Raw genomic sequence first — 101,178 nt, forward strand, 5'->3', positions numbered from 1 at the left:
TATCACAGTATGTTTTAATAAGACGAGCAAACAATCAGTGTGGTTTTTCAAAGAGACAGATTTGTTAGAATTTGTGAAAATAAATCTGGGCAAGAGACAAATATTAATTCACCACTTTCAGCCAAAAAAAGAGAAGAAGAAGAATCTAAAGTCACTATCTATAGTCAGAATATCATCCCATGCATCATACCAAGTGGGTTCACCTTTTTTTGTGGACACCTGATCCATATGTGGGCCTTACACCCATCTCAGCCACATGTGGGCCTTACACAATCTGTTGCCACAACATTGGAAGAACACAATTGTACAGGGTGTCTTTGTATGCTGTAGCATTAAAGTTTCCCTTCACTGGAGCTAATGGGCCCAAACATGTTCCAGCATGACAATGCCACTGTGCACAAAGTGAGGTCCATGAAGACATGGGTTGTCAACGTTGGCGTTGAAGAACTCAAGTAGCCTGCACAGAGCCCTGACCTCAACCCAATTAAACACCTTTGGGAACTAGAACACTGACTGCACCCCAAAATTCCTCACCAAATCTCTCTTAAGCTCTTGTGGCTGAATGGACAGATCTTACACTCCAATATCTAGTGGAAAGCCTTCCCAGAAGAGGGGAAGTGATTATAACAGCAAAAGTGGGACTAAATGTGTATTGGGATTTTCAAAATGCACATATGAGTGTGATTGTCACATGCCCACAAACATTTGGAAATACATAGTAGTGTACATACAATATGCATCTGAGGGAGGATCGGGAGAAAATGTGGGAAGTTGGTGTGAAATAAAGTGGAGAATTTGAGAGGTATGGCTGAATACATATTCTATTCAATGTGCTAAAATTTGAATAATTAGTGGTGGACATTTTGCATTTTGTCCACCCCCCATTTGTGATTTTATTAGCCTCCAAACCAAGTGTAAATTAGCATTGTGTGTAATAAAGCTACAAATGGATCCTCACTCCGCTGACCCTTCATTACACCGAGCTTTTTGACGCCTCTGTAGTTGACAATTTCCCTCGCTTGGCAGTGGCTTTTTGAACTACAGTTATCACCTCATGCATGTAGTATGCAGTCCCAGGCACAATTGGCGTTATGAGCTACAACCTTACTCAATTTCACTTTCATTTCAAACACATTGTGAGCTGTGTGTGCTTATTGTGGGCACGCTGTCAAACACACATCAACTTTCACAAGCATAGTCTATTTCCACCTTGAATTATCTTGCAATAATATGATCCATAACATTTGTATCCGTAGCATATGAAAGTGAAAAAAAAAAATAGTGTAAATGTAATGTGTGCTGAATACAAAGAGAATATTTTCATATTGGCCAGAGCAATACTGGCATTAAATTATTTTAGAGAAAAAAAAAGAGTGACAGGTACAGAAATAATATCTGCCATTCTAATGGTTATCATGGCGACAGTTGGCTGACTTCCCACACTCTATCTAGCTCTCTAACATACCTCTATATTGCATGAGAGAAATGAAATCTGATGCATGAAAGTACACAGTGTATGTAAAATACAGGTGACAAGAATATATTTAAGTACCAGGAGTAAATACCAAGTTTAAATATAATAATAATCCATTCATCCATTTTCTGCACCGTTTATCCAGTTGGGGACACCCTGGACAGGGTGCCAACCCATCGTAGAGCACAATCGTACACACACTTACACACTATGGGCAATGTAAAGATGTCAATCAGCCTATAAAGCATGTCTTTGGACTGGGGAGGAAACAGGAGTATCCAGAGGAAACCCTGAAGCATGGGAGAACATGCAAACTCTTTGCACACAGGGTAGAGGCAGGAATTGAACCACCAACCCCAGGGTGCGAGGCAAACATACTAACCACTAAGCCTCCATGCCCCCCGAAGAAGAAGAAGACCAACAACAACAAAAAAAATATAACTGCAAGCAGAAATACTGGGGGCAAGCCAGTATGTGGTGCTGTTCTGAAACTGCTCAGGTAGCATCTGGGCATGATGGTTATCATGCAGGAAAGCATTCAAGAGTTATTAAGCCAAAAAGACCGTTTTTGCTATCTCCTGACCAGTAGGAGCAGTGTGCCGAAACTCTGCAGGTAACCTCAGGGCCTAATGTTGATGACACATACCAAGTTTTGTCACAATCCCTCAAAGCGTTGCAGAGATACAGCCTCAAATTCAATTTTGCGTGTTCTTCAAATTCATTGAAGTGCCATTCAAAAATGGTATGGTTTATCAAAATTCTGTGAATAAGTTTTTATTATGAGTGCACCTAGATGATGCAGGCCAGTGTTCGTCAAAATCAGACAAACAGTCTAGGAGGAGTTCAAAAAAGCAGGTTTTCAAAACATTTAAAAATAACAGACAAGAAGTTTGCTCCACCATGACATAATTGGTATCATTGTTCTCTGCATGAACCACGGAATCTGTCAAGACCAGTCTCATGACAGTAGGCAAAAGGAGTCAATAGCTATTAACATTTTTACAAAAGCATTATAATGTTTGACCACAAGGTGGCACTGTCCTGAAACTTTTTGAGTCCCTCCAGAGCATCGTCCCAAAGACGCATACCGAGTTTCTTAACAATACGCTAAGTCATTCGTAAAATACGGCATTTCTAAATTAAATTGTTCAGAAGTTCTAAGCCAAAATGTCCTTTTTTCATATCTCGTGACCACTAGGTGACGCTGTTCCAAAACTGAGTAGGCACTCAAGTCATGATGTCTATGACAAATAAGTTTGGTATGAATATGCTAAAGTGTTATGGAGCTATACCCTCATGTCCATTTTGGCGTGCTCGCCATCTAATTAGTTTGTGTGTTATTCAAAAACAGTTGGACTAATCAACGAGAATTCCATAACTTTTTGCCAGCATGGTCTGTAGATGATGTGATTCGGATTTGATCAAAATCGGACAAACGGTATAAGAGGAGTTTGAAAAAGTATGTTTTTCAGAATATTCAAAATGGTGGGAAATCTAGTTCGGCAGAAATTGAAACCATGGAATGCACTCAACTCAGCATGAGCCAAGGATTCAGAGCAAAAAGGAATTTTGTTTATAGCCCTTACGGTTCAAAGGTTATTAGCATAAACGTGAGTGAAAATTTGACCTGTTGTTGGTGCTAGAGCTTTTGAGATAGAGACCTCAAACTGGCTGTTATAACAGTTCAGAGTGTCCTCTATTGGTCTGCAAAATTTCACAACTTTTTACCATACGGTTCTATGGGCTGCCATAGACATCCATGGCAGAAGAAGAAGAATAATAAGAGGAAAACTAACGAAAACAATAGAGGCCATCGCTCATTCTGGACTTGTCCCCTAATAACATCTGTATATGGGATGTGAGTAGTGCTGTCGTCTCACAACTCCAGGGTCCCCGTTTTTTTCCTGAGGTCGCGTTTCACATGTTCTCCCCATGTCCATGTGGATTTCCTCTGAATTCCCTTTCATTGGCAGCTCATTGATTTTTCTATTTATCCAGTTTGGCACACAGAGAATAGATATAGCAGAGGATCCATATCCATAACTTGACAATTTCTTGGCTAACTCTTTACACTACCTTTTCAGATAAACCAATGAAAGACCTGGGACGTTCTTCTTTTTTTAAGATTTGTTCTGAATGATCATCAGATATGTGTACAGAACAAGGCAGTGTGGAGTAATCAATGAAATAAAGATGTTCACCTCACCTCAAAGCCCCAGGGGGATTCACAATTTTCTCTTCCGCATTGTGAGAAGCGCTCTGAAGGGCCCACAGTTATTAGTCTATTCAGAAGTTCAAATGAGACTGCACCTGTATGTACAAGCATGTTTTCCCAGTGGCATATGAAATCCTAGAGCTTATTGCCCCACATTAACTCAATTAAAAAAAAAAAAAAGCTTATGGCTTCTTCTTTATCTGTGACCACAGTCTTCTCAGTGTTTGATTGACTGAGCTAGTGTGCACCCACATAAGATTAATGTAAAACTATCAGATGAACTAGTCACTTCATTGCATTAGTGACAATGCTGTATGCACATGGCTCGTGCTAATCTTTTGAGTTTGCTTATTTTTTACATTGCTGTGAATCTGCTTATTATATCTTCATAGTTTTTCAAATCATCTATTATTTATTTTCCTGGATTGTTTTTTTTTTTTAACCTTTAACCCAGCCTGCTGCACTTCCATTTTCCTTTGGTAAGTCTCTGAGTACTCCTGCACTTCACTGCCAGCAGCTTTTGTGACCAGCTACACCCCACTTTCACTTACCTTGAACTAGTTGGCTTATGCTGTGCAAGATAATGCCTGACTTATATTGCATGGTCCCATGAGGTTTCCTTGAGTGTTTCCATGTAGTTTCAATGGAAAAAAGAAGAAAAAAAGCCCTGGAAGGGGAAAAAAAATAGCAGAAAGTGGCTCAGTAAGGAGTCAGAAAGAAAGAGTCAGTGTTTTTTTTTTTTCTCTTTTTTTTCTTTTTCTTTCTTTTTATTTTACGTTTACATATTGGGTTAGCTGCATTACTAACACAATGCTCTGCAGCATTCAGTCGGAATAATCTTGCATTTATTTGCAGTCAGTAAAGATGGTGTGATCTTTTATTAAACAGGAGTTTTGTTTCTCTGGCACACAAGGTGCAAGTAGCAGGTGTAAGATCTCATTATATCCTACTTTGCCATATGGCATGAAATTTGCATAGTTCCCCTTGGAATTTGAAATCTTACAAATGGTGTGTTTGTTCACATACCACAAGCAAAACTGAGTTGGACACTTGCAAGATGCTCACTCGGGAGGCAGGTTTAACCTACAGACCTGGTGGCAAAAGGCCCTGCGAATAAACAGCTAATTTTTTCGGGTTACTGAATAATTCATAAAAGCTACTACATAATATATTTTAAGCTGAATAAGTAAATGCACTGACAGTTTTATGGTTAATGCAACTTCTTGGAGGGCTCTCACTGGGGAGTTACAAAGACCCACATAACTAGACAGGGCATATGAGCATGGTTTTAGTGCTCTTAAGGTTAAAAGTAAGCCCAGCAAAACAATGCCCAACATGTGAAAGTTAAACTGGCACAAAACTACTGCAAAAAAATGTCATCTTACCAAGTGAAAATATCTTGAAACTAGTCACATCTAATAATTAAATATAAGATTATTAAACCTATTTCTAGACATTTTCATTGCTAATTTCACGATAAAAAAAAAAATTATTATCCTATTGGCAGATAGTTTTGCTTTCTTCTAGAAATAAATGCTAACAATTTGGAAAAATATTCTGTCAGTAGAACAAGACGACTTCAAGCTTGAAATGGAGTAATGAAATGGCTAGAAACAGGTTTAATAACCTTATATTTTGTTTCTGGGGGGCACGGTGGCTTAGTGGTTAGTACGTTTGCGTCGCACCTCTGGGGTTAGGTGGGGGGTTCGATTCCCGCCTCTGCCCTGTGTGCATGGAGTTTGCATGTTCTCCCTGTGCTTTGGGAGTTTCCTCCAGGTACTCTGATTTCCTCCCCCAGTCCAAAGACATGTGTTATAAGCTGTTTGGCATCTCTAAATTGTCCATAGTGTGTGAGCATGTGTGTAATTGTGCCCTGTCATGGCTTCACACCATGTCCAGGGTGTCCCCCACCTTGTGCCCCAGTTCCCTGGGATAGGCTCCAGCCTTCCTGCACCCTTGTGTAGGATAAGCGGTACAGAAAATGGATGGATGGATATTTGGTTTAGTAACAACAGATAATCCTAAATTTGACTATATTCAAGGTATTTCCAATTGCTAAGAAGGGTTTTTTTCCACAATGTAACTTGAGAGCTTTTGTTCTAAGAAAACTCCTTTGATTGAACACGGAGTGAGCACACATGTGCATTAAAGGCTTTATGTTTTGATCAAGTTTTTAATGAAGATGAATGAATGAGTTAAGAAATTAATTTGAAGCTTGTTTTGGAATCACATTATAAGAAACTGACTTTTCACTGTATGTTGTCAAATTTGTCTAGCTGAGTAGACTTCTTGACTACCCACAGCCGTGCTATCCAGATGCTCTGGTCTTGCCAGGATCCAAGGCAGAGGTTAAGCAGAGCCTGGTGGATTCCCATTTTCCCGGATGCTTGCTTGTCTGGCATTATTTAGTTCCCACTGGTCTACACTGAGTCTTCCCTTAAACGACTGTAATTAGTGCATCTGCAGCCACTGGAGGCTACTCTGTTACTCCATAGGGCAGAGAGCAATATACATAAATTTTGTGTTGGGGCCACAGTAAATCCCAGGAAGTAGTTCTGAAGCACACACCATCTGTTGAAATAAAACATCAAACACATTGTTGTTTTGTGGGGTTTATAAATAGTGTATGCAAGATGCATTTATATTGTGAAAGCTTTTTATCTCACAAAATAAGTGTATACTAGGTGTATTCATCATATTAGCTCTTCAAAGCTAGATTTTTTTTTTCTCATTTCCAGCATAAAAATCATTTAACCTCTTTAGGTCCCCTGGAATCTGTCTTCATGTGCTCTCTGTAAAGCAGCAACTTATTACACTGGTCCTGCATTCATTACTAAGTGCAGCACTTCTCCTGAAGCACATTGAATACCACATTTGAACTATTAATTAGTTCAAAGAATTCAATCACATTTGCTCTGATCTTGTTAAACCAGAAGGCAATTCCTTCTTTTATTAACATTGGGGTTTTTTTCTGTTCTTTTCACACTCTGGCTGGCATCATGCAGAGAACAAATTACTTTCCAAATAAAGATGACACCTACAGTAGATTAAGGGGTGCATGACAACTTCTGACTGAAGTTGCTATTTATCTAATTATGTGTGAGAGTAAAAGGGTGAGATGTTTCATTATGCTCGTGTGGATTCATTAAGAATAGCAGTGAAAATGGAGGGAGACAGTGAGGACAACAGGAGAAAGGGTGAGACAGAAATGTTGCTTCTTTGTAAATCAGATTTTACTAGATGTGCTGCAGTGTGATCAAGCTAAAAAAAAAAAAGTACGAGTCCATAAAAAATATTATCATAATTATTATTATTATTCATGTAGCTAATTACAAATCCCATGGAAAATTAAATAAATATACAAGAGGGTCATTACCCATTATAAAAGCACAAAATTACACAAGACCTATGCAGCCTTAAAATCAAATTAAAACCTGCTATTTGCAGATGTCGGAAATTAGCATTCAGTTTACAATGACTGTAGCTCATCATGCTAGGAATGACCAACTATATGCACTGTGTCCCACAGGGCAACAATAAATGAAGTAATTCTGCTGATGACCATCATCAGTTTTGAGACATAAGGGTCTGTATGTCCTATGTAACCAAGATGCCTTGGTAGGACCTTGCCATATTTTCGTTAGCACTTCCTTTAGTGATGTGACCATTCTGTGGCAGGTCTTTTGGTTTTATTATTAGATATAAAGATGGAAATTGGTGAAAACACTTCTGTTTGTTGAAAGTGACATGCAAAAGTTGTGAATGTATAAAGATCTAAGGCTGCACAACGAAAAAGTTGAACTGGGAGCTAAAAGAAGAACTTTTACCAAACTTTCTCCTACCTAGAAACATCTTCAAACAATAACAAAGGTTGATCGCTATTAAATGTTCTTGGTCCATGGTATGAAATTCCAAGCAGTCCACATTTTAGTACACACCTGGTGCCGAAGATGTATGAAGAAACAAAGGTTATAGTTCATGAAGAGCTGGGTAAGGCAAAATTCATTGCAGTTATTAGTGATCGCTAGACACCTTGAGCAACAAAGAGTTTTGTTTCTGTTACAGCACACTACCTAAATAAAAAAGTTGGTAAAAAAAAATTTCAAGCTAAGCCATGATACAAACCGAATTGCGTGAAAAGTGTGAACAATTACACCTGTAGATTGCTTATACTGTAGCAATATCTGTTAAGGACAAGCTATAATAGGCTAGAAATGAGAAGTTATTTTGAACAAATATTCATTCTTGCTGCTCAACAGTACACCAAAATATGTAAGACGTAGGAGGTGATAGGTTGTAGTCAAATGCAAGAGCACCATCTTAAATACTTTATCCATACCTTTATGTCCAGAGGGCAATTGAGAAACCATGAGGAAAACACATGAAGACATGCAAGGGGAAAGATAAACAGAGAGCTAGTTCACACCAGGATCAGATGTTCCCAGTGGTTGCATGGCCATTACCCACTCGTCATTGCTCCAATCCAAAAAATCCTACTCGTGCCCATCATGTCAGTTCAATCCATCCTTGCTACCGGCAACTCCATTACTTCCTGATGGAAAGTGATGGGAAACCAATTGGGGACACAGGGGTATACAAGTGCGGTACATGGTCACACAACATCACGTAGACAGGCAATCTGGCGTGATGAAGAGGCCTGCTCCCCAGATGCATTGTGTCCTCCATGACCTCCTTCAGGCACCACTGAGTCCTGAATCACCCACACATCAGCACATATCAAACTAAAACTCAACAAAACACATGACCTCTGAGGGACATAAGGTAGAATGTATTTCTAAAGCAATCAATTCTCTTAGTGTTTTTAAAAGTTTTTGTGATTCATGGGATATTTTGGAATTCTGGATGTTAGATTTTTAGTATATTTTAGAGTTTAATAGGAATAACAGCATATCCTGGGGTGGGGTGTTTTATTCCTGTTATACCATGATATTTTGCATAAGAGGACAAACAATTACATTTCTTTATTTTATTAATTAACAACACCTACACTATATGGCCAAACGTTTGTAGACACCTGAAAATCACACCCATACTGTATGTGCTTTTTGAACATCCCGTTATAGATTTAGTTTCACTTTTTGCTGTGCAAGGAAGGCTATCCATTAAATTTTGGAACATGGCTATGGGAATTTGCTCATTCAGCCACAAGAGCATTAGGCACTGATGTTGGGTGAGGAGCGCTGGTGCACAGTAATTGTTTCAATACATTCCCAAAATGATCAGAAGGGTTGTTTTGCGGGCCAATCGAATCCTTCCAAACCAATCTTGGCAAACTGTGTATTCATGGTCCTCACATTGTTCAGAGTGGCATTGTCATACTGGAACACATTTGGGCCCCTGAGTTCCAGTGAATCTCAATGCTACAGCATAGAAATACATCCTAGACAATTGTGTGCTTCCAACTTTGTGGCAACAGTTCGAGGAAGAACCACATATGGGTTTGATGGTCAGATTTCCATATATTTTTTGCAATATGATGTATTTTAAAGCCATGTACTATAGTTACATTCAATGTTGTGGAATTTCTATAAAATAATGAAGAAGGTCATTCTTGTTATAGCAACTATGAACAGCTATTCCCTCACCAGCCTCTCTTTTTATTCTCTCTTGAAGTTAATAAAATAAAAAAAAGCAGCTTGTCGCATAACTGAAAAATTACAAAGCATAGAGTGCTCTGTCTTGAAGACTTTCCCATGGTGGAAAAACCCTTTTGACCGTTACCAAATGCTGACACCCACAGTTCTCCATACTGAACATTTATGATTATATGTTTTTCTTTGTTAAATAACAACACATTTTTAAATTTAGTTTACTATCAGCCTTCTGTAGAACACCATCTATACAAGTCCCTGTGTAATATAAATAGCAGGTTTAAATTACAGCAGGAACTATTGTCAGAGCCATGCTGTGGTAGTAAATTAATGTCTTCTGACCGATCAGATTTGAGAATTCAACAGCATGTTTTTTGATAACTACGTTAAATATCCTGGCAGTTTAAATACGGGTTTCATTCACATTTCTTTGTAACATAAAAAACAAGCAATCGTAAAAACCTATTTATTTTATTTACCTAACATTTCCCTTCTACCTTTGATATAGAGCTTCTCTTTGATGGTGTTGTTAATAGTTCTTACTCATTTTAGTGGTAAAGTAAAAGTAATGTTTTGTGCTTTACTTTGACCACAGTGCGTTTGTATTTCATCTTTTACCAGCAAACACTCACCAAATGCAGCCATCTTGAGTATATTTCCTTACAATTGTAACTTTCTGTCTCTGCATAAGGTACCATATGTGAAGGTGGCCCCAGAGGACATACTGAAGGTGCAATTCCCCCGTTTCACCACGCTAGACCTCAGACCCACCAACACAGACATCAGCCTGGCTGTAGCTGGCCTCCTCACCTTCTTCAACAGCACCACATCTTGCCTCATCTGTGCCGAGGCCAACTGTGAGTAACAAACAGAGCAGCGATCAATGTTTTATGGCTTTACACATGCTTTTCAGTAACATTATAATAACTTTCATTAATACATCATTAACTATGGGCAAATTATAAGTTATGCATAATTTGACAATTAATAAATGTTTATAAATAAGAGTTTGTGTCAATTATTAATATGTGAACACATTAATGTAAGCTAATGATTTAATACTGATGAATAAATCATTAGTCATTCAGAATTTAAGCAAAAAACAATATTTATATATCAAATTTTATGTAGCTAGTATAAGCGGTATAGAAAATGGATGGATGGATTTCATGTAGTTTCTCATGTGTGTACTCATTAGTGCAATACACCCTGTTCCTGTACTTTTCCAATATATACTTTTTGTAAAACAGAGTATGTTTAAAAGTAATTTCAAGTACAAAAAATCAGTGAGATGTATACCTTTCTAAAAGAGAAAGTTATACATTTTAACATTTAATAATTAGTGTTTATTCAATGTCTATATATAGACAAAATATTTGTAACTGTTAAATATTTAAATAATGTATTTGTAACATTAAACACCCACAAACAGATCAAGTTTTGCAATATTTTGATGTATACAGTATGTAAAAATCTTGTTAGCAAATATGTCAGTTCTTAACTTGTTTTAATATAATCCTGAGTTTACACATGTCAGCCTGTATTCAATGTAAATTCATCATATAATATGGAATTTTTCCAAAATAGGACAAGTGAAGACAGTTATAGATAGATTTACTACATCATGCTCACTGTGTTCAAACCTATGTACTACACTTTATAGCCATCCAAAATTATTTATTTATGTCTACAATATAGCCATAGTTTATGGAATTATGGAATATTTTATGGAGTATCTATCAGTGGCTGTATTTGAGTCTGGGTCTCTTCTGCTATGTTATGCCCATTATATTTATAAAAGTTATAATACTGGTCTTTGGGTGGCTCTAGTTTGGAGAAGTTCCAATTAAATGTAGCCTTATCACTCTCAGTTATGAAATATTCCATAGTCTATGTGTATTGCTTAGTGTACGATAGGTAGTCAAGATTTTTGGGTTGGGGTGTCTATTGGGGCTCCCTTTAGTTTTCTTTTTTACCAAGACCTGATGAGGTCCTTTGTTGTGTTGGTAGTGTGTTTTGGGTCATTGTCTTGGGGCATGATGAAGTTCCTCCCAATTAGATTGGATGCATTTCTCTGTAAACTATCATGAGTTACATCATCAATTAAGATTAGTGAGCCCATTCCAGGATGAGCCATGAAAGCCCAAGCCATGACACTACCTCCACCATGTTTCACACATGAGCTTGTATGTTTTGGATCATAAGCAGATCCTTTCTTTCTCCACACTTTGGCCTTTCCATCACTTTGGTAGAGGTTAATCTTTTTTCCAGAACTTTTGTGGCTCACCTCTGTATTTCTTTGTGAATTCCAATCTGGCCTTCTGAGTCTTACTGCTGATGAGTGGTTTGTGTGCCGTCGTCCGAGAAATCTTGAAGGAGGAATTTCAACCGATTACAGAAGGAATTGGCTCCCTGGAGAAAGAGATGAGAGTGATTAGCAACAACTTTAGCAAGATTCAGCTAAAGTTAAGCAGGCCGTAGACATGCTTCAAGACAAGATGGCAAGACTCGAAGACAATAGTCGTCAATGCATTGGTCTTAAAGAAAGGGAAAAGGGCAGCGACCCTGTGGGCTTCATGCAAACTCAATTATCTCTGTGGATCCTATCCCTTAAAAATAGATCGGTAGAGATAGAAAGGGCACATTGTATATATGCCAGTGACAGCAACAGAAAGGGTCCGCGAACATTGATCTTCAAACTGCTACGCTTTCAGGACAGAAACATCGGCGATTTAACACATCCTTACTCCACTATCATGAATTTGTATCACAACTGTGTACCTCCCTAGTAGAGTTCATTGAATTGAATAGTGGTTCTACAAATAATCCTCAGTTCTTATGGGAGGTAACAAAATGCTTTATTAGTGGGAAATGCATTGCTTTCTCGTCTTTGCATCAGAAATCTAAGAATAGCCCCCGAAATGAGCTGGAGAGACAAGTTCAGGAATTGGAACAGGACCTTAAAAACAGCTATTGTCAACAGAAGGTGGAAGAACTACATGCACTTAAATCTGAGTTAAAAGGATTACTTTTACACAGAGCTGAATTAATTATGAACAAGGTATTAATTGAACAAGGGCAATCTTATTATTTCAACGGTGAGAAGCCAAGTAAATTATTAGCACTGCAGATCAAACAGATGGAATCTAGAGCAAACATACATGCTATAAAGAATGAAGGCGTTTTATGCACCCGACCCGAAGATATAAATCAGACCTTCAAAACTTATTATGAACAACTATACACTTCTAATTCTTCTACAAGTTACCAGCAACATGTATCTTTCCTGCAACAGTTTCATCTTCCTAAAATTGATGAACATCATCAGGAGATGCTAAATTGCCCCATGTCGCTTAAAGAATTGAAACTGGCCCTGGACTCAAAGAACAAAGCTCCAGGTAGTGATGGAATTCCCCCTGAATTAATGTCTGCCATTTGGGATATAGGTATCACCCCTTATTCTAAGCTCATTTAACTTTGCGATGGAGCCCTACATAGGGACCAAAAGCTCTCATAACCCTTTTACTTAAGAAAGGCAAGAATCCCTCAGAATGCGCTAGCTACCAACCTATTAGTTTATTCACCACTGATGCTAAAATTTATCGTGAAAACTCTAGCTCATAGACTGAATGAATGCATAGGTAAGGTTGTTAACTATGATCAGTCTGGTTTCCTCAAAGACCGATTTGCATCCGATAACATCAGGCAACTATTACATATCATTCATAGTTCCAATTCTTATTCTGCCTCCTCCACAGTCATTTCACTGGATGCGGAGAAGGCCTTTGATAAAATTGAATGGAGCTTTCTATGGGCAGTTCTTGAATATGTAGGGGTCAGGCAAGGATTTATTAAAATGGTTAAAACACTCTATAATAGCTGCTCAGCTCATGTTCTTACTGGCCCTTTAGTGTCTCTATCTTTTGGTCGGGGTACCCGCCAAGGCTGTCCACTATCGGCTTTGCTCTTTACCTTATCAGTGGAGCCGTTGCCTTAAGCAGTACATCAGTCGTCAACTATATGACCCATTATCTGTGTAAATACCTGTGCTTCCCACCGGAGTTTAGACATGAAGCCTCTCCTCCACAAAGAAACACTAGGTCGATAGACACAGGTAGCATCATGATGTAACATATATTGAACTATACAACCTCAGCACCTGTATCTCCATGGGCCACTGAGGTACGCAAGGCTGTTGTGTGGCCCATTTCTTATTTTAGGCTTCTAAAATGTGTCTGTGTGTTCAGTGTGAATTATTATTAGGCGCATGGTGGCTTAGTGGTTAGCACGTTCGCCTCACACCTCCAGGGTTTCGAGGTTCGAGTCCTGCCGGGGCCATGTGTGTGCGGAGTTTGCATGTTCTCCCCGTGTTGCGGGGGTTTCCTCCGGGTACTCCGGTTTCCTCCCCCAATCCAAAGACATGCATGGTAGGCTGATTGGCATGTCTAAAGTGTCCGTAGTGTATGAATGGGTGTGTGAGTGTGTATGTGATTGTGCCCTGTGTTGGACTGGCACCCTGTCTTGTGCCCGATGCTCCCTGGGATAGGCTCCAGGTTGGATGGATTATGCACTTCATTCATCTTTCAATGGAAAAAGTTCCTTTATCATTGCACCCAATTATTTCACACTGTTTCTTATGTAAGTAGCATGTGTTTTAGTGAGTAATGACACTGAGTATGTAACACGCAATATAATTGAATGGCAAGTCATTTAAAAATCGTCACAGATAACACAATAGCCAATATCCAGTAATGTAATAAAGTCTTGAGGACTGTCTCTAATGCTCACTTTTATAACCACCATTGCGATGTCGCCAAAGTGCAGAATTGGAACAGGCTTAGGGAACCATTTGGGACAGGCCCAGTGAATGTATTAACAGTACATGCACTCACAAGTAACAAGGGTATGAAGATGTATAATCCTTTATGAATAAAGTCTGCATTATATGGCTAAATCTCTCATTTATTCTTTGTAACTGAACTGAATATTTTAATCATGAGTATACAGAGCCCTCCATTAATATTGGCACCCTTGGTAAATATGAGCAAAGAAGGCTGTGAAAAATTGTCTATATTGTTTTATCTTTTGTTCAATAAATTCACAAAAATACTCTGTTCTCATGGATTGCAAACACAACACAGGTTTATGAAAAAAAAAAAAAAAACCTTTGTTAAATATAGGTGTGCAACAATTATTGGCACCCTTTTAGTCAATACTTTGTGCTACCCCCCTTTGCCAAGATAACAGCTCTAAGTCTGTAATGTCTGATGAGGTTCGAGAATACATGGCAAGGGATCTGAGACCATTATAGAACCCAATCCCATTTGAAGTTCCAGTGATGTCTGGCAAACTGAAGACGCTTACTCTGGCTCTTACACCTCTACTCTGCACACTTTGCTTCTTTTACAACTCAATTATAAATCTTGTATGGTAGCACTACTTGTATTGTTCTCTGTTTTATATATAGCTTTGCTTGTATTTCCTAATTTGTAAGTCGCTTTGGATGAAAGCGTCTGCTAAATTAATAAATGTGAATGTTTTTGGATGAGGCTTTTTTCTTGAAGCCCTTCCAAACAACTTGTGGTGATGTAGGTGAATTCGGATTGTAGTTTTGGAGACTTTCTGACCCCAAGATGCAACTAACTTCTGCGATTCTCTAGCTGTGATCTTTGGAGATTTTTTGGCCACTCGAACCATCCTCTTCACAGTGCATTGAGACAATATAGACACACATCCAATTCCAAGTTGATTCATAACATTTCCAATTGAAAGGAACATCTTAATTATTGCCCTGATGGTGGAGATGGGCATTTTCAATGCTTGTGCTTAGGGCTGCACAATTAATTGAATATCGATCTCGATTATGCTTTTGACTGCCCACGATGACATGAACATGATTGACTGCGCTATTAGAAAACTCCACTGCAGATCAAATCAAGCGCTTCCTAAACTTACAGCCAGTCACCATAGCGTGGCGCAGGGATGATGTCATTTTGTATGCCAAACCCCGGAAACGAGTTAGCATTTTAGCGCTTCGGGTTTCAGAGCGTGCTGCGAGCTCCAGCGGAAATCATGACACTAACAAGTTGCTAAATGGGACTACAGACTCTTGGGAAAATCTTATTGGGTTTTTGTCGAGGGAACCGGTGTGATGCTAACTTCCTGGGTTCTATAACAAAATGTCATCCGTCATCCCTGCACCACTCTATTGGGTGATTTGGCTGCGTCTCTCCTCCTGTAACCACTGTTATTTCCTTTTCTGCATACGCCTGAATTGTTTTCATTTGGTTGCATATTGTTATATTTGATTGCATATTTTCATTTGGTTGATGGTATATTTATTTTTACTTATCCTATATTTTGGGTACCAGTCTAATTTGATGCAAACATTTGTACATTAGCAGAAATGTAGCACAACATGGAGGTGAAAGCAGCGGTCTGTTTATTTAAATGTGAAAGTGCAATAAAAATATGTTGTCCCTAAAATCAATGAATAATCGTGATTAAATAATCGTGATCTCAATATTGATCAAAATAATCGTGATGATCATTTTGGTCATAATCGTGCAGCCCTACTTGTGCTATTTTCTTATAGCCACATCCCATTTTGTGAAGCTCAACAACCTTTTGCCGCACATCACAGCTATATTCCTTGGTCTTACCCATTGTTATGGATGACTAAGGGATTTTGGCCTGTGTTACCTCATATTTATACCCCTGTGAAACAGGAAGTCATGGTTGAACAATTTCCTGTTCCTATTCACCCAGGTGTACTAAAAAAATTTTAAATATCAATGGGAATATACTTCTAATATATTTTTCTCATATGAGTCATAGGAATTCATAGGATTGACAATAATTGTTGCACACCTATATTTAAGAAAGATTTTTTATATATAAACCTGCGTTGTGTTTGCAATTGTTTGATATCTATGAGAGCAGAGTATTTTTGTGAATTTGTTTGAACAAAAAAATTTAATTTTCTGACAATTTTCCACAGCCTTCTTTGCTCATATTTACCAGGGGTGCCAATATTAGTGGAGGGCACTATACATATGAATAAGTGTCATTTAGAAACATTTGTTAATGCTTAAATTCTAATGACCAATTATTTATGTATTTCTCCTTATTAAATCAGTGGTTAATTGTGTATACACATATTATCAACAGTAACATTACTGAACATACTTGTCAAATTCTGAATAACTTATGATTTGTTCATAGCTATTAATTATGTATTAATGAATGTTATTATAAAGTGTTACCTCCTTCTCTACCACAGCTGCTTGAGTTTCAGCTTATCAAGGACTTTATAATGATAAGATATATCGGAAGAAAGATAATACAAAGGTTAGATTCAGGCCTGATGATAAGAACTACTAATATACTAGCCATTTTGTTCTTCAACTGTAATTCTCTTATTATGTAACTCATTGTTAATCATTAATCATTATGTAGTCTATCATTAGTGCTGAAAAGGCAGGAAATGTTTCAGATTTGTGGCTGCACTCTTAATCTTAAAACATTTGCATAACTCTTTAAGGCACAAACCAATCTATGTATATGTATGCTGTGGAGTTTTATGCTTCCACACTGTGAAACTTGACCACAAAACTTATTAGGATTGGAGTACATATTAGATTTAGTCTAGCATTATATTCCTCTATTCTATAATGCACAACACCATAGTAATATGATGCTATTATACCTCAACATTCGTATGACAACATTAATTACTGTGTGTCTTGTCCATTGTTCGCTTGTGATCAGTTTAGCATTTCTCTGCTCTCACTCTCGGTGTCCTTCAGTCTTCCATTATGTATGCTGTCCCACTCATTTACTATCAAACCACAGGAACCGATAGTGACAGCAATTCCTCTGTTCACAGAGAAACAAGTATATAAATGGACTGATAAACATCTTTATTTGTCAAAGATATGAGAGCTGACACAAACAAAATGGTATGGTGCACATGAATAGAAGTGGTACCCAATCCTAATGAGCACACAGGCAATCTGTGTGGTTTATTAAAATTTAGTCACCTCCTGTCCCTGTCAGCTCAGAGTCTTTATTTTCATTTTATTTATTCATTGTGGGCTGTATTCAGAGTAGGTGTCGTAAGACAAAAAGTTAAAATTTAAATCAATATTTACATGGGGAAAGTCATTTGTATTCAGAGTTTGGCTAAGCAGCTGCTTAAGTTGATTTTTTTATTCTCCCCATTCATGTTATTCAAATCATCTGCATCTAGTTCATACCTCTGGAGTTTCCATTTTTTTCTTGAGTAGCCTATAAGTGCCTGAGAGAGGGTTTTTAAATAGACTACCACCTTTAAAAACAAGCACTTGGCTTTAAACTTGTGAAAAAAATCAGGGACATTTAATTGAAAATGACAGTTAAACAAGTGCAAAACTTCTAATAGAAGGCAGTTTTTCTGCTCACCACAGACCGTTGGTAAATGTAAGAAAACTAGCATCACAGGTAGTAAAGTAATTGTAAAGTTCACCTGTGTTTGTTTGTTTGTGCAAGCATATATAAATAACAGCTTTGTTTCTTCCTTGAAGTGGAGGGAAAAAACTCTTCTTCACCCACAGTCAATTCCCCAAAAATACAGCTGCTGCAAGTTCATGATCCATCCTGAGGTACCTTAGTGAACAGACAAAATGTCACACAAGCAGCATGCTATAGGATGAATCTGAAGGGTGAGCATGAACATGATGTCTGCCACTGTTTCTTGGTAGCCTCTTCTGAAGGATACATGCCAGTAAGGCAGCTGCCTTCATTATGGATCATACTTGCTATTTCAGTTTAATTGCTGCAGTGTTTTCACTTTGAAAATGGTAACCATATTAAGCGGTCATGACTAACTGCTTTCATAAAATGCTAACCCTAACCCTCACTAATGCTCTTGTGGCTGAATAGGCAAATCCTAACCAACATTCTCTAAATTCAAGTGGAAAACCAGCCCACATTAATGGAGGTTATTATAACTGCAAAGGGTGGATAAACTCTGGAATGGGATGTTCCACAAGCACATCTGATTGTGATGGTTAGATATCTACATACTTTTGGCCATATAATGCATTTTATGTCAACTGAAACATTACATGCATTACAGTACAGTATGACGTGGGAAAGTACTATCCAGTAGATATGCAAATAATCTTCTTCTAGCTTTCTGGCTCATGCTAAGTGGTAGTCATTCCGGTTGAAGAAGGGTATTATAGACTTTCAGCAGAATAGGAGAGTGGGTGTGGAAGCTGCCAGCAAATGACATAGGATGCAGTGATCGAAACGTACCTTTAGCCCTTCAACACTTCAGTGTTGATGGTAGATAATGGCTCCCTCTGTATGTTCGGGACTTTTTCACTCTTCCCCCTCCCTCTCGATCTCTCGCACTCTCTCACTAGGTGCACAGGGCCCATTAATCACACTGTCTGGTGACAGCCTAATAGAGCATGCCCTCTCATGAATATTTCTCCTTTCTGCCCTGTGGTGGCAGTGCTGGAACGCAGCTATTTGTCCTGATAACCTCCACCACTGTCACTGCAGGAAAAAGGTGCATCTGGTCCAGCGAACTCTACCAACACTGCACAGTAGCTGTGACAGTACACTCACTCATACTTTATTCTAGACTGAGTTAGACTAGGCATGACAGTGATGAACATGAAAGTTCAAATATTTCCAAATAGTCTGGGAAATGTAAATAAAGGGTTAGCTTCTTTCTTCCTTCTGGTAGCTTCCTTTGAAGAACAACTTCAGAAGAGCTGTAGAAGAAATATGGCTTACAGTGTTGCCATAGAGTGGCAAAGCTTGGGATGCTTCCGTGAATCATGAGTAAACTGGGGGCTCAAAGGGAAAGAAAAAGAAGTTTCCAGGAAAATAAGAATTTCCTGGGGCTGGAGTCACATTGAATTAACCTGAAAATTAATTCAGAATGTATACTCCTGCTTGTTGACAGCTTGTTGCTTTGAAATGCCAGACATTATCTGTAATTACTATTGAATAATGGGGACCTGTCCAGCAGCTACTGATAAATAACCTGAATCTTTTCAACGTGATCACAGCAGGGGTGGGGGACCAAAAGTTCACGCAGGTGCTGTGGGATGAGACAACTCAACACTTTGTCATTAGTAGTGTTTTATAATACATAAAAAAATAATTGGGAGCCAGTATAATGTGGATGAAATAAGGTTAATGGCTGGTTGAATTCTGGACTAACTGGATTTTGTCTATGCACCTCCAGGAATATCCAGCTGGTTACAAGAGACAGAGTTAATAAAAACATGAGCTAGTTTTGCTGCATCATGTTATGACATTATTATTTTTTTAGTTTAGCAATGTTTTCCTACCTATCCTAGGTATATTATTTACATGAGCTTCAAACAAGAGACCAACATCTTTTACTGCTGCACATGTAACTGAAAGGCCATCAAGATTTACTAATTTAATCAGGTAGGTAACCTGGAACACCTAGTAGAAGCATTCTTGTCTTGTCAGAATTAAGTAGAAGGAAGTTGCTCAGCATCCAGTGTCTAATGTCCATTACACATTCCTCACCTTTATTAAACCGGCATCTGTCATCTGGCTTTGCTGAAATATACAGCTTTGTGTCATCTGCATACTAATAGAAGCTGATATTTTGTTTAAGAATAATTGTATCCATAGGTAGCATTTTTAGAGGGGGAAAAAGTGGTCCTAGAATGGAGCCTTGTGGAATACCAAACTGTGATGTTGCATGCACTGATATGTCACCATTAACTCCAACAAAATTTTCTAGTCTACTTAGAATAATATACAGTATCTCTGGTATCAAAAGCTGCACTGATATCATTTAATAAAAGCAATGAGACACAACCCTAATCACAGTTCCATAGTAGGTCATTTACTACTTTAGCCAACGTTGTTTTAGTAGTGTAGTGAATTACTTAATGTATATGATTACTATGGAGGTAGGAACTCATCAGCTAAATGTAAAGGGTTAATGTCAGGGTTTTTTTTTTTTATCAGTGGTTTGACAACTGGTAGTTTAAATGTTTAGGAACATAGCCAGTGCCAAAGTAATTTAATTACTTCTGGTAGTAGGTGTCTAAGAAATTGTGTAGGTTAATGTCTTTGTTAATGTCTTTTTGTGATGGTAAAAGTCATCATTACTACATTCTGTTGGTATCTTTGCATTGGTGACTTCCACATTTAGGTATTTCCTGCTATAAATGCTACAAAATATTCATGCCAAATTGTGCAATGTAGATTTGCAATTAACACAGTATATGAACTTTATTTAATTGTTTGTTTCCAAACCATGATAGCTGCCAAATTCTGTGTGTGCTTTTATCAATGGGAATGATTACTCAGGTTCACCACATAGGCTACTAATTATGTCTGTTTCAATTACAAGCAAACACATCGATTGTCGAACGTGTTGAATGAATTTCTCTTAAAAAATGCAGTTTCCTCCAGACAATTTCACACTGCTATAATTTTAATATATGTATGAGTATGTCGACGTATTGGATCGTTTGATGATTTTGATATAATCTTTTGAACGAACATAAGCTTCAACGGGTGATGATGAGAGAGAAAGTGAAACTGGGTGTGAATTCGACTGAGAATGAGGTTTGTATCCTAACAATAATCATACTACTGACTACATGGAAAATAAATTTGTTTATTTTTAATGGATTTGGAAATAGTTCAAATGATACAATAGCATTTGGGGTGTCAGCTTTTTTCATTCCACAGTGATGGAAAAGGATCCTATCTCACACATTTCAGAGAACTGAACTGTTGTGCTAGATTTTCTTGTTGTTGCCTCTGCCACCAGGTATTATGTTTTCGGGTTGTCCGTCCATCTTTTTGTTGGATTTATAAGGAATTATCATTGTAACCAGTAGATGAACTGATTTTGGAATCGATCCAAACAGGGTCACGGTGACTGTCACAGCAAGGTCAAATGCCTGAAATAGTTTTTCTTCAATAGCTTCCTCGCTGTTTGAACTTTATCTTTTCTCTTTGGTATTTTAGTCAAACAAATTAGTAACAAGAAGGACTAGACATCTGAGGTATCCCTGTCAATACCATCGGTGTTGAGTTCTAATTGCTTAATATAATGTCTATTAGCCCCACTGCTACACACATTATATATAACACATACTTGTATATTATACAAATATTAGTCAGGAGCAGATATTACATATTGTTTTAACAAATTACATATTACTAACAATATCACACCATACAGACCGACAGTATACAATACAATATCATAGGCATATTTATTAGTTTAAAAAGAAAACAGCTGATCTGCTGTCTGTTTTAATGTATAATCTTTTCTTGCTGACAGTGTGTTATTTGGGACCAAGAGACCTAGCACTGTTTTTAGTCTGTTAATTCAATTTGAAAATACTATGACTTAAGAATGCACTATAATGTAAAGCTTTATTTATCACACACCATCTCTGTATCCACATGGATACAGATTTGTTTTGTTTTTTTTATACATTAAAGAATGACTGAGCAACATGAAAAGATAAATAGAGAACATGACTCTCTTCTGCAGTTTCCCCTGTGGATGGCTGCTGTGACATTGCTTAGCAACATACAATCACTGTGGTTTTCAGTTTCAATTTCAACTTCAATTTCAGTAACTTTTTGCTCATCTCTGGCCACCATCGGTCAGTTGGTAATCAAATTCATGTGTGGATCTAAAGGATCTAAACTTTTATAATTAAATATATTAACATAAGTGGGGGGGGGGGGGGCATGGTGGCTCAGTGGTTTGCATGCTTGCCTCGCACCTCCAGGGTCGGGGGTTCAAATCCGTCCTCCACCCTATGTACATGGAGTTTGCATGTTCTCCCCATGCTTTGGGGGTTTCCTCTGGGCACACTGGTTTCCTCTTCCAGTCCAAAGAGATGCATTGTAGACTGATTGGCATTTCCAAATTGTCTGTAGTGTATGAATGTGTGTGCGATTGTGCCCATCCAGGATGTCCCCCAGAGTTCCCAAGGATAGGCTCCAGGTTTCCCTGTGACCCTGTGTAGGATAAGGACATAATGGCATAATTGGTTTAGTTTATTCTTTAAAATAAAATAAAAATGTCTGTTGTTGCACATCACTTTCAAAATCTATCCAAATACAGCCAAATGTAGCTGTAAGTCTTCAAATGAAATACTTAATCTCTGCATGAACCACAGAGAATAGCAGATACAAATGAGTACAAATGAATCTTCTTTTTATCTTTTTAGCCCTCTTTGTTATGATATGTTCTATGTACAGGTACAGTCTGTACAGGACTGGGTTTTTTTTTTTGTGATTGTTGCAGCCAAAAATGTTTTGTTTTTCCGTGTCTTTTTTCAAAATTTGTGATGCAACTTGCAGAGATTTTTGTGCTTTTTTGCAGAAAAATACCTGAATTTGCGAAATTGCAACTGCACAAAATTATTTTGTATGGTCTTTCACAGGATGTTTGTTGGTAAATTAGACTTTTTAGCTTAATAATGTTTGAAGTACATGAATCGAAAATCTGCTGTAATTTTTGCAGAGTTTCCTTGATTTTGCATTTATTTCTGCAATCGCAAAATCCTGGAGGGACGGATTGACAGACAACCCAAACATACATTTCAAATGTGATAAATTTCAGATGTGATAAGTATGGTTCCGTTGTTTTTATACTGTATATACAGTGCTGTGAAAAAGTATTTGCTTCATCCTGAATTCTTCTGTTTTTGTGTATATCTCACAAAATGGTTTTAGATCTTCAAATTCAATATAAAACAAAGGCAACCTGAGTAAACACACAATACAGTTTGTATTTATTTATTTATTTGTTTATTTATTATATTGAAGCAAAAAAGTTATCCAACACCTATCACCCATATGAAAAGCTAATTGCCCCCTTAATCTTTGTCTGGTTGTCACACCTTTAGCATCAATAACTGCAACCAAACTCTTCCAATAACTGGAGATCAGTCTTTCACAGTGCTGTGGTGGAATTTTGAGTGACTCTTCTTTGCAGAACAGCTTTAGTTCATCCACATTGGAGGGTTTTTGCGCATGAACTGCCCATTTAAGGTCCTGCCACACCATCTCAACTGTTCAAGTCAGGACATTTAGGCCACTCCAAAACTTAAATTTTGCTTTTTTTGTGCCATTCAGAGGTGGACTTAATCCTGTGCTTTGGATTATGCTTGCTGCATAATCCAGTTGCGCTTCAGTTACAGAGTGAAGACTGGACATTCTCCTTTAGGATTATCTGTTAGAGAGCTGAATTCATGTTTCCCTCAATTATTGCAAGTTGCCCAGGCCCTGAAGCAGCAAAGCATCCCCACACCATCACACTTCCACCACCATGCTTGACTGTAGGTATGATGTTATTTTTGTGGAATTCTGTGTTTCGTTTATGCCAGATGTAACTGGACCCCACTCTTTCAGAAAGTTCTACTTTTGACTCATCAATCTACAGAACATTGTGTTTTGGCAAAATTCAGACTAGCCTTAATGTTCTCATAGCTTAGCAGTGGTTTTTGCCTCGTCACTCTTCCATGGATGCCATTTTTTTGACCAGTGTCTTTCTGATAGTGGAGTCATGGCCAGTATTGACCTTATTGATGAATGAGTGGCCTGTAGTTCCTTTGATGTTGTACTTTGCTATTTTGTGACTTGCTGGATGAGTAGTTGCTGTGCTTTTGTAGGAATTTTGGAAGGTCAGCCACTTCTGGGACAGTTCATTACTGTGCTGAGTTTCTCCATTTGGAGATAATGGCTCTCACTGTGGTCCTTTGGTGTCCCAGAGCCTTTGAAATATCTTTGTAACCCATCCCATACTGATGCATTTCAATCACCTTCTTCCTCATTATTTCTGGATTTTCATTCAACTTTGGCATAGTGTGTTACTGGGTAAGACCTTTTAACCAACTTCATGCTGTTGAAAAAGTTCTGTTTAAGAGTTGATTTGATTGAACAGGGTTTGCAGTAATCAGGCTTGGTTGCGTCTAGTCCAGCTGAACCCCATTATGCATTATGCAGTTTCATAGATTTGGGGAATTAGTAGCTATGGGGGCAAATACATTTTTCACATAGGCCCATTTGGTATTGGATAACTGTTTTGCTTCAATGAATAACATCGTTTTAAATTGTATTTTGTGTTTACTCAGGTTGCCTTTGTTTTATTTTAGATTTTGTTTTAATTTTTGAAACAGTTCAGTATGAGATAAACACATAAACAGAAGAAATCAGGATGGGGCATACTAACCTATGTTACGAATGCACTGCATTTCCTCGTTTATTTTGATCAAAGATTCAGCTCTTTAATAATGACAAATGAGAGTTGTTGTGCCCATCTCTCCACTTTAACAGAAAGGTGCAGTGCTGAAAGAAGTGACAGTGGCTTCGCTTTTTAGTCTTGCTCTGTTTATTTCTTAAGCGCTGTCTCTATTTTACAGCACACATTAATTTGATGTGATGAGGAACGCAATGGGATTTTGACATACGCTGTCATTAAGGGAGTGAAGAGAAAATCTCCCTGCCCCCAACTCCTTCAGTGTTCCTTTTTGTGTGTGGGAAGAGAGAAGACAAGGATGGACTGTTGTCTTTCTCCTTCTCCTGCACACAATGAGCTGACTGCAGATGCTTTCAGTAGGAGGTGGTATGGAAATGTTACAGACTAGCGAACATGCTAGTGCCCAGACACAAATGAGAAGATGACCTGCCTGAAAAAGAGCAGCCGTGCAACAGAGGATTCTTCAAGTTTTTGGGTTTTTTTTTTTTGGAATTCAAGCGAATTATACCCTCTACTGTGTGGGAATTTAATCACCTGTGAAGTTTATATGAGGATAATAAGAGCTGTAATAACCACGAGCAGGTTATTGGGTTTTCTTTTTTATTGCTGAAACTTGCACAGTGGCGGTCATTGTATGTGGTGCTGACCATACACCACTTCAGTAAATCAGGAATTCTACTTATGTGAGGTCAGGAATCAATGTAGGAGTGTCTGTTTGTGGTCATCTGTAAAGTAAATGAGGGAGAAGATTGGAAAATTATGGTGGCCCATAAGTACAGAACACATTAACAAACAAAAACCGACAGTAAATCAGAAAACACAATGATAAAACCAAAATCACAATTAGTCATGGGTGATATCGTTTGTGATATACGGGCAGAAATTCTCCCCACAATAAGAATGAGTCTTCCCGCGATAATAACGATAAAGCCTAGTTGATGAGGTATTTCTGTGTGTGAAAGTCTGCAACCCGTTCACAGCTCATGTGCAGAGCGAAAACAAGTACGGCGGAAGGCGGACGTGAAGCTGAGGAGGAGTTTATCGCTTAAAGAGGAGCTACATCTACAATCTGGAACTGGTTCGGTTACAGAAAATCAGTTTTACTTTTAGATCACTGTGTTTCTGAAGCTCTCAAGATCACAGCTATCACTAGTAGCCAAAAACAGTGGTGAACGGTACTATATTTATGCCGTCACTGATATTGTTATCGCAATAAATACCAGAAAATATTGTGATATAATTGTAAGTCCATATCGCCCATCCCTAATCACAACACTAAATTTAAAACACAGCAGCAAAACCAAAAAACACAGCTAAGCCAAAATCACAACAGCATTAACTCAAAATGGAAAGGGCGGGTCCTTATTGAACATCACATGGTCATTGCTGGTTGGCTGCAGCACATCAATCTGAAAGACTGTGAAAAATGGAGAACATAAGAAAGAATTAAATGGTAAATTTACTTGAATTGTTTGTTTTCTTCTTTATCTATTCATTTACTTATTTATGGAGCTAGGAAAAAGTGAAGAAACTACTGGCAAGGTTGTATTGTCCTGGATTTCCGGAGCATTCAGCGCGCATGAACTGTGCTTCTGGGTTTTCGTTGGCTGTGTTTACTTTTGACACATGTGTTTTGTTTTGGTCTCTGTCCTGTCTCCACCCCGTTATGTAATTGGTTCTTTCCTAATGTCTCAGCTGTTCTATGTTATGCCCTTCAATTACGTTTTATATTTAAACCCCCATGTGTCTTTGTGCTGGACGAAGTATTTTGCGTTTCTGTGTGTTGCCGAACGAGCCATACTAAGCCTTTGATCCTTGTTTTTATTTCATGGTTTTTGTTCTCATTTTCGATTCTCGTCTAAGCCCTGTTTTCCCTGTTTGCCGATTGCCTGACCTTGTGCCTGTTTTGTGACCTTGATATTACCCTATGATTCTGGATTTGTCTGCCTGCTTTTTTTCAGTAAAAGCTTTAACTGCACTTGCATCTGTCTCAACTCTGATTACGTGACATATATGTGGGTTAGTATAAAAATTTAGTGCTAAATAGATGCTAATTGGCTTTGCTTTCAAAATAAAACATGACTGAGCATGTTACATTGGGAGATTGCAGGGAATGTGTGTAAAGTAGTTTGCCCTTTGATATTTTTACATTTTGCATGTATTTTTCATCACATGCTTTTATCTAAAGCAATCTACCAAACAGACAGGATATGATCTTAATAAAAAGGCAAACATTTGCTCTGTGGCAGTCCTGAGATTTGATTAATAGCTCAGAAAGTTGCTTATTGAGCTGTCACTACTACACATGCTTCTCAAACATTGAGACTATTTATTGATTGAATAGGTTTTAGATTAGACATTGTTCCAAGCACTCATTTAGGGAACACAAATTCTATTTGATGCAGTGTTTTTCTCCATAATAATCCACCTTTCAAATTCAAATAGACATCTCAAAATAAATTTACTTACATGAAGTCTGGAATCAATGTTAGAATGTCTGTTTGAGCATGTGTAAAGGAAATGAGGGAGAAGTTTGGCAAATTACAGTGCAAATCACATTAACTAAATAAAAACAAAACAGAAAATCAGAAAACACAATGATCAGTCCATACAGGTTTTCGTGGGGTTTTTTTTGAGATTGTGTTTTCTTTGTTGCAGCCAAAAATGCTTGATTCAAAATGAGTGCAATGCAATTTGTGGAGTATTTTTGTGCTTTTTTTGTGGAAAACTACTTGAATTAGTGAAATTGCAAGGGCACGAAATTTTGTCTTTCGCAGTGATGTTTGTTGGTAAATGAGACCTTTTAGCCATTCTCATGTTCGACGCACATGAATTGAAGAAGGCTTTGGCTGAGTGCACGTTGTGATACTGTCACATGATGCATTGTGATGACATCACATGTCACACCTTGGCCCAAATCTGTAGTAAATCTGCGGTAATATTGAAAAATTGCAAGCTCCTCTGAATATTGCGCCGTTTCCTTGATTTTGTGTTAATTTCTGTGATCGCAAAATCCTTGAGGGAAAGACGGAAACAAACACAACACAAAATTTGGAAACACAACAACATTAACTCAAGATGGAAAGGTTAGATCCTTCTTGAACATCACATGGTCATTGCTTGTTGGCTACAGTGCTCATCAAAATGAGAGACTGTGGAAAACAAAAAGCTGGAGGATGTTTATACTAAGAGGAATATGAGCCTAAATGAAAGTACTGATGCTTTTATATGTGCTTACTTTTATCAAGGGGTATCATATAAGGTTATTCTATATTGCCCAGCATTAATATGAGTATGTGAACAATGACTATGTTTACATGCACATCGGTATTCCAATACTAATTGGAATTTGGCAATATTCTAATTAGTATTGAGTCTGAGTATGTAAATATTGAGTAATGTAAATTCCACAATCAGATTGCCCGATTCAGATTAAGACAATATTCTGAGTCCCAAAATTCTGATTCCCACCCCTGGAATACTCTATGCATATTTTAATCAGAAATATGTTGAATGTAAACACCTTATTCAGAAAATCCACTGAAAGGAAATATATGCGCATGCTCAGTCTGCAAGGAATTGTGGGTGCTAACAGATACTTAGCTGTAGGCTAGGTATTTAGAAGTGGCAACTCAGGCATAAATACAACAACCATGTATACAGGAATATTCCAATGCCTGTATACATATAAACATCATATTTGGAATATGTCTGCATCCCGAATATAGACCTTAAATGGAATTTGAAGTGCATGTAAACATAGTCACTGAAAACCTGCCTAATGGAAGCTGGGTTATTCAGAAGATAGAATTACTCCTCACTATAATAACATAAGTACCATCAAATTAAATTGCTTTTGCTAGACTAACAAGATAACTTAGTGAAAAGGTTAATTTTCATTTAATTTTTCTTTGTGGTAGGCATACGTTGTGTCCAATCAGCAATGAGCATGTTGTTTTAAATAAGGACGTACCCTTTCTGTTTTGACTACATTTGCTGTAGTATTTTTGCATTTGCTGTTGTGTTTTCTGATTTGCTGTTGAGCTTTTGGTTTGTTAATATGCTTTGTACTGACAGATCACCATAGTAAATCCCTTTTGGAACTCTCCAGGCTGTCAAAATTGGACAAATGACTGACTGCTGTGGATGAATGGCAGTGCTGCTTTTATCAGAGTCTCAGTGTGATGGGCTGATTGAGCCACCACATTCAGTGCACTCCAAATCAAATAGCACAGACTGAGCTCCACAAATTCAGCCAGTAATCCATATTCAGATCATTATTGTGCCGGTCATGTGAAAATAAGTCCAACTTTAGGACACAGCTTTCAGCATTGCCTCGGGCAAAAATGAAATGAAAAATATGTAGTGCAGTGTTTTGCACATGTGTGCACAAAATGAAATGACATGCTGTCATTCATGGTACAATATATGGGGAACCTAGATTTATAAAAAAAAATATGCACAGAATCTCAACAAGTGAAAGAGATGACAGGTTCTGAGAGATGGATCCAGTGCTGATGCTGGAGAATCACAGTAACAGCTGCGTACAACACTTTCCTTTTGCCTCATGGAGTCTCATATGTCTGACTTTCTCCAGGATGCTCTCACTTGCTATAAATGAGCAATTAATTAATATCATAATATAGGTATTCAGATTGCTTATACCAGCCCTATAACTAACACTGATGCAAGCTGAAATGGTCTACCATATTCAAATGAGTGAGCATTGAGCACATAAATATTTAAATAGATTCCAATCTAAATATTCAAAACATACCTACAATAACCATAACAATGACTAATGTTGGATAGTAGCTTATACAGTATGCATAAACATTGCCCTATATGTTACTAAAAAACTGTGTTTGAACTGTGCTTCCCTGTTCAACAGGCCTATTAAACCTGGAAGTGTTACTGCGACAGTTTCTCATTTCCAAGGAAACACTCTCTGTTCGCATGCTGGATGACAGCCAAGACCCTACTCCCCTCCTCAAAGAGATTCGAGATGACAAGACTGCCACCATCATCGTCGACGCCAATGCCACCATGTCCCACAGCATCCTGGAGAGGGTAGGAAGGCCTATATACCATAGGAAAGACTAACATATTGATATATTTACTCAATTTGTTTATCTATCTATCTATAGTATACATATACAGTACATACTGTACATGTGTGCATATATACACAGTCAGGTCCATAAATATTTAGACATTGACAAAGTTATTGCCATTTTATCAGTAGAAAGCTTTCTGCTTTAATTTGAGGGTATTTGACCAAAAGCAGTTCAACAACTGTCTGCTCAGCTGTGCAGCTCCATGGCCTGATGTGTTTTATTCCCTCATTATTTCACTTAGTAAGCAGAGTTTTTTCTTTTTTCTTTTTTTTTCTTTTCTTTTTTTTCTTTCTTTCTTTTTTTTTTTGTTTTTTTTTTTTGAGATGTTCACATTAGGAATCTGTTTCTGTTAACTCTAAATATGAAGTCCAAAGAGCTGTCACTGCCAGTGAAGGAAGCCATTATTAGACTGAAAAATAAAAACAAAACCCATTAGAGCAATAACAAAAACATTAGGTGTGGCCAAATTAACTATGTAGTACAGTCTTAAAAAGAAAGAATCCACTGGTGAGTTCAGGAACACCAAAAAAAACAACAACTTAGTGACTGATAGAATTGTTTTCTGATGAAAAGAAAATCCCCTTCACAACAGTTGGACAGATAAATGACACCCTCCAGGATCTAGGTAGATCTGTGTCAGAGTCAATAATCAAGAGAAGACTTCACGAGGGTAAATACACGGGTTTTACCACAAGATGTAAACCACTGGTAAGCCTGAAAACCGGAAGGCCAGATTGGTGATGCCAAAACATCTTAACAAAAAGCCTGTACAGTCCTGGAACTACATCCACTGGACAGATGAGACAAAAATCAACTTGTACCAGAATTATGTGAAGAGAAGGGAGGAAACTGCTCATGATCTGAAGCACACCACTCCATCTTATGACATGGGTGTGTATGACTCCCAATAGAACTGATTCCCTTGTATTTATTGACGATGTGACTGCTGAAAAAAGCAACAAGATGAATGAATGCCGTGTATAGGGTTATACTGTACTGCTTCACAGTACAGATGGACAATGACCTGAAGCATACTTTAAAAAACAACTCAAGAATTTTTAAGGCAAAGAGATGGAATGGTCTTCGATGATCAGGTTAGTCACCTGATCTGAATCCAATTGAGCATGCATTTCTCTTGTTGAAGGCAAAATGCCCCAAGAGCAAGCAGGAACTGAAGACAGCTGCAGTAAAGGCCTGGCAGGTCATCAACATTCTATAGGATACAGACTTCAGGCAGTCATTGACTTCCAAGGATTTGCAACCATGGGGGGGTTTATACTCCATATATACAAAGTGCAATAATTCCTAAACTGTTAACCAGATTTACATGTTTACACCTTCGAATAAGGCTGAAAACCAGCACATTGAGTTCATATTCATTATTTATTCATTTTAAATCCAGTATACTCTGATGGATGGTTGAAATAAAAATAACTCTTTCGGTGTCCAAATATTTATGGACCTGACTGTATATATCTTATATGAGGATTAAAATTTAAATTTCTTTCCTGAGATTTGATTGCTACCCGAGACGTTGCACACTGAGCTACTGCTACCGCTCAATACATTAGGGCCATTTAGTCATTGTGTAGGTTTTGGATTAACCGTTGTTCAAAGCAATCACTTAGGAACGTCAAACCCTATTTATGTCAGCATTTGTCTCCATTATAACCCACCATCCAAAATCAGATAGCCACCTGTCCCTTGTTGCATACTCTATAGCAGTCTTTGTAATTCATTCAACACTTCCATGCTTTGTTGAATGCCACAGCTCATGAAAAACTGAATTAGGAAACCTACCATTATTCTCTTCCTACTCTCTTGTTCTACAACCCCATTTGGTTCCAGCAACCCTCCCACACTTCTCCTCTACTCTATGTCCCTCTTGCCCTAAGCACTTGGTGACTTAAATTCGGAAGATCAATAGGTCAATAGATGCTTAGGGAAAAGTATTAGCTTTCAGAGCTGTGATAAAACCCAAACCAATTTGGAGTGTTGAAATTACCTGCATGCCGTTCGCATCATTAAAACAAACACTTGCCTTTAAGCCCAAAGGAAACTGGGTGATGAATGAAGAATGATAAATCAGATCACATTTCATGGGTGTAATTTGCTGTCAGTTGCAATACAATGTACACTAGTGTAGAAACAACAATTCTACAAACATTGAAAAAAAAATTGTTAGAAAGATAATATACATATAAAGAAAATAAATAAGAAACAATTAGGCATGACTGAAATAAACATCAAACAGAAACCTAATATATCAAGGATGTTTGTTTTAAATAGTCAGAGTCATAACTTTTCCACACTGCTTCTCCATGGAACTTTATGAAGACACCTTTATACCTTGGCTATGCATGATTGAAGGCCCCAGAACATGATCTCTGTCAAACCCTGTGAATATACCTGAAAATCATGTGGAATTATTATAATAATTTTCCCTTTTATGTCAGTGCTTTTCAGTGCTGCTCCTTATCATTAATCCAAATAGAACACACAAAATCAAACACACAACCAGTTCTGCTTTTTTAGTTAAGTTCATAATTGCTCTGCAGGACTGCATCTCTCAATGACATCTGGGTGCCTTCTGAAAAAGAGCGTGCACATCAATAGGCTACCATCAACCACACGTATGTAAGGGATAATCCACAGCTAGGAGTGGATTACATGATTTTAATGAACAAGATGGAGGCAAAGAAAACAGGTTTGACAAATTAAAGCTGTCATTGATGTTTGCATCGCAAAATGTGAATAGCAGTTAATTTTCATTAGTTATTTTATATGTGTGTCTTTGGAGGTAGAATTTCACCTGCTCTAAATCATACACAGAGATAAAGTAGTGCAATAAGATTACATTTATTTGAATATATTATAGTAAATATTTATTAGAGACTGGGAGAGAGAGAGAGAGAGAGAGAGAGAGAGGTGTATGAATTACCTACGTCTGTTACGCATATCTACTAATAATGAAGCTGTGAGTTTAACTGTATGTTACTATGTTTACAGGTTGTTTATAGGCAGCGCATTAATTTAGAACGGTGCTTAAATTGACCGGAGATACCTGTGGTATATACGGTTTTAACGCACACCTTCCGGCCAATCACAAACAAGTATTCGGACAGACCATGGTATAAGTGTAAATAATCACACATTACCCAATTGTTTGTCACCAGATATTCTGAACATACTATATCACCCAGGTTCATTAAGCAGGTTATTATAAAATAGAAATTATTCCAAAAACTACATAATTGTGACATTAAAAATAGTGTTATAATATGGGAATGTGTATGTGTTAAATATTGAAAAAAGAGACAAATTATTTGTTATTTTGGACATATACTTTTAAATTGTAATTAGATCACTTTAATAGGAACACCTGTAGCTCTGCCCATTCATGCAGCTGTCTCATCAGCCAATGATGTGGCAGCAGTGCAATGCATATAAACTTTCCCATCTCAACTGTCTAGTTTCATTAAGTCTATGCCTACTGTAGCCTCAGATTCTTGGCTGTTCTTGTCTGACAGAACTGGAACCCGATGTGGCTATTTGGCACCTGTTGTAGTTTTCAAAGTTCAGTCCTTCAAGGTTCTGATGTTCCTGAAGGTTCGATGGCCTGTGCATTCTGAAATGCTGTTCTACACACCATGGTTGTAAAGAGTTGTTATTTGAGTTACCATAACCTGCCACTCAGCCCAAATCAGTCTGGCGTTTTGTCTGACCTCTCTCATTAAGGCATTTCCTCCAACAGAACTACTGCTAACTGGATGTGTTTTTTTGTTGTTGTTTTTTGCACCATTCTGTGTAAACCATACATCCATACCACAGTCAAAGTTTTCAGATCAGTTTCCCCCCCCCCCCTAACTCTCTGTGTAGTAAACATTACCTGAAGCTCTTGACCTGTTTCTGCATGATTTTATGCATTGCACTCCTGCCACATGATTGGCTAATTGTATAATTTCATGAATGTGTACGAGTACAGGTGTTCCTTTTAAATTGGCATATGAGTCATACTATTCATTGGTATGATTATTCATATGATAATGCCATATTTAGATAGGTGATATCGTCCTTAAATTGTGTTCCACAATGCTTTTGTCTGCTTTATATTTCACAAAGACATACATTCCAGGGTGAAATACTGAGTATATTACAAATTGGCAAATTTATTACGGATGCTGCACAAGAGGAAGGAAGTTAAGTTCAGTTTTAATATCCTCTTTTTGGACAAACTTTGCCCTCTGAAAAGAACCGTAGGTATGAAGCATTGACACGAGAGGACAAAGGAGAGTTGGATTGCATTCAATGTATGACTGCAAGCTCAGCAGAACTATTGATTCTCTTAACGTTTTCAAAATTTTGTTGAATGCTACTGTTGAAGTCCTGCTAAATCCTCATAAGAAATCCTGCAGAACAGATTTTCATCCACTGATTGGCCATTGTTATTTTAGGGAAATTCATATTAATGGATACTTTAATGACTCAAAGCAGGATCTATAGCAGAGTGAATGAGAGAGAGGGTCTGTAGTATCTCCTCCCCAGCACTAGAGGTGCTTACACAAGCACTAACTTGAACATCCCATTATAGATTTAGTCCCTCTTTGCGGTTATAATAACCTCCTCTTCACTTTCCACTAGTTTTTCCACTAGTTTTTGGAGCATGGCTGTGGAGGTGTGTGTCCATTCAGCCACAAGAGCATTAGTGAGCTCTCAGGCACTAATGACAGGTGAGGAGGCCTAGTGTGCAGTCAGCATTCCAATTTGTCCCAAAGGTATTCAGCGGGATTGAGATCAGGACTGTGCAGGTCACTCAATTTCTTCCACACCAACCTTGGCTGGTGAAGACCCATATATGGGTGTGATGGTCATGTGTCCAAATACCTTTGGCCATATAGTGTATCTATCCATGGCTACAGAAACAGCTTTGCTATTTGGAGAGGGGCAATTTATTTATTTTTTTTTAATGAAAAGTTTTCTGAGTCTGGTTTTCAATCTTCAAGAACGTTATTGGGCTGTACAGAAAAGGTCGAGGTTACTGCCTACATGGACATTACTTGTGTAGTCCTTGTACACTCCACAATTTAGCAGTGTACTAGATTTGAATCTACATTATTACAGAGCACATGAGATTTATATAAATTGTGTGAACAGATCCACAATTCAATATATCCAGGGTCCATTGACTCCATCAGCCTCCCTTGTTGAAGTTTCAAAGTCTGTCAGTCACAGTAATGCATTCTGTTCTATTCAATCCTCTTGGCCTTATTCAAGCATCCGGATTGTCATCGTAAGCCATTCCTTGGCTTTTCTTGTTGCTATGGTGACAGTGGGTGCTCTGCTTTGCCAGTGAATTGTGCAGTTCACAACAGAGAGAATTTGCTTTTCTCTCACCCTTCCACATCTCCCTGGCTTCCTCGTCTTTTCCCACACACCCCTCTCTATAAGCATGGAGCATGCATGCAGAATAACAGAGGAGAATTGGCTGCTGTTCAACAGACGATATGGCCAAGCATGGCAGAGCTGTTTGCCAATTCTCGTACTGACGCTACTGTGCACACATTCCAATTACATGGTCAGTTGCAGGGGCAATTCTTACATTATAGAATAATAATGCATGGACAAAATTATTATAAGCTGAAAAAACAAACTTGGCTGCTGTAGTTAGTTTTTTTCCCCCCTCATTTGCTTTAATAAATAGGATGCGATGGGGAGCAAATATGCAATCTAAGATCAAAAGCAAGGCATGTGGGGACATGTACAGAGCTGAGAAAATGGCTCTCTGCAACCTTACACGGCATGAAATTTGAAAAGGTTCACAGATACACTTCTAGAACTCCACAAACGACTCCTGCGTACATGTAACCACTGGTTTTACAATTGGTCTACTGGTCCCCAAAGCAACACTGCCACTTTGGAGGCAGATCATTCAATGTAAAGCCATTCCTCAGTATCTCAGTGTCTACTCCTGTCTGGAAGTCAAGTCCTACATGTCAAGTCACAGGTGAAAACCTAACCATTCCCCCAAATCAAAAACATATCCTAAGACAAATGTATGTGTAAACTCTCATGTTTTTGGTTGGTTTTTCTCATGTTCAAGTTTTCAGCCATCATAAGCCCCTCAAAACACCATGGAAAAATTTCAAAATCCTACATTCCATCCAACATGGCTGACTTCCTGTTAGGTGGAGTGAGATAAAAACCAAGTGAACTTCGTCTTACATGATGAGATCAATAACCATGCCAAATCTTGTGCACCTCTGAGCAACTTCATCCCAAACATTGACTGCATTTGGTGGTGCTGTAGAGCTCTTCAACTACACCCAAGCTTAAACACTACATAACTTTTTCATTTTACACAGGACTGATGTGTGTGAAGTTTGTGAGTTTTCACACATGACAAATGCCTAAAAAATTGCCTATGACTATAACTGAATATTGGTATGTAGATGTCCTCATGCCTGGATTCGTATCAAATATGTAAAGTTTTGGGAATATTAGGCATTGTATGCTTGAGTTGTAACAACTTGCTGTTTAATAGCAATAAATAGCGTGCTTTAGCACTTAGCTAAGTGTTGCTAGCATGTTTCACAGGTTTCTAGCATGTTGATAGCATCGTTACCACTTACTGGCATATTTTAATATATTGATAGGAGTTCATCGCAGTGTAAAACATGTCACTTCCTGTTGCCAGTAGATGGCGCTATGACTATAACTGAATATAGGCATGTAGATGTCTTCAGGCAAGGACTGTTATCAAACGTGAAGTTTGGGGCGGCTCAGACATTGTCTATATGAGTTATAACAACTTCCTCTTTCATGACAAAACATCGAAATTTGTTAGACCGCCAAGCCCGTGCCGTGAAGCGCAAACTCAAAAGCTTCACAATTGAACATTGCTAAGGCGTTTAGATTAGACTGACCAAATACGATGTCACTCTAGGTAATCTCTAGGAGGAGTTTCTTAAAGTACGAGGCCTGGAAATGGCAAAAACAAACAAAAACTGAAGAAAAAAATCTAAATGGCTGACATCCTGTTGAGTTTAGGGCACGGGTTCAAGAGACTTTTTACTAAGAATTGGCATGTTACACATGTGTACCAAAATTCATACATGTAGTTGAAATGTAGTGTGAGGCGCACGTCGTTGAAATTTTGTAGGTGCTGCTATATTGCCACGCTTAATTCCGGAACCCCTATCAGATGTACATTTTCACCCGTTCTGAAACGTGTGCAAAGTTTTGTGAGTATTTGGGTATATTTAGGCCCTCTAAAATGCGATTCATTTGAGAAAAGAAGAAGAAGAAGAAACGGAGCAGATCCAATAGGGCCTCACACCATCAATGCTCGGGCCCTAAATATGGTCCACCAGCCAAAACTATAGCTCTTGTAAACTGAATTAAATCGTTAACCATTTGCATATGGTTATAGAACTTTTCTGGCATGAAACATTTATTAGTATTTTTCAATTACTCTAATTGTCTGGTGACAATTACTGATTAAATCCAATTCCATAAAGCCCTTAAGTAGTTTGGCAGATGGTGTAGGAGGGCTTTGAACTTTAAAGGGTTCTGCGCTTTTTATACTTAAGTTGTGTGTGCCCAATGTCTTGAAAATTGTTGATGATTATACCAACAATAACACTGATTCATGAAGGGATTGATAATTGAAATGATGACTTTGAATCAGACCCTTTATTGTTCATGAAGCTTTGAATACTGAGTGAAGAGTTTCTAGTGTTGAAAGTCTATTAGAGCTGACAATGGAGAAGGGTTTTTCTTAATAGCCATGCTTGCCATGCGATTGTTAAGGCTATTCTTCAGTGAAATAGTGCATAATTTATGCACATTGTGATTATGCCTGTTTGCTTTTGAAAATTTTGTAAAGCATTCGATAAAGGTTGCAGGGCATTTCAGAGGCTAAATTATGGTTCTATAAGAAAATGTCATTTTTTGAGTGAGAAATTTGAGGAATTTGGAACTTTAGCAACAAGGAAAGCTGACATGATGCAAAGAAATTGATTTTATATAGACAGAGTAGTCATTCGAAAACATATGTTAAAATTGGCTAATGGTCTAATTGTTACGCCACGGCCAGCAGATGGCACAGTGGCTCGGCTCCGGACGAGTCATGTGACTTTGTTTTGGTTCGCTCGCTTCCTGCTTGAGCATTTAATTTAAGTGTCTTTAATTTGCCCCAGGTGTCCATGTTTTGGTTGTGATTATGTTTACTATTTAAACCCCTCGGTTAGTGAGTACTTCGCTCAGTATTATCGTTTGTATAGTTGATGTCGTTTGTTTCCATGCCACGATTCCAGTTTCTTGTTTTCCGTTGAAGACCGCGTTTTCTTTGATTGTGAGTTACGTGTCTAATAAAGACTTTGATCTGCACCTGCATCCGCCTCCAGTCCCGTTCCGTTACAGAATACTGAGCCCACCAAACGGAAGCAGCAGATCAACAAAATGAGCGCGGAGTTGAACCGAGTGTTCTGGGAGAGGAACAGACTAATGGACGAAGCACTGGCGTGGATTACTCACCAGATCGCGCAACAAAAGCTACTGCAGCGAGCCGTCCATGCGCCACACCACCATCCGCGTCATTTCGGGAGCTCAACCAACAGCTCAGCGAGGAACTTGCTCGGCTCAAGCGCATGGTAGCAGAACAGAGACAGCTGCAAGCTGAGCTACGCGCCACATCGCCCCCCGCGCCCTTGACCCCGTCCCCACCACCGGAGAACCACGCCGTGCAACGCAGCCAGCAAAGCGGCCAGAACATCTGGGGCTTCCCACTGCAGGGGAACTGTACAGCGCCATGCAGCCAGCAAAGTGACCTGAGCATCTGGGGCTTCCCATTGCAGGGGAATTGCACCACGCCGTGCAGTCCAAAGGTGAAGGCTGGCCCAGAAATTTTTTTGGGGGGGGCAACAAAGACAGCAGAGCTCCAGCCTGAGGCCTACGGGGAGGCCTCAGCTGTGGAGCTCCTGCTTGAGGTCAACATGGCGACCTCAGAGCTGCAGCTTGAGGCCTATAGGGAGGTCTCTGCTGTGGAGCTCCCGCCTGAGGTCAACATGGCGACCTCAGAGCTGCAGCTTGAGGCCTACGGGGAGGTCTCTGCTGTGGAGCTCCCGCCTGAGGTCAATATGGCGACCTCAGAGCTGCAGCTTGGGGCCTACAGGGAGGTCTCTGCTGTGGAGCTCCCGCCTGAGGTCAACATGGCGACCTCAGAGCTGCAGCTTGAGGCCTACGGGGCGGTCTCTGCGGTGGAGCTCCTGACAGCCTAGGAAGCTGTCCTGCTGTCCAGCCCGGCCAAGGAGGCCGCCCTGCTGCCCTGCACAGCCAAGGAAGCTGTCCTGCTGTCCAGCCCAGCTGAGGAGGTCGTCCTGCTGCCCTGCACAGCCGAGGAAGCTGTCCTGCTGTCCAGCCCGGCCGAGGAGGCCGTCCCGCTGCCCTGACCGGCCGAGGAGGCCGTCCCGCTGTCCTGTCTGGCCGAGGAGGCCGTCCCGCCGCCCAGCCCTCCTGTCCCTCTGGGGATGCTGCCCAGCCCTCCTGTCCCGCTGGAACGCCCTGCGTTCCAGAGCCGTCAGGGGCGGCGCCCTGCATTCCAGTGCCGTCGGGGGCGGTGTCCAGCGGTCCAGCGCCGCCTGGGGCGGTGCCCCGACTTTCAACCCCGGTGGGGGTGCTGCTCCGCCCATCTGCTGCCAGACGGAGGCTGCCTCGCGTTCCGTGGGAGCGAGAGACAGCTCGGACAGGGACCCGGGACCCCCGTTGGAGGGGGGTTCTTGGTGCGAGGAGCACCCTTTGGAGGGGGGTTCTGTTACGCCATGGCCAGCAGATGGCACAGTGACTCGGCTCCGGACTAGTCATTTGACTTTGTTTTGGTTCGCTCGCTTCCTGCTTGAGCATTTAGTTTAAGTGTCTTTAATTTGCCCCAGGTGTCCATGTTTTGGTTGTGATTATGTTTACTATTTAAACCCCTCGGTTAGTGAGTACTTCGCTCAGTATTATCGTTTGTATAGTTGATGTCGTTTGTTTCCATGCCACGATTCCAGTTTCTCGTTTTCCGGTGAAGACTGCGTTTTCTTTGATTGTGAGTTACATGTCTAATAAAGACTTTGATCTGCACCTGCATCCGCCTCCAGTCCCGATCCGTTACATTAATGCACTCCTGATCTAATTAACCAGTTAGCATTTCAGCTTTCATCTCCTGATTTTCATTTCCTGATTTACATCTAGATGTGTTTAAAATCTTAGAACACGGCACCTTTTGTTTGAGCATGCGTTTCACCTCCTAAAGTTGAGACTGAAGGGAGAAATCCCCACAAACAACAACTAAAAGAAGCTGCAGTACAAGCCTGGAAAAGCATCACAGAAAAAGAATGCAACAGTTTGGTGATGTCAGTGGGTCACCAGCTAGATGCAGTTATTGTAAGCAAGGCATATGGAACCAAATATTAAGTGTTGTTTATTTTCATTTACTTTAACACTATCTGTTCCAACACTTTTGCTCACCTAAATATTGGGTGGTCTTCTACCAAATGTGCTCTGTTCTAAGTTGTTTAACACATCTAGATATAAATATCAGGAAATGCTGGTCTCTCATATTCATCTTTTGAGATCTTGCTTCAGCGTATAGCAAAACCAAAAGAATTGGCCTTCCGATTCCAATACTCCAATAAGACCCCAGAAAGATGCTGTCCTCCAGGCTGCTGTGTGGGAAAATGCCAGGTACAAACATCTATAGCCTATAATTGAATTGAATTGAATATATGGGGACTTGCCTCTGTCTGGCTGTCCCTGGAGAAAAGCTCGAATTTTTGGAATCAGGCAATGCACTGGATCCATTCTTTGAGCTGCAGAGCATTCAGCTTCCACCTAAGAGAATGCAAGAGCCATGTACTAAGGGTTCTTGCAGTCAGGAGTGATTCCTTGAATGCTGAGTAGCATTGTTCAGTTAGTTATTCAAACAGATGAGCAAAATTCCTGGTGTCCAGGATGTTCTCACAATCAACATAAGTTGATAGTAGCAGTATCAAGATTGTGCTGGTCATCTCATAGGCCACAAGCAGGACTCTGTGGCTTAGTTGTAGAATTCTGCACAATGTGTGGGGAAAAATCAATCAATGACAGGGAGAAAAGAATTACAGTAGATGGTGAGGTCAATTTTGGGCCAGTGCATCCCATTGCAAAGCAAAAAGAAAAAAAAAACCTGGCCTTGTGCTGTCCTAATGGTTGGTGTAGATGACCATCAGGTTGTTCTAAGCAAACACATGACAAGGCTTTAGAACCAGTGAAGAAAAACTAGATGTGCAGATGAATCACTATTAATCTCTATCTGAATGATGTGTCCTGTTTTTAGATAGGGGGACACCCACCCCCTACATCCCCGTAGCACCACATGACTCCCTAGCCTGTAAGGGAAGCATCAGTTACTGTCTCTCTTTGATGGGGTACCATTCTCAAGTGAACTCATATTGTTAGAAAAGCCTTGCAAAATACAGCCCATACCCCACTCACCGAGACAAGTTCATGCCTCTCTTTGTGGCATTTGGGGTCTAGCAAGCATAGCAGTTTCACTGCAGCCATTATCAATCCTAACATTCTCATCAGGAGCCAGTACCTCACATACAGTAGCAGCCTGACTGAATCTGATCATCAAGCATTATAATGTCTGCCACACATTGGGGTGGCAGGGTGGCTAACATTCTCAGTGAATCTAACTTGTCAAAAATTGCCCATGATGCAAGCATGAGCCAAAGATGAGCCAAAAAAATGTCTTTGGAAAGCAAACCTTTAAAAAAAATCTGTGTTCCAGCTGGTGATGGCTACGCAGGTCCACGCAAGTTCTGCAGTTGCATGGCATGGATTACATCTGATGACCTAAACATATGAAAAGAAAGGGTCTTCAGAATCCAGTTTATCTCCTTCATATTTACAATTATACAGAAGTTGCAGTACTTCTTTTGAACACAAAAGTATGTTATGTTGAGTAAACCCTGTTGGTTCTACCTTTGTTATTGCACGTGTATCCAAAAAGAGCAAACTTTATTATCTGTTATCTGTTGAGTCTCAGGAAGCGTGTGATATCTGTGGAATGCATGGTGATTGCATTAATATATTTAGCTTAGTGGTTCTCAACCCGGAGGTGCGGAGAGATCTGAAGGGGGCGCAAAATTGTTTTCAAGAAAAAACACAGACAGGGCATCATTTGGTACTCTGTGTATTTTATTGCTTTTCAAATAGAATGTGCATAAATGAAAAACCCCGCATTCTCTCTCCCTCTGCATTTTCTTTTTGCTGGGGAGAGGTGGAGCTTAGTCTGCCTTTTATCTAGCTGTCAGTGCAGACCAGTGTTGCCAACTTAGAGACTTTTCAGACTTTTTTTTTTGCGAAGAAAAAAAAAGTGCCTAGCGACAAGTCTAGCTACTTTTTGTACAAACCTTAGCAACTTTTCAAATATCACCAGTACTGTCCTGCAACTGTGAGGTCTTGCTTTCCCGCTGCACTCACACCTCTCTCTGAGTCTGCTCTGTTCAGTGAGAGCCAGAGATTTAACAACGTCATGGTCAACGTCATGATGAGACGCGCCCTTTGTCCTAATGTACATCATTCGTTTGCGAATGTTTTTAGAATGCAAGATGAATGTAATGCAACAGGTTTTACATGTAAAATAGTCCACGTTATTACATATCAGTTCTCTTGTTCAAAGTAGTTATAGTGTTCAGACACATTTTTCACCAATGATGTTCCATACCTGTCCGTTATATAGTTTTATAAAAGTCATAAGTTTTTTTTTTAATCACAAAAGTTATGAAAAGTACAAAAGCAAAAAAAGGTCTATCTATCTATCAAAAACAGATGATGTTATAGATAGATAGATAGATAGATAGATAGATAGATAGATTTTATATAGAATAGATCATCATTATACCTGGTCTCCTCCAATATTGTGGGGGGGGGGGGCTGGGGGGGCACATGATAGAAGAGGCTGGGGGGTGCTTTAGTTACAAAAGGTTGAGAACCTCTGATTTAGCTCAGTGTTGAAGTTGACCTAAATGTTTTCCGACACTTGGCCTTAGCCTGCAGTTTGTTGGGTTTCTTTTTTGAAGCCTCTCAATTGCCTGCTTTTGAATAAACATGGATCTATCTGCTATTGTTGTGTGGTGATGAATTCACCAACAAGAGTTCTCAGATTTCTTTTACTGGATCTGGCTAATCTAACACAGACTCAACACAACTGCATGCACAAACAGTGTCCACTCTGCCTTTGTAGAGGTCTCATAACAAATAATTATTGAAATGTTCTAACACTGTCACACTGAATTGAAATGCTTAATTTTTGTTGCAGTTTCCCAGGTAACAATGGGGAATTAATGAATAGAATAGTCTAGTGGGTCATGAGTGCCATGCTTCATTGTTGTTTTTGATCTGCCTGCGAGCAGGGCTTGAAAAGCAATACACCATGTGTTTTCATTTGCTCAACAGGAGGAAAACACTCTAGGCAATCTTGAAGTTCAGATAATAAAACTGCCACTTTTTCTAAATGAAATTAGCCTTTCATTATAAGGCAATATGTAATGTGGATGTCATGAAATAAGTTTGTTTTCTTTTTCTCTTTTTCTCGTAGGCATCAGAGTTAGGGATGCTTTCTGTCTACTACACCTACATCTTCACCTCGCTGGTAAGAGTCTTTGACCTGCTGCTCTTTCCTGCTGTTTTAATGGTGTGCAGTTCTGCTGTGGCAAAGATGCCATTTATGGTATACATACCTTGTTAAGGGAGTCTTTCTGTTCCTCTTAACTTGCGTTCTATTGTTTTGCGAAAGCCGAGTGCATTGATTACGGTGTTTAATTGTGTTATTACTGGCATTAAATCTTTCTGTGCTTTGTAATGGCTGATCATGCATTTAATCTCTTATGAAAGAATTGTAATATGAAATTCTCTGTGGTTATGGAAAATAAATGGAATGTTACGTTGGTGCTAGTAGAATGATTTTTAGAGAGACAATCGTTTTGGGGTTTTTTTGCTGGGGTGTTTACTAGGCATAACCGAATATACAACTTTTTCCTTGGCTTTGTATGAACTTTTAAAGGGCAACCGTTTATCACTGCCTATGAACCATAGTTCAACAGTGATTCACTTACAGTATGTCTGACTTGAAGAAGCTTCATTTCCAGTAATACTTATCCTCTGTTCCTGCATTCCCTCTGGCCTCCCTGTTTTAGACAGTCATCCTAAAGACTGCAAAGTGATTTGTCCCCCGCAAAAGATCTGTCTTCATTATGTCATTATCGCATTTCAATAATGGCCTGTGAGACATGAACAGTCGCCAGTATTTTGATGAAGCAGACAGAGGTGTTTTTTGTTTTTTATTCCAGTGTGTGATACCACACACCCGTTAGTAGCAGTGATAACTAATCCCATTTACTCACATTGCAGCCGTCATGCTGAAAGATTTGTCCAAGGTTTTTGGCTTATGCGTATGAATGGGTAGTGAGCTCTACATTATTACTCTACATTAGAGCAGTGGAGTGTATCTGCTGCCCATGGGCATTTCTTTTTTTCAGTGAGTGTCAAATGTACACTACTGTGTTTAAGGGTATTGGCATAAAAAGCTTTCTTCTCTGTGTGTTAGTTGTTAACATGCCTTTGTATTTTAGCTATAATGAGAAAAACACTTTTAAAAATGCTAGTATTAAATGAGGTCTTTTGCACTATTAGTTGCTCAAGCAACAGGAAAGAAACCGAATATTTGGAATATTAGTAAAGTGAGTGCTCAAAACAAATAAAGTCAAGATAGATATGCCAGTTGGATACAGGAAAGGCTAACAGGTTGACAGGCATTTTGAGACATAAAATAACAGCATTTTTTAGCTGGCAAAGGAATTATTAAATTAGAATAGGTATAGAATTGGACAGGAATGTACCGTAGGTTTAGTGTCAGGGTATAAATTGGGCATAATAACCAAGCATTTTTTCTTATAATAGACAAACATAAAAGACAAACAAACAAAATAACAGATAAACATTTGTTGATGCTCAGTAATACAGAAAAAAGGCTTAAAGTACATAAGCAGGATATGCTGCTTGTCAGGGTTAGTCTGTTTAAACAGACTGTCAGGGTTAGTCTGTTTAAGTGGAATTTTCTGAGAAACGTTATAAGTGAAAGCTTATACCTCTCATCTGTGCATCTCCATTTGTTTTTGCAAAAATGTGCTTGTGTGATCAATAACAATACTCCATGCACTACAAAACACAAGAAGAAAACATGCAAGCAATATTGAATATACAGTCAACTGTATTATTGACTACCTTCAAAAGATTGGGCAAAAATTACTGTTCAAAATAAACATTACACACAGTGATTTTTCTTTCCAAACAACTGGAAAAACTACTTACCTTTCCTCTAATTGAAAAAAAAATGTATCATCCTTAATTGCATACTAGTCTACTACTATACTGTATGTAAAAATGCACATCTTGCTTGATGCCTTTGCTTGTGCAATCAGCTAATCATAGTGAAGTATTCAAATTATTCTCTTGTGTGACATGGACAAAGTTTGTGATTTGGGCACAGAAAAGCAAGGAGAGATTTTGTCACTGCTAAACTGAAGAAATATTACTATGTTACTAATTCCTTATAGTATAAAAACACAGGAATAAGTTTATTTTCACAGTAAAGCCTCTCTAATGGAACACAACAGAACCATTATTTATTGATTATGGAATATTGCATTTAGGCATGCCTGGTTCCCCTGTTGGTGAGCCATAAAGAGATCATTGCTGTGAGATTTGTATAAGCAATAATGCTTTGCCATGTGAAATAGTGTTTTCATTACTTGTTTGACTGCTACTAAGGGACTTATTGTTTACAGCATTTATATAAGAAACCCCTGGGTTTTTTGGACTGCTAGGGATCATTAATACATTGAGTACACCATTCTCTCCCTCTGAGTGTACACTGCACAGTTACTCATAGTAATATATTATACATGGTGTCCCAAAACTCTCCATAGATAGGGAATATTAACACTTATTAGCAAAATGTCTTTCAAAATTCTTCATACTTAGTTTATATTATATATTTTTTCAGATAGCCTTTGAATCAATGAATCAAACTATGACTGATACAATCTTACAAGTTGAAGAAGACTAATATGCAGCAGAATGCCAAAAAATACACCTACATGGTTTCATGAACACCACATACCACGGTGTGTAATCTCTTATGATCTCTTATTGCAATAAATATCACCAACATATGATACTTATTCCCAAGAACCTTCTTCCAAGGTGTTTTGTGCATGCTGAGATGTTTTTCTGCTCACCACGGTTGTAAAGAGTGATTATATGAGTTACTATATATTTTCTGGCAGCTGGAACCAATCTGGCCATTTTCCTCTGACCTTTCTTATCAACAAGGCATTTCCACCCACAGAAGTGTCACTCACTCAGTGTTTTTTGTTTCTCACACCATTCTGTGTAAACTCTAGAGACTGTTGTGTGTGAAATTCCCAGGAGATTATCAGGTTCTGAAATATTCCAAACAGCCCTTCTGGTACCAACAACCATGCCATGATCAAAGTCACAGAGATCACACTTTTTCTTCATTCTGATGTTTGATGTGAACATTAACTGAAGTCCTTGACCTGTATCTGCATGGGTTTTTGAGCTGCTGCCACATGATTGGCTGATTAGAAGTGTATGAATGTGCAGGTGTACAGGTGTTCCTAATAAAGGTGATGTTGAGTATATGTAACTAGGTTCTCTTTCACCCGTCTTGAGCAAAAGAAATGGTGTGAACCACCTGTTTCATGTACAATAAAAATGCCAAGTAAAGTACTCATCATAGGACTGAAATGTGCTCAGAAATGATAGCCTCACTCACACCAATGGTAGGGGCAGTTTTAACAGTGCATAATCTGGGGAAAGCCTCTTGAAGAGGAGAGGATCCTCACAGTAGGGTCTGTGTGTCCAGCCCGACTATAGGCCAAGGTGATTTGTTCACCATGCAGTGGGTCAGCCTCTGCTTAGACTAGGGAGCCCTTAATGTCTTGAAAATGAACAGTTGGTCTAAGGATTTACATGGCTACTGTCCAGTCCGTATGACACTGTACGGTACAGAGTGGGCACAGCAAGAACTGCTCTGTATGTTTACCCTCATTGAAGACTGCAAGGTCCAGTGGACTGATTTACAAAATTAGGTAATATGACCTTAAACAGAAATCCCAGATTCAGCCACAAGGTCAACCCAGAGTCATCTGTCCACCAACGTGTGAAGGTCAGCTTATTGTCAGAGCAACTCATTTAGCTCAAACTATTGCCAGCAAGAAGACAGTTTTCAGAAACACCCATTTCAAGTTAGTATCATGCATGTATTCAAAGTGAGTATTTAAGGGACTTCAGAACAAGAGGGAGGTCCCAGGCCATACTAGGGGGGCATGGTGGTTGAATACGCCTTGATCCCTTTGGCAAGGTTTAATAAGTTTTAATGGGTCACTAGAGAGATGCTATCCATGGTTCTGTGGTTCTCTGTGAGGCCAGTCATGATTGCTCCTACTTGAGAAGATTCTGTGCAAGGCAAAGAATGCTGCTTCTTGCCACCCTGATGGTTAATACAACTGTCCCTCGCAGCAGTGTCTGAGCATACCAGCATGTAGCAAAGCCTGAGACCCAGCTAGAAGAATTCAGTGCCAGATGGACTGCACTCAGTTTCAGCTGGTTGATGTGTTTTGACCTTATACCATGGAGCACATGCCCAGACTACCCATGTGGCACCACACTGCTCCTCAGCCCGCAAGGGATACAGCTGTCATGATTATTTCTCTCCAATAGAACACTGCTCCCAACCAGACAGCTTCTGTTAGGCATGTACTGCATCACCAGCGAGCCAATACTTGGGCTCCTCTCACTGAGACATGTTTTGGTTCTAGGGAGCTGGCCTATGCATCTGCCACCATTAGTCCTTGCATTCTCAACAGACACTGTGCATGGTTTAATCTGATTGGCAAGCCTAATAAAATCCATCACATGTTTGAAGGATGAAGTGACTAGTGTTCTAAGTGAATCTAGCCTAATGCTTATGAAGTATGTGACAATGTTTAGGCAAGGTGGGTAGATGTGTTCTGGAACAAGATGTGTTCTGGACAAAAGCCATTTGAAAAAAAAGTAAGCTGAGTAAAGACTTTAGTTTTAGACGGTAGGCACTTTTCTATCATACATGTGTAGGCTCTTTTCTATCATACCTGTGTCAAATAGGGCACTAACTTCTTGGGAGGGAATTATATTTCTTTGAACCCTGAAAAGATCTGATGGGGGGCCATGGGTGGAACTATAGTTTGTATAGTTTGCTATTGTTGTCCTCAAGATATATTCCATGTTCCATGTGTTCCATGTAACTCCATTACACCATGGAGTATACAAGGGGCACTTAGATACCTTCCAGGATTCTGAGGTAGTTGGTTTCTCAGCTAGCTACCTATAGTTAGCTATCTAACAAGGAGCTAAGAAGGAGGTAAATCTTGATAGGTAGCTATATTAAACACATATTTATATCTTAGCGAAGTAGTAGCACACTGTAACTATTTCAAAATACATATGATTGTAAAAATAAATTAGAATTCTAAGTGTATATGTGGTTATATTTAAGGTAATTGCAAAGCTTTCCTTTGTAATTCACTACAACATTAAATTCAGTACTTAGATTAGAGCTAAGTATTAGCTTCAGTCTCATTCTTAGAGCTTCAGTCTCATTCCATTTTATCCAGTAATGAAGGCCAGAATGTAAGGCTTTAAATTCACTCAGGGACATTGAAAAATATCACAAGACACACTGATTATAGCCACTAGCAATAAGTCCCAGATCCCAAACATGGTCACATGTTGAAACTGGGCATTGCCTGAGACTCTATTATTATACTATTTGGTTACATTAGGTTGTACTTGGATACACACACACACACACACACACACACACACACACACACCACAACACAGTATAGGTGTGCATGAAAATGATCATTGTGATGGATTTCTACTGATTTGTGTATTCGTCACTCAATAATGCTACCCACACGCAACCCTAACCTTAATATCAATATCCAAACTTTAATCTCTTAGTTTTTCAAACAAACACTTGGGGGGGGCTAAATGTCCCCACAAAGTCAAAATGCATATATTCCTGTTAACAGCGAGACATTTTGTCCCAACAAACAGATAAATAATGTCCAGTGACAACACAAATATTGTATATACTCTACAGCTCTAAAAACAATAGTCCAAAACAATGGAATACAAAGGGCTTTTATAACATATTCCTAAGCAGTATATATATATATTTTTTTTTTATCTATAATGATAATTGGTGTGTGTTCTCTCATCTCTCCTGTAATGTAAAGACAAGCATTCAGTGTCACTTTGCATGTTTTAACATATTGTATACTAAGCCTTTCATAACTTTTCCAACATTGCTTTATAAAAGATACTGTACGTACTACAGAATGTTATCCGTATCATCATATATATATTGTCAAAGTTTTCTCAAAGTGGCCTCCATACAGTATAAGCCACTACATGGCATGGCTCTTGCATCTCTGCATCATCTCACTGGAAACAAACAGTTCAGCGAACACTGCGAAACAAATGCCTCTTTTCATGATTATGCACAGATTGTGACATTTCATGGCAGTCTGCTACATTTGTAAATTACTCAAGTAAAAGTTCCTGCAGCTCATTCATCAACGTCAACACACTGACTATTTCTCTTTCTGCATGTCCTCTCTCATTCTCAATGTTTTCTTTCTTCTTCTCTCTTTCAGTGTTCCTTTTAGTAGTCCTTATCTTTTCCTTTTGCCCTCAACTCCTCTCTTTCCCTGTCTTGTTGCATACTCTCCCACTGTTACTCACACCCACACACACACACACACACACACACACACACACTGCTTCAATCCCTTTGTTTGGTTTTTGGCATTAATACACTGCCACTCTCATCCCCACCTGTACTTGGCTCTCAACACCTGCCATATACCTTCATTCCCTCTCATTCCCTGATCTACCTCTGAACACCAGCCAGTATTTCGCCTCTTTGTTTACGAGTTCAACTGCTTCTTTACAACAGGCTGTTTAGAAACCATAAAGTGGCTTCTCCTTTTATCACATAGAAAAATGTCGTGAAAGCCTCTTGTCTGCCTAGCCTTTAGTGAAACACTGCAGATATTTTCAGGGATTAAAAAAGGATGTAATAATAGAAAGGTAGTACAATAGAAGTCACACTTTTCTTTTTCTAAATTATGCTACTATTTCACAGAGGACGTTGGTGGTGCAAGTAATTGGCTAATACAATTGGCAACAAATTTATATGCATAGAGATTATATGCAGTGGCATTGCTAGGCCAGTTTTAGCAGTGGTAAAAGGTATTTGTTTATTTTCATTTCCAAATCATGCACATTTTCTGCTTGTAGGCATAGCAGTAAAGTGTGTTTATGTATGTTGGGTTATTGTAGTGTTCTTTTCTGTTCCTTATTTTAACTGCAAAGCAAATATAAATATATGATAAAATTATATTAATGACATAATTTTATATAATAAAAATGTTCTGTATACAATATTGTATATACTGTAGTAATAATAATAAGGATAGTAGTAGTAGTAGTAATAATAATAATAATAATAATAATAATTGTGGTGTGCACTTAGTGGTTTGGACAGTTTCCTCACACCTCCAAGGTTGGGGGTTGGGGGATCAAATCCCACCTCCTCCAATTCAAAGATACAGTGAGGGAAAAAAGTATTTGATCCCCTGCTGATTTTGTTTGTTTACCCACTGACAAAGAAATGATCAGTCTATAACTTTAATGGTAGATTTATTTGAACAGTGAGAGACAGAATAACAACAAAAAAATCCAGAAAAACGCACATCAAAAATGTTATAAATTGATTTGCATTTTAATGAGGGAAATAAGTATTTGACCCCTCTGCAAAACATGACTTAGTACTTGGTTTAAAAACCCTTGTTGGCAATCACAGAGGTCAGACGTTTCTTGTAGTTGGCCACCAGGTTTGCACACATCTCAGGAGGGATTTTGTCCCACTCCTCTTTGCAGATCTTCTCCAAATCATTAAGGTTTCGAGGCTGACGTTTGGCAACTCGAACCTTCAGCTCTCTCCACAGATTTTCTATGGGATTAAGGTCTGGAGACTGCCTAGGTCACTCCAGGACCTTAATGTGCATCTTCTTGAGCCACTCCTTTGTTGCCTTGGCCATGTGTTTTGGGTCATTGTCATGCTGGAATATCCATCCACGACCCATTTTCAATGCCCTGTCTGAGGGAAGGAGGTTTTCACCCAAGATTTGACGGTACATGGCCCCGTCCATCGTCCCTTTGATGCGGTGAAGTTGTCCTGTCCCCTTAGCAGAAAAAAAACCCCAAAGCATAATGTTTCCACCTCCATGTTTGACGGTGGGGATGGTGTTCCAGGGGTCATAGGCAGCATTCCTCCTCCTCCAAACACGGCGAGTTGAGTTGATGCCATTTTGGTCTCATCTGACCTCAACGCTTTCACCCAGTTGTCCTCAGAATCATTCAGATGTTCATTGGCAAACTTCAGACGGGGATGTATATGTGTTTTCTTGAGCAGCGGACCTTGCGCGCGCTGCAGGATTTCAGTCCTTCACGGCGTAGTGTGTTACCAATTGTTTTCTTGGTGACTATGGTCCCAGCTGCCTTGAGATCATTGACAAGATCCTCCCGTGTAGTTCTGGGCTGATTCCTCACTGTTCTCATGATCAATGCAAGTCCACGAGGTGAGATCTTGCATGGAGCCCCAGGCCGAGGGAGATTGACAGTTCTTTTCTGCTTCTTCCATTTGCGAATAATCGCACCAACTGTTGTCCCCTTCTCACCAAGCTGCTTGGCAATGGTCTTGTAGCCCATTCCAGACTTGTGTAGGTCTACAGTCTTGTCCCGACATCCTTGGAGAGCTCTTTGGTCTTGGCTATGGTGGAGAGTTTGGAATATGACTGATTGATTGCTTCTGTGGACAGGTGTCTTTTATACAGGTAACAAACTGATATTAGGAGCACTCCCTTTAAGAGTGTGCTCCTAATCTCAGCTCGTTACCTGTATAAAAGACACCTGGAAGCCAGAAATCTTTCTGATTGAGAGGGGGTCAAATACTTTTTTCCCTCATTAAAATGCAAATTAATTTATAAAATTTTTGACATGTGTTTTTCTGGATTTTTTTGTTGTTATTCTGTCTCTCACTGTTCAAATACAACTACCATTAAAATTATAGACTGATCATTTCTTTGTCAGTGGGCAAACGTACAAAATCAGCAGGGGATCAAATACTTTTTTCCCTCACTGTATGTGCTGGAGGCTGATTGGCAATTCCAAATTGTCCGTAGTGTGTGGATGTGTGTGAGATTGTCCAGGGTGTCCCCCTCTTTGTCCCCCGAGTTCCCTGGGATAGGCTCCAGACTACCCCGAAACCCTGTGTGGGATAACAGGTACAGAAACTGGATGGATGGTTAATAATTGATCTAGAACTACTTATTATAATAACTTGAACATCATTTTAAGTGAAACTCCTCCTTTTTAATTATTTGGATGGTTTATCATGACCATGTGAAAGTTCTACTCATACATGTTCCATCATTTTAGGCAAAATTGGCATTTTAAGCCTTTACACTGTACGATTGTCAGCCTGATTTTGCTATCACAGCCACAATTGCACATCATAAAGGATAATATGTGTGTGTGTGTGTGTGTGTATGTTTGTTTGTGAGGCTCTCCTACTCAACAGCCTATTGACAAGGAGCTAGAGAAGGCTGATGAGTAATCATTGGCATCAATTGGCAATCATTATTGCCCTCCAGAGATGTGTGTATTGCTGCCCAGCAACTCATTCATTAACAGATTAGTCTGATAGGACCTTATGAGATTGAGCATGTGCTGTGAGCAATATTAATTCCTGGATTTGGCATAAGACGGTCACTGATAATCAAGAGGCATTCAGTCCACTTGCTAATAGTGAATTTGTCATAGGTTTTTGTATTGTGTAAAAATTGGAACGTTTAACCCCTGATCTTTTTCTTTTAGTAATTTTACCAACAAGGTTAATTGTATGATCCTGAAGACCAGGGTTTGAGGGAACAGAAACGAAATCCAGAAATGAACTGTATTTTGCCAGGAACAAACATGTTGCCAGAAAGCATAATAATTCTTAACTGTTCCAAAACAGAAACATTGATCTGAAATCTCTCATACTGGTTAATGACATTATTTTCCATTTATTTTTATTATATGTGTCTTAGCTACAAATGTTTTTGAATCACCAACACATGATTTTAGTCAGTGTATCTTTTTATATGTTACATTTAATGTGGTAATGTTACAGAATTGATTCTACTCAGAGTGAACCAATTGGTTTTGTATCCACTTCCTGAGCCCTGGTAAAGACATTTGATCACTTATCTAAGGGGCTTTATCAACTGATTGAGAAGAGGGTAATTCCCATGTGATTGAAACCCTCGGTTTGTGATGTACATCCAACTTATTAAGCTCACATGACATTGAACTTGGTCCATCTAGTTCTTCATACGCAGTGATGTAACGTATTTTTTTCAGTTACATCTGATGTTTTCCAGTGACAGTAGATGTAGCCATTAATGATGCAAAGTACGGATGGGGTAGGCAACGTGACAAAATTTATCAAAGGTTAATTTTCCTCCAGTGTTAATGAGGAACAGTGGCACCTTCCTTTTTTCCCCTGACTTGAGTGCATAATCCAGAATTTTTAGAATATTTATTTGTACTCACGGCACACAAGCCAGTTGGTCATACTTGCTGTGTTATGGGATTAAAGTGTTTGAATTACCAAAAACATAGCAGCACTGATGCTATTGCCATTCTATTTTGGCACATGTTTACATCCGTCAAAAAAATGGCAAGTATTGTGATATACTCTGTTTACTCTGGCCACCTGCCAATTCCCACCCATCAGCCAGCTCTCCTGATCACATGACAACTACCAACAGGGGAGGATAAAGGCTAACACATGCTTCATCTGAGACATGTGAAGCCAGCCAACTGCAGCTTATTAAAATGCTGCTCATGCTGCATCACAGGAAGGTGCTATCTACTTAGAGGAAGGTGCTATTTACCCTCTTCTGCATACAAGAGCTCACAGAGACCTGTTATTGGCTAATGTCACTGTGAATAGATAGATAGATAGATAGATAGATAGATGTCAGTTTATGTCTCTAGTGGGATTTGAATAAGGCGGTTGCAGCACGCAAACCCGAGAATATTACTGAACTGGAGGCTATTGCTCATGAGGAATGGGTTAAGATTCCTCAGGAAGCTGGTGTCAAAACAGGAAAAGCGTGCTCTACTAAGTACTAAAAATGCTTAGTATGAAGGGGTTGAATAATTTTGAAACTGGAGAAGTCATTTTAAGTTGCATTTTCAGTTTAATTTTGGGGAAACCACTTTCGTTGTGTTGAACTATTTCAATTGCTTTTGTTTGATTTGTTCACTGCAAACTGCTGAAAGTCTGTACATTTGTCAATAAACATGATTTTCATTGGGGGTTGAATAATTTTGATTGCAACCGTATGTGTGTGTGTGTGTGTATATATATATATATATATATATATATATATATATATATATATATATATATATATATAAAAATTATGGCAACTGCTAAATTTGGCAACAAACCACAGACTAAGTATCACACATTACTCAACACACAAACAAACAAAAACACATTTCCTATTATTATGAAATAGCAACAGGTGGAACATTTGGTTACTAATATTGTTTGCAACACAGTGGGGGCTTACACAAATAGAAAAGAGCAAAGCGCACATGGGAGATGGATTAGTAAGCACTGTACAAATTATACAGGCAATAAAGATAAGCAGAAGACTTTTTGGAACATAATACACATAGCTATGTACCGGGAGTTGAGAAGGATTGTAGCTACAGTAGCTAGCTCGTTAGAGGGCTTTCAAATGTCATTCGACAGTTGATGAAGTCTATTCAGATTTGAATCATTGGCTAGAAAAATCTACTAGACTAAATCCAAAGTCATTGATAGATTCAGTCAGACTGTCCTGAAACTCAGCTGTAATGTAAGGAAGGAGAGTCCATGGTCCTTGAACATTTCTCAATTTTCCATGCCAATTGTCAGCTCTGTAGACCAGGAGAGACCAGCACAGACTCAGCCTGATTGTGGATCAAACTCATTAATCAGCATAAAGGTTGAGTAGTTTAATAGCTTCAGGTGAAGTGGGTACATTCTGTATGGGACAGTCACAGTCTGTAATATTTAGGGAGTGGATGAAACGTAATAGATCATGAGAGGTTTCTCCTGTCCTTGTAAGAGCAATAGTCTACTGTTCTGTATTTACAGAGCTGCCATTTGCTAAGAGAATTGCATAGATGAACGGCTTCTAATCACTGTAATCACTGATTACACCAACAAGGTGAATCAAACACACACACACACACACATCTCTCACTCCAGCTACCTCTACTATTTTAGGAATCCCATCATAATGACTTGCTCTCCTTGAAATCTGAACTTCCAGGCTACAATACATGCCTGTGTGGTGTGACGCACTGAGAAGCTGTAATGTCATTTGAAGGTTAGGTGAGCGTGAGATGTTATAGTCAGTTGACGCATGACTTATTATAGCCGTTACGTTCGTCCCTCTCTTCACTCTGCTTATTCATTTACGTTGTGCTCATATTTCATTTTCACACTAGCATACCTGACTCAATCCAGCATTTCCTTATTGCTCAGAGTGCTGCCATTTGCCCTCCAGCACATACACACACACACCTACACACACACTCACACACAAAGCTGTGGGTTTGTCATACTGCTGGCTGTCGAGGTCACCAGTGCCTGAACTTATGATTAACTTGCATTCCCACACATACGCACACACACACAGAGATGCCAGAGGTATTATTCGTCGATTATTTTGGGAGTTTTTAACTAACTCATGCTGACTTAATATGAACAGACACACACACACACACATGCACATACACATATTCCTATCATTTTGAGGACATTCGGACCTCACTACACTTACTCATACACATTCCCTGTGAATTATTTACTATGAATTATTTACTCCATTACTATGTCATGGAGATGAAGAATCATATAAAAGGATAATCATAGTCTATGGCGGAGATTTTTTTAATTTTTATTTCAGCCAAGGTTCCCTTTAACTCATCACTTGGAAACTACTTGCTGCTGCTGAGGATGGCCCCACATAACCAGCCTAAAGATAAATTAGATTATTGACGATGGTGCCACGTAGTAACTATGAAGATGGCTTTGGACTGCAATTGATATGAACAGTTTTACTAAAATCGCTTAGGACTACAATTGCTATGACAGCTGCACTGTAGGACTACGATTGCCACAAACAGTTCTGCACTCAAATCTCCATCAGTGAACAGTTGATGACTTCAACACAATAGTCTTCATGTTAAAACTATTATAATTTCATGGTTACACAATTGCATTTTTTGAGCATGTAGTACATGATTACTGTACATGTAGAAAGTTATATTTATAATCGCACTATCCGATGTTACCCAGATGAGGACGAGTTCCCTTTTGAGTCTGGTTCCTCTCAGGTTTTCTTCCTCAAATCTTGCCACCAATGCCTCTCCCTTGCTCATTAGGGATGAATTTTCAATTTATACCCGGAATTGATATATTTCTGTAAAGCTGCTTTGTGACAATGTCCACTGTTAAAAGCACTATACAAATAAAAATGAATTGAACTGAATTCTAAAATAAGTTCTAGTAGGCCTGTTTGTTTTTGAGACATTGAGGTTTGGATTAAATACCAATTCAAATGACTATTCTAATGGCTAAATAATAAACAGTAAAGAAGTAAATAATAAAATCAGATAATTTTTTGATTTAAAGTTTAAAAAAAATCACAGACCCTTTGGTTATGCCGGGTGCCACTTTCAGAACCACTGGCTTGTAGGACTTCTACTTGTAAGCTTGTAGAAACATTTTTCTAGATCATCATCACACACATATACTCAGTTTTATTGTCTTTTGTTTTGTTTTAAATCTGCAGTTTTTGTAACTTTCCTGGTTCCTAGGGACCAGCCAAATGTTCTCAGTGTCAAAACTTTCAGATATTCCTATTATTGTGGGAACTTGCATCTCAAGATCTCATAACAAAACTGAAAAACAAATTCACAGACTACATTTACATGGACAGCAGTAATCTAATTATTGACCTTATTTTGAGTAAGACAATATTGTGATTAAGGTGTTTACATGAGTTGCTTTTAGAATACTCCTCTCATGTTCCCGTTTTACATGTTATAGAAAGTAGATCGATTAACGTCACACGTCATTACGTCCCCACACCACGCCGTCCGACATTCCCTCCAGAATTTCACGTATCAACATACAGTTCGTCTTCGTTATGGTACCGTATACAGTTTTGGGAGTTTTTATTTTTAATTTTTATGAACGCTTCAAGTGCAGTTGATTATTTGTCATGCTATACGTACAAATAGACGACTGCTCGAAACTGTGGGCTGTGTCCAAAACTACGTACTTACCTACTACATAGTAGCTGAGATACATGTATCTCGCCTACTGTATAGCAGGTAAGTACGCGGTTTCGGACGCAGCCGTGCTCTCTTGTTTGCCATGAAACGGTTGAGCACTGCCGTGTATGTGTCCTGTCGCTAAATGTGGTGAAAACTCCCACACAACGTTAATAGTGTGATTAAGGTGTGTACATGTCTGTAATGCACTTCGATAATACGACAAAAAAGGAATACTCCACGTCTTAATTCAATATGTGTTTACTTTGAGTATGACTTTAGTCAGATTAAGGTAATCAATTATTGCTGTTTACATAGTAGTTAATATTGGATTATTGTTGTCCATGTGAACGTACTAACACTGAAAACAGTATTTAGCAGCATGATTTTTTTTAAAAAGAGTTTGCATTAACGATCCATATGATTATTCTGTGCTGCAAACTGTGACTTGTTCTTTTTCTGACTGTATTATTGCTGTGTAAGTGAGGAATCATTGACATGCAGCACACTTCCAGGGCGTGAGTTCAATTCTTGCAGTGCAGCAATCAATAAAGTGTGTGATGAACGACGTAAGCTAAGAATGCATAATTATCTTGGAAATAACAGTACAGAAATATTGTGTGTTTACTTTGCCTTTCACACAGGCAGTTCAAATGTGCTGCAGGGTTGTGCCATCTGACCTAACCATGGATGTTCACTTTATGATTTCTGAAGTCTGGTTGCATATTGATTACTCTCCGTCAGCTTGATTGCAGGCGCCCTTCCTCTGAGACCTTGATTAAACCCTGGTGACAATTGTATACAGTATATATGATTACATCCCACAATGCCTTTTATTTTATACTGATAAGAAGAGGCAAGTATGTGGACTGTATTATCCGTAACTGCAACATTATTGAGAAGATAATTACAATTACAATTACACTTTTGATATTTATACTGTATGTGCAGTGAATCTGCTACAGTTACAATTAAAATTTATTAAGAATTATGGCTCTTTTTTCTCATTCTGTGTTCCACTTATCTCCCTTACACAAATAACACTTTTGTGGAAGGATGGCCAACTTTTGTTTGTGTTGACATTTACTCCTCCTGTGCCAGTAGTGAGGCTTCTCATTCATTCTCTTTTCAAAGCCAGAAGCCTCTCTCTGTTCAACCCTCACTGTCATAGCCTTTCAAAAAAAGTGTTATTCTATTCATGTGTCTAGCCCCATGCAGGATTATTTATTCAATATAGTCTTTTGACGTTTTATTCTTTCTTTTTTTATTTATTAATATTATCAATTTACTCAGCTTGCCTGTCTGAGTGAATTATCTTTTGTACTTTCAAAGGCATGGTTAGTTGACTTTTATGAATATTTCTCACATTTTAGTATCAATATGCATGTAGGACACTTTTCTTTTCTTTTTAGTAATGCATAGGATAAGGTTTAGGTTTCCATATTGCAGATCTTTCATCCCCAGTTTGAACTTAAAGAATGTTCTAGCTCATTAATAATTTCAGAGGTCTTTGGTGTCTGAAAAGTTCTACCCGGATCGAAGTGATCAAAGTATCTTTTATCAGAATTTGGGAAACTTTGTGAGCATCACTAATGACTGTTGCCATAACAAAAGGTCTAAATTCCACATTGATAAAGCCCTTCATGATGAATGAAATAAATTGGATTAAAATGTCAGAGATGCGCAGGTTCTAATCATTCTCTGCTTCTGCTGTTTTAACCCCTGTCATGGCCCCTATTGAATTCTGCATATATCCATGTCACAATGATAAAAATAAACTGATATCTATGGAGCTTGGAAGCTGACAGGGTATATTTATCTCTGGGAGTCCAGAATGGTTCACCTTTAGCCTAATTTACATCAAATCTATATTTGATCAAAATTTATATTTATAATTTTTTGTGCTGGATTTATTTTTAAATCTCAAGACTATAAAGTAATTCCGAATTATATGTATTTTCATTCCTAAAGCAATTTCAAATCTAATAAAAAATGACATTAGCATAATGTACATGTATTGCTTACACCACAGAAGGGAAAAGTAAGTTTATATTCTTATGTGATGTGTATATATAATTAAAATATAAAACATATTCAAATACTTTATCAATATTGTGCTACTTAATACTATAGAATAGTATTGTCATGGTAGTGCTGAATATAACACAGAACTACACACCCAGTCAGCCCCAGCGCATCACATGACCAAGTCACATGATTCACTAATCACCAGCACCTGTTTCATCTAATTAGCAGCACTATTTACATGTAAGTTCTTTTGTCATTTGTAGTCTTTGTTGTATGTCATTTATTCCTCGCTGTGTGCATGCTATTGCCATGCTTATCTAGTTCTTATAGAAAGCTATTCTTAAAGAGACAGGCAGACAAACCCTAAATGTAGGGCAATATCATGGTCAAAAAAACAGGCGAGGGGTCAGGCAATCAGCAAACAACATAAACTAGGCTTGGACGAGAAACGTTAGGAAAAAACATGATCAAAACCATGAAACAAGGATCAAAAAGCTCAGTACGGGTCTGGCAATAAACACACAATACTTTGCACAGAACAGTGACACGGGTTTAAATATACAAACTAATCAGAGGGAAACGAGAACAGCTGAGACATTAGGAAGGAACCAATTACATAACAGGGGCGAAGACAGGACAGAAACCAAAACAAAACACGTGTGTCAAAAGTAAACAGTCAGTGAAAACCCGGAAGCTTTGTCGGAGCATTCATCGCGAGGAGAAATCCGTGACAGCTTTATTTTAATAAACACTAATCTGCATTTGCATTTACCTCTGCTACCAGTTCCTGACAAATATTTGAACATGGTTTAGTTTGTACCAAAATGAATTCACATGGATAAGCAGATGAATGTAGTTCAGTAAATACATTCTCAAAGTTTTCCTTTTAACCGTGTCCATGGCACAGGACAGCTAGCTTTACTGCAGTTAAAGCTCTATTTACACATTACACATGTAATTTTCTCATGGCTTGAGCTGACACCATATGACTATTATTTGATACACATATTCTGTACCCTCAACTAATATTGGCACCCTTGGTAAATATGGGAAAGGCTGGGAAAATTGTCTTTATTGTTTAACCTTTTGATCTTTTGTTAAAAAAAAACAACACAAAAATACTCTGCTCTTATGGATATCAAACAATTGCATACAAAGCACAGGTTTATTCAAAAAATATCTTTGTTAAATATAGGTGTGCAACAATTATTGGCACCCTTTTAGTGAATACTTTGCACTACCTCTCTTTGCCAAGATAACAGCTCTGAGTCGTCTTCATTTTTGTGTTGATTTTGATGTATGTTTTTAATCATTGACCTGCTGGAAGATCTAGTCACTGCCCATTTTAAGCTTTCTGGCAGAGGCAGTCAGGTTTTCATTTAATATTTGTTAATATTTGATAGAGTCCATGATGCCATGTATCCTAACAAAATGTCAAGGTCCTCTGGCAGAAAAACAGTCCCAAAACATTAAAGAGCCACCACCATATTTAACTGTGGGCATGAGGTACTTTTCCATATGGCTACCTCTCTGTGTGCGCCAAAACCACATCTGGTGTTTATTGGCAAAAAGCTCTATTCCGGTTTCATTTGACCATAGATGAGAGCTTTTTGAGAGTAGAGGCTTTTTGCTTGAAACTCTTCCAAACAACTTGTGGTGATGTAGGTGACTTCGGATTGTAGTTTTGGAGGTTTTCTGACCCCACGACGCAACTAACGTCTGCAATTCTCCAGTTGTGATCCTTGGAGATTTTTTGGACACTTGAACCATCCTCTTCACAGTGCATTGAGATAGTATAGAGACACATCCAATTCCAGGTTGATTCATAACATTTCCAGTTGACTGGAACTTCTTAATTATTGCCCTGATGGAGAAAATGGACATTTTCAATGCTTGTGCTATTTTCTTATAGCCACTTCCCATTTTGTGAAGCTCAACAACCTTTTGACGCACATCACAGCTATATTCCTTGGTCTTACACATTGTTATGAATGAGTAAGGGAATTTGGCCTGTGTGTTACCTCATATTTATACCCCTGTGTAACAGGAAGACATGACTGAACAATTTCCTGTTCCTAATCACACAGGTGTACTAAAAAATGTGAAGTATCAATGGGAATATACTTCAAATAAATTTTTCTCATATGAATTCATAGGGGTGTCAATAATTGTTGCACACCTATATTTAACAAATATTTTCTTTGATAAACATGTGTTGTTTGCAATTGTTTGATATCCATGAGAGCAGAGTATTTTTTGTGAATTTGTTTTAACAAAAAACCAAAATGTTATACAATAAAGACAATTTTTCACAGACTTCTTTGCTCGTATTTATCAAGGGTGTCAATATTAGTGGAGGACACTGTCCACTAATATTGCAGGACCTCCACTAATATTGTCCTTCACTAATATCTTTATATATATTTAGTGTGGTCTTGTAGACAATGCTAAAAGAGAAAACATTTATATATAATAAAGAAATATTGTTAACTTGAGGTGTAAAATGTGTAAAGACTGTGAAGTCCAAATATCAGAGGGTACATGACCCCCCCTCATAAGCAATAGAGATTGCTTCCACTATCCAGATAGAGATGCGCTGCTTTTTGATGCAGCATCACTTCTCCTGACACTGCCAAGCAGACCAGCAACTGCTCCGACGTATGCCACTGGCCAGAGCAGTGGATGTAAAAGGAGCCCTCACTGAACAAAGTAGATGCAATCTTCCTCGTTCCAGTGTAAGGAACGGAGGACGGGAGAAATCCTGCAACGCTACTGGCTGGGCAGCAGATGTAGGCACTTAGGAATAATCTGGCCTAGAATATAGGGAGGCCTTGGCTAATCCAGGGCAAAGTCAAGGCAGGAAGGGGCAGCAGATATGTCAGGGCTAGCCAAGAGAGCTACCATTAGAATCAGAATCTTATTTGAAGCTGACTCTAAGGGCTCAAATGGGTTGCCTGACAGACCTTCCTGGACCACAGAATGTCCCACTAAAGTATGCGTGGGCCTCAGCAGTCTGACACCATGCAGCCCCTAATTGTAGAAGGAGCCAACCCTGCTGGGAAACATTCCTGTAAGAACTCCAGGGCTGTAGCTATTGTGCAGTTACTGGGTCTCACTGGTGTTCCTCACACCACAATAAAAAAGTTGCCGCTTGAATGCATACAGTTTTTCTCTCGGTTGAAAGGCCAGAATCTATGAGCTGGTGCCCCACAGAGGCCAGACTCACAGTTTCCATAGTTCTGGCCGAGGGGGATTATATCAACTCTCTGGCTTGAGACAATAAATCCCTGTGAATGGGAATCTCCCAGGGAGTGCCATCCAGCAGAGATATTATCTCTGAGAAACAAACTTGAGCAGGCCAATTTGTGCTACTAGCAGCAGGCATAGCACGATCTTGGCAAACTCTTGCTAGAGCCTGTGGGAGCAGAGCGATCAGGGGAAAGACGTATAGACCTGACCTTGATTGCCCGAAAAAAAGAGAGAGCTGATGACATGGTTTACAGGTTCCATTTTATAGTCACGTGAACCGTGATATGCCACATCACCTGACTGGGTTATTTTACACAGACTTCAGATACCAGTCACGAGTGAGGGCGCTTCCCACAGTGTGAAGCTCACGCAATGTTGAGTTCCCTAAAAAGGAACAACAATTTTGTTATGCCAAGATCATGAGAAAATGAAGTCAAGATCATGATAAAACAATTTTTGTTATGTCAAGATCATGAGAAAATTAAGTTTTGATCACAAGAAAACAAAAAAGAAAAAGTAATAATAATGCAGGGTTAGATTCCATAGATATTGCAATTTTCCACATAAATTAAATTCACAGCTTGGATGGAAACACAGCTATTGAAAATGAGTGACATCCTGCCTCTTTGTCAGTGTGAACAAACAGTATAGAGGATTGAAACAGTGTCTAAAAAGGACAGTACAACAGATTTTGCCACCCAAAGAGCACCCAAGGAGCTGCTGTATAGGTTCCACACTATGCTCATTTAAAAACAATGAAAGTCACTCTTTTTTCTTCTGAATCTTTAAACCTGCATTTGTTGTTTTTTCCCCTCCTTTTCCAATTCTGAATCTAAACACAATTCTGTCTACAGACACTCCTTTGAACTTATGTGTTTTGCTTCTTCTTGGACATGCACTGCTGTTGTTGCTGTTTCTCTAGTAATCAGTAACAAAACATACTTTTTCATTATGGAGAACTCAACATAAAATCATTTCATACACTTAATATAAAATAAAACAACTGCCCTATTTGCAAAATACAGTGTGCAATATCTAATTAACAGCTACACTTTTAACTGTTAGCGTTGGCTTTAGCTGAAACAATAAAGTAATGAAACTATTTTACACATTGTTAGACAAATTCAAATATCCTGACTGTGAAGACACCATAAAAAATATATGCACTCTCTTAAAAATGAAATAGCGGTAAAGGTAGGAATTCAGTCTAATAGCTGAAGGCGATGATATGGGTGTGTAATATTACTTCCCCTGCTCTCTTCTATCATTCCCTCTTTCCGAACATTCTGCATAAACAGTACTCTGTCAATTACTCGTTTTGTGCAAATGCAGTTATTGACAGTTTGTAATATTCTTTTGCATTGAATGTTAATTTCATTCTAATTGATATGAGCATAAAGCGGTTCATTGCCCAATAGACTGCATGGGCATGTCTACTATGAATAACTACGGTATGTAATAACAAGTACATTTCAGTATTGCTTCAGCTCAGGTTTCCAGTATTATTTCTTTAATTATAGGAAACTTTTGATTTAGGCGTTACTGTTTTCAAGTTATTTGAACCTACAGTTGTAATAAAATAATGGAATAAAATATCTGGTCTGTTCAAATTCGTTGCTTCGGCAAGATAAAAAGAAGAGGAAATCTCTTTGGTATAAATTTGTTCTTGCAAATGACTCACAGTAGATCATTTTGTAACAGCAGTTGCATTGCTAATCCATTCCCTGCACATAGTTATGTAATGATTGTGATTTGCAAGTCAGTATAGAAGTCTTGTAGTAAAATATTCAAAACCTGATGAAAGTGCATCTGTTACATCTGAGAATGTCGTTATCTTCTGGCATTACAGTAGTTTTCTAAACATCATTGACATTTTCTTTAAAAAAAAAAATTATTTAAAAAAAAAACGGTACCTCCAGGACTTTGCGATTGTGCGATCGCAGAAATTAACGCAAAATCAATGAAATGCCACAGTATTTGCAGGAGCTTGCAATTTTTCAAAATTACCGCAGATTTTCCACAGATTTGGGGCAAGAACCGTCATGTGACATGACAACATGCATTCAGCCAAAGCACCCTTCGATTCATATGCATCAAACACGAGTACAGCTAAAAGGTCTCATTTACCAACAAACATCACTGCAGAAGACTGTGCAAGACAATTTTGCAATTTCGCCAATTCATGTAGTTTTCTGCAAACTTGTTTGCAAATTTTGAAGAAAAATAACCACAGTAAAATCAAGCATTTTTGGCCGCAACAATCACAAAAATCCTGTATGGACTGAAAAAAAACGTGGATAACAGGTGAAAGAATTTGCATAACATTAGCGATGTCCATCCATTTTCTGTACTGTTTATCCTACTCAAGAGCCTGAAGCCTATCCCAGGGAACTTGGGGCACAAGGCAGGGGTCACCCTGGATGGAGTGTGAGCCCAATGCAGGACACAGTTGCACATGTTCACACACCACTGACAATTTGGAAATGCCGATCAGCCTACAACACATGTCTTTGGACTGGGGGAGTACCCAGAGGACACCCCCCAAAGCACAGGAAGAACATGCAAACTCCGTGCACACAGGGCAGAGACGGGATTCGAACCCCCAACCTCATAGGTGTGAGATAAACATACTAAGCCACCGTGACCTCCATTAGCTGTATCATTAACATCTGAGCAGTTAGCTAAGAGGCACTGTAGTAGTTAGTTAACATTAAAGTTGTAGGATAATCAGCTGTGTCCAAGAATATTAGCTTGCTCATTTTGCAAACAACAATTATTGATCATTTTTGTTTGTATAGTGCCATTGTCACATTCAAGGTCAGTTTAAAATGCAAGGAGAAAGCTGTATCTGTGCTCACATCTACTTGATTTTATCAATGCCGACATGCTACATCAGTGCTGTGAAGTGAGTTCAGTGGAGACGCATAGAACCTCACACAGTGAGTGCACAGGTGCACCGTGGTGCCAGGAGTCGAGGCAGCCATGCACAGAGTACAAACAGAGAGAGACCAGGGCAGCGAGAACAGAGCTGGTAAAAAATTAAACATACATGCTGAAGGCAAGCAGGTGCTGTGATCAAGCCTCAGGAGATGAATTCTGCATTCACATCATGTGGGAGAGTTCTGGAAGAACAGAATATCTCGCTTTATTCTGAATAAAAGCATTCACAATTAGTTAAAAGTAGAGGTTTATTTTTTAATCTAACATTAACTAGCATTCGCATTTAGTGCTGTTTAAGTGAAACGTTAGCATATATCTTTGTAATCTTTGGGAGTGTTGCACCCTGCTGAAAATAAACTATAGAAACCATTACAGAAATTCTAATGGTTTTAGTGGCTATAATGGGAATTGTATTGGTTTTAATAGAAACCATCATGGGCCTTGTGGGACTCTACTGGTAATGTGTTGGGTTCTATTGGTGCCATGTTTATGTCTAGTGGAAACCAATGCAAACCATTCAATCCTAATAGAATAAGGCCCAAAATACATTACATTTGTTAATGGTTTTAATGGTATGTGTAGTGGAAACCATTAGAATTTCTGTAATGATGTCTGTTGGGTTTTTTCAGCAGGGAGTCAGTCAGTTAAATTTCAAGTCCATTTCCATGAAAGTATTGCATGTAATATATGTAGCCTCACTCCTGGGTTGCATTATAAAGGAGATGCCAACTTGGAATTCTAACATGGAGGTCAAATTCTTTCCAAGTTGGAAAGTTTTTTTGAAGTTCATATGAATGCAGCACACAGGCAAGCAAACACCATTAACGAACAAGCCAACTAACATTAGCTGGCCAGCTAAAGAATTTCTCAGCTGTGTGATGTTAGCCAGTATGCACAACCATGATTAGAGTAAACTGACTGGCTGTAATTTTGATATCTAGCTAGCTAACGGGCTCTTTTCAAACACAAAAACTAGAGATGTAGACAATGTTTACCACAGAAACATTGGCATTATTAGCACCTTAGCTCAAAAGATTTTGCACCTCATCTTTATCAATGCTGCCAAGACATTACAAAATGATAAAATTGGAGATAGGGGAAAGACTTAGCGCAAATGATTTTGCCAATGTTAACTGGCTGTACAGTATTTGTAGTTAATTGAGAGCGGAGTTAATACTCGTAGTGAGAATGATGATGATTAATTGTTCAGTTTCAATTTTAAATCAACAGCAAAGTGGTAGTTAGGGCTGCATTCACTGCAAAAACATAATCTTAACAAGTGGAAAGATCTTGAATATAATCAAATTGACTAGTATTTCCTGCTATAAGATTACAATAAACAAAATGTAAGATTATTAAGCCAATCCCTAGCCATTTTTGACTCATTTCAAGCTCGAACTGTTCTTGTTTTGGCAAATAAATTTGCTCATTTTTAACATTCATTTCTAAGAAGATAAATTATCTGCCAATAGAATAAGAAAATTTAAAGCTTGATATTAGTAATGTAACAGATTGGGACTGGAGGCGGATGCAGGTGCAGATCAAAGTCTTTATTAGACACGTAACTCACAATCAAAGAAAACGCGGTCTTCACCGGAAAACGAGAAACTGGAATCGTGGCATGGAAACAAACGACATCAACTATACAAACGATAATACTGAGCGAAGTGCTCCGTAACCGAGGGGTTTAAATGGTAAGCATAATCACAACAAAACCATGGACACCTGGGGCAAATTAAAGACACTTAAACTAAATGCTCAAGCAGGAAGCAAGTGAACCAAAACAAAGTCACATGACTTGTCAGGAGCCGTGCCACAGTGCCATCTGCTGGCCGTGGTGTAACAGAACACCCCTCCAAAAGGTGCTCCTCTCGGAGCACCAAGAACCTCCCTCCAACAGGGGTCCTGGGCCCCTGTGCGAGCTGTCTCTCGCTGCCACGGAAAACGAGGCAGCCTCCATCAGGCAGCAGATGGGCGGAGCAACACCCCCACCGGGGTTGAAAGTCAGGGCACCGCCCCCAGTGGCACTGGACACCGCCCCCGGCAGCATGAGAACACTGGGCACCGCCCCCGGCAGCACTGGAACGCAGGGCGCCGCCCCCGGCGCCACTGGAACACTGGGTGCCGCCCCCGGCGCCACTGGAACTGGAATGCAGGGTGCCACCCCCGGCAGCTCTGGAACACTGGGCACCGCCCCCAGCGGCTCAGGCCGGAGCTCCACAGCTGAGGCCTCCCTGTAGGCCTCAGGCTGGAGCTCTGCTGTCTTCGTTGCCTCCCCCCCCCGAAAAAATTTCTGGGCCAGCCTTCACCTCTGGACTGCATAGCGTGGTGCAATTCCCCTGCAGTGGGAAGCCCCAGATGGTCAGGTCACTTTGCTGGCTGCGTGGCGCTGTACAGTTCCCCTGCAGTGGGAAGCCCCAGATGTTCCGGCCGCTTTGCTGGCTGCATTGCACGGCGTGGTTCTCCGGTGGTGGGGACGGGGTCAAGGGCGCGGGGGACGACGTGGCGCGTAACTCAGCTTGCATCTGTCTGTTCTGCTACCATGCGCTTGAGCCGAGCAAGTTCCTCGCTGAGCTGTTGGTTGAGCTCCCGGAACGACGCGGATGGTGGCGTGGCGCATGGACCGGCTCACTGCAGCAGCTTTTGCTGCGAGATCTGGTGAGTAATCCGTGCCAGTGCTTCATCCATTAGTCTGTTCCTCTCCCAGAACACTCGGTTCAACTCCGCACTCATTTTGTTGATCTGCTGCTTCCATTTGGTGGGCTCAGTATTCTGTAACAGATCGGGACCGGAGGCAGATGCAGGTGCAGATCAAAGTCTTTATTAGACACGTAACTCACAATCAAAGAAAACGCAGTCTTCACCGGAAACCAAGAAACTGGAATCGTGGCATGGAAACAAACAACATCAGCTATACAAATGATAATACTGAGCAAAGTGCTCCATAACCGAGGGGTTTAAATGGTAGACATAATCACAACAAAACCATGGACACCTGGGGCAAATTAAAGACACTTAAACTAAATGCTCAAGCAGGAAGCGAGCGAACCAAAACAAAGTCACATGACTCGTCAGGAGCCGTGCCACAGTGCCATCTGCTGGCCGTGGTGTAACAAGTAAAAAAAAATGTCTAGAAACAAGTTTCATAATTGTGCTGAAATTTCAAGATGTTTCTTTAATTTCACTGCACAGTTTTATTTCCTGTAACATTTCTCATAAATAGTATTTGTTGTTATTGTAGCAGAAGTAAAGTTAACTTGTGAAGGCTATGTCTGATAGAAAAAACCCAAAAGTGTGAAAAGGGCTCAATACCAAACAACTTATCCTAAACTGTTCAGTAGAGGGAAAAAAAAAAAGCTTATTTTGCTTCAGTCCTACATCATATGATGGTATTAGTGGGTATCCGCAATGTTCAGACTCCTTATATCATCTCTGGTTTAATACTGACTTCAAGACACTGATTGATAGCAGCTAGATACGTTTCATGCCTAAGGTTGTGACATGAGGATTTCTGTGTATGGTGTATCCATGACCGAAAACCTTTCAGCAAATCCAACCTGTCAGTTCAACCTGTCTGAATAAATATTTCATTAAGCTTTCCAGGGAGACTCACAGTACCACAGTAACAGCATGTGCATATGTATATATAGATAGATAGATAGATATAGATATATAGATCTCTCTCTCTCTCTCTCTCTCTCTAGTGACCCAAAATAAACTATTTTACAACATTTTTCGACTCTGGTAGGATATTAAAGATGTGAGCCATTCAGTTCCTGGCTAAATGCCCCTTTTCTATTTTTCAAAGACATGTGTGACCTCTTTATGTCAAGGCAGCAGAAATCACTTTGATGTTTGGGGAGTGAAGTTTCCCAGGAAGTCATTTGGAAAGTTGGAAGCACAGAATTGTCTAGAATGTCTTTAAATGCTTTAGTTTTACAATATCCCTTCACTGGAACCAAGGAGCACAAACCTGTTCCAGCATGACAATACCCTTATGCACAAAGTCAGGTCCATAAAGACATGGTTTGCCAAAGTTGGAGTGGATGAAATCGAGTGGCCTGCACAGAGCCCTGACCTCAACCCCAATGAATCTAAATGAAAGCCTTCCTAGAAGAGTGGGGGTTATTAGAACAGCAAATGGGCAACTAAATCTGAATGGGATATTCAAAAAGCACATGAGAGTGTGATAGTTAGGTGTCCACAAACTTTTGGCCATATAGTGTAAGTTCAATAGTTCATTGCGAAGTCTTGCCAATTCCCCAGTTGGAAGTCTTGTCCCTAGTCTAGTCGTTTGATGCCTGATTGTCTTTTGTTGTTTGTCTGCTCTACTGTTTTGGATTTGTATTGGGAATTATTACTGAGCTTTAACTGAATTTAAACCTTCTCCTGAGTCCAGTGTGTTACATTTGGTTTCAAGGATAAATAAAGTGATTACCCAAATCCCTCTATGTGAACTCTGAATCCACAAAACATACCAGTGACAGGGCTCCTCTGGGTGATATTTATCTCTGTAGTTAATCCTAGATTCATATTTTTGTATAACAGCTTGATGCCTAGTTATAAGTCTTTATTGCCTGTTATATCTGGTGTATTGAGTAACAGATTTTCTCTCCGTGTGAATAAGTCTATTTTGAAAAAGTGATTGAAAGAATGATGGATGTTGAATTAATTTATTCTCTTTTGTCATTGTTTGGATTTGTGAAAATATTATCACAGCGTATTATCATAAAGTTTGACATGGGGAGCCTAGATTATGGTGTGTATGTATATATGTGGGAGAGAAACTATGCACTGCAAATCTGGACCCCCTGTGTGTGTGTGTGTGTGTGTGTGTGTGTGTGTGTGTGAGAGAGAGAGAGAGAGAGTGTGGTGTGATGTGTGCATTCTGGCCCAGCTCCTAGTATGCTCTGGCTGATGTCTAGGTGACAGGCTGTGTCAGGAGGCTCATTGCCAACCTGTCAGTACCTCACCTGTCCTCCGCCTTCTCTCTATCCCCTTGTCTTCAGTCAAGCTGTCAGAGATCAGGGCCAACTCCTGTCCCCAAGGGTCCTGTCATCTCCAGCCTCGAGAGTTGTTATTTATGTGTTGCATCTTTTGGGGGAAAAAGCTTGAAATTGGTTACTGTAATTGCACTCTTTAGTTTCAATAGCTTTAATGCATCACTTTAACTTTATCATGCTCTGAGCAATCCTATAAACTAGCCTAGTATTGGACATTTTTTTTTCAGGAGGTTGTCTCACATTTACCCAGAATGGATATAGATTGGATCAGTGTGGTGCACTGTGGTGACTTGCCGTACGTTATAAATTGCTTCTCGTCAGAAAGGAAGATGCAGAAACAAATGCAGAAATGGTTGTCCTGGAGTGGACTCAGGCAGACTGTTTCACTTTTAAACAAAAAGCGAAGAGGATTCGTTCGTATTTGATCTTCTTGCCTCTCTCCCTCTGCTTCCCTGTCTTTTTCCATCTCTCCCACAGGTTTGCACTAAAAGGCACTGTCTCCTGAAGTCACTGCAGTACATTACTCTTCTCCACTCCTTCCTTATCCATCTCTCCTCTCACTGCTTTCACTGAGTCTGAGTTTCACACCTCTCCTGACTTTGTTTTTGTAATCATAGGGCCTGAGTATTCCTTTGATCACAGCTGTTCAAGGCTTGCTCAACTAAGACGAGGCTTTTGCTGGTGTGTCTCTGAAGACTTCTGCTGCAGTCCCAAAGCAGCCCGGTTTTCTCTTTTTCTACTCTGTGCCTCTCTGTATGGTGCATTTATTGGGTCCTGTATTCAGCATATGACCTGTCGTCAGTATGCCTAGAGTCAGTGATGGTGTCAGGGACTTGTACTGTAATAGTGTGAGTCCAGACACAGGGACTTTTCTATTGACCTTCTTTTGAAATATGGTGCATGTTGGGAAAAAATTTTTGGATTGCAGTAGAGTTTTACGCACAGGATACATAGCACAATACTTCAATCTTTGTTATTTATCCAACGAACTGTACACTACATTACAACAGGTAGAAAAACAGAATGATTAGTGTAGTGGATTTTTTTTTTTTTGGCCCCAAATTGCACACTTGCAGTCTCAATATCCTGGTTTATGCAGGCACATGACATCCCAGTAAAGGGAATGGGTGCTCATGTGCCCTTATTGCACATTTTGTCAAAGACTGTGTGGAAGAAGACTCAGCAGCAGTCTATTACTCAAAACCACTTGCAACTGTTAGCAATGCCCAATCACAGCAAGTAGCTTTGTTTAGATCAGAGAGCAGAAAAGAGAGAAAAATATCTTCAAATAAAGTTAGAGCGCTACTGAGCGCTAGAGCGCTACGGACCTGACGAAACTGATTGTGAAATTCATTTGTCTCCAATTGGAAAATTAGGTTTTCTTTGGTCATCACATTACAAACAATTATTTCTAATTATTCCCTGCTCAGCACTTGTAGAAACAATCCACATAAGCACATGTGTGAGTAATGACACTGAGTGTGTAACTATTTGCCAGTATTGCTGAATAGTGAGACCTTGTGGAAGCACCAGGCTGAACACAACAAACAACATCTGGGAAGGTGATGATGTCTTGACAGTCACAAATGCTTGCTTGTACACCCTTGCTTGTATGCTCTCAATCACTCACAATTCTGTGGCATTCTTAGACATTTAGACAAGTTTAGACTTGGAGGAGGGCCACAGAGAGGTTTGAGTCTTGCCTCCACCCTGTGTGCACAGAGCTTGCATGTTCTCCCCATGCTTTGGAGGTTTCCTAGGGTACTCCAGTTTCCCCACCTAGTCAAAAGACAAGTAGTACAGACTGTAGGCTGATTGGCATTTCAAATTGTCCGTAGTTTGTGAATGTGTGTGCGATTGTGTGTTGCGATGGGTTGGCACCCCTTTGGATAGACTCCACACTCCCCCGTGACCCTGTGTAGGAACAGCGGTATGGAAAATGGATGGATGGATTGAAGTCAGCAATATGCCATGTTCTTGACATTCAGAAGGTATTGTATTTTATACAATTAAACTCATATTTGCTGTGTTCCCTTAGGAATTCTCTCTGCTGCGACTGGATGATGTAGCTGATCAACGGGTGAACATCATCGGGTTCTCAGTCTTCAATAGAACACACCCATTCTTCCAAGATTTCCTTCTCAGCCTCAACCGCTCCTGGCAGGAGAACTGTGATCATGCCCCTTTTGCTGGCACGCCGGTATTTAATACAAAATTATTGTCAAAAACTTTGCTGTTTGTGTTGCTTTTTACCATTTTCAATTGTTTTTTTGTTTTTTTGTAGATTACTTTTTCTGGCTTTTAATGTAAGTAGAATAGAAAACTATGTGTCATGGTTCTATGACTGAGTAAAGGACCTCAAGGGCATTTTCCTTCTAAACTAGTGGAGCATTCCTTTTCCCCCTATTCCTGCTTGTTATCCAATAGCAAAGTCAGCACCTATGAAGGTTTTGACTAGTTTATGCAGTCCCAGTGGCAAACCATCAATTTGTCCCCATTACACAGACAATGCTGCCATGTAAACTTTTAGGGTAGACCCAGAAAGAGACACTAACTGATTCTGTAAAAATTCTAAATGGTAGAAATGCCCAATGTTTAGCACATTGTGAGAAAACTTTCCACTGGCTTGTATTTTAACCATTTACATTTACAGCATTTGTCAGATGCCCTTATCCAGAGCGACTTACATTTATCTAATTTTCTCTTTTATACAACTGAGCAGTTGAGGGTTAAGGGCCTTGCTCAAAGGCCCAACAGTGGCAGCTTGGTGGTTCTGGGATTTGAACTCACAACCTTCCAATCAGTAGTCCAATGTCTTAACCAGTATGTACAAGAGTATGACTGACCCATTGCAAACATGGCAGTATGATGGGTTTGCTCCAAAGGGTCAGATTAATAATTTAAAAGAGTATGTGGTCTGCATTTCCACAGTGACCTGCTCATCAGGACTCACAGGTAACAAGCATGGAGGGCCCTTCAGTTAATGGGTGAAACAATAGATTGTTACTGTATGTATTAGTATGTCTAGCACTATCCGTGGTTCTCTTCTTGCATAGTGTGCTGAATGTGCTGCAGTTTCATCCATTTAGTGAAGGCAATAGAAAGGCATATAGCTGTAGATATGGCCAATTATGTGCCAACACATCCTGGCCCTAAACGTTTGTCTATGCCCTGTCCATGAAACAGATTGGACAATAAGTTTCCTGCAAACAGATCAAAATGCAGCTCTGCTCCGAAGACTGGTGTTTATCTGTCCACTTCAAGTCGCATTGTAAAATTCAATTCATCTTTAGGTGATTGATGTAAAAAAAAAAAATTAAATTAAAAAAAGCCTTTATATTGTCTGTCTGCACTATTATGTGTGACTAACTTCCAATAAATGTTAGAGGACTAGCCACACAGCTGTCATTTGAAGGACATTAACATGAAAACATCAACACTTGTTTTTCCACCTTTCCAAAACAGTGCCTCACCTGTACTGGATCAATGCCTCAGGGTATGCACACACTACTAGTGGCCACTGCCTTTGTGATATGACTGACATACTGAGCATTCTAAGCTAAATGGTATGTACAGCATCATACCCAGTTTCAGTACTGGAGTTTCGATAACAGCATCTCAGGCTGATGTAGAAAGTCTGCATAGGGCTGAAGTGTGGACACTCCTCCAACAAGAAGGCTCAGGTGTCTGGGAAGTCGAGCCTCATAGCATCAAACAGTCTGCGAAAGAACGAATGAACTCATGGTAGAGTCCCAGCAAGACAACACAGCAGTACCAGCACTGTCTCCTGCATAACTCCATCTATCTGCAGTTTCTGAATCCTATCTTTGTGGGAATAGTGTGAATGTTAGGGCAGTCTGTGCAGCAGACTAACTAAACAGAATCAAGGGATCAAACTGAAAAATCGAAACATTATTGATGGCAGACAAGGGTGCCTAAATTTAGCCTGCTGCTTTAAAATGTCCAGATTGTGTTTTGGACAAAAGTGACATTCTAGTACCTCCCTGACACTAGAGACATTGCAGGAACTAGCGGCAGCACAGTGTGTTCACTGTGTTTGTATCGAGCATCTGGCATATATATTTGAGCCAACCAGCTTGTGTGGGTCTATATGTATGGATATCACCTGCAGTTTATGGGCAGTATCTCATTAAGCGCCAGGAGAAACTGTGCCTGGTGATATGGAAACAACCCACATTTGCCATAGTGTCATATACTTTACGAACCATCAGGTCAGTTCATTTGCATTTGGCTACATGCCATGCAGATATAAAAACGGGGCTTCATTAGCCTATACCACTTGTGAGACCATCTGTGTCTGTACTCAAGTCATTATTCTTAACCTTGGGTCACAGCTTCAATGCACTTTTGAGTGTGCACAAGGGTGCGTTAATGCTGTTGATACATTGTGGGTTAGCCCAGTCGCTCTGTTGTGTGACTATACCATGAGTTAGACCATGAGTTAGTTTTATTTAATATCATTATCACTGGCTGCTGCTGAACCACATTTCTGCATTTTACTCTGGTCATCGGACATTCCAGTGGTGGGCCATCAGTGACCGGAGTGGACCTAAAGTGAGGAGACACAGACACTGAAAGTGCATCAGGATCTGTCTCTGTATGAGACGTGGCTGTAGGCTGCCTCGAGCTCTGCACTTCGTTGTGCTCTTGTGTTACCGCTAACAACTGGCCCATACAGGCACTCGCTTATCCTCTTTCATCGGACTGATAAGCGGTGTTTTCTGGCCATTTCTGTTCCTGCTGCTGCAAAACCATGAAGGAGCTTACATTTTTCTTCCCAGATGGCTTTGCAGCTCTCCTTGCTGTGGCAGCGCAGTGCTGGAGGTGATGAATAGCCAGCAGTATATCCATAGTCTGAAAGGTGCACTTATCACATCACTATTATGCTGCAGTTAGGACAAGGCTCTGTAAATGCCTGCTCTAGATGTTCAGGACCCAAACAATTTGGACATTGATTGTGTCCATTGTCCAAATTCATCAGGGCTTGGCAGAACTAACAACTTGCCATCTGGCCCTGGAATACACAAATTAAGTATTTATGGATTTATTAAGAAGGCATGGAGGCCTAGTGGTTAGCACGTTTGCCTCCATGGTTGAGGGTTTGAGTCCCGCCTCCGCCCTGCAGAGATTGCATGTTGTCCTCATGCTTCAGGGGTTTCCTCTGGATACTCTGGTTTCCTCCCACATCATGCTTTGTAGGCTGATTGGCATTTCCAAATTGTCACTAGTGTGTGAATGTATGTGCTATTGGGTCTAGGGTGTCCCCTGTCGTGTGCCCTGACTCCCTTGGGATAGGCTTCAGGCTCCCTGCAACCATGTGTAGGATAAGCGGTACACAAAATGGATGGATGGATGGATTTATTAAGGTTATAAGATTAGCTGTTCCCAAGCTGCTGCACACCAGCTTAAACAATCGACCATGTGTCTTATTTGGCGAATCAGCCAACTGTGGCTGAATTAGTAATGTCAAACATTAAAATGATCATCACCAATCATTATCAATACACTCTATCTAGAGATTACAGATTTAACAACAACAATATTAACAAATATCAAAGCACTGGCATGCAAAATATTTCCTCAAATCCTAGACAAGACAATAATGGGAAAGAGGATAAGAATGTGGTATAGTGAGGGCCTTTTATAGGTTAACCACATGGGGTCATGGTCACGAGTTGACAGCTTTGGCTATTGGTTCTTGGCAAGGAAATGATCAAACAATAATGTTCCTCTAGTTCTGGAGAAAACCGCCTTGAGGATAACGAACTAAATGGGTTTGAACTGTTTGCACGGCTGTTAGTAGACCTCTGGATAACCCTAAAACTGAGGAACAAAGCTTTTATAATTTATCATAGGCAGATGTTCATACATCCACATAAACAGGAACTTCTGTGTTCTTTGTTCCCTCTCCTCTCTTTCCATGCTTAAAATCCTTTAGGTCATGCAAAGATTATAAGGTACTAAAATATTTAAGATAATCCTTGTTTCATGTCTTGATTTCACAGAAGCAGGATTTAATAACATTTGGGAGATTTATCATACAGTATTTTTGAAGCACTTTACTTAAAGTTGTCTTATATTTTTAATATATACAAAACATGAGGAGGAATTTTAGAAAATAAATGTGTTTTTTTTGTTTGTTTGTTTGTTTGTTTTTTTTAGAAACCAGCTGTATTTTTCTCATTGGGTCAACACCTCTACTGTATTTAGGTCTTATATTTAATGAATAATTAGAATGTTTGAATTTATCTTAGCATGTGAAAATATCTTGAATATAGTCAAATTGATCTAGTATTTCATACTGTAAGATTACAATAAACCAAATATAAGATCATTAAAGATATTTCTGGACATTATTACTCATTTCAAGCTTGCAGTTTTAGTTTTCGTATTCTATTGTCAGATAATCTTGCTTCTTTCTAGAAATAAATGCTTAAAATGAGCAAAATTATCTGCCAATAGAACAAGACTATTTCAAGCTTGAAATGAGTACAAATGGGGGAAATGAGTGAAATAAGGTTAATAATCTTATAATTGGTTTATTGTAATCTTATAATAATAAATACTAGATTAACTTGTCTATATTCAGGGTATTTCCACTTGCTAAGACTGCAGTGTAGTGTTGTAGAAGGATGAAAATGAAGAGAGCACGCTTAACCCAACAATGACTCTGAGCAATGTGTTAGATACACTGGTCTTGAAAGTACAGACTGTTTAAAATGCAGAGCAGTGAGCCTGTGTTCTAATGTCCTTGCCATAGTGGATATGCAGGAGTATAGTTAAGCCCTGGATTTCAGCACTTTCTTTTATTAGCGTGAGGTTAGGCAGGTGGGTCGGTGCAGAGATTAACCGAAAGACCTGTATCTCACTGTAGTGCACCACTTCTTTCCTTAACAGCATGAGCTACACTCACAAAGTCACCCCCTGTTCACCAGAGCACTTATAGACACGAGGAGTCATTTCCCTTTCCGTTTCCCACGCTGTTCAAAAATTGCATGGAAAAACATGTTGGAGTCCAGCCATATAATCTAAAATCTTACCCACACGGCTCCCTGACCAAGCCACCATTTAGCCATGTGATACAAAGTGTACTCACTTCATTCAAGCATAACTGAGGCAATGGCATTGTGTCTACACAGTGGACAGTAGAGCATTACATAGAGTGCTACCAGTTATGGATTTTCAAAGCTGGATCCTCTTTTAACAATCGTTTAATGTCTGTGAAATTTATACTATATAAGTTCTAAAAACCTCTGCCTTTCCTGGATTGAATTATGTTATGTGTTTCTCTTTTCCAGAAGTAATGTTATTTATCAGTCCCTCCAGGATTTTGCGATCACAGAAATTAATGCAAAATCAAGCAAACTCCGCAATATTCTGAGGAGCCTTCAGTTTTTCAAAATGACCTCAGATTTTCCACAGATTTGGTCCAAGGTGTGTCATTTGACATCATCACAACGCACATTCAGTCAAAGCCCTCTTCGATTCATGTGCGTCACACAGGAGTACAACTGAAAGGCCTCATTTACCAGCAAACGTCACTGCGAAAGGCCATGCAAAACAATTTCATGTAATTGCAATTTCGCCAATTCAAGTCGTTTTTTGCAAGAAAAGCACACAAAAAAACCCTCTGCAAATTGCATCACAAATTTTTAAAAAAGCTGCAGTTCAATCAAGTATTTTTGGCCGCAACAATCATAAAAGACATCACCAAATCCTGTATGGACCATGTAACATTTTACAATCTGGTTACTCAAAAAGAAAAAAAGGGAGAAAATTACATTTAATGAGTCAAGTCCAACTAAACTGAAGCGCAAATGAATCCACAGACATTTTGACAGCCAGTATTTGATTAGATACTCAGTTGATTAGGTTTATGTCCGTTTTCATGACATCCATGGTGTGGGGAATTCACACTGATCCAGCAAGGTTTTGGGCATCTTTAGACACACTGACTGTTTTTACTATCTTATCTACCTGATCTCTACAGAAAGCTTGGACAAGGTTAAGTAGTTGAAAAAAAGACTTCCACATCGTTCTAGAGAAATATATTGATGCTTTCATAACGTTGAGGCATCAAAAACACTATTTTGTTCAAAATCCTTTTTTTTGTGGCTGTTTTCCCAGGCTGACACACATATATCCAACTGAACTAGAGTCAGATTTAACTACCTGCTCTGTGCTGCATGTGTTTGTGTCCCAGCTCTCATCTGCACTGCTGTTTGATGCCGTACACACAGTAGTTGCGGCTGTACAGGAGCTGAACCGCAGCCAGAACGTGGGGGCAACTCAGCTCTCTTGCAAGTCCTCCAAGATCTGGGAGCACGGCACCAGCCTGATGAACTACTTGAGGATGGTAAGACACGCAGCACTGCATCAAGCCCTGTACTCCAGATGGGCACACACCCTCATTATCATCCATGTGACACATTCATTACAGTGCACCATTATCGAGCTAGAAGTGTAGTTCATTCTTAAATGTCATGCAGCAGTGATCCATATTATAACTCTTTAGAAGGTGAAGGTGTGCCCCTTTCATTGTTAAATTGCTAACCATTTACTAACTGCTAAAGAAGTGACAAGCTTTCCTGCCCATACATTGCTGGAACATTAACAGTATTACCTATTCAGTAACATTAATATGGAAAATATATCAACTCTATATTCTCACATTGTGTTTTTATCAATTGATCCTAATGCTTTTGGGTCACAACATATCTATCTATCTACTGTACATATCTATCTTTTGTTTGTGCTATACACTGAAGACATTTGGGTTTGATACTAATATGAGATGCTGGATCAGAATTTCAGCTTTCATTTCCTGAACCTAAAATTAGATAAACTGCATGCTGTTCAGTTAAAGTACAAATCACACAAGAGGACAGATGACAAAACTTAAATGTAAGTTTAATGGTGTTTGTTTGTTTGTTTGTTTGTTTGTTTTGAACAAAAGTGTTACAGATTCTCTGTTTATCATTTTCTGAAGAACATGGCATGGACCCAGTTGACTTGCCCTTAAACCTTAAACCTATTTTGGACTTTTTTGTCAGGTCAACTCGCACATCCACCAGAACATACCGTGACCTACAAACATAGCTACCTCGGACTACACTTCCCAAAACACATGAGCTCTCGGTGCGTTCACAGAATGTCGAAATGACCAGAATTACTAGATGACAACTCGGACTTTCTACTCAGAGCTGTTCACGACCTCGGACTCGGAATTATGCGTTTCTGTACACCAAAATGAATCTGTCTGAGATGATGTTGACAAATGCAAAAAACATTAAATCGCATTTTTATTTTTAAATATTGAAGACAGAAAGCACGTCAGGTAACAACAACATGTTTATTAATAACACAGGCATTGGTAACTCCAACTCTGTGCTAGCTTCATCAAACCGTATTGTATGTCTTTCATTTATTTTCAGATTAATCTTGCATTAATAAGACATTAATAATAGTCAGTTATACAAATTATTGCACAGAAATATTACGAGATAACTACTTAACTATATGTTACTGCTGAAGCCGTCACCATTTTGAGTGTTTCTGCATGACGTTGCAGCGGCCAGGTGGTACAAGTCAGAGCTCTCGGAAAATTCCTAGTTTACAAGTTGTAATTACGAGTTCTACGAGGACGTGAACGCTTTTTACAAATCGGGATCTCGTAATTACAGTAATTACAACATGGCATGAACGCAGATTCTGTCACATTCACAGTCACTGGAATTTTAACCATGCACACCTGTTCACAATTCCACCTGTACCTATACAAACAGCCCACGAACATTCAGCCAGTTGTGAAGTAGCGCTCAGTATGTGATTACTTGACCTTATCAAGCCGTTTACTGTGTACTGTTTCTCTGGTATTCTGACCTGGTTTTTGGATTTTGGATTTGCCCTGTTTCTGGGGTTTGCTCTTGATCATTGCCTGTTTTTTTTTGTTGTTGTTGTTGTTGTTTTGTCACGTCTTTGCCTTGGGATTTGGATTTGTCTGCCTATTTCCACAATAAACTCTTACTGCAATTGCATCCGCCTCCACCGACCTTACCTGACAGTTTTACTCATTACAGCTAAAGAAATTCAGTTGAGATAACATTGAATTTGTTCTAGTCATAAACTGGCCAAGGAAATAATTTGAAGGAGACAGTTATAATGCAGTGCAACCATGCAACTCAGTAGAAGTGGTCTTACTGTACCTAGTGAGAAGAGCACTTAAGACACAAACCTAAGCTTTTTTAATCCTCTTGACTGAGAATGTTATTGGTAACAATGCATAACAGCATTGTTTTTTCTTACTATTCTGTATACAAATGTATTATTTTAGTAATGTAATATGTTTCCATGCAAGATGCTTTAACTTTAACAGTTTTATGTGTAAACGGTATTGGTAAAAAGACAATTGCCAATTAGTCACAGGATATTCTAATGAATATTCTTTGATTCCAGACAAAAATGTATTATAATATACGTATTTGCATAAATATATCGTTATATATTCTATAATATTTTAATGTGTTCTCTGTCATCCCATTATTGGTATAGTTTTCATCATTTTATTCACCAACATGATCCACTATGACACCACTCTTATAGTGACCAGATATTGTGTCTCCCTCTCCTGGATAGGTAGAATTGGAAGGTCTAACAGGCCACATCGAGTTCAACAGCAGGGGCCAGCGCTCTAACTATGCCCTGCGCATCATGCAGAACAGCAGGGATGGCCTAAGGCAGGTAAAGTAGTTCTCCCACTTACGTCCTTCTCAGTTGCTGGTATACACCATTGTGCTTTTGTTTTCTCTCTCATAGCAGGAATTTAGCATGCTTCAGCACTCCCAAATGCCACATTGAGCAGCCATACGGTACTGTGAGGAGCCTTATTGACCTGCTTCACTTGTGTTTACTGACTCAAAACATCTCTTTTACTCCCCAATATCAGCATGTGTCTAACAGGTCGGCTGGTTATGAGGATTGTCTGACCTGCAGAGACAGTGGAGGTGAACACACCCATATCATTCTCTCTAATTATCTTGGCAGTCTGGAATTAGCTCTCTTAAAGCAGTTAATTTTTTTTTGTTGTTGTTGGCTTTGACAATAATGGCGGCATCCTGTTGACCCTTAGACAACGGCTGAAAGCAAATCAGACCATGTTCGGGGTTTGCTATGACAGGGTCAGTGTAAAAAGCTGGATGAGTTCAGCAAATATGTAGTTTTCGGTGGAGGAAAGGAAATTGGGTTTAGGAGGAAAAGAATCATAATGGTTGCCACTTAGTGAGAACATACCCATATTATTATAACTGAACTTGATACAAGGTGTCAGAATGAGACTTCAGGTTGAATTGAGTACTTTGCATGCTACAGTCTCTCTCATTGTCTTGTGTATTCCGCTTCATCCAGCTTCACCCCAGGCTGTGTCTGACTTTGCCATTTAAGACAAACATTGTTGACGGGAATGTCTGTTATGCTTGGTGACTTGTCTTGTCTACTATTTGCCAAGCAAACATGGGCTACATCTGTCACAGAAGCTTCTGCTTGAGTGACAGTCCAGGGCCGGACCCTGAGTGACCGTCCTCCATCCACAGATGCACACAAACCTCCTGGCATTGAAATCTATTTGACTATTAACACTTAACCTTTGTTCTTAAACACACATATATAACAACTTGGCATCTCTGCTGAGATCTTTGTTGGGGCTTGATTGATAGCTAGCAAAGGGAAAAGGGCATTTATTCAGTATTTTGGACAGGCAGACAAAGCAGACTGGCAGCAACAATCAGACACAGTTCCTTTTATTAGACTCGTTTTGACATGTCTGTGTTGCTTTTTGCACAGTTCATATCTAACAGCTTGATTTTGATGAAGTCCGTGTCCCTTAAGGCCATGCAGTCTTGCAGGATTATGGAGTTAATCTGAAAGTCACTTCACCTTTACACAGACAGACATTTCTCTCCAGGTCATTGTCAGTCTTGTAGCACGTTTGGTTATTTAGAAAAACAAAATGGGACTGCATTGTTACTGGGGTCTCACTTCTTTATGGAATGTTTGAATGCATTTGCAGTTCCTGATAGAGAATGTTCTTGTTTAATGAATGGCATTTTGGAAAGGGCATTGTCACCTTAAACAATTATCATCATTGCAGACAGGCTCTGAGAGTGAGGGAACAAATAAAGTGAAGCATATAAGCTAATGTTGCGTGATTGCAGTCACGGGCATTATGAACAGTCTGCAATTAGTGATAATGACCACTCAGTGCCAGTTGTACTAAGCTGTTTGTGCTGGTTCTCAGACATAATTAAGCTACATTACGTAGGAAAACCCTGCATGCTATATATAACCCCAATTCCAAAAAAGTCGGGACGCTGTGTAAAATGTAAATAAAAACAGAATTCAATGATTTGCAAATATTCACAGTATGACACAGAAAACATGTCAAATGTTTAAACTGAGGAAATTTACCATTTTAAGGAAAAAATAAGGTAATTTTTAATTTGATGGCCACAACACGTCTCAAAAAAGTTGGGATGGGTCAACAAAAGGTTGGAAAAGTAAGTGTTACTTACTTAATGGTTGTGTTACTTAAAGGTTGCAATGCTACCCACTCCATCACCATGACACCCATTTAAATTCTTATAAGAACTATTTGTGTCAATTATACAATACAGTTTTAGGAACTTTATGAATTAATATTTAACAAACTATGTGTTTTAATACTGCTTCTTCACCGGAAGCCTTTCTGCAGATGCTCTCTGTAGGTCATAGCATATAGTTTGCAAACTCGTGCATCAAATATATGACACTTTATAGCAACGTCTTCAATATTACAGGAGTTACAGTGAACCACAAGGAAATTGAATACTGTTTAATTATAGTGTACCTTTATACAAAGTTATACAATGTTTATTTACTTGCCGTTAAAGTAAAGCAAAATGGCATATCAGCTATATTAATGCCCTGCAGACTATTTACTTGTTAAAGACTCAAGTCTTTATTTACACAATACACACATTGTCTTTGTTACTGTATTTTCTTTTTAGTCCCAAGCTTTTATTGATGGCTGACCATTTCCACCACTTTACAGTGGCTTTTAAATAGCAGTTTGTGCTTCATGCATGGCCACAGTGCATTTAGCAGACAGTTTCTGGCGCAGTTTGCCTAAATAAGCATACAGCCATTGTAAATTGAATGTTAATGTCAAGTGTATTATGTCCATTTTTAAAGTTACATCAACACATGTTTTGCACTGCTCCTCATATATGGTATGTTCAGGAAGTATTCACAATGTATTCAGTATTTTTTTGCACATTTTATTGTCATAGATTTCATTTAAAATGGATTAAGTTTACTTAGTGTATTAATTATTGCATACACAATAATGCGTAATGACAAAACGAAAATGTGTATATGCACATAATACATTTTTAATGTAGTGAAAATAAAAAACTACAATATCTCATTTAGATACGTATTCAGACCCTTGGCTAAAGGCACACTATATTGAGCTCAGGTGCATCCTGTTTGCTTGAATTATCTTGAGCTGTCCCAAGATCATGAATGAAATCCACCTGTGGCAAACTGAACTGACTGGACTGAAGTCCCATGATTCTCAGCTCACATCAGACCAAAACAAAAACCAAGCCATGAAGTCCAAGGAACTCTCCTTAGACCTCCACAATCAAATCATAGTAAGACAGGTCTGAGTAAGGGTATAAAACCATTTCTAAAACTTTGAATGTTCCCACAAGCACACTGGGCTCTATCATTGTGAAATGGAAGAAGTTAGGAACCACCAGGACTCTTCCTAAAGCTGGTCCATCTGGCCCAATTCAGTAACCTGACTAGAAGGGTCTTGGTCTGAGAGGTGACCAAGAACCCAATGGCCACTCTAACAGAGTTCAGAAGTCCTCAGAAGAGATGTGAGAACCTACCAGGACAACCGTTTTAGAAATACTCCATCAGTCTTTATGGTAGTGGCTAGGTGGAAGATGGAAGCTACTCCCAAGTAAAGGGTAGGCCTCTGGACTCTGAGAGCATAATGAAAAAAATTCTCTGTTTAGGTGAGACAAGCATCTGGTGTTTCTAGCATCATGCTAGGGAGATACTTTTCAGGGGCAGGGACAGGGAGATTGGTCAGAATTGAGGGAAGGATGAAAGCAGCCAAATACAGAGAGGTCTTAGAAGAAACCCTGTTCCAAAGTGCACACAATATCAGACTGGAGGTTCAACAGAGGTTTCACCTTTCATCATGATAATAACTTGAAACATGCAGCCAAAACAATGCTGTAGTGGTTTTTGGGCTATGATGGACCGACATCTCATCCAGGATATATTCCCAGTGCTCCCAGGATAGGCTCCAGATCCACTGTGACCAGGTTACTGAAGATGAATTAATTAATCGATTGTAAGAAGTAATTTCTTATTTACATTGTGATCATTTGGCTCAAACAAGCAGCCATTGGGGACATGGGTATGTGGCTGCCTTGGCAACAGTACCCTGACACATGGCTTCACACGTCCCCTCGCAAAGCCCACTCTACCTTTGTCAAACAGAATATTAATACTTGGTATCTCAGAAGTCTGAACACCAGCTCACACAGAGGCAGCTGCAGTTTCACTTGTTTGTGAAAGACTGTTTATCAGATGTGTCAAAGAACTGGGCAAATGATGCAACAACCAGAGGTTTCCAGCTCTGAAGTTTGCGTGTCATTATCCGTAGTGATGGATTATTTTGAATTATTATTCATTCTAGCCCTAGTTATGTAGTTTATGTCCACGTAGTGTTAATTCATTATGTTCTTCACAATTATATATATATATATATATATATATATATATATATATATATATATATATATATATATATATAAAAGCACCTGAAAACCTTGGATCTCTTTTACAAGACCTAATTAGTGACAAACCTTTACACATCACAAAATGAATTCTACTAAGAAGAGCATTACTTTAGAGTGCAAATGTTCCTTCTTTAGTTACTGATCGGAGGTCAGTCTCCAATGGTGTATTCCAACCCCTGCCAGAAGGAGCCTATTTCACAGCTTGTTTAATGCTGTCTGGTTCATCTCATTAAATATAGCCTTACTTCACCTACAGTGTTCTGCATAAAAAGGCTCACACACCTTGAACAAAGAGGTATTAACCTTGTGTCTATCTCAAGAATGTCAGGATTGGTAAATATTTCTTATGGAAATATTCATGCTTTAATTTATTGCAGTCTGTGTTCATTTTATTAATGAGTTGATTTAAAGAAGGAGTTCTCAAACTTTATACTCCCAGGGACCCCTTTAGCTGTAAAAATCTTCCATAGACCCTCTCAGTACAGATTTATTTGATGAATTATTGAAGTATTAGGCTGATTATTCAAATGTATAATAACACCATGTCTATTTATTGAAGCCTTTTATTTATTAACTTTCCACTGAAAGAACAGATACAAGGTGACATTATTTATGTGGGGGGGTGGTATAATAATTTATACCACAGTGTTGTTGAATTCTTGAATCTGATTGGTCAGAAGGTATGGATTTATTTTATATAACAGCATGGCTTTGACAATATTTTTAGCTGTAAAGGAAAAAAAGGTTAATATTAATGTGCTCATTCAAAAACATTTTTGTTTCTGTAGTAACAGTTCATACACAGGGGCTTGTGTGGTGGACGCTCCACATAATCTAAGCTATAAAATAAACCGTGGTGTTGTTTAACAAAGAAAAATACATAATAATTGATGTGGTGATGTTTTCTGTTAGTAGACATTTATGGCAGGAGTCTCAGGAAGGTGTCAGCACTTCACACAGTCAGTAAGGTTCCTGGCGTGGGACAGTCTTCAGGGCAGAGGGCTTTGTGCTTTCTGGTTTGTCAGTATTGTGTTTTTGTTCATGTTCAGCAACATGTCAAGATGATGTGTTTTTGTTTTGTTAACCTAAAGAGAGAGAGGAAAAAAAAGACAGGCTGGTAAGGGAACAACTGTTTATAACCGTGCTGTCCTGGCTCATTTACAAAAGACATATAGTACACAGGGACACAATAGAACAATGGCAAAAGTATTCTAATTATAGTAAACATAATATATAGACGTTATGATAGACAGAACCTTAGTAGGGAAGAGAAAAGAGAAATAAACGAAAATTAAGCAATGCATGAGACATGCCAATATCATGATTGATATGTTTAGAGATTATTTCTGCAGCCACACTCCAAGTTGCAAAAGTAGAACTTTTTGCCTTATTGACTCGTGCAGTTGAGAACTCTAACAGTACTACAGTGGTGCAAGTTTGTGAACCTTTTAGATTTTTCTATATTTCTGCATAAATATGACACAAAAATCATCAGATTTTCACACAAGTCCTAAAAGTAGATAAAGAGAACCCAATTAAACAAATGAGACAAAAATATTATACTTGGTCATTTATTGATTGAAGAAAATGATCTAATATTACATCTGTGAGTGGCAAAAGTATGTGAACCTCTGCAATAACTGCAACAAAATGTTTCCGTTAAATGTTGATCAAACTTGCACGTTGGCTTGGAAGAATTTTAGCTCATTCCTCAGTACAGATCAGTTTCAACTCTGGGATGTTGGCGGGTTTCCTCACATGAACTGCATGCTTCAGGTCCTTCCACAACATTTCTATTGGATTAAGGTCAGGACTTTGACTTGGCCATTCCAAAACATTAATTTTATTCTTCTTTAACCACTCTTTGATAGAACGACTTGTGTGCTTAGAGTTGTTCTCTTGCTGCATGACCCACTTTCTCTTGAGTTTCAGATCACAGACAGGTGTCCTGACATTTTCCTTTAGACAATTCAAAATTCATTGTTCCATCAATGATGGCAAGCCGTCCTGGCCCAGATGCAGCCAAACAGGCCCACCTACCATCACTATTTTTCACAGATGGGATAAGGTTCTTATGCTGGAATGCAGTGTTTTCCTTTCTCCAAACATAACACTTCTCATTATCAAAATTTTCTATTTTGGTCTCATCCATCCACAATATATATTTCCAATAGCCTTCTGGCTTGTCCACGTTATCTTTATTGATCTTTACTGCAGACGGCAGCAATGTTCTCTTCGGAGAGTAGTGGCTTTCTCCTTGCACCCCTGCCATGCACACCATTGTTGTTCAGTGTTCTCCAGATGGTGAATTCATTAACATTAACATTGGCCAATGTGAGAGAGGCCTTTAGTTGCTTAGAAGTTAAACGTCTTGCTCTTGGAGTGATCCTTGTTGGTCGATCACTCCTGGGGATCAGTGGTCTTGAATTTCCTCCATTTGTGCACAATTTGTCTGACTGTGGATTGGGGGAGTCCAAACTCTTTAGAGATGGTTTTGTAACCTTTTCTAGATTGGTGAGCATCAACACTTTTTCTGACATCCTCCGAAATCTCCTTTGTTCATGCCATGATACACTTCCACAAACATGTGTTGTGAAGCTCAGACTCTGATAGATCAATGTTCTTTAAATATAATAGGGTGCTCACTCACTCCTTATTGTCATCCCATTGATTACTCTTAAAGCGCACCTATTATGGTTTTGAAACGTGCCTAATTTTGTTTTAAACATCTCATACAATAGATTTACATGCATCCAAGGTAAAAAAAAAACAAAAAACTTTAATGTGCTCATAATTTAAACTGCAGCATTACCTTTTTTCCCCAGTGTCACAAACGACCCTTTAAATCAGGGGTGGGCAATCTTATCCGGAAAGGGCCGGTGTGGGTGCAGGTTTTCATTCCAACCAAGCAGAAACCACACCTGAATCTATTGAAAGCCAAGGTCAACTTATTAAACAGGTGGATTCAGGCGTGCCTCCTGCTTGGTTGGAATGAAAACCTGCATCCAGCCCTTTCCAGATAAGATTGCCCACCCCTGCGTTAAATGATTCGTTCTAAAGGATTCATTCTAAACTCCTCCTTTCAGAGAGCATACTCTGCTCTGATTGGTCAGATGCCCCAGTCTGTTGTGATTGGTCTACCGCTGTCAGCGTGTGTCAGAAAGGAAATGCCCACTACCATAATGACTTTCAGCTCAGTCTGTTAGCGAACAGCCAATGAAGACCAGAGGCGGGGCTTTTTGTTGCAAACCTACGTAGGTGAGTACAGGAAGTAAGTCTGGAATTAATAACGACTCAGTTCAGAATCAGTTCCTTTTTTTGGGAGTCAATAACTCCGTTTGTCATGTGGTCTGATTTTTTACATTTTGCAGACTTTTTACATTCACAAACAGCTCTATAACACACTACATGAAAGGTAATGTTTGAAAAACCATAATAGGTGCACTTATATATATTTAATTGAAGTGAATTAACTAAATATTTTCCCACACTCTCTCTCAGTTTATACCCCCCCCCCCCCGCCACCCCTAATTCTTTTTCCCACTATTGAGATATAGATAGTTGTTTTGTAATTGACTCCAAAATCTTCAAATACTTCCAAGAGACCAGGTTCTTGGAGTGAAATCAATTAAACCATTTAATAATAAGTTGTTCCACACAAAGGACCCTTCATTGCTGACCTGAAATGCAAGTAAAGAAAGAGAGAGGACGGTTCTGTCCTGTAGGCATCATTTCTGCATGACCATAATTTCTGAAATGTCATCAGGTCATTAGCACCGAATATGTCCTCGAGTGTATGTATCCCCTTCTTTTCAAAAACAAATGGTCTGCTTCTGGATAAAATATATCTGTTGCACCAAATGGGTGATTGTACATGCCATTTATTTGTATAATGTATGTATTTTTCAACTTGTCTGGAGTTAGATATTGAATTGGTAATGACTAGACCGAAAGCTAGCATACAATGTTTAATCCCCAACCCTGAAAATAAAATATCTTGTAATCAGTATTTCCCACTAAACGTTCTTCCATGTCACTCCAAGGCACCTAGGAATGCGGATCCATCCATATTTGGATGCATTTTAGCTTAAAAGCCTTATAGTATAGTTCAAAAAACCTCCCATGCTTTTTGTATGCTGCCGTGTCCTGTATTTCAGTCTGGGTTGTTTCCCATTCAACGCATATTTATGTATCAAAAGATCACAATTTAGCACTGTGCTGTCATATGAAAATAATCCACTTTGGGGTGGTAACATCACACCTGCTGTGTGTTATTCCCTAATTAATTTAACTGACCAGTTAACTCAATAACAAATAGAATAACTTTGTTAATTTGGGATTGAGATTTCCACCACTGTAACACAAATTTAAAACTCAGACACTAGGAGGTCCCTGGACACCACTTTGAGAACCAGTCAGTGGTACTATCACACTGCTGATCTAAAGGGAAGTATGATATACTGTAAAGAGAGGCACTAAAAGTCAGCATTCTGCCCCTGAAGCAGAGGTTGTGTTTATTCACTAATACTAGAGGGAGTTGTACATAAATTGACTACATCACACAAGACTCAAATGGAGAGAGACCTCCATCCCCCTTTGCCACCTGCAGAGTCTCTGTTCCACTCTGCTGCTGTCCATGCTAACCTGACAAACCCAGACAAAATGCCAGCCATACACACATTCATCAGCCTCAAAGGACAAACAGTGGTGAATTTGATTATATCTTCCTGTTCTTCATTAGGTAAATATTAGTGTTTCCCATTGCTTTCATTTGGATTCAGTTTTATTTATCTGTTCTGTTTACAGAGGTTTGTTTTTTTCACTGTAGACATTATGAGGTTGCAGGATTATGGACAGAGAGACAAGTGATAAATTATGAAGGACAGAGCGTGTAGCTAGGGCTCAAAAGCGTGAGCAGTGGAGGCAGCACCCCATGGGTTACAGGAGGAGATGAAGAGCAGCGAGAGACAGAATGAAAGAGGGAGGACTAGCACATTGTAAAGGTTAGGCTAAAAAATGTGTCATAAAAAGAGATGACTTCCTCAGACATGCTCCTCTGAAGTTTCTAACAAGGCCATCTCCCAGTCAGCATGTCATCATTTGACGCAGACTTTACATCTAATTGGTCAGCGCCAGCTCAAACTTAACACTGTACAAGAAGAGCAGCTCTGACTCCCAAAATAAAAAAGAGTGGAAAAGCAAGAGGGAGAGAGAGCCGAGTCCTATGGGAGTTCAAACAAGCTCATTTGCAAGATGTGGCTCGCTTTAAATGAGGATATTAAACCTAGTTTGTGTATATGTCTTCACTCACTAACTGGAGGGTGCTGGAGGAGCTCGCTTTGTGTACAGAGGTATTTTCATGTTGGAGAAGGTTTGGCCTCTTAGTTCCATCCATCCATCCATTTTTTGTACCACTTATCCTACACAGGGTCTCAGGGGAGCATGGAGCCAATCCCAGGGAACTCGGGGCACGAAGCAGGGGACACCCTGGAAGGGGGGCCAGCCCATCACAGGACACAATCGCACACACATTCTCATATGCATTCACACACTACAGACAATTTGGAAATGCCAATCAGTCTACAATGCATCTCTTTGAACTGGGGGAGGAAACCAGAGTACCCAGAGGAAACCCCCAAAGCACAGGTAGAATATGCAAACTCCACGCACACAGAGCGGAGGCAGGATTTGAACCCCCAACCACTGGAGGTGTGAGGCAAACGTACTAAGCCGGAGTGCCAACCACGGCCCCCCACCCCCTCCCCTTAATTCAAGGGAAATTGTAATTCTACAGCATACAAACACATTCTGTACAATTCTGTGCTTCCAATTTTGTGGCAAAAGTTTGTGGAAGGTGTTTGAATTGTATCTTTAATAGAGAGCGTTAGGGTGGCTGACCTTCGAGTACAAATCAGTATCAGTGAGCATGAATAATAAAAATTGAATTGAATTGCACCTTGAATCACAAGTGACCTTGGCGAAAGGAAGCATGCATGTCTCAGTGGTCGCAGAATTGATGTGCTCTCACACACATTTTCTCTGCATGCTCACTTCACCACAAATTCCTTTGTGTGCACGCAATTCACAGCACCTTACGTTCATTTTTAATGACCATGCTTTCTTATACTGCTCTGCTCATTCAGGTTAGCAGCCTTTGTGCTCTCTTTAATAGCTCTGTTTAAACACCAAAAAAATGTATTGAAGAATGATGCCATAGTTCCTCCTCTTGATATTCCCCCCGAGCACAGTTTGCTGCCTGCTTTGCTTTTGTGGCTATCATTAATCCTTAAATACATTCATATCGCTGTCATTTTGTGTTATTCATTCATTAGCATGGCAGCATGCACTGGTTGGTATATTGGTATCTGAGTTTTATTTTTGTTTTTGTTTTTTACAAGTATGGCTAAATGAGCACAGTTTTGGACTGGAACGTGATTCCACTTTAGATATCAAACCATATTTTTAGCATGCTGTCTGAGGATGAGGAACAGATCAAATGCACAATGCATGAGCTGCATTATGCAATCTCCCAGTCTTAACAGATTTCAAGGATGACTTATCTCTCATCCTTAGTTGTGTGAGGTGTGTGTGTGTGTGTGTGTGTGTGTGTGCATTTTTGTCTCCTGCTGTTCCACTTTCAAGATCTTCAACTTGGATACAAAGCTAAAACAGCTCTGCGGTCTGATTGGCATGTAGAATACATTTGCCGGCAGTGTGTCCCTGGTTCTCAAGAAAGGAAGGAGGGAGAAATAGGGAGAGGGCGAATGACCCTTACACTGCTTTAATCCCTTTTGTCTAGTTTGTCTCTCAAGAACTTTCTTTAACTGAAAGCCATTCCCAGCCTCTGCCAGAGAACAGCCCCCGAGAGTACTGGGATGATAGAGATAGACAAAAGATAGAGAAAGTCAGAGACCTAGCAAGGGAGAGAAAGAAGAAAAGTACAGACAAAGACAGTGTCATAGAGAAAGAGAACGCAAGTGAGTCAGGGAGTGATTGTGATAGAGTGCGATAGTGTAAAATCTGCCCCTAGCTAGTCTCCCATCCTCATATAAGCAGACACAAAAAAGGGCCATCAGCAGAACGCTGGCAAGTTTGTGGAGGTTATAGTGTCAACTTAATGGATAAGAGCTCTTCTGTGGGTTTTGTTCTTGTTATGGGAATAGTATTCTGACCAAAAAAAAAATGAAAGCAGAAGTCTTAGGTAGAGGGGGAGTGTTTGTGGTTGTGTGCTTCACCAAGTTGAAAGTTTGATTGTGGAAAAAGGTCGCTTCTTGAAACGAAGTAAACTCTGCTGACCTTTCTGTCTGGCCTTTCCCTAACTCGTGCATTTATTATCCGTCTGTGAAAATACAAACCTTTCTGCAACACCAAAGCGGCTGAACAAGCCACCAGAACCATTGACATCTTCACTCCACCTGCAGCTAATGACAGTGGGAATGACATTCTGACGACAATCATCTGAGGCAGAGTCACCTCTTTGAAAAATAACATCACAAAAGATCCGCATGAAGGGATGTGGATTTTGAAAACAATCTACCAGGTGTAACGTTATGGGCTTGTGATTAATCTTTATGAGTTGCTCCAGTGGTTTTGCTATATGTAGAGATTGAGGCAGGCTGTTTTATGATAGAAGAGGAATAAAAATTAAAACATACTCAAATTGTCCTTTTTTAAAATATGCTGTTTAAAAAAAAAAAAAAAAGGTGATAATGAGCAATTGAACTGGACCTGAACATTTTCAATTTGCTTTTTCATAACCATTCACTTAACAACAGTCGTTATACATTTCAAGGGTCGTTACCTTTTCTGAAATGCTCCTACTTTGAACTCTTTTTAATTAGGAAACATTATGGTTTGTAAGTTTCTATGTGGAAACCTTTAATGGTTAACCTAGAGGCACAACCAAAAAGCTCTTAAGAGTTCTAGATTTATCTATTGTGGTTTCTGATCAGATCTGGTAGAATGTCAGTTGTGAATTCTCCTTTGTGTTGTTTTGTAACTTACTGCTGCTCTATTGCAGTATTAGGATCCAATTTAGCTTACTGGTATAGCGCTTTTAATAATACATCTTGTCACAAAACAACTTTAATGAAATTGGATGTTCGTAGATTTAGATCCCTAGTGAGCAAGCCAAAGGTGGCAAGGAACAACCCTGAGACAACATGAGGAAGAAACCTTGAGAGGAGCTAGACTTAATGTGTGTTCACCAGTTGCTATACTATGTAGTCCCAGTATGTGTTCCTACTGGTTGCTGTAACTACATTTATCAGTGGGTTACGTAACCCACTGATGTAATGTTAGTGTAACTAGCATTACACTTTTGAAAACAGACCCGTTTTCTTTCCACTAAATTAAACATTCTGTAGGGAGAGCATTTGTATATAATATTCACTAGTGCATACAGCATATGCATCATATCCTAGGAGATGGAGGAGAAGCAGTGTGTGGTCTTTGCGGCCATCTATCTGCGGCGAAAGCACGAGCACCAGACTGTCTGGGAAGACTCGCAGGTAGTACTAAGTACTAAGCATCTTAAATATCAAACAGTGCTAAGTATCTTAAATATAGGCTACATCCACATCATAGGAAGCTCAATTCTGGAAGCCTCCAGCATCATCCAATAAAAATCCTACCACCGACTCACCATGTTCCTTCCATTTCCTCAATTTTCTTTTCAAAGCTTTCACATTGCCCTTTCCTTGTCTCTTCAGTAACTCAGAGAACACACATTTTTAGTTTTATATTGGCTCTGAGTCTATCCAAAGCCCTGATAACTACTTATGTCTTCCCACTGATTTCCTCATCCAACTCTTTATCCCCATTTATCCATCCACCACACTGCCTCCATTAGGGACAGTGTTATAAGCAGGAAAGTGACATGGCTGAAGGGATAACTGCATGTCTTTGGTGGCCTATTCTGTAATAGCTATACTCATGTAAAGCAGGTGTGGGAGTACACAAATGATTGTGAAGGACTGTGAATTGATTTTGCACACATATAACTCTGAACATCATTTCCTCTAGGTCATCTGTAGTGTGCAAGCAGCAGCACTGTGTAATGATACCAAGTTAATGTATTTGCTGGTGCAAATGACTGGAAATCTCTGGTTCTTCACTAATTATAGATTGTTTTAATTAACAGGATGTGAACACTACAAAGCCATTTCTCTCCATTTACATTTTTGTCTCCAGTTTTACGTTCTGATTTTAATTGGAAAAACTGTTCTTTTAGTACCATGTGTGAGCTCAGCATGTGGCAGCGAGTCCATTGTTAACATATTCATTTAGATTCTTCCTTCCATAGAAGTTTAATTGTTTGAAGATTTTAACAGCACTAAATTAGCTGAACCTGGTCACTTATAAAGCAGCATGAAACAGAGATAAGTACTCAGTAAAAACAAAATATGAAAATGGTTCATTCAGAGAAGTTTAAAACAGGATTGTGTATGAATGTAATTATCAGAAAGGCATGAAAGTCCTAAATCGACCCCTTAAACTGTTGCCTTATTCTCCATCCATCCAATTTCTTCTGCTTAACTGGGTCCGGGTCATGGGGGCATCAGTCTAAGCAGAGATGCCCAAACCTCCCTTTCTCTAGCCACCTCCTCCAGCTCCTCCACGGGGATACCCAGGTGCTCCCAGTTCAGACGAGAGAAATGATCTCTCCATCTAGTTCTTGGTCTGTCCCAGGGTCTTCTCCCCATCGGACATGTCTGTAACACCTCCCCAGGAAAGTGTCCAGGAGGCATCCTAGACAAATGCCTAAACCATTTTTTTTAATTAGAACAAAATATGTGAGTACAGCAACATAAATACAGGACAAACAAAACAATAAACCAAAAACAAACAAAACAGGTATTGCATGTGATTATGTGAAGTGTAGATGTGCGGCTGTGTTGTGTGTGTACATCTTTATTAAGTATGTTTGTAAATATATATGTAAGGCAAGCTGTAGAACAAAGAGTAGAGAGGGGAGAAAAAGAATAATGTATGTATATATAATATAATAAATTATGGAGAAAAAAGAACCAAAAAATTAATTAATAAATAAATAAAGGGAGGAGGTATACCGAGGAGATACAGGGATGGGCCACCATTCACGGGGAATCAGAGTAGGACATTAGGGCAGGACAGTAGGGCACTCCCAACCAGGACCCAGCACTCTGATGCAGCTTCATGACCAAGACCAGCATGCCTATGGCATACATGTCACCCTCAAACCCCAGCGGGGAGGGACGACCCACTGAACAATCTCCTTCAAAAACCTCTCCCAGACCCCGCAGGGGGGCCAGCCCACGAGGGAGTCAGTGCAGTCAATATCTTGCTGTCCAAATCAGGAGAACTCACCTGCCACACAGTCCCCTCCAAGACCCCTCCCAAACCCCACTGGGGGAGCCAGGCGACCAGGAATTTATTGTAGACAATGTCTCGCTGTGTGCATCAAAGAGTCAGTGTAGTTACTGTCTCACCGTGTGCATCAGTCCATCTCTGGCTCAGTCCACCCAAACTGACCACTCATGAAAATCCCATGGTGCAGTCTGGATCCGTACCCCATGATTATTCATTTATTTAAATTATGTACTCTGGGGAAAAGGGAAAAAAGAGAAAGAGGGAAACATAAGCAGATAAAAATAAAAAATTTTTTTTTTTTTTTCAAATGGGACTGTAAGTCTGTAGTTTTATAGTTATATGTTTCCAGAGTCTAATATTAATAATCACATGTAATAAGTGTAGTAATATGAAATAAACATGATCATATTAATAGTTTATCAATATAATTGTGATATTATATTTATATACTATAACAATGTCAAGCATTTGAGTTTGTCTTTTGTAATTGTTAATGAGAGGTTAATGAGTCCAGTGATTTAAACCATTTATCTGTGTGTGTTGTTGAAAGCATTGAGAACAGATAGTTCATTTGTGGTAAAGTTTTTATTTTAACTGTAGCATTGCGACCAATAAGTGAGAGTGGAAGATTAGCTTTTAAAATCATCTTCTATCTTTTTTAAAAGAGTGGTATAATTGAGGTTAAACAACTCTAACAGCCTGGGGGAAATGTTGATACCTAAATATGTCATGTTGCTGATGCGGCGTGGGAGAGACGTTATGAGAGTCTGTAGAGTCCCAGGCATCTACAGAAAGCGGTAGTGTGGTCGATTTATTCTAGTTTATTGTGTAATCTGAAATTTTGGAGAAAATATTGATAATTTTGAAGGTATTGAAGGTATAATTCCTGTAGTCAATTGTAGGGGTCTTGCAAACATAATAATATGTCGTCTGTATAAAGACAAATTTTATGTTGTGTCTTGCTATCTTGTATTCCTTCGATTTTATTATTTTGTCGTATTGCTATGGCGAGTGGTTCTATAAAAATTTTAAATAATTGGGCATCCTTGTATGGTCACCTGTTGTAGTGTAAAATTTTGTGATATGACCCCATTTATGGTTATTGTGGCCGTAGGTGATGCATATAATATTTTTATCCAGTGGATGAATGACTCTCCAAAACCGAATCTATGTAAAGTGCTGAGTAGAAACGTCCAGTTTACTTTATCAAATGCTTTTTCAGCATCTAACAATACAATTATACAGTAGTTCTGGTTTGTTTTTGTTAGGCAAGACTAATTAGGTTGAATAATCTAAGGATATTATCTGAAGTATTTTTTTATTTTTTAAGCACTGTTTTTAATAAAACCTGATTGATCATGGTGGATTAACATCGGGATAACAGTTTCTATTCTGGAAGCTAGAGCTTTAGTAATGATTTTTAAATCTGTGTTTATCAATCATTAGTCATTGTTTGGTTTTAGTAAGCGTGTCATAGCAGCTGTGTTCATATGTGTGGGTATTGTGGATGTAGTTTTTATTTCTGTGACTATTCTCTGAAATAATGGGTATAACATTTGCCGAAAATGTTTATAAAATGGCTGGTTGTCCATCAGGTCCAAGTGATTTGTTATTAGGCATTTTATCTAGTGTTCTTCTGCCCAAACCATTTCAACTGACTCCTTTCTACGCAAAGGAGCAGCGACTCTACTTTGAGCTCCCCCCAAACCTCCGAGCTCCTCACCCTATCTCTGAGGCTGAGCCCAGCCACCCTTAGAAGGAAGCTCATTTCTGCCACTTGTATCCACGACCTCATTCTTTCAGTCACTACCCAAACCTCGTGACCACAGGTGAGGCTTGGTACATAGCTTGACCGGTAAATTGATAGCTTCGCCTTTCGGCTCAGCTCTCTCTTCAGCACGACAGACTGGTGCAATGTCCGCATGACTGCTGATGCTGCACCAATCCGTCTGCCTTTATTTTAATCATATTATTCAGTAAAGACTATAAATTATTCGGTAAATACAGTGAAGCTAATAGGAAAAGTATGTACATGTAGTTACAAGGAATTAGGAATGTAAGTCTGGACTAGGGGTGTATTATCTGTATCTGTATCTTTTCTTTTCTCTGAATATATACATTTGTCTCTGTATCTAAACCGAAAAGGTTTTCTTAATTTGAGCCCTGACATGAACCCTACCACCATGCCGGAAGCACATAGAAAACACTGCAGAAAAACCCAGAGGTGGAAATGCCAGCACTGTCAGTATGTTCTGTGAATCCTGCCTCCGATAGTTCCTTAACTTCAGCTAGTGATGTGCACAGCTCATGCAGTTATTATTTATTTATTTATTTATTTATTATGTTGTCTATACCTGCCTGTTTTGTTTTCTGATTAATTTAGTTGGTTCTATTATCTAAAATATATATATTTTTTAAAACCTAGTCTAATTTAAAGCACTGTGACCAGGCAGTTACTAAGGATGAACGAATGAATGCTGTACATTCAGTTTTCAATGAACACAGTGTTTGTATGTCTCATGAGCATCATTTCTGATTGTTCACTCATGCATGCCCACATTTAAAAAAAAATAAAATAAAAAATAAAAAAACCTGCTTGTGTAATTTTTTTGTAGTGCCCTGTGGTATCCCAATCCTGATGCTAATCATACCTGTAATTAATTACATTAGTCCTCATTTATCAAGATGGATATGGATAAATGTATTCAAAATTAATTTGTAGGACCATTTACCCAAGAAATTTGGTATTGATGAAAATCCTGTAAGTTCAGAAATACTTTCATATCCTGTAACAGCTCCCGAGTTTGTGTAAATTTTTTCACTTAAGACGACTAACTACTGTAAGCCTCAATTGATCAGAATCAATCCATATAATTTCATAGATTATTGCACTTTTATGTACAGATAACGCCGTCAAGTTTAAACAGCTTACATGCATAAACTATGGCTAGACTCTTGTGCAGTAAACACCTTGTCCTTGTCCACGTCCCCTCATTAGCTCCTGCTCTTTCTCTCTCTCACTCTCCTATCTGCTCTCCAGCCAGATGTGATTGCAGTGTTTGATTGAGCTCCATGTTTCTCAGTATTGCAGCTCTGTGTGGCTTTCATTCATGAGGGCAGGGTGGCATTTTGTCCACCGAGGCGAGGAATGAGAAATGGAATGCAGGGTTTTTTTTTTTATCACATCCTCAAAGTATTTGACATTTCTCTTTCTTTCTCTCAGTCTCCTTTTCTTCCTTTTAGTTCTTTTTCCTGTGTCTATCTTCCCTTTTTCATATATCCATTTTCACCTTGCATTAACATCCAACCTGTTACTGTATATCAACATCTGCATAATAAACTTTCGCCCTGCATATCTAGTATTCTTGCCATTGAGATATTGTGCATAGTGTCTACAACATACTGTATATAATGGGAATAACTTTAAATGCTAATTCAGTGAATTACTAATGCATGAGGACACATTCATTCTGGTTTTTGCTGACTCTGGGAATGAGAACAATTCGTTCTTGTGGGCTCTTTGCTTTTTTTCGCTGTTTTTTTAATGGCCACTAAGTGATTTAGAGATTTCAAGATTCTCATTATCGTGACATCTCAGAAATCAGTGGTTGAATGTTTGTAGGATTTATATGGAATTATCACTGTAACCAGCAGATGAACTGCGATTTTGGAATTGATCCAAACAGGGTCAAGGTCACAGCAAGGTCAAATGTCTGAAATAGTTTTTCTTCACTAACCTCCTTCCTGCTTGTCATCCAGAGATGTTAAATACACACTCATGTTCAGGAGCTCAAGGCCAATTTTCTGATGATCTGTGCCATTGCCATCAGCCCATCCACGTGTGTGTCTATATTCTCGTTAGTGTGATACCTCAAGAATGTCAGGGATTTCCCCCAAGCGCTGAGCACTGCACAAGTGCGCACACTTCCGGGTTATGTCTTTGTTGTTTACGTTGCTATGCCTGTTTTTTGTTTTGGTTTATGTCCTGTCTCTCCCCATGTCTTTTCATTGGTTGTTTCCCTAACATGTCATAATCATTCACACCTATTCCTTTTTACCCTCTGATTAATCTATATATTTAAGCCCCCTGTGTGCCTTCCTGCTTCACGCAGTATTGTTTCAGTGTTTCGCCACATGAGCATTAATTAGACTTTTTGTTCTGTGTTTCTCTATCTTGTTTTCTTGATCTTGTTCCATTCTCTTGTTTTTTGCTTTTGGATTTTCCCTGACCTTTGCCTCTTTGTGGATCATGTTTTGGATTTGTCTACCTGCTTCTCCTTAATGAAGCCTTTTATCTGTACTTGTATCCATCTTCACAGCCGTTCTCTGTAATAATAGTGCTCCACCATCATGGATGCAGCAAAAAAGTGCGAGCAGAGCTATGCAGGGATTATCATGCCGGCTTTTGATTCTATGCATTTTCCCCAGTGGTTTTTCATGGACACCCCAACTCCATTTCATGTCACTGGAAGCTTACTGAAAGGATTCTTCCTCCAGTGCCAGTTTTATTTCAAGAGCCTGTTGGAACCGAAGCCTGTAGAGAAGCAGTGGCTGAGGTTCATGCTTTCCTGGTTCAATGTCTCCCCTGTGAAGCTGCAGCCAAAGGCCGACATGGCGGCCTCTCCTCCAGAGCTCCAGCCTGAGACAAAGGTGGTCTCTCCTGCGGCACTCAAGCTAGAGGCCAACGTTGCGGCCTCACCTCCAGAGCTCCAGCCAGAGACCAACGAGGCGGTCTCTCCTGAGGAGCTCCAGCCAGAGGCCAACATGGTGACCTCACACCCAGAGCTCCAGCCAGAGGCTAACATGATGGCCTCACCACTAGAGCTCCAGCCTGAGGCCAACAAAGTGGCCTCCACAGCAGAGCTCCAGTCTGAGGCCGATATGGTGGCCTCCACAGAAGAGCTCCAGCCTGAGGCCGACAGGGTAACCAGGTTCCAGCCTGAGACCAATAAGGTGCTGTCCCCTGCTGAGTTCCAGCCTGAGGTCAACGTGGCGACCTTAACTCCAGAGCTCCAACCTGAGACCAACAAGGTGGTCTCTCCTGACATGCTCCTGCCAGAGGTTGACGAGATGGCTTCCCAAGCCTGTTCACACCTGAGGCCGATGAGACGGTCTCCCATACCTCTCAAGTCCTGTTCCTGTTAGAGGTCGATGGCACAGCCTCCTATGACCTAATGGCATGGCCTCCCAAGTCCTAGTCCAGCTCGAGGCCAATGGCGCGGCCTTCAAAAGTCATGCTCCTGCCCGAGGTTGATGACATGGCCTCCCAAGTCATGCTCCTGTCTGGATATGTCAGGGATTTCCCATGAGCGCCGAGTGCAGCACACCAAAGTGTGCATAAGCAGTGGATTGTGGATTATGTTTTGATCACGTTTTTGATTTGTGTGCCTGCCTCTCCTTAATGAAGCCTTTTATTTGCACTTGC

At 39.3% G+C, this 101,178-nt stretch overlaps 3 protein-coding genes across 3 annotated transcripts in view; all 3 read left to right on the plus strand.

Annotated features, from left to right (window-relative positions):
- The window catches only part of LOC128621712 (glutamate receptor ionotropic, kainate 4-like), a 30,205-nt gene extending 20,039 nt beyond the window's left edge, over positions 1 to 10,166 (plus strand). The window contains exon 3 of the mRNA XM_053647668.1: positions 9,993 to 10,166. Within this exon, the coding sequence (XP_053503643.1) occupies positions 9,993 to 10,166 (174 nt within the window). The remainder of the gene's footprint in view (positions 1 to 9,992) is intronic.
- Positions 10,167 to 29,315: 19,149 nt separating this feature from the next.
- LOC128621833 (glutamate receptor ionotropic, kainate 4-like) lies at positions 29,316 to 73,460 on the plus strand. The gene is made up of 3 exons (XM_053647827.1): positions 29,316 to 29,651; positions 43,320 to 43,373; positions 72,566 to 73,460. Exons 1-3 carry the CDS (start codon positions 29,538 to 29,540, stop codon positions 72,809 to 72,811), a joined length of 414 nt encoding a protein of 137 aa, XP_053503802.1. The 5' UTR covers positions 29,316 to 29,537; the 3' UTR covers positions 72,812 to 73,460.
- A 1,841-nt stretch (positions 73,461 to 75,301) lies between these two features.
- Positions 75,302 to 81,686, plus strand: LOC128621714 (glutamate receptor ionotropic, kainate 4-like). The gene is made up of 3 exons (XM_053647669.1): positions 75,302 to 75,372; positions 78,676 to 78,904; positions 81,184 to 81,686. The coding sequence occupies exons 1-3, from the start codon at positions 75,302 to 75,304 to the stop codon at positions 81,295 to 81,297; spliced, it is 414 nt and encodes a 137-aa protein (XP_053503644.1). The 3' UTR covers positions 81,298 to 81,686.
- The last annotated feature ends 19,492 nt before the right edge of the window (positions 81,687 to 101,178 follow it).

This window comes from Ictalurus furcatus, chromosome 17 (assembly GCF_023375685.1).
Source record: "Ictalurus furcatus strain D&B chromosome 17, Billie_1.0, whole genome shotgun sequence".
NCBI classification, from domain to species: Eukaryota; Metazoa; Chordata; class Actinopteri; order Siluriformes; family Ictaluridae; genus Ictalurus; species Ictalurus furcatus.

Coding starts and splice junctions, on each gene's coding strand:
- LOC128621714 (XM_053647669.1), top strand. CDS start 75,302: ATGAAGGAGCTTACATTTTTCTTCCCAGATGGCTTTGCAGCTCTCCTT. Junction 75,373..78,675: donor GTGGCAGCGCAGTGCTGGAG/GTGATGAATAGC, acceptor CTGTTTTCCCAG/GCTGACACACATATATCCAA. Junction 78,905..81,183: donor TGATGAACTACTTGAGGATG/GTAAGACACGCA, acceptor TCTCCTGGATAG/GTAGAATTGGAAGGTCTAAC.
- LOC128621833 (XM_053647827.1), top strand. CDS start 29,538: ATGCTGGATGACAGCCAAGACCCTACTCCCCTCCTCAAAGAGATTCGA. Junction 29,652..43,319: donor CCCACAGCATCCTGGAGAGG/GTAGGAAGGCCT, acceptor TTTTTCTCGTAG/GCATCAGAGTTAGGGATGCT. Junction 43,374..72,565: donor CCTACATCTTCACCTCGCTG/GTAAGAGTCTTT, acceptor GTGTTCCCTTAG/GAATTCTCTCTGCTGCGACT.